This window comes from Tauraco erythrolophus, chromosome 1 (assembly GCF_009769465.1).
Source record: "Tauraco erythrolophus isolate bTauEry1 chromosome 1, bTauEry1.pri, whole genome shotgun sequence".
In the NCBI taxonomy this organism is placed as follows: Eukaryota; Metazoa; Chordata; class Aves; order Musophagiformes; family Musophagidae; genus Tauraco; species Tauraco erythrolophus.
The window spans coordinates 46,002,498-46,146,676 of NC_141465.1; the positions used below are offsets into that span (position 1 = coordinate 46,002,498).

Sequence of the window (144,179 nt, forward strand, 5' to 3'; positions counted from 1 at the left end):
ACTCTTCTCATAACGAATCCCAGACTAAATCTAAAACACAGAGCTCTTCTAGCTGCTGAAAAGAAAACCTAACTCTGTCCCAGTTAAAACCAGGACAGTATCCACCCTTTGCAGGTATTCTCAAAAGTTTCAAAGGTGGCAAAGTTATGAGCAATTGAAAGATCTTAGGGTCAAACAATCTTAATAACAAGTAAAAGCTATACTAGCTAGCAGATAATCATTTTACAGTGCATAAGTACATGTTTTGTTTTAAATGAAGTGTGTATTTCTATTGTTATATTATGAAAACCTCCAGTTATTAAGTTTCTGATACTCAAAATATTAAACAGGAACCTCCAACATCACTTGAATGCAGTTTACAGTATGATTTTTTGATGTTTTACTTGGCAAGTTTGCATTTGAGATAGTATGGGGAAAAAACTGTGAAGGCATTTGCATGAAAAATTGACAAATGGGAAGATAAAGGTTGACAAGAATAGTGGAGGGAAATAAAAGTATTGGCGACTTAGAATCTGGAAAAGGTAGTGTGACAAAATACTGAAGATTAGTCCAAGTTGGAGATTGAGCTGGGGGAAAAGAAAGGCACTAGACAGATTGAAAATGGGTAGAAATTAGTGCAATACGAATATGTGCAAGAAAGACAGTCTTGGCTTTGTGTGGATTTGAGGGGATTGGAGTGCGTATCCGGAAAGCCAGAAGAGGGGAAAAAGAGAAAGGAGGGCTAACAACATAGTTTAAATGTAAATAGGAAAGAGATTTTTCTTAAATTATGTTTTATCTGTAACAATAAGAAGCAGGACGGATGAATGAATCATTTAGGCAAAGTTTATACTGAGATATATGAAAGAGTGAGATCTGTAATGCTCAGCATTTTATTTCTTGGTGGCAGTAAAGTTGCAGCTGTAGTACTGTGCACTGCTCTGCAAGAAATCTGTAGAGAACCCGAAATAGAACAGGGAGGATAACGAGACAGTCTGTAAAATATGACCTATGAGAAACTATTGGAAGAACTGAGGCAGTTTAGTCTAGAAAAGTCATGAAGGACGTTACAAAAATACCAACCTACCTGCTGAATGTCAGCTCTCTACTCCAAACCCTCAAACTATTGTTTCAAAATCTTAACCATGTGAGTCATATAAAAAGGAAAAGAGAGTAATTCTGTTCTCTACGTGCAGCAGAAAAACAAGCAGGGGCAATAGATTGCAGCAATAGAGATTCAGGTTAGATATTAAGAAAAACTTTCTAAGAAGAAAGAAAGAACGGGGCTGCATCAAGAGAGGTGTGGCCAGCAGGTTGAGGGAGGTGATTCTGCCCCTCTGCTCCGCTCTGGTGAGACCCCACCTGGAGTACTGCGTCCAGCTCTGGAGCCCTCAGCACAGGAAAGACACGGACCTGTTGGAGCGGGTCCAGAGGAGGGACACAAAAATGATCAGAGGGCTGGAGCACCTCTCCTGTGAAGAAATACAGAAAGTCAAGGTTGTTCAGCCTGGAGAAGAGAAGGCTCTGAGGACACCTTATAGCAGCCTTCTGGTACTTAAAGGGAGCCTCAGAGAAAGATGGGGACAGATATTTTAGCAGGGCCTGTAGCGATAGGACACAGGGTAATGGTTTTAAACTAAAGGAGGACAGATTTAGACTAGATATAAAGAAGATACTTTTTATTATAAGGGTGGTGAAACAGGTTGCTGAGACAAGTGGTAGATGCCCCATCCCTGGCATGTTCAAGGTCAGGCTGGACGGGGCTCTGAGCAACCTGATCTAGTTGAACATGTCCCTGCTCACTGCAGGGCGGTTGGACCAAATGACCTTTAAACGTCTCTTCCAACCCAAACTATTTTATGACACTATGATAAGAGTGGATTGACTAGATAGTTGGGGTTCTGGTAAACGTAGCTAATTAAAGTGCTTCCCACCATCCGTGCATCCATCAGGACAGTTCCACTGCTGGAAATCTCTCATCCTCCCTTGACAACCCAATAATTTGATTTTGGGTTGATTTTGGGTTTTAAGTTTGATATTGTTAAAATTAGCAAGGGCAACAGAACAACCTAATAATGGAACAGACAGACCTAACGCCCACACCAAGTGACCATCTCCCTGACTGTGAAAAATGAAATGAAGACAGTGTCCTGGTCAAAAAACAATCATAATTTCTTACTATTTTCTTCAAAAGTGCTTATAAAAGTGCTTCATGAAAGACCAGAAATACAAAGAACCTACCCCAAAGTGGGTAGCCCCACTTATTCAAAACAGTGCTGTAAAGCACAGATGAATAGCATCATCAAAAGCCACTATTTTTAAGAATTTATGGATTTCAGATAAAATATAGATTCTATAAACCATAGTGGAATTAATGTGACATTTTTAATTAAACTCTTATATAAAGACTGACTAATTTGATTCTATACAAGTATCCTGAGAATATAGTATTTATTAAAAAATGACATTTCTACTGTGGAATTATGGAAAGAACTAGGTATAAGATTATGTTATATCAAACCCTATGTTTTTACTTTTCAAAATTTACAGACTGTTGTTGTGTATAAAAAAACCTTATGGATTTAATCCATATACAATTCTATAAGACTCTTTCATAAATAGGAAATATTTTGGTTTTTTTCTAACAAGAAGGTGGTAGTTTGTAAGCCCTGTGCATTCCACTGGAACAATGAACTACAACTTAAAAATGAATTAAAGCTACAGTATCAGACAACATTACATGGAAGCAGCAAAGCGATGGTGTTGAAGGTGGTGAAAACCAACAGGGTGTATTTAAATTCATACTTTCCATTCTCTCCCTTTTTTTCCTCACCTATGCAGGTGGGGAAAAAAAATCTACCATTGTGGTGCTTTAATCTCAGTCTAAAAATACATAATTTACCTAACTGATCATCTCAGCAATAAGGTATCTTTTTCTGCTATTTTTTTTTACTAATTCTAGCATGTCTGTAATTAGTAAGACATAGATAGATAGATAGATACGTACATCTGTAGAAACACAGTATTTTAACTAACCTGCTCCAGATATAAACCATTCCTCCATCTTATGAAGTCTTGCAGTTGACAGTCACTAAAACCTTCAGGATCCAAAATATACACATTGAAGCAAAATTCATCTCATCTGTTAAATATTCAAGAACTTATTCTATGATGTTTTCTGCAGATGTTTAGCTTTGAAGTCAAACACTATTTAACTACACCAGTCCCTGGTTTTCCATCGTTTCCTGCTGACTTTTGAACAGAAAATATGTGAGGGTCTATTTCTCTTCATTATGATTCAGTTACAAGTCAGAAGGCTCTTGCTGCCTCTCTCATGCAAAGACCATTTTAAATACAGCTTCTGCTGTGCTAACTGGTGCTTGAGATCCTCTGTGGCACTTCAGACACTTGAGAATATTCTCCAGCGGCTGCAATACATTCCAGACCCTGCTTTTACAAAGGACATCAGAATAATGGAGTATCTTTGCTTCAATAAAGCAAATGTTGCGGTTCTTAGCCTGGAGACTTTGTTGAGTATTTACAGACTTCTCTGTAGTAGTAATATCCCTGGACAACTGTGGGCATCTCAGCCAAAATACCTTGTTAGCAAGTGGCTTGGAGGTCAGTCATTATACTGTGCTGCAGATATCAGGCTATACCCTTGCTTTCCCATTAGAAGAAGCAGAAAGCACTCCGTGTTAACCAGTTGTGAAATGCGTATCATTTCCTGCTGCGCTCAAGCAGTGTGAAGTCTTTAATGGGTTTGTTCACAGTTTCCAAGTACAGGTTGCTCCCTCTAGGGATTTCGCTGAAAGATAAGGATGCAATTGGTGTGCACTAAACAGCATAGCTACGAACCTGGGTGTAATAAGTCTGATGAAGTAAGCTTCTTGCTTGTCTTAATCCATCAAATATGGAGAAAGTCTCCTTCTACGGAGATGTTCAAAACCCACCTGGTCGCGTTCTTGTGTGATCTGATCTAGGTGGTCCTGCTCAGGCAGGGGGATTGGACTAGATGATCCTTTGAGGTCCTTTCCAATCCCTAACATTCTGTGATTCTGTGAAAAGAACCCCTCTGAGGGAAGTGGACACATTGATTCATGTTCAGATTTCAGCCATGTTAGCCTACCAGTGGCAGTCTGCTAGAATCAGTTTTTAACATGCGTAATATGTTAAAAGCATGACGGGGGTTTTACACGTGCTGGTGTCTGCAAGGAATTGAAGTTTGTTTAGTTACAGTTGTGGGCACTGATCAGTGCTCCACTAAAAGATTTTAAAAATATAAATGGTTAAACAGAAAAAGGAAAACAACAACAACAACAACAAACAAGGAGATATTAAAAAACAAGGGCTTGAAGATATAGAAGATTTTACACAGAATATTTAGCTCTATAATGCTATAATGTTCAGCTGCCCACAAAGCTCAGAGAGATATATACTTTCAGTTTGAGAAAGGAGAGGATTTAAATGTAATACATAAACATATTATTTTTTTATCTATTTTTCATGCTTTAAGAATTAATTTCTCCAGTTTTCAAACTGAAATTCTGTGCAGAAAAATCCCCACTGCATATCAAAGGGAACCTTCCTAACAGCTAAGATTTTTCCCTGTTTGCTGTCTATTCAGTTCAGACCTTGGAATTAGTGTTAAGAGGATTGGGATCATGGTTTCCTGGGTTGTTTGCTTGTAACGTTAATTTATGCACCCTGGGATGGGATTTTTATGCATGAGATGTCTATTCAAGCCTGAGCAGCTGTTGCCAAGAGCTGTCGCTACAGGCTGTGGCTATACGTCCCTGTAACTTTTGAAGGAATAGCAGGAGGGTGCCCAGGAGACCATACTCAGCCTGGTGCAGGATATTTGAAATTAGACGCATGAACTTTCCCACCCATCACTCTTGCTCCACTGTTTTTTTAAAAGTTGGCTGATTTTTAAGGGTTTACAGAAGTCCATCTGCTCAGCTTCTCCAGTCAAACTTAATTTGTATTTATTTATTTTAGAGGGTAAAGAAGACACACTCCAGCCTATGGAAAGTGCATTTTGCCCCCACAGCTAGAAGAAGATGCAATTTAGGGCATCTAATTCAAGATATCCAATACATTGACAAAGATCATCACAGCCAAGATGGCCTGTGACAAATTCCAGTTGGGTAGACATGACAGACCCCACAACCTTCCCTCTGCCGTTATTTCAACTCTTTCTTTCTCTCTTAATCAGGTACACAATATTTCTTAATCATGCTGTTCAAATAGAAGGAAAAAAAAAATGACGTATTTCCCAAAGGTGGAAATTAAATAAGCAGCAAGAAAAGTATTCCACTTCCACTTTGAAATTCTGGCACAACTTAGATAGGTGATAACCCTGCTGCAAGAGAGACATTGTTTTTTAATGCTACATGTATATGGAGAAACTTACCTCTATAAAAGATAAATCAAAATGCAGCCAGAGTCAACAGCAAACTCTCATCATGAAAGCAAAAATGAAATTCACCCTTTTGTGCTCAAAAGAAATAAAAGGCAAGGAAATTTACATTTTCAGTTTATTGGCAATCATCCAGCTGCAAGAAGGTCCATTTCCCTTTCATCTCTATTCCTGCGTGTCTGCCTGGTCAGGGGGGGCTGGACACTGACACCAGATACATCCTTACCTGGTGCTACTTCTCTTCTACAGCGCACCAGCACCAGTCTCTTAAGAGCTGGCGTATGTGGTTGGGTTCCTCTGGCTGCTCTGGTCCTCACACTGCTCAGTCATGCTGTCCAAATATTCTTCTACCAGCACAACACTCCTGCAAATATTTTGCCTAAGAAGGTGAGGGACAAATTTTGGGCAGAGTGATGCATTAATCATGGTTTAATCATTTCCCTGGAGTATGCTTTCCATAATGTGTGAGTAGTCCTCGCAGAATAACTGATAAAGGAACTTAGTTAAGAGAAAAAGATTCAGCTGTGAGATTTTGTTAGTTTTGGCTACCTGTTTTCTTTCCTCAGTCACCTCTTTTGGCATGTATTTTCCTTTTTTCTTAGCTTCTCTCTCATTCTTTCTTTTAACATTCTCCTTTCTTTTGCATCTCCTCTTCTTTACTTACCTACCCCTCTCCCTTTCACATAGTTTATGGTTTGTGGTTTTTTTTTGTATTGCACTCTGCCTCCTTTGTACACGTGCAAAAGGTAAGACATTTGAAATTAAGCTCTCAAGTCCCGACACACAAATCTCTTGTATCTCCTCGTGGTTTTGGATGGCCTTACGTGTTTGTGCCCCTTGATGGAGCTCGATTTTTAAAAGCAACGTTCACAGTGCCCACCGCAGCTAAGTACTACTGAAATAAGCCTTAACGAATCTATCATGTTTAATGATAGCCGACAGAGTCTCTCCATTCTAAAGAGCATTGGCTTTAAATTATCTTGACCATATTCCCGTGTTCTCTGAGAGTAAGAAGGCCAGCTGTTTCATTTCAGCCATGTAGAGAAGCCACAGCTGCGTGTGGTGAAGACGACGTTGTGACTCCTGGCCAGGCATTAGCCAGGTTCCTCGCTAAGGGCCTGGGAACTTTGTCGCGAATTTGGCTGTGGTTGAAACATTTCGCTGCGTTTACACCGAGCTGCTACCACGGCGACTACGACTGTGTCCTTTGATCCACCTCTTGGCAGAAGAGAATGACGTTTTTACTGAAACTGTTACGCATTATAATTCCTTTCACTAAAAAGCAACTTTGTTTCTTCAGTACCGCAAATTTGCAAAAGCATTGCCCGGGCACTCGGCCCAAGCCGAAGTGAAAAAGCGTTTCTGAAAGCAACGCACCCCTGCCCCCGAAATCTTTTGACGTCATCACTAATTGAAAACCACGTAGTGCACGGCGATGCCCAGACGTTTCAGCCTTACTCCGAAAAGGCGCTCCCAGCATCTTTTCCCTCCCCAGGGGGGCGGGCCGAGCGCACGGCCGTCGACCGGCGGCGCCGCCGGCCGGAGCTGTCCGTTCAGCACCGCGCGCGCCCGCGCCGCCTCCCCCCCCCCCCCCCCGCCTCTCCTCGCTCCCGCGGTCCGTTTTGAACGAGTCGAACCTCACCGCAGGTCACCGCGAGGGAGGTGCCGAGGCCGGCCAGGGCCGGCAGGCCCGCGGGAGGTGTAAACCGAAGCGGCGCCCGGCCTGGCTGTGCACGGGTTGGGGCCGGGGGATACGCCACTGCGGCTCTCCGCCTCCCGAATCCCCGCACCGCTCCGGCACAACTCGGTGCGTGGCACTAAGCCGGGCGTGCCCGCGCTCGGGAGGGCGTACCCCGCCCCGGTGCGGCGTGGGGAGGACACGGCTCTGGGGGACCTTAGCAGGCGCCCCGAGGGGGCTGCCCGGCAGCGGAGGGGCGCAGCGCAGCGGCCCCGCCACCGCGGCGGGGGCCGGAGCCGCCCCGGGAGCCGCCGGGGGCCGCGGTGGCGCGGCGGGGCGGCAGCCAACCAGGAGGCGGCATGCAAATGCGCGCGGCGTCCCCCGCGCGGAGGGGGCGGTGGCGCGGCGGCCGCCCGGTTGCCATGGCGACGCGCGGCGGCCGTGCCCCCGGGCGGCTCCCGGGGAGACCCCCCGCGGGGCGGGCACTCGCGTGACGGCGGAGCCCCGCACCGGGCAGGCCCGGGCGGCGGCGGCGGCGGCGGCGGCGGCGGGCGAGGCAGCCGCCGGCCATGCCAGTGCTCGCGCCTGATGCTGAGTCAGAAACAGGTATCCCGAAATCCCCCTCTGAGGCGCGGCGCTCGGAGGCCATGGAGGAGCTCGAGCACACCTGCCCCCAGCCTCGCCTGGTGAGTTGGGCCCGGCCCCGGGCGGAGGCTCGGCCCCACCTCGGCCCTCCCGCCCGAGCCTCCCCGGGCGTTGCCGGGCCGCGGGGCGGGGGGCGAGTGCGGGCAGAGGAGGCGGGGGGGGGGGGGCAGAGCCCAGCGCCGTGTCACGGCGGGTCCCTTTGTGTAGCGCCGCGCCTCCGCGGGGAAAGGAAAAGCAAAGGCTGCTGTGGGGGTGGGCTGTCCGCGCACCTTCGAGCGCGGATCCTGCCCGGACTGCCCTTGCTGTGCGCTGTCATGTGGGGACTTGAGGGAGCACGGTGACAGCTAGGCAGAATTTCCGGTTTCGCCTTTAAAAGCAAAAAACCCCCAATCCCCCTAAGCCCCCGACGGATAGGGGTGCGTTTGGGAAATGATGGGGCAAGATCCGCCGCGTTTGTGAAAGGCTCGCGTGAAGTAGCCGGAGCACAAAGCCGCGGTATCGGCTCAGGTAATGGGGAGCGTGTGGCTGGGCAAAGCCGTATCACAATAAAAAAAGCTGCATGTCTTTAAAGATTAATGCAGAGGAGCCGCGAACGCTCCACACGCGCTCCGAGGAGGCGGCCGCAGGGAGCGGTGCCCGGTGCCGGCCTCCCGCCGTGCCGCCGTGCGGGGCTCGCGGGCGCGTCCTGCCCGGCCGGCAGCCGCCTCCTCTTCCGCCACCCTCCCGGGTCCTGCCGAGCCCCGCAGGCCAGCCCCTCGGCCAGGCCGGGTGCACCCAGCAGTGGGAAATCCCACTTTTCTCAACTTCGGAGCCCAGCGAGGAGTTTCCTGTTCGATTCGGGATGTGTGAGGAAGAGTCTTGGAGAGCTGCGGTTTTGGGGGCACGGGAGGATGAGGGAGAGCCGAGAGAGTGATAGTAAAAAAAAACTCCTGTGATAAAAAGCGACGGAAGGCTCCCTCGGATCGCACAGGCAACTTTACAAGGGCTGCTGCACCCAAGAGTTAAGGCACTGAGAGCTGCCCCTTTTTTCATGTGCTAATTTAAAATAACTGGAATGTTTCCTTGCTTTTTGTTTAAACCTTTTATTATTCTTGTCAGGAGTGATCGCTCCTTTCCCCAATGTGGTATGCACCATTGGCAAAGTAGTAGAAAAGCAATAATAACAATACCTATATGCACACAGAAGCAAGACCCAGAAATACAGAGACAGCATCAAGGTGTGAAAATGCATGATTGATGCAACAGTTTAGTACTGGAAATTAGATCATTTAACACCAGAATTCAGTCATAGTCCTAATTAAAACATATTTAAACATCAAACTTCAGTAATTAAATTCAACACTGTAGTTGAGACATTGTTCTGTTATGACAAGAAATAGCAACAGTCGTTGGAGCTGACCTAAATTAATGTTTTCCGCTTGCTAGGGTTATAATTGGAATCAACTTTAAGAAGACTCTTAATTTGTTCATGGAAGGCTTTTGGACCGGTTTTAATAGGAAAAGTTAGCTCACGTGTTGTTAGTGCAGTGTGTTCGTACAGGCTGTCTAAGATTTCTCTGTCAAAAGCTCAGATATAACAACCTGTTTGAATATATTACTCCATGTAGTTTGACATTTTAAAAGATTTTAAAGAAAGAAGTGACAATATGATGCCAGTATTTACAGTATCACGCATTCCAGTATAATTTCTGTGGAAATTAAGGTGACAGCTAGAGTACATGAATAAAACACAAATTCATTATGATGTTTTAGATCTTCCTGAGTACCAGTAAATTAATAATGGACAATGGAGACATTTTGAATAGAGATTTAGAGAAAATGTGTCCTTATAAAGTGATATTTTGTCAGTGAGCAGATATGAAAATAACATTCCCTATGTTATCTTCAGGGAAAAAAAAAAATCCTATTGAAGTACAGTGCAATACACTGTACTTGACTATGCTTGCTTGAATCACTCCTTGTGCCCTAATCAAGTTATGTCTTAAGGGAGAAGAATTCTGAGCTGGTGTCCCAAAGACTCGATGTGAATCACCCCTTGACAGATGATCTAATAACGTGGATATCAAGTTCCTACCAGATCTTTTTTAAGATCTCCAGTAATTTCTCTGATCCCACCACTCCTTTGAAGGCAGCATGCGCAGTGGTGGGCCAGTAAGCAAGTCACTTACTTCATTAGTATAAATAAAAGAGGGTGTCTCAGTTAACATTTTAGTATCGTTTTATTATCCTGGACCTCAGGATGGTTTTGGTGCCTCAGAGTGATATAACTGGTAGGAAGTAAGGTCTGTGGTAGTTCCAGATGACTTTTTAATGCTGCTCATTGGTTATTACACAGCTCTAAAACTAATTTTCTGGGCTTTCAAGGTCTTAATATAAGCTCATTTTTAGGAGGTGATTTTTGTTAAGAAAAGAAATACAGCTTTAGGATGAGCCCTCCTTTTAGAAGATGAAAAGGGAAGGAGTTCTTTTCTGAAACAGTTGTTGTCATCCTTTTCATTAAAAAAAGGAATTATTTATTTAAAGCCTTAAAACTGTGAATATTTGTAATGGATATCTGCCACCAGATCCTCTGATTTTAGGCTATGGAATCTGCTAGCTTGGCAGGAAGTGTCACAGTAGGATTAAAGAAAACCCCTGTATCCTTCAAAGAGCAGGAAAACAGGGGCCATGGAAAGTGATTCTCAGGTAAGTTTCAATGTGTATCGAAAGCTGATGTTCTCCAGTGCCTAGTGCTGTTGTGATATAAATTGCCATTATTTTTTTCCCAAGACATTCTTTGGGTTTTCTTAACCAACTAAAGCATTAATGAGCATTAATGTCTCAGTCAGTTCTCCTGGTCCACCTCTCACTTAATCTTTGCCTTCTTTGTGTTCTCAACTTCCATGTAGCTGGATGCCAGGAAAATCTCTCTCAGAGTGACACACGTACCTTAGTCTCAATGTACAACAGAGAAACAAATCAATCAGAGTCACAGGCATTATCCATAGTGGTGATTTTAGCAGTTTTGTAGTCAAGAAGAAAAAAACACAAATAGTGTTTCTCCAATCCTGGTTTGTACAGTTTTGCATTTATCCATTTCTCGTCTGGACCAGACTGCTGTGTTAGGCCACTTTCTGATCTCCCACTGTCCCATCCATTTTTTGAAGTGAGCATTGCTTCTCCTCCTTAAACCCTAGGATACCCATGGTTTGGTCCTGGAGGCCTTCGTTGTTCACTGCTGGTCCTATAGTGACACATATTCCAGGTATGGCAATTACCCCTGGATAACTTTCAGAAAGTTGCAAACCGCTGCTGGGCTGTGGATCTCAGCCTGGGAATCCCAGCGTTCGGGTTTGCCTGCGAGCACCTGTTAAGCGAGGCAAGCTCTCAGTTTGACTGAATGGCAGAGATAGCAAAGAAGGAATTACCAAAGAGTAAGTACGCAGCCTTGTGAAACAATTAGCTTATTTTTTTATAAAGTATTTATGTTCCTTGGGGTCAAGAGTTTGACTTTGGTCCCCCAAGACTTTGGTCCCACATGTGGACAGCTCCTTGAAGGATCAGTGTGCACCTCGAGAGTTACCAATCCTCACCCTGAAAGAAACAAACAGGCGTTTCAACACACTTTGTTCAGGAAGACAGTTCCAGATAGTGTCTTTCATAAAAGGAAACAATGGCAATTTATAACGACAGTGCTGCAGGTAAAGCAAAACCGAATACACATCGAAACTTACGTGAAAACGAACTTCAAAACCTACTGCTTGGTCTCATCTTTCCCCTGAACACACTGAGAGCTGCTTTTCCTCATTTTTCACATCTCTGTTATCCAACACAGGCCTCAGTGGGAACATTTGGGATAGTACTGTTGGGACCTGGGTACTGATGTCTAATTTTCAAAACTGGCTGAAGCCCTTAGGGTTTAGGTCAGCTGAGGGAATGCCGGGCAATGAAATGTACCTTTCCATCACAGTACCTACCTCATTGTGCTTTGAGTCTAATGTAGGATTGAGCCCGAATCAGGAATACAGGCTCTTATGCAACACATAGGGAAAGTCAGGCACAACTTAAGGAACCTTAAGAAACGATATGAGCAGAAAAACACCTGAATTAGCCAAGGTGAACTACAAGGGAGGAGAGGGAGTAGACAGGTGGGTGGTTAGTTTGGGCTGTGCTTGTGAGGAGGTTGGTGGGTACAGGGGCAGGCAGGAATTAAGCAGCAGTTTTCATGCATTTAAAGTAAAGCGAGTCTGTCTTCAAGATGACATAGAGAAGCAGATAGCTCCTTTTTGCTGTGTCTGCTCTGTCCTTGGCAATGTGATCCCAGGAATACTGAGCTATTCCTGAGATCGTGGTTATGTGACATTCATGCTACCATCAGACACCTATTCTCAGGCAACCCAAGCTATGGCCAGATCCCATTTTCCTGTGCAGGGAGGAGCATCAGGTCCCTGTGTGGAAAGTACCCAACTAGTTTTTTCTTGTTAGCATCACCGTTGCAAGGACAGACTAGCTGGAGACTTAGGACCTATCCATATGGCAGATAAAACACGTTCTGCCAAGGCACTGTAAGCATCAGGGCCATGTGAGGTTCACTGTGTCAATCCCAGTGCCTGCTCCCAAGCCAGAATTTACTTCTGCTGCCTTGTCTTGAGATTCAGAAGCTATGGACTTTTACAGTTCAATAGGAATTAGTTATCAAATATCTTGAGGCCACTGAATCTACAATACTTTGGAGAATAGATTCATAGATTCATAGATTCATAGATTTCTAGGTTGGAAAAGACCTTAGAGATCATCGAGTCCAACTGTCCCTAATCCCCATTAAACCATATCCCTAAGTAGATCATCCACCCTATTCTTAAACACATCCAGGGATGGGGACTCAACCACCTCCCTGGGCAGCCTATTCCAGTGGCTGACAACCCTTTCAGAGAAGAAATACTTCCTAACATCCAACCTGAATCTCCCCTGACTAAGCTTATACCCATTTCCTCTTGTCCTATCACCCATCACTAATGTAAAGAGCCCTTCCCCCACCTCCCCACCATCCCTTCTCAAGTATTTGTAGGCTGTAATCAGGTCTCCCCTCAGCCTCCTCTTCTCCAGGCTAAACAGCCCCAACTCCCTTAGCTGCTCCTCATAAGTTTTATTTTCCTGCCCCTTGACCAGTTTAGTCGCCCTTGTTTGGACTCGCTATAAGACTCAGGTACAAGCTCTCATGTCATTTTAGATATTACCTGCTTTAGACATTTTGTTTATTTTATTGATTTTTTGGAAGAAACAAGAGTACATTAATTCATGTTTTCAAATTATTAAAGTATATTTGGAAAACACTTTTCCTTTTTTTTCTTTTACTGAAGGGTAGAGGAGAATGTTTCAGTACTTTCACTCACTGGAGCTTTATAATGGTTTAAGAGGGCACTACACTCCTTTAGACAATTTTCCTGTTGCTGCTGTTAAGCAGTGAAATGTTAAGCACGAAATTTGAAATAATTTCAAGGAAAGTGTGCATGCCTTGGATTCCTATATTTTCATCCCTGGATGCCTTACTCGCTTTGTATTTGCAAACAGAGTTTTGAAAGGGTCTGATGCAACCTCTAGAATTATTTCAGGTATTTTATTTTCATGAGCTTCATATTTATCTTTCCAGTATCACTGAAAGGTATATGCCATTTTAATCAGAGGAGCTAATAATGAATTTAAGAGCTTTTAGTGTGGTTAAAAAGTGTCCCATACATCTGTTTCTCTCTCACGTGATGTTATGACTTAGGGGGTCTGCCATCTGTTTGCTTCAAAGTGGAACTAAGCATAAATATATTTGTAAACAGCTTTACATTTGAGGAACCCAAAATTACTTTATTTGACCAAATATCTTTCTAGTCCTTCACAAGTTTGATATCTGCTCTGGATTAATTTTAGTTTTCATAAATGTTGACTACTACATAAAAGGACAAACCCATAAAAACACATGAAATGTGGTTGGTGCTTGGGGACATGTAGCAATCTTTGCCATACTTCCAAAAAACCCTAAAATTGCCTGTAGACACCAAAAATCTGCTGTGATTTCCCTCCACTACGTGAAAGGATATGTTGTTGGTATACATTCCGAAATGCCATAGTCTCTGCAAAAACATGTTCCAATACGTATTTGTCAGATATACAGAGCTACAGATATTTTTTGCAGGATTCACAAATGACACATAAACACATGGAGTGAACATGACATTCCATGTATCATATTCATTGCTTGCAAATGTGTATATGCAATGCTATTTTAGAAGCAGTTTTCATTAGGGGAATATTACCAATTTCTTAAACTGTGCTGTTGTTACTAAGAAGGTTTGTATTATATCTTTAAAATAGGAGTAGAAACCCATTGTAAATAGATTCTCTCTGCCCTCTCCTCAAAAACATATACAACATGATAACATATGTATAGAATGTAAAAAGAAACCAAACACATACATGGATGTGTCGCAGAAGAAATACAGAATTAGGAGCCAAATACTAACTGCATGGGCAAGAAGTATGTGTTGTGTGTAACCACACGTCCAGGATTGCGCACAGACACTCCATGCAGCCAAACAGTGTGTTGCAATATGTGCTTATACCTTTGTTTCCACTTAATCTGCTTTTCTTTCCTACACACATGTAGACAGATGCCACAAGGTGAAAAGTTCTTGTGAAAGGCCCTGGATGAATCAGGGATCTGGTGGAGACACTCAGTCCACTCCCTATGGGAAAATAGTTCTTCCCAGGGTGCTTCTGCATGCCAGCTGGGGAACTGCAGAGAGTACGTGCCTTCTGCACGGGAGGAAAAAATGAGGTTTCTTTTGCTTCAACATAGCTCTGTTTTCAGTAGTGTTTTATGCAAAATGCTGTCCTATGTCTGACATGAAATAATTCATAGACGTTAAGTATTTTTATGTAGAAGCACAAGTAGAGATTGAATACTGGGCGAAATTTGCCTGATGTCTTAGCTATAGAATCATAGAATCATAGAATCATAGAATCATAGAATCATAGAATCATAGAATGGTTTGGGTTGGAAGGCACCTCAAAGATCATCTAGTTCCCACCCCCCTGCCATGGGCAGGGAAACCCTCCACTACACCAGGTTGCCCAAAGCCTCACCCAACCTGGCCTTGAACACCTCCAGGGATGGGGCAGCCACAATTTCTCTGGGCAACCTGTTCTAGTGCCTCACCACCCTCTGAGTGAAAAATTTCTTCCTTAGATCTAATCTAAATCTGCCCTCTTTCAGTTTAAAGCCATTGCCCCTTGTCCTATCACTACACGCCCTTGTAAAAAGTCCCTCTCCAGCTTTCCTGTAGGCCCCCTTTAGGTACTGGAAGGCTGCTATAAGATCACCCCGGAGCCTTCTCTTCTCCAGGCTGAACAGCCCCAACTCTCTCAGCCTGTCTTCATAGCAGAGGTGCTTCAGGCCTCGGATCATCTTCGTGGCCCTCCTCTGGACCCGCTCCAGCAGCTCCATGTCCTTCTTGTGCTGGGGACTCCAGAGCTGAATGCAGTATTCCAGGTGGGATCTCAGGAGGGCAGAGCAGAGGGGCAGAATCACCTCCCTCGACCTGCTGGCCACGCTTCTTTGGATGCAGCCCAGGACACGGTTGGCTTTCTGGGCTCCCAACGCACATTGCCGGCTCATGTTGAGCTTCTCATCCACCAGCACTCCCAAGTCCTTTTCCTCTGTGCTACTCTCAATCCATTCTCTGCCCAGCCTGTACTTGTGCTTGTGCTTGCCCTGACCCACGTGCAGGACCTTGCACTTGGCCTTGTTGAACTTCATGAGGTTCTCACAGGCCCACCTCTCCAGCCTGTCAAGATCCCTCTGGATGGCATCCCTTCCCTCCAGTGTGTCCACAACACCACACAGATTGGTGTCATCTGCAAACTTCCTGAGGGTGCACTCGATCCCACTGTCCATGTTGCCAACAAAGATGTTAAATAGCACTGGCCCCAGTACTGACCCCTGAGGAACACTGACCCCTGAGGATCACTGGCCTCCACTTGGACATTGAACCGTTGACCACAACTCTTTGAGTGCGACCATCCAGCCAATCCTTATCTACCAAGTAGTCCATCCGTCAAATCCATATCTCTCCAGTTTAGAGACAAGGATGTCGTGTGGGACAGTATGAAATGCTTTGTACTGAGCTATAACTCAGTCAATTTCAGTAGATAAACCGTTGCCTATGTTAAAGCTGAAGTTAGGTCCTTTTAGGCATACATCAGCTGTGTAGACTAATGTACAAATAAAACAAAATGGGCATTAGGAAAAAATACGAACTGACGGTATCTCCAGTTTTGGATTGATCAATAAAACACTGAGTGGCATTTGAGCAATGGTTACGCATTCTTTGGTCTATTGACCTTGACCAACCCTCAGCATTACTCATGGGCCACCGAACACCTGCCATTCAGCTTTTAATTGCAAATGCACTGAGGGCAGTTTGATTCTGCTGTCCCATTGCAACATCCTCGTTTTGTGATGGCATCTGCAGGCTGCCATCTTGTAGCCAATGCCCTGTTGAAGGAGCCGCATACTTTATTCTGAAATTCTGCATATCCCTCCTCAGTGCCGGGACATCTGATGGCTTGGCTAAGTCTGTAGCCATCAGGACAGGAGGACCTCTAGGCTCACAGGCTGCACACTGCTTTAGTTGCAGGTTATTCTTTCAATGAGTCCTACCTGGGTCACCTGGATGCAGTGCTCCTTCCAGCCGTGCCAGGGGAGTGGGCTCAGATAGGTAAACTGCCAAGGGTCACATTTCTTTTCCAGCTGGTTTTCATGGAGATTGAGGTGCTTCATTGGCAGTTCTTTTGCTTGAGCTCTGCTTGACTTGGGGCCCATCCTACCTCTGGGATGGATTTTATTTTCTAAATAATGTGTTCAAGTTCAGTTGAAAGTCATTGCTGTCACACAGGAATCTTGTCACAAAATTCTTTGGCCTTTTGCAAATATTAGACTAGATTATATATAACAGTTGTTCTAGTTTCATAATCTATGAATCTGTACATGTATATATCTTCTGTGCTTCTTCAGAAGGCAGTGGAAGCTGCGTTTCCTCTATTATATCTTCAATTTGTAATTTCATTTTGCACTTAATTGTTACTGACTTAATGCTAATGACAAGCAAAGTATATTTGATTGAAGATAAAGCCCAGAAAAAGCAACTGAGAATAAGGCAATTTGGAATTCTTGCAAAGAGATTATTTTTTTTTAAGTTATTGTTTTTATTAGGTTAGTTTGCCCTATTGTGTTATTGTTTGCTTGTTTTCTGTATGGTTGATTGTTGGGTTGGTTTTTTTACACAGCAGCAAGGAAGACAGAAATATTTTTTGAAATGGGCAAATCTGTGCCCAAAAAACAATAAACTAAAAAGTTTACATCTGCCTCCCTGAGTCAGCAGAACTGTGGGAGAACAGGCTAGATTTTCTTTTGATACATGCGTAAGTATTGGAACTGTTTGTGAAAAGTTTACCTGGAGGCACACACCAGTAACTTTCTATTACAACTTAAATGCTCATAAATTTACCTGTTTAGGTCAAGGTTACTAAAGGTAATACATGAGACAAGATGATTTCATTTTTCACAGTGTTCACCCTTTGAACCTCTACAAGAAGACCTTGGTAGTCCTTCACATGGTCTTTCCACTTGCAAAGGGTATTCACACTTCAGAAACTCAGCATATATTTTTAGTTCCTTCTTAAGAGTTTTGATAGTGTTTTTCTCTTAAATGTTCCTTGAAACTGATGTTAGTGTTTCCTTCTCTGTAATTATTGTTTGCCAACATCAGAAGCAGGTTCCCAAAATAATCTTTCCTCATATGAGTAGATATTACCCACTTGATTTGTTCCAGTGAAATCAGTTATCTGTTTTAAATACTGCCTCTGAGATAAAAGGAGATTACAGCATCAGACCTCCCACAGAATTTGCCTGCCAGCCTAATTGTTTCATAAGCACAGGCCCAGCCTGCTCAACCAAGTTTTTCTTGTGTAGCTGTACCGGTTCCTGATCTGAAATTTTCTTAGACCTTTGTTGATGGCAAAATCTTAGATGACAATACGACTATTCTCTCTGCCAAGAGGACAACGTTTTCATCTGTGTCATGTGGTGAGGGAGGTAGTGTAGCTGTGCAAGTCAAAAAAAAGGAAAAAAAATAAAAGAAAAAAGAAAAAGAGTAGCTCCTTCCGTTAGCATATGTTGCGTGCAATTACCCTGCAGGCAGAGTTATAATGGCAGATGTGCTATGGCACAGATTTGCCCATTTCAAAAAATATTTCTGTCTTCCTTGCTGCTGTGTAAAAAAACCAATCCAACAATCAACCATACAGAAAACAAGCAAACAATAACACAACTAATTATTTTCTATTAAAGGCTGTAAATAAAAGAGAGGGTGTGGAGGTGCTTGTGCTTTTGACCACTGTTATTTCAGTGGTACGACTCCTGTTCCTCTACAAATCACCAACCACTTTCCTTTTAATCCTTTGGAAACATAAGCCATGAATGTTTATCTGCTGACTAGCAGCTAAGTTAAATGGCTACAGGAGCCTAAGAGACTATGAAGAGTGATAATAAAAAGGCAGCATCAAGATACACCTGAAAATAAGCTGCTTCTAGCTGTCACGTAGGGTCTCTTTATAAAGTATCCCAGCCCCAGAACCAGCTCAGGGCTGCCTACCACACTGTACTCTCCTCTCTGGGCTACTGTCTCATGGAGGTTACATAGATGATACTGGGTGCAAATGGAGCTGTGAGGTGTTTGCTAGGAAGCCTCTCTTTACCTACCTTCCGTCTTTTAATGTCCTGAAGTTTACTGAGCATCATTCAGTTATTTTGCAAAATTGTGAGAACGGAAGTAAGGCACTATTTAAGCTTTTCATTAAATGAATGGCTTCTGATGTGCAAGTGTTGTTGGATAAGACATTTTTGTGTATGTTCATTTTTAGGAAGTGAATTTAATTATAATCGAATGCAGCGTCTTCATTCCCAGGAAATAGGACTTGCATTGCAAGAGTTTTTTAATATCTTCTGAAGTAAATATCATTAACAAGTCCTAATATTACAATAACTTCTCCATTTATGACATGTAATATGCTTTCTTTAGACACCACGTATTAATAATACAGTAACGATATGGCATTTGGACTGCTTAAGTGAAAGTAAGGTCTCCCTGCTGACACCAGGTATAAGGTGCTTATGTCATCAAACATGACCGCAAAGTGTGAGCACCATGTAAATAATTTTCTATTCCTAGCTATTAAAGCTCTAGAAACTAGAAGAGTTGTCAGTTCAAACACTATAGAAACCACCTTGCAGTTAACAAAGAAGGGCAACAAAAACAGTCAAAGTTATGGACCAGCTTCCATACAAGGAACAAATAAATGAGGTAAAGCTCTTCAGCCAGTAAAACGTGACTGAAGGGAGAAAAGAGAGAGGCAGGGAATAGGTGGCTACGGATGAATTTACTGAAGCTTCTAGTAAAAGAATATCAAATAATAAGAAGGAGCAGGCAGGTGCTGAACAAACAAAATGAGATAATTCAGCACTGAACTCACACTTAGGCTACAGAGCACCCCGCTACAGGATGGTGCAGATCTCAGAAGCTTACCTAGGTCCAAAATGCAAGGCTAACTTGACTTGCTTGACTAATCGCAAAATGTAAATGCCTAGAAAATAATGAAGGCACAGATCAAAGGAAAGATCTGTCAGAGAAAGACGGAAGTATGTTTGCACAAAGTCTTTGTCTAACCATCAGATTATTGGCAAAACTATAGCAAACTTCTAAAACTACTTTAATGGATTAACCAAAATGAAAAAGCTGCTGTATAAATCACTTGCTCCCTTCTCCCAGTTCTAGTTATTACTGACAAGAAACTAGAAAGAATACAAGCAATTATATACAAACTGAAAGGTTTGATAAATTATTTCTGGTTTTTTATCAGTACTTGAAATATTTTATCTTGTGCTTTTATATACAAACCAAATGGTCTCGCCTCATTTTACTCATAAGATGTTTTTGCTAAGCTCTGCAACATTTTTTCTAGGCCAGATAAAATGAAATAGCATTGGATACTCATTGGGAAGCTGTTGCTGTATTTCCTTTGATCTGTCAGCACATGGTATTTATGCATTTCTCTATGTGGCTTTGATAGTCTATGGCTGATTTTAATCTATTGTATTTAATGTATTTTCATATCCAGTGACTGAGAGGTCACAGAGTAGTAGGAATGTTGGCAGGTCTTGTTCTAACCCCTCAGCCATAAAGCGAGCTTTAATGATGAGCGTTCACAAAAGCTGGACCGATAGGAAGCTAATAGAGGTTGTTCTCCATTGAGCGGAGAGAGAAGGAAAAATCTTGGTGTTGCAAAGGCGTTTACATGGATGAAACGCACCATTGTGAGTGCCTGGGGGGGAAGAGATATCTTCCTGCAAACCAGGCCTATTTTCTTCAAATAATCTCCTGGGAAACAGCCTCTGCCAAGCTAGGATCTGATTACCAGTTGCAGGCCTCAGACCATAGCCATTATTGTTTTAACATTTCTGCTTTCCTCTTTATCCCAGTGGGAACTGGGCTGTATGGGCTGCCGTGTAACTTGACCTTGCTTGGAGATAAAAAGACAGGTTAGCACACAGCAATCGCAAAGCCAGAAGCAAAAAGACAGTATTTAGAAAATAAAGGAAGGAGCTGGCACAGTATGATTATGTGTAATGCTCTACACTGTGCAGCGTGGGTGGCCCGATGAACAGTTCTCATCCATGAAACACAGACAGAAACTTGGACTTGGTCATAATTTCTCCATTTTTAACCTTGTCTGTGCAGATATGCCATGATTTTAATCACAAAAATACTAATGATAATGATTTCCTGCAACATTTGAGATTATAAAAAAAAAAGGAAAGAAAAATGGAAGGGAAAAAAAAAATCTACATAAAATTTTAGGGCTTTTGGTAAACAAAATGAATATTAAATCAGCATAAAGAGCTGAATATGAATCTTTAAGTCTTTGTTGCTGTGTTAGTACTGTCCTCTGAGCTTTCCATGCAACAAGCTAGTGAGCCCAGAGGTCAGCAGCAGTTAGGCATGACATGTCTTAAAGTGTCTCAGGGAGGCTAAAGAAAATAAATGCTCAGTAATTAAGCATTCAGCATCTAAAAGCTGAAAACAAGTATAAAGGGGAAGAGAGATTCTGTTATGATCAACCCTGGGTGCTCAAACTGAACATCACACAAGTGGTCACTGTCAAAATCCAATCAAGCCACAGCTGTAAGGGCACGAGGTCCCAGCTAAATCATGGTGGAGGCAAAGTAGGTGATAGATTTCCTTCAGCTTGTCTCAACCACCACCTCATCTCATGAAAACGAAGCAAACCAAAACTCAGCTATGATTTCATAAAGATTTCAAGCCAAGTGCAGTAGAAGTCTGTTTTTTCATATCAGATCATATGGCAGATAATAAGTATCGGAAGTTCTGATCACTGGTAACTTCCTATATAGGCATGGGCAGAAAATAGTTTCTTTAATCAAGTTTCCTAACAGATAATGCCGCGTCATTCTTCACACATTCTCACTCTCTCTTATATCTTTAGGTTATAAGCTCTTCAGAGCAAGTACCCTCGTGGTGCTCTGATCACAGTTAGAGCATTTTAGTGCTGTTACAGTATGTGTCAGGCCAGAGAAAGGAGTTGCAGTTCAGTTAGCTCTAGTTAGGTGGGACGTCTGGTTGTATTCTTGTGTTTATTTTGAATGGCTCCTCAAAATTATACAAGATTCTGATTAAAAAAAAAAACAACAGAACAACCTGTAGTCCCAGTTATCTCCACTGATGTCAGTGGAAGGAACTGGTGCTTGTGAAGAGGTGGCTCATCTGCAGCTTTCTAAATCCCAATTACTGTTTCCAGCTATTATTTACAGCTAGCAGAATACATTTTGCATCTTGGGCCTTTGGAGTCATTGACACCAAACCAAGGATTAAGCTGCTTGGGCCATCAAACCTGACTTTGTTCTGCAAACAGAAAAATTATGTACCTACACCAACCTCAAAAACGCTTGAGCTTCTTAACAGAGACAAAGAATTAGATTGCGTGATGTGTTTGGAAAGCTTTATTTTTCTCATCATTTTACCTTGTGTGAATTGTGTATGCTTAGAGCTGACCAAAAAGCAAAAATCCCCAGAGAACAAACTAACATTAAGCCTGGTTACAGCATCGTGCCACAGTTAAATGGTTCTTTTTTAACTACTTGATGGAAAAAAAATACTTTCTTTGTGTTTTTTTCTCCTTCCAGACTCTGACGGCACCGGCTCCATTTGCAGATGAAACAAGCTGTCAGTGCCAAGCCCCCCATGAGAAGCTAACCATTGCACAAGCCCGCCTGGGAACACCAGGTATGTCAGACAGCTACATCAGCAGAACCATGGATGGTCCTAAAGCACAGGCTCACCCTTACAAACATCTGTCAGTGCTCACTTGTGCCTTCTACTTGGAAGCAGAAAGGCTAGCCTGGTATCTGGTGCTGTCAGATAATGGGGAAGAAATCAGCAACTACAGGACCATTATCTTCTGTTAGAGAAACAAGAGAAAACATTTCGAGTTCGATGTTTTCCTGGATGTCTGCATGTTGGTCAGAAGGAAGGCTTGCCAGCCCACTCCAGCCAGCCTGCAAATTGTGTTGTGTAGAGGCTACCTTCTGGATTCTCTTCCTGTACTGCCTCTGTATGCTGTAAAACTCTTATTTCACTGATGATCTTGTTGATCAGTTTAAGTGGCCTTAAAGGCTATTTGCCCTTTGCCAAGAATCCATGCCTGATTTCTTCATCCGGATGTTTGTGATTGGGCTGGGGAAACAGGACGATTTCACACCAAGGCCCAAATACATACTTTGGCCTCCCTAAATTCAAAGAGATTATTTTTAAAAAGCCTTTTTTTTACTTATTTAAAATAAACTTTTAAAGTACGTACACTTTATAGGGTTAAGCCGCAGCTTTCCAGTCAGTTCTGCAAGGAACAATGTTCTCCCATGGACCATTGGATGTCCAGACAGCAGAGACATCTCTCTGTAGCACTGAAGCACAGTCCATGGTGGTTGGAGCTCTGTTGCTCTCATCTCTGCTGTCCTTTTGCTTGGAGGTGGCACAGCTGTCAGGCATGTCATTTGGTAAAGCAAATCCTTTTTCTGTCTGGAGGCTGCTGCTGAAGATGTCATACAAAAAAGAAAAGTTGTAAGGGTGATAGCCGGAGGATGGTAGGAAAAATAAATTATAGGCTTGTTAGAGAGAAGAGCTTGGGGGAAGTAGGAAAAAAGGGAAGTGAAAGATTTGTGTGGAAGAGGTAAGCAATACATTTTTACAGTGGTAAACTGTGAAAAAAAGAAAGCCACAGACCAGAGGGAAGGAAAAGGGAGATGATAGGAAAAAAAAGAAGGAAAAAAATTTAAAAAATCCAGAAGGCAGAACTGATTAGAAAGGCAGAGAGAAAAGAACAAGACATATGGTGGAACTCCGAATGAGGCAGGAAGATGACATTTTTGCTAAATTAGAAAACGGGGATGATGGATGATAATAAATAGGCTAAGTCTGAGAGAAAACAGCAGAGAGTACAGAGAAGAACAAGTAATGAGCAAGATAAAGCACTGCAAGTTCACCCATGGTGCATTTTGAACATCGGAACCGGGGGTAAATCTGCACAATCACCTGACCAGGGAACAAAAACCTGTCCAGTAGAATTAAGTGCAACTTGTTTTGGGACTGAAAAGTCACTGTTGTGTTTCTTTCTCCACAGTTGACAGACCTGTCAGAGTATATGCAGATGGGATATTTGACCTCTTCCACTCTGGCCATGCTAGAGCTCTTATGCAAGCCAAAACTCTATTCCCAAATAGCTACTTATTAGTAGGAGGTAAGATCAGAGTTATTTATTGCTTCTGTGCTTCAGTATCAGAGTTATTGCCGTGCTTGCACCCCCAGCTGTTTATACACTATGACTTTGAATGCTGCTTTCACTCTGGGGGCTTTCGAGAGGCGATTTGCCTTGTATTACATCTCACAATTGCATCAATTAAAGTAAAAGTCAAATTCTGCCCTCAGCAGCACAGGCCCAATTCCTATTCTAGTTAAAGCAGGTGCCTGCATGACTCTGAGCTTAGAATAGCTCCATATGAATAATTTACCTCTTTGAGTTATTCACTCAAAATTCTTCGGAGATGGAGATGAGTGAATGAGATCAGCCGCTCATTTATTTCTGGCTCCTCGGTCACCCCGCCAGCTAGGCACAGCCCACGGCCCCTGGCTGCCAGGTCAGTACTGTGTGTGCAGACCCAGCCTTCAACATCAGCAGAGAAGCTAAATCTGGCCCATTATCATTGGAGAACCAAATGTAGGTCAGGATTTGAATGTAGTTTTCAGCTCACAAGTGTCCCCGGGCAGGTTACTTTCTTATCAGTTTTTTGCTATGAATATCTTCTCTTTTTTGGCTGTGCAGCTGGCTAACAGCTATTCAGCAGTTGGCACATGCCTGAGGGGTCACTGGAGGGTGGCTGTTTCCTGCCTAGCTGGCTGTGCAAGCCCTGTTCTCGTGAGGCCTCATAAAAATGCATTTTGGTTCTAGTTTCCCTGCATCTTTGGTTTTGAGGTATGCTTCGCACGAACATTTCACAGCAACCTTCAGCTGCTCAAATGCTCAATGATGCTACAGCATCGTTGATGTAGCAATGATGATAAAGCAAACGTGAATGCAACCTTCAGACACTTTATAAGATGCATTATTTTACATCTTTGTCCCAATCAGTTGAAAGGGGGGGGGGGAAAAAGACCCAACATAGAGGAAAAGCAAAATCTCCTTATGAACACACTTTCTGGTTTTACTCTTAAGTTTATGAATTGTGGCAATTTCCATAGAGCTTCCTGGGAGGGAAAGCAGATGTCCCTTTGTTATGAAGGAAACATTTAAGACTGTCTTGTTTTCCTGCTGAGCCAGATAGCTTACAGAAGAAGCAAATGGAGGTGCAAGACTCTGAGGCTTAAAAAAATGCCAGTTATGTAGCTTTTGTTGTTGCTTTTAAAGGAATGGGTGGTGTCCCAGATCAGGGAAGGAACTCTGGGCTCCTTTGAAATTCATGGCATAGCTTCACTTTGCCCTTATTTTTGGAGTGAAGGACAAAGCAGCCAGCACTCATCAGCACCTTTTCCCAGCAAGGCACTACATCTCAGCATGTTAAAAAAATGGGCACCTTTCCACACCCACATACAATTTGTGCTGCAAAAGCACTGGTGTCGTGTGTCTTTGTGGGCACCACAACCAAGCCCTTTCATTTCTCATTGTGAAGACAATTATTTGGAGCTAAGATTATATTTTTTTTTAAAATAGATGTTTATACCTTCCCAAATTAGTCATTAGAGCAGGATGACAGAATCAAAGGAAATACAGAGATATTATGCCTGCACTGTACATGAACTAACAGTAATCAAAAAAGAAAATCAAACCTTTTTACAGAATTCAAGCAAAAATTACTATTTTCCAATAAATTTAGTAGACCCTTTCTTCCAGGAGAGAGTAGCTTTAAGATGACATAAAGGCTGTAAATAAATATAAATACAATCTCAGAAGGGATCTTTCTACTGAAAGTGCTTTGATCTCCATTAAATTTCTTGTCAGCAGGCCTCAGAAATGACATAATAGGATAGAGTAGCCTTTTGCTAGCTGAAATTCGTATGTGTATTATTATCTGGCTTTGAATTTTGCACAAACTCCAGGGCTATCTAAGCCTTCCTACATTTTGCCTACTTTAAGGACCTTTAACGACCATCACAGCGAGAACATCCATTTTAGATCTTACAAAAAAAGACTGCATCTTTGCCAGCACCTGGCCTGATAGGTTGATGTTTTCAAATTAGAAAGAAGCAGCAGCTGTAGGGCTGCTCTCACACTTCCCCTGCAGCACTAATAACATTGCATTTATCACTTGTCAGGTACATATACTATTTGTCCTGGTGTCACAGACAAGCGAGATCCAAAGGCACGGGTTTGACCTGTGGTGAAGGACAACCACTGTCAACTCAGCTATAAATGAATACCACGTTATTCCATGTGGGGTGTCAAATTACTGTCATAGTTATGATGCTGGAGAGAGTTAGTTACCGTTGTGGGGATGGGCCACCGTGTTTTACGCAATGTTATGTGGGTAGAAAGATAATACCTAACTTTTATAGTCCTCTGGTAACATAGGTGGTGCCTCTTCTCATTTTAAAAGCAATGTGACATCCAGAGCTAAAGATGCAGGATTTCTGGACTTGCTCATTCCACTACAGCATGTGGCTTCTCCCGGTCCTTTCAATGGGACTTTCTCCTTCATTGAACATGGCACAAGCCTTAGTTATCTTTCTGTGAAACCTGCTGAACTCAAAGCTAAATTCAGAGACAGATTCCTATGAAATCTGCCTTGACTTGTTTTCCATCAGTGTTTATTTAGTGAGAAACTTCTGCTGCAATTTAGAGCTTTGTTGGCAAGTTCATCATTTAGAGCATTGTTCACATAAGAACAAAAAGTGGGAACGGGAGGCCCAGAGAGGCTGAGGGGTCTCCATCTTTGGAAACTCAACTGGACATGGCCCTGAGCAACCTGCTGTAGTTGACCCTGCTGTGAGGAGGAGGGTTGGATTAGGTGGTGTCCAGTGGTACCTTCCCACCTTGACCATTTTGTGATACATGAAGTTTGCCAGCACTCTGTGATTGCCGACACAGCACTTTTTGATAGTTTTTAAAGCATTGGCCATCACCCCTGAAATGTCACAGCCTGTGAAATCCCTGGGATTGTGTTGCCTCAACATGTGCATACTGTACCAGCTGAGACATCCTACAGTATCTCACTTGGGCTCTGACTGCAGCTCTAGAAAGGGAAAGGTCTCTCAGAAATCTATGGTTGAACCTGGAACCCTAAGTGGAACTCTTAGGTGCCCTGGAACACCCCAAAATTAGTTAAGCGAATAACTAAGTGCTTAATGAAATTATCAGGAAATAAATAACTGCTGGTTATGCTAATTCTACTGAGTGTGTAACCGTTTTGTTGATGCTTCCATATTTTAGTTTGCAGTGATGATTTAACTCACAAATTCAAAGGCTTCACTGTGATGAATGAAACTGAGCGATATGAAGCCCTCAGACACTGCCGTTACGTGGATGAGGTCATCAGAGATGCACCCTGGACACTGACACCCGAGTTCCTTGAAAAACATAAGGTACATTTCTCCTCTTACTCCTCCCTTCCCCTTTGTAGACTGACAGTTGAGCATAAACAGCAAGTTGGTGAAATTCTATTAGCTGGAGCAAATTCTTTAATTCGGTTAATTCCAGCCACTGTAAGTAGATACATGGCATTGCTTGCATCCATCTTTGTCAGAAAATGTTATATTTGTCTTGCCCTTTTTTTCTTTATATGCTGAGATGATTTCTATAGTGGGATTTTTGAATGGCAAAATAACACTGAAGAATTATTCACAAATTGACTTTCAGTAAAGGAGATCATGAATCAGAAAGGTTATCATATAGTGACTGAAGTCCTGTTAAAGTCCTGCATTAAAGGCACATTTCATATTGATGTCAAAAAGTGCAATAATTGGCCAGAAATATGTAAAAACGTCATGTGCCCTCTGAAAGGCAGGATGGAATTTCTTACATGCTAATGACTGTCTTGCAATATATATAAATCTTAACAAAAGCATAATTAACTAGGGTGTATTTTAGTGCCCACGTCACTGAGTGACGAAAGGACAGCATGGTACTACTAGGTATACATGTATATACACACAGCCCTGAGGAGGCAAAATCAGTAATCCTGCCTCCGTGATTTTGAAAGCCAAGGTTTTGCCGTTTGGCTTAGCTCTTCCAGTAGCAATAAAAGCAGGAACGGGTGTCTTAGGTTTTGTACAGAAGATGACCCAGAGCCAACCAGAGCAATGTGTTAAGAGCAGTGCTTCTGGAAACAAGCTTTCTGTTCTTTCATAATTGATCACACAACACAGCAGCTGTAGGCCTAAATCTAGTGCAATATTCTAGGTGATGGCTTTAGGATGAGAATGTCAAAAGCAAGTCAGCTGAAGTCGAGAAAAGAGATGATCCTCCACAACGACCCCCCAGTGAACCAAAATTCAGTGATGGTGGCATGTGATTCTTCTTCTGTTCACTGGCAGATTGACTTTGTAGCCCACGATGACATCCCATACTCCTCTGCTGGCTCGGATGATGTATACAAACACATAAAGGAGGCAGGTAAGGGCAACTCTTACAATTTAGCACCTTCTTTTTCAGCCTCAGCTCAAATTCTTTTACTGCCTTTTGACCACAACTGCTGGGAGAGAGGCAGTAGAGATAATATCACATTCTCTTACACCCTAACAGGAGGTACTGCTGACTTCAGCAGAAAGATTCACTTCGTAAAACCACAAAAGATGTCTTTGGCTAAATTCCTGCCATAACCCCCAGGAAACCATTCAGATCTGTCATGAGTGTCCTATCTGTTTTTTTAAAACAATTTTAGGGTGCTTGATTAAGAGCTTTGGATGGATGAAAATGAATTTAGTTCCCACAGCAGCCCAGCCAACTTCAGTGGTTTGATAACCACAAGCCGATGACTCCTTGACACAGCCCGGTCCTGAATACAGGCAAGCACAGGCAGCCTTCAGGAGTCATTAGGATCCACTTTTGATTTGCACCGTGGGTTCTTTTCACTACATTGGCAAAGGGTTTAAATCAGTACCAAAGTAATTTATTTACTCTTTCATGACTGTTTAGCATTTTAGTTGACTACCATATTACATTGAACGTGAACATGAAGTCATCAGGAGTTTGTATCTCTTCAGTTCCAGGAAGCTGATTTAAATATGAGGAGATGATGTTAAGCTGCTCTTTGCCAGCAGCAGCTATCCTAACGCAGTAAACAGCACGGGAGGAGGAACTGATCACACTTTTCTTCTCCTTCTCCCTGGAGGTGCTGCTTTGAACACTGGTGAATCCATCTTCTTCCTAGTCTACATAAACTTGTATGTTGGAGGCTTAAAAAAATTCCAGAGCAAATCTGCCTGATGGCAATTTGTCATGCAAAATGACCTTCTCAAGCTATACAATGACAGCAGTAAACCAGGTATTGACCTGAGCTGAAAGAGTAAGCTTTTTATAGCAGCAGTTCTTGATCTTCTTCCCCTTGCAAACCTCACTGTGGTGTCAGACTCACAACCCTCCTTTGGGAACTGCTGTTCTACAGTTTCAGAGCCAGTGCCAGCTTACTTCACTAGGCAATGGAACAAAGGTACCTTGGGTAAGGACGGGTCACTGAGGGATATACAGGATATGTGCTGGACAGGCAGCTGTTTTGATTTTCTTCTGTGAGGTGCTGAGTGCACAGGACAACATGACAGGAGCCATTGGTGTCATTGCATCGTTACCAGGCTGAGCTGGAGAATGCCTGCACCTGGCACTAACCTTCTCTGCTGTTGTTGGGCACGGGTGCAGTGCGCGCATGTCCTGATGAGAAATTCAAACTTTGCAGAATAGAGCATGGACTTACAGCTTCAGGGACTTGTGATCTGTCCTGTGTGCATCACTGCGAAGTGCTGGAGAAGTGACTTCAGTCTTGTATAGCTGAATTTTGTTACATATAAACTGGGAATAACGTTACTTTATTTGTGAAGAATTTTGAGATCTAGTGCTGTAATTTTGAGATCTAGTGCTGTGGAGTCCTAAAGCTCCAGAACACCATTATTAAAACAGTGAATTTCCCCTTTCACCTAGGGGGTTTTGTTTTAAATAGACCAATGCTGCAGATGCATTTGTGCATTTTCCTCAGTTCCAGTACTCCCATTTTCCCACATCAGATTGTTGGGGAGCAGAGACCTTGAGTAGATTCCTGTGGGCTCCCATGTTCCCACTCCCTTCAGTGGGTGGAGGGGTGTATGGACAATAGTGAGCTGGGTAACAGGGCAATGACTAAACCTCTGCACATCTGTGTACAATTAGTTTGGAAAACATGAATCACATGAAGCAAATGAAAGCAAAATCAATGACTAAAGGTAACGTTCTCATACATGGCTTTGTGCATCTACTTGAAAATTCAGCTTTTGGCTTAGCAAGGGTAGGGTTTGGATTTCGTTCATGTATTCTTGTAGCTGCTATCTGTAAAGGCTTCTGGCTCAAAGTGGGTTTCACTGCTTCCAAAAATAGTTTCCTGAGTGACTGCTGCAAGCCTGAAAAGCACGACCAGGGAAACCTCTCTACTTGTGATTAAAATAATCTATTTTTTTAGCAGAGTATTAATTAGAGATCAGAAAGAAAAAATATCACATAGCATTTAGTCACAAGAAGCTGCTAAGCTTCTTGATTCCTTCTCCAGATCTTTTTCTAACCCAGTGAAATTAGCTAGCAATGCCTGCCTACTTAAAGTCAATGTGCAAGGATTAATTTGCCAGTAGCTATAGCACCCTTTTAAGACAAAGCACCGCTTTTTTTTGCAAAACCATTTCCAGTCTTATCTCACAGCTCTCTTTCATCAGCAACTTGATGTTGCAATTACTTATAAATGATATTAATAATTTTTTGTAGCCCTAAATGACTACTAAACCAAGGTGTGCTAGCACTCTGCTATTATTGCCTTTTTGACTTGCATTAACAGTTCAAGTGAACCTGTCTTGATGAGGAGCAATTAAAAAGCAACCTATACTTCTGCTGTGTTGAGGAAAATACAAGCAGTATTAACAAATGGCCAGTTTTCTTAGGGACTGATCTGTTGGAGCAGGGACAGTGGTTATGCAGCCACTGACATGGCCAGATGGACATGAAACAAGGGCTATGGAGACTGATACCCTCAGTCCTCACAGTATATCTGTGTTTGTTCACATTAGCATTATGCTTCACCTTCCTATTACAAGCTACTGGCATCTCCAGGGCGTTTTCCAGTTATTGTAACGCATCTTTTACCTGAAGGTGCTTCCTGGCTTTGGTCAAGGGCAGTCTGTTTTACTCGGCAGAACAAAGACTGGTGCAGCACAGGAGTGGAGGGGAGAGTAGAAATATGCAGGAGAGCAGCAAATGGCTTTTCAATAGCAGGAGTGGAAGCCAATTTCCCCCCTCCTTTATATAACATTAAATAAGGGCTATGCTTACAGAAAGAACTGCTCAGTGAGTTGCCACAACTGCGAGGTATAGCCTTCCTGGCTCTGGAGCCCCTGCCCATCTAATAACTTCCACATCACAGCTGATGCTGTGAAGAGGGCAAGTTTTAGCCTTTCTGAAAACTCAAGGAAAAATGCACAGTATAGCAACCTAGTGCCTTCCCTAAGCTCACACAGCAACAACAGGAAAGAACTAGGAATAAGACAGGCAGAATTGCAAGTCTCTTACCTTTGGTCAGGCATTTTTGTGTTCGTCCTCAGCTACCTGCTGCAGTGCCTGGTCCTGCCGTGCTTTCTCAGCGGGCTTTCTTTTCCCACTTTGCTCAGGAATGTTTGTACCAACACAGAGAACCGAAGGTATCTCCACATCGGATATCATCACAAGGATCGTCCGGGACTACGATGTGTATGCCCGGCGCAACCTCCAACGAGGATACACCGCCAAAGAGCTGAATGTCAGTTTTATAAATGTAAGTACACTGATCTGCGTTTGCTTCTGAAACACTCTCTCCTAGGACCTCAAATGTAGAGTAAAGGTTAAAGGATATCTCCCTCCTGTGCTTTTAAAATATCTGGGAAGAACTTAATTTAAAAGAAACAGGTAAGCTTAAGGTAGTTTTAATTGCTGCTAGTAATTAGCAGCTTCATTTCCATCTTACACTTTCACATTTTTAACAAAGCTGCTGCTCCCCCTTCCTGCTGGAGCTGTAGGTGACTTAATGACACACTAGAAAGGAGCCGACCCCACCACCACAGCCTTCTCTGCCTAAGGCATGATTTCTTCCCTTATTCCCATTGTGAGAAGGCAGCACAGAGAGCAAATATTTTGATAGTCAAACTTTCTCTACAATGTGATAGGATAAAAACAAAAAAACCCCACCCCAGTCACTGAGCAGTAAGAGTACTAGAGGAAGCTAAAACGTTTTTTGAAAGACAAGTGCGTTAGGAAGCTGGCACGTAAATCATGCTGAAGAGATTAGAAGCCACAACAGGTAGGGCAGGGATGCCATTTGAAAAGATGGCTCGAATTATTCAGCTTCCATGCACAGAACTGCACCTTACCCTCCCAGTGAGGAGTAAACGCTTAACAGAAATGAAAGTTTGCTTTCCTTCATTTTCTGTTTCAATTCTTAACTTAAGACCTCGAGATAACCCACATAACTGAAATCTTCCTTGTGACTGGGCTGGCTCACAGCAGGACTTCCTACCTCTTTCCCTGGAGCTGGGAAACCCCCTTATGAATGACTGAATTGTGTCATTTCATGAGAGTTTTGTTTACTTGTTTCTTGCTTTGAAGTCTGGCAGAAAAATCACAGATCACAGGCCATAAATATTTATTGAACTGTGCTTTTTTTAAGACTTCTACAGCTCTAAAAAGTCCTGCTCGTAAGTACTCCACCCCAAAGGATCACTATTGCAAATATTAAGGCATGCTGAATGCCTTGGGATTCTCAAATTTATCCTTCAGTGGCTCTGAGGTTGAGATACTGTTGCATAAGGTATGCTTCCCCCAGTCTCTAATGTATCCTGAAGTCTCTCCTGGCATTTGGTTATTTAGCTTATAGTAATTTAAATGCAGAAATACTAATTTGCACCAGGGGCTGTTTGTGTTTCAAAATAAAAACAACCCAGGATTTCACCAAGACAGAAATGTGGTTTCCTTGTTAAAGAAAGTCTTGGTCACTATTAGGTGCAAAGCAAGTTTGGTTTATTTGGACCTTGAAGATTTTGTTTGTCTTTGCAGCCAACAAAGGCATTTCATGAGCTAGAATAAAACCCACCTCAGCACTAAACAGTATTTGTTTTAAAAGTAAATTCAAGCTCCCATTAAATGAAGTTCACAGGAAATTAAAAGCTGATAGTGATCTGTGCTTCTACAGAGACCATTACACCTTCAAGGGCACAGCATTAGTTTGCTGTGTGTCCCGTACCTTTGATGAGCACAGAAGCATTTCAGGACAAAAGCCCTTTAACCCTGAAGTAGTTTAGAAGCTTGGCCTGACTCTAGCCCCCTACCATTATCTTCTCTGTCCTTCTCTTGTTCTGTGTGACTTAGCAATTAGCAGTTTGATCTCTTTTCTATCAAGTCTGCTGGCCACACGCTACTGGCCTACGCACATCTTTCTGTTGCTGCCAGAAGCTCCTGTATTAGCCAGGCTTGGAGGTGAAGAGAGTTTTCCTTCTGCTCTGAAGAAATCTAACCAGAGAGACATTTTGGTCCAAGTTATCATCCAGGCTGGCAACTCAGCAGTGGGCTGTGTTTGCTAGGAAACCCAGGAAGGTTTGCCTTTTGCTTAAGTTTGAGCTGTTAATTTCATAAGATTCATAAAATTTTCAAAGTGCATTGAGTTTGAAAATATGGAAAGATTCAGGTAGTGGATTAAACACAAGACTTTTGAATAGGTACCTTCTGCACTTCATTCCACAAATGTTAAATTTGCATTTATAAAAATAATGTGGGAATAGTGAACCAAGGCCATATGTATTAGGATACATTAATGCAATTTTTTTCTTCTTCTCAGCTCTCGGTGGCTAATTATTTCCAAGTCCCTATGTATTAATCTCTGACCACACTTTTAAAACAGGAGAAGAAATACCGCTTTCAAAACCAAGTGGACAAAATGAAAGAAAAGGTCAAGAACGTGGAAGAAAAATCAAAAGAATTTGTTTACAAAGTGGAAGAGAAGAGCCATGACCTCATTCAGAAATGGGAAGAAAAGTCCAGGGAATTTATTGGCAACTTTTTAGAGCTTTTTGGACCTGATGGAGCCTGGGTAGGTATTCTGCCATCCCAGGAAGCCTGAGTGGTTTTTATTTATCTTCTGTAACACAGATCAAGAGCATATTCTTTTGCTGCAGTCTTAGTTTTAAAAGCCAGCACAGTGGGATAACGCTAAACCTGCTTGCTGAATCCAGTAACACATGCCAATACTGCAGCAGGAGGATTTGCCGCTTCTGGCTGTTGCTTCTTTGGGATAATTTCTGTCTTTCATGAAGGTGCGATGCTGAAGGTGATACTGCGTTCAGTAGAGCTGCATAACAGCAACACATGAGCAAACAGGCTAATACAGTCTATTCTCCCCATTAACACTAAGTGAGACCACACAGACACCAGGGAGGAGTTAAACACTGAAGATGGTGAGGGAAACAAGGACACAAAGTTTTTCAATAGTTCTCTTCATGCTCTGTACTCAGAAGTAGAAGACGACAATTTTCTAACTTTCAAAACTACTGATTTAAAGTTCCAAGAAATTATTTTACATGTCGAGTGGCCAGGCACATCTAACTGACTGCAAGCAACTGAAGCACTACCAAAGCTCTCCTCAGTACGTGCTGGGTCCACAGAGTCTGTTTGCCAAAGGTCCCCAGGTGCTTTGGAAAGGCAGTTGAGAGGCTGTAACAGCATCCTTCTGGGGAGAAATCCCAGGGCCTTACCTGCTCAAACTAAAGTCATGCACTGGGTGGTGAGTCTGTGACACTTGAGAGCCACAAAAGAGCCGTGGCTCCCACCTTTCAGTTCTGATAGCTTGCCAAACCTTGAGAAGCTTTGTTTTCTTGTACTACTTAGCGTCGCTACACTGAAACCAGTAGCAAAGCTTAATTTGAATGTAAAAGTTACCGTTTGTTTCAACAGACCTTCTTAGACCTTCCCGTTGGGAGTTTCTGAAAAACACTGTCCAAGCCATATAAACAAATAGCTTATTTAGCAATTTGTTCACTGACATCACCCTTTTTTCTTGGGGAGAGGAAGAGGATAACTCTTCTGATGAAAAGCTCAGATTTACCTGTGTTGACAACATCCACATGAAGCTTCCTCTGTGACTTATTCTCCATAGAGCTTGGCAGGTGTTCCCCATGTGGGATGGTCCTGTGGCCAAAGATGTTGAATAAATAAAACCAATGCTAACAGAGCACATGATACGCAAAGGAGGTCAGATGAGTTTGGCTGTGCAGAGAGGAAGAGAATTTAAAAGCCTTGATCCCATTCCCTAGCTTTAGCCACTCAACACTACACACTGGTGGCATTTTTAAAAACCTTTTGCTGATAAAACGTTTTACCAAATTCAGTTAGAGAAAAGCTGCTCTGCAAAGGTCTTTTAGAAGCTGGGGGTGGCCTCCTGTTTCCTGAGTTAGTTTGAACCACAGAGAAGAAATCTGGTGCAATCACAGAACAAGAGGATTGAAATCTCCTCACAGTGTTGTAGGAAAAGCAGCAGTGACAGTGAGCTGAGAGGTGGTGGGAATTTTTAAAAATCACTTTGAGCCTTGGCAACAGGAAAGACTTTTAAAACAATGATAACTTGCTATTAGTGTCAAAACTGTTATTAACATTAATTTACCTTATCACTGTTAGTTAGATGTTGCTTTTAATGTTGACATTAAAAGTACAGGAATCATTATGGGCATGCTGGATTTCTAGATCAGTAATTTGCATGCCATTAATATGCTATTATTATTTCACAAATAATTATTATAATATGCTTTATGCTAGCATCAATTTTCTAAAAGTAAGGGCCACGTAACCCACAAAAATCTGCCCATTTGTGAAAAAGGTCAAAATGTCAGTTTACAGATGTCAAGATGTCTATAATTCATTGGCAATTTTGCCCACCTGTGCAATCCCCTGTATGTATTTTTTCTGCAAGAGAGTCACAGAGAGGTCAGAAGTGACGATTCATGTGGCATGAAACTTTTGTTCTGGCATAAGAGAGGACCACTGTGCAGCCCAGCATGGAGGCCCTAATGGCAGAGATGCCAGTCCACAGAAGCAGAAAGCAGCAGGATTCATTCCACCTCCTCTTGGACGTACAAGTGGGCAGCTGCACTTCAGGTCAGCAGAGAGAAAGCCATTCTCACAGGGTAGGGTTTCCATGCCAGCCTCCCTCAGAAGTGTCCCTTGAGACAAGGTGTCCTTTCAAAGGGCCAGCTTCCCTCTGCTCAGTGCACAGAGAGAGTCGGGGATGGTTGCACTGAGGAACAGCTGTGTCACTTCAGACATCAGCAGGGACTCAGATAAGTCTTACAGGTTGCAAGGTTGCAACTAGAACCCAGGGACAGTGTTCAGGCCACACCGCGCGTCCGCAGCCTGGACCTGAGCACGGCCTTGAAAGAATCAGCAGCTCAAAAGCAGCGGTCCTCTGTAACACCCAACTGGCACTTGTTTTGTAGAGCAAAGGAGTATCAACGGGTAGGCAATAAAATTCAGAAATAGGCAAAATATTTTTGCCCAGTAGCAAGTTTGCCAAAAGCAAAGCATTATATCCTTAAACGGGTTGTGTGTACCTGAACTTGCTTGAACCAAGGCTTTGAAATTATTTTCCCACCTCTGGTAAAAGTCCAGAGTGCAACCAGCCGTGTCTGACCCTCCTGCACTTCAAGGGAGCCATTAACAGTTGTTCTACTTCTTCAGCACCCAACGGCCCCAGGAGCAGTCCCTGTTAGGAAGACCTTGCCTGCAGAGGGCATGACTTAGTGACCCTGCTAGAGCACAGCTGGAGGGGAAGAGTCATTCTGGAGGCAGGTGAATTACACCACCGCCTCCTCCTGCGGCAGTCATTTTAGCCAGCGACCTGGTGGTTACAGCACTAACACAGGAGGCAATTCAGACGGGCTCGGCGCTTACCCTGCTGAAGGTGTGAGTGTACCAGCTTGTTCAAACAAGCTCTTTGCTGAAGCAGGGACCGGGAAGTGGGTGTCCTATAGCCTGGCTGAGGGCCTTAGCAGAAAGCTGGGGTTCTCCTTTCCATCCCTGGCCCATGTGTCCTGAGATACAGTCAAGTACGCTCTCCCACACGGGATGCCAGCCAAGCTGGCCACTTTGATCTCCCCCAGCACTGGTACCTCAACACCACAAAGCACCGTGACATCACTGAGCTTTCTGAAGTGGCTGGTATGGTGCCAGGGGCAGGAGGGAATCAAAGTGTTTTGCTTGGCCAGGAAAAAGATATTTCATATCAAACATCTTTTTTTTTTTGTTGGGGGTTATCTTCAGTGAGAGGATGAAACAGGCTAAGTCAAGCCACTAAAACCTCCGTTTCTGTGATCTAAAGAGAAATTCTGCACTTCTACCACTGAATTTCAACAGGCTCCAGGGCTTTGCCAGCCCTGGTGACATCCTTGCAGCTCTCAGCAGCAGAAACCCTCCCCCATCTGAATGCTTCCTGGCACCATTCATCAGGAGCAACCACCATCTGCTAACTATTGAGATTTTAGGAAGCCTTGACTATTTTGGACCTAGCAGTAGTGCAGGGGTAGGTTACACACCATGAGTCGTTATGCACGACAACATGGCTAAGCGTAGCTCCAGGCAGGAACTGTTCTGTCATTCTGCACTGCAGCGACATCCATGCTCTAAAACCAAGTTAATAAAGGTCAATGTGATAAAGAGATAAATTGAGTGAGGGAGCTCACAGAGGAACAGTTAAGTTTGGTATTTGTGCTCAATCCTTAAACCCCAGGATTAGCTGATGGGAAAACCAGAAATCTGATGGGAAAACCGAGCATCTGCCCCTCCGCTGGCAGGGAATACTGAGTTTCAAAGAGGGGTAGGAAGAGCAAGATGGGCAGTCACATGCACCTTGGCTGGGAGGAAGGTCATCACAGAGCAGAGTTGTTGAAGGGGGAACGGGAGGAGGAACAAAAAAACTCCAGCTGAGAAAGCCTGTGGCCTGCAGCCGCCCAAGCAGGCAAATCCAGAATACGTTCTGCAAAAGTATTTTGCTCTCCGACCTGAGTGGAAACTTAACTTTGGGCTGGCTCTTCCATTCCAGCCGAGCATCGCCTGCGATCCGACCCCCAGTATTCCAGCCAAGGTTGAGACTTCTTGTTCCCCACTCCAGGAGGAGCAGCAAGGCACGCGCGTTCAGCGTTTTCCACCTGAAGCCTGCAGCAGCCACGCAGAACGTGCCAGATCTCCTGTAACGCAGCCCAGCAGCCTCACGCAAGGCCACGTAGGCACTAACGAGCAGCAGCACTCGCCGTAGCGTGGCATATCGCTGGGCTGAAGAGGTGGTCTCTTCCACCGCGCCAGCTCTGGCAGGCCTGCGCTCAGCTTTACAAAGCAAAAATGACAATAAAGCCCAAAGCAGAACACAGAGCCTGCATGTGTTTCTCTTTTTGACAAAGACATCTGAATTCTGACATTCCTACTCCCCAATTTAAGGGTTTGGGTGGTGTCTGCTCCAAGAAGCTGGGGAAGTAGCTGCCAGTATTTGGCAGGGACTGGGCCACCTTCCTCGAGAAGGGAAGGAGTAAAAAGGCTGGGCTAGTCCTGGAAGCTCAGCAGGACACAAGTGGTCTGTCCCAGCACGCTAAAAGAAAAAGGTCCTGGGAACAAGGAACATTGGGAGTTCAGGCAGAAAACTTGACTTTTTGAGAGAGTGTGACCAACACGTACAAAAAATCCAAAGGGAGTTCCCCCTAGCTGGATTAGGACTATAGACAGTGTTCTCATGCTAGGGGTGTCCCATCTAAGAGAAAAACCTTGTCATGTAAACCCCACTTTTATTACAAGCACAGCAGGAGAGGCAAAGGCTAAGTGTGGGCTGAACTGGCCCTGCTTCAGAGCAGAGGTATCTCCTGTCTCCCTGCTCTCTCACAGGTGAGAGGCACAGTGCAGCATGGTCCCTGCCTGCCCACAGACATACCTTCCTCTCTGTGTGTTACTCAAAGAGCATCTTGTTACTTTGCTTTTCCAGAAGCAGATGTTCCAGGAACGAAGTGGCCGAATGCTCCAGGCTTTTTCTCCCCGGCAGAGCCCAAACAGCAGTCCTACGCGAGGCCGTTCTCCATCTCGTTCTCCATCTCCGCCCTGGGTCTTCAATAAAGCCTCTCCTCCCTCTTCTCCAAAAGCTGCCTCTGCCTCCCTCAGCAGCATGAGCGAGGGAGACGAGGATGAAAAGTAAGATAAAGATATATTTTTTTAACCATGAGACAGAAGAACAAGCTATGAACTCAACTGCTGGATGGGGAGAAGCGTGAGGAACATCTGGGGTATCTTTGACAGCAGGCAACGTGCTCTGGGAGATGATGCTGAAAACAGACTGGAGCACAGCAAGGGAGATCTCAGGAGGAGCTTATCCCATCCCCGCTCTCTCACAGTGCCTGGAGGCCTGGCCAGCAGTGCTTGCCAGACACGATACCGGGGACTGACAGAAAAATACACACCTTTGTGCAAGCTCCTGTCCATGTGTTGCTGCTTACAGCTGCTGCAGGCAGGCCAGGCTGGTGGGGAGCTCTGCACTGAGCGGCACTGGCAGGAGGAGCCCTGTTGGCTCCTGACCCGGACCCGGCACACAGGCACGTGACGGCTGCAGCCCACGGATGGAGAAGATGCAGTTGTACCAGACCCTGCTAACCTTGAGCTCTTCTGGCAGGTGAAGGAATGGCATTGCTGCAGCAAATATGTTGAGAAACAATAAAATTTTACTTTTTTTCCTTTTTAAATGACATCTGCCCCAGCCCCCAAACCATGCCAGTGAAACGGAGAAATGGTGAAAAATGAAATGTGAAATGGTGGAAATCCATTTAATATATCCAAGCTATTGAATGCTGCTTGTTGACCAAGCGTCTGTACGGGGTGTATGTAAAAGAGTCGGGCTGTATTTGCTTTATCAAATCGCTCTCCGTGTTCCCAGTGCCTGAACAGCTGCCCGATAACTTCTGTTTCGCTCCCTGGCTTTGCACTTTGGAGGCAAGAAAGTAAACGAAAAGACAGCCCTAGCTGGAACGTGTTGTCGTAGGAAACAGGTAGTTTGAAGACATGGGTGATTTTTACTGGCGAATTCTAAAAAAAAAAAGTGGGATCCCAAGGCCTCGGGACACGGCCTCCTAGGAAACGCTGCTGCTCCCTGCTACGTATCACCAAACGACGAGCACAACACCGCTGCTGTCCTCACACGCTACTCAGCTGGTTAAACAAATTTCTCAGCAAAATCTGAACAAGATGTGTTCACAGACACCCTGCTGCCGCAGGGGTCCCGAGGCCGTTCCTCTACACTAATGTAGAGAAAAAGCTGGAAAAAAAACAATGGAAACCTGTTAAACAGGATTAGGGATTTTCTTCCTCTGTCCATGACGCCCCTACAGCCCCTACAGAACCACAGAAAAGGTAACACGAGTGAAGCTTTTCCCTCCCCTCAATGCACTAGTTGGTCTCCTTCCAGCTTGGCAAAGCCAGACCTGCCCGACACCTGGCTCCACCGTTCAGTCCCGCAGGCGGCACTGGTGAGGGGGCTGCAGACTTGCGGGATTCCTGAGCACAGGGGACCCGCAGCCCCCAAAGCTGCCCGGCCCCGCAGCTCAGAGCGCTGCAAGAAGCACCCCGCCTGCATCACGGCCGTAGGGCTGCGAAGCAACAATGCCGTTTTGCTTCCAGCTTGCCTGGCGAAGCCTGCCCCAGTGCACGGCACGTTCGAGGCTCTCCAGCCCAGCACCAGCTTTGGTGCTGCTCTCTGTCCGTCTGTCCCACCGGCAGCCTACTGGGCACAGACCCCAGGCAGCCTGGGCAGGGGATTGCAGCAGTGAAATCGCCCCTGTGCCACTGCTCCCTGGAGTTCCAAATCCATCAGGACACGCAGCCTGCTGTGGCCAGCAGTGTCAGCACTTCGCTGGTTCCCTGTGCAGGCAGCACAGGAAACACTGGGAGAGGGAAGGCTCTGAGCAGCTCTTGGAATAAAAAACTGTGAAGGAGCAAGACACCCGAGTGCTTGAGCACACAGGGTGGTAGTACCTGCTGGCAGCAGTCCCCCCTTCCTTGGCTACCATCCCTGCCCTTGCCGAGTGATCTAGTAGGTCAACTCCTTTCGCTCCTTCCCTTCCAGATAGTTTTCCAGGCAGGTAAATTACAGAACCTCGTACCAGGCACCAAATCAGCCTTGCACTCTGTTCATTCCCTACAGCTTTCATGCCTCCCCCACTACAGGGTAACTGATTTTCCTTTGGCAACACTTTGCCAGACACTTCTCTGACTACCATAAGACTGAATACATAGTATGTTGTGGTAGGCTTTGTCCTCTGGAGTCAAGCTAGTTCCATCTCCACAGAGCTGCAAAAGGAGATGAGCAGGAAATAGGGTGAACCCTGCTTTCACTAGAAAAGCGCAAAGGGAGAGCCAGAGCTAGTCCAGCTGCTGCCAGCTGTGCGTCCAAATGGACGATGCAATTAAGACCTTTCTCAGCCTTAGGCAACCTGTTACTGTAATTTCATACCTTGGATGCACTTGTTAGTTTTTCTGATCCTCTGCAAGTCTTAGGTCTTCACATCACAAACCACTCCACCACCACGGGAACTGTCTGCTCTCTACTGGTGCTGTTTATATGATGAGCCATGTCCAAACGCAATGGAGGTGGGCAGGTTTTTCTTCTTCTTGGCTTCTACCATTTGGGGTTTTTTGTTTTAATTTCATAGCAATTACTGTTCAGCAGCCCTTGTTCAGTGGTTAAGCAGAAGACAGCACCATGACTTGTAAATAGGAACTGGAGGAAAACTCACCAGTGACCTCTTCTTAATGGAAGTTGTTTCTTAGAGGCATAGGTGACTACCCAGCGACAAAGCCATATACTGTACCAGACATCCTTTTGCATTTAGGATACCAAGAAGCTGAAGCCTTTGCCCTGCTGGTACAGACACCAATACCCATGTGCTGTCTCCAGCAAACCAGAACCTTATTGTTTCTGGACACGTAGAGGGCAATTTTGCACTTCTGAGTCATGGTTGGGTTTTATTTTTCATGAGTGTTGCTTTAATTCAGTCCTATTTATCGGCCAAGCTCCACATGAAAAATAAAGAGTGTATAACAGATACTGCTGCCTCTCGCCTTCATTTTAGAGCCCTTTGGATGCATAGACACAACCCCCAGCATAACCCCCACTGATAGTACAGTGGCTTGTTATCCCCACCCTCTGCACCTCACAGCTTTGCGACCCCACAAACGCCACTAGAGCAGCTTTGCCAACCTGCCCAAAATCCTGCTGCTTGAGTTACTGCTGCTGCTCTCCGCTCTGACAAGATCACCTCTCTCCTTGCCTTCGCTCCCATTTTTCTGGCTGGAAAGTAAAGGTGGGGAGACGCTGCCTCGGCTGGCACAGCGCAGCATTAGACGCCAGCAGGCCTGAGACCTCCCTCACCTGCTGCCCCAGCACAGTGGAATCAGGAGCCACTATTTTAATTCTTACTTCTAAGCAGAAGAAAGAGGCAGTGCTTTTGCAGCCATCCTGGTTCTGCTTCTGAAAATCGTCCCCAGCAGCAGCTGTGATGCTCCTGTGTGTGCCAGGATGGTTTGCAGCTGCGCCACGTTTATACAAAACTGCAGCAGCCAACTAGCCAGAGGGCACAACTCCTGAGAGTGGCCTTTGGACTTGACTCTTCCTCCAGCTAAGTCAGTCTGATGCCTGAATGTCCCTGCTGCAAGAGCTCTTTCCCTTTTGTCCTTTCTGTAAGAAAAAAATTGGTACTGCACCAGCTGTAGAAAAGATTTTTTTTTTTTTTAATTATTCATTTATTTTCAGTCCTGCCTCAGGCATGGAGAAGCTGAACCAGCAGGCGAGGACTTTGGACTTCCCAGCTAAGGTATTTTTAACAGCAGAATAACAACAAATTTCAAAGTCATTCAGGATGGCAGAGAAACTATTTAAAGGCACAGAGTCCACACCAAAATGCTCCCTGGTAATAAAAGCTTTATTACTTAAGATGGATTTGAGGCTGTTTTGAGCAGTGTCTTGCATCACTCGGGAGATACGGGACAGCCTCGTACGCTCCCAGGACTGGGAAAGTCAACCTGTCTGCAGTCCTGCATCCCGTTCGCTGCTGAGCTGCCTCTGCAGCCCCGTGGAGAACCACCACGTCTGACTGACGCCTCCCCAAAAACCTCACTCCCTTTTAGGTGCCAGTTCTGCACACACGTGCACCTGCGCGACAACAGGGACCCTTGTTCACATGGGCCTGATCTAAACCCAGGGACAACACGAGCCACCGCCGAGCCAGGCCCTCCCAGGCAAGGTGACCCAAAGGCAAGAGCTGCAGCACGCTGTGGTAGCGTCTTCCTCTACTGCAAAACAAGCACAGAGTTAGATTTGGAAAAAAATTAAAAGCGAAGCATTTTCTATTTTTTAACTGGTATTTCATTGCACCATAGAGACCCTGGAAACACCAGCATGACTAGAAGTGTCAGAAAGTCTCCGCTGTAAGTTCTTATGAGTTGATACAAAACAGGTAAGAGAATGTTCGAAACGTGGCTGCAGGAGCAGAGATGATTTTCTGCAGCACAAGGCAGAGCTCTTGTGCCAGCGCTTGTGGGATGTAGATGTTTCACATCTACAGTACTTCCTTAGTTTTAAATCCTTCCATCATTTAGGCATGAAATATAACATTGTGTAAGCTCACTCACAGGGATGGTTTTAACTCACGATGATTTTAACTCACAAGGCTGAAGAAATATTTTAAAAAGGGATTATATTTTTGTGTATATTAAAAATTACTTCTCAGTACTGTAAGGACTGAATTTAAGAAAATCTTTACAATGGCACAAAGCAGTACTGACAGTTGGAAGGTGGACAAAGTTAATCACAGGAAACGGGCATTTTAAATAAAGCCACAAGAAAGTTAGGTGCTTTTTCAAGAGAAATCCTGACTTCCTAAGGAGGCTGGCTCAGAGCCAGGACCGCTAACCAAGGAGGATATGGCTGTAATAAATACCCAGCATTGCCCATTCTGGTCTCTCCCGAACACTGCTGCTGCTCTCCTCCTCCGCTCAGCTTTCCCTTTCATGTCTAAGTCATCCCACCAGAACTGCTGCTATTCACTTTCACCTTCCATCCCCCTAAAGGAAAGGCAGAGGCGATTTTAGCCTGGAGGCTGGTCAGGCTTCACACCTTGCTCAGCTGGTGGCCACAGACATACACTGCGCTGCGAGAGTAACCACACACCCTGGGAAGCTGGGCCCTTGCCATGTTCAGCCTGGCCTGAGGTCAGAGGAGATTCTTGTTTAGGTGCAGGGCAAACCCCCTCGGGAACAAGAAGGTCCCCTGAATCAACACGAGACCTCACAGAACTCAGCTCAGCAGGAAGGAAGGGTTGGACACTACGTCCAATTTGCTTGTGAAAAAATGAACAAACCAGAAAACGGACCTATGGCTTTGCCCCTTGCATGGAGACCCTTTCAGGCAGCAGGCTATCTTAAGAACTCCTGTTCTGGTCTTATTTCAAAGACAGATCTTTTTTTTTCCTCTCAAAATATAATGCATGTTCCCTAAGCACACGCATACAGATATTTTCCGCCCTTCTCTTTCTGAAGGCAAAGCCCTTTCCTGGTGCGTGCAAGGAAGGGCAGCATTAGCGTTTCTAATCCGAATGGAAATCAAGGCCACTGCCTCACAGCTCTGCCTGAGGGAAAGGAGACAGATGCAGAACAAAGTAAAAACAGCTGAGAGCCTTCGGAAATGTATCTTTGCTGTGCTAATTGGGGAATGTGGGACCGAGACTCCAGCAAGAATTGAGGCTGTTCCTATGACAAGTCTCTCTGCTGGATCCCCCAGCTGCATGCAGCAGGCTTCCATGTTAAAACCAGTTCCTCAAATAAAAGGCTTGAACTCCCCTACCCCAGCAGTTATTCACGGCCAGTTTATGGTTGGGCCAACACCTTTCTTTCTTCAGGTCAAACAGTTCTTTCACACTGGGTATCTCCATCCCTTTTTAGATAACCTCTCCTACAGCATCCATCCTTTCTTCAATGAGAAAGTGAACTGCGAGTTCATAAGCTGAGGCAGTTTTGCCTTTCACACAAACACATGAGCCTGCTCCGTGTACTGGAGTGTGGCAAAATATAATCTGAAGACAAACGGGCAAAACAAACTTAAGGTGGAAATTATGCCTTTGGAAGTACCACCTCCTTTAACCCTTCTCAAAAAACAGTTTCACCCGGTGAAAAGACAACTGTCTCCCTACAAGGATTAAAAGGTTACAGGGCTTGATCCCAAAATTCTCTGGTAATACTTCATGACCCATAACATATATGAATTAAGTGACCTCTGTGGAGTCATCAGGATTTGACTACTTACAACATTTTCCTCATCATTTTGGTAGCTCAGCTTTCCATTTACATTTAGGTTTTGAATAAGAGTCTCATCTCCATAGGCAGGGAGGATTCCTTCTGCTGCCCAGCAAACTATGTTAAATAACCACAGCACAGCAGTAAAATACCTGGAGGAACCCAGACACACATCAGAGGGGGGACACCCCAAATCCCTACTCTGCCCGATTCTCTGCCATTAACTGTGACTTCAACAAGCACTGAGAAAGAACCCGGATTCTTCTCCCTTTTTAAAGCAGCCTGAAATTCCCTGATCTTCAGAGGACACACTTGCTGGCGCAGGTAATGCTCATGCTCAGAAACACGTCTGCGAGGGCGGGCGAGCCGAGCTGTTTCGGGCGACGGAGCAGTGCCCGGACCCCGCGTCGCTCCTCCTTGGCAGCCATGAGCCCGCAGGCTCGAAGCAGCTCACCAGGGTCAGCAGGTGCTGCCTCGGCATCTGGCTGGAGAGCTCGGTCCTCAGGGGCCAAACGGCGCAGTAAACCCTGAACCCCTGCAGCTGACTTCTTTTATTTGCAGAAAGGGTGCGAACAAAACTTCTGGCAAGGGAAAGCTGGGGATTCAGGAATTTAAAGATTTTTTTTTTTTTTGGCTTGTTTTTAAAACACTGGTAAACAGAAGCAAAAATATGGTTGCAAGACACAGTTTTCGTGTTTACAAAACCTAGCACAAAATTATTTTTGTAATGTTTAACTGGACTAATCAAGAAGAAAACAGAGTCCATTATCGCAACACAATTATTCCTGAGCCTAGACATATGAAGGAAGGAACACTCAAAGGGAGAATCCCACATGGTGGCACTGACCAGGCTGCAGGCACACATCACATCTTGCATGTATTTCAAATTCTAGAAACAGCTTTTTTACAATAAATTATGGCTGCCTCAGCACATTGTGGTATTTTTAATCCTATTCTATCATCCTCTAATCATATTTCCCTACACACAAACCCTGGTTTTCCATAAAATAAAGTAACTGTGCACTGCAAAGCCATCATCCACTTAGGAAAAGTAGATTAATTATAACCTGCTCTTTACAAGTGACTAGCTTCGAATACCAACACGGCTGTATTATTTTAACATACTACATGCCATACCAGTCTCTAGATTTTTCATTTCAGAACTAATGCATAAAACCAGTAGGAACCCAGTTACTTTGCTACTTGGCCACACTTAAGATATTTTGCATCATCAGTTTAAAAGTTAACAAGTTTCATTTTTAACAGTGTCCTGAGTTTGCTTATATGCAAACAGAAAACTGCATAAGACATATCCTATGTAAGAACTAACGTGATGCCCCCCAAAATAGCTGGTTCCAAACTAAATATTAATCCAAACAGCGCAGCAACTCTTAGGTGGTTTGTTTTATTTTATTCTTTTTCCTCTCTCAAGAGTACCTTTTCTTTAAACCATCCCACAGCACGAACTTGTATCAGAGACACACAAAGAACATGGAGAACCATCAGAAAACACCAACAAGCTCACGGTCTGTGTCTCTTAAAGAAATGCAAGAAAAAATAATGCCAAAAGGTCAAACACCTCTATCCTGACACCTTTCGAGATCCAGTTTCTAGGAATTCAAGTCAATTTGTCATTAAGAACATAGAGATAAATTATATAGAAGCCAATTAAAATGCAGTTAGCCATTACGCAAAGAGCTGTGGTACTGCGATGCCATCAGCAGCATTGACTTCACCCATTAACTGAATGAAACTATCTACAGGGAAGTGCCCACGATGATCTTTTTGCATGTTTTACCTAATACTCAACTGTTTATCGAGAAACAAAAGGTTAGAGGTTAATTATGTATTTGAGCACTCAGAGTTGTGTTTCAAGCACCTGGATAAAATACTTTGACATGCCATTAAAAATCTAGAAACTTCAGTTCTCTTGCTGTAAAACACGATGTTTAGCAAGCCAGCATTCTTCATGCCGGAGTAACAGCAAGACAAAACGTATTTAAATACACCGGAACAAAGCGTAGCTGCAACCTCTTCATCCATCACAAAGGGCTATTTACGCAATCTTTTGTGAAGCTGGTAAACTTGTACATTATAACACACAGGATGTGGCTGTTTTGCTTAGAGCATGACATAGCAGGCAGTTTTCAAGCATACTGCATTGTACTGACCACGGACACTCGTATCTGACTATAAAGAACGGAAGAATATTGTTTCCCTGGTGGTAAAACTCAACCTTTAGTCTGGCATCCTCTGGAGACATAGGAACCACCTCACAGCCACCGCTCACATGCACGCACAAAACCCCAGATCCCTTTGAGTGCAAAACTAAGCATGCCTCAAGAGTTGGTCCTCCACAGCCCCAAGGATTGTATCAAGTATTCTTACGTCATAAAGAGATTTATTATCGTAAGAATCAAGAGCAAAGTGAAACGGGCAAGGGAGGTGCTCACAGAAAAAGCAGGAGAAGTCATGCAGACCATCAGTGACCTCAAATCTGCTGGGATGGCTTGTACATTTTAACAATTTACACCTCACAACAGCACAAGCTGGCATCAGTTTCCATAAACACAAGAAAATTTTAATGAAGCTGGCCTTTGAAAGCTTTCTAATACCAAAACACAGATAAACATGTTACCTTCAAAACTGGCAGAATGAAAATCTTCCTCTGAAAAGTCTTAAATCAGCGTATTTAGAGGCACCTGCTCATTTACTCTTTTCAAGAAAAGAATCCACAGTGGCAGATCAAGAAGGAAAATCATCTTACAACTTTCAAATCATGTCTCCTAGTTGCATATGAGTAGGAGCAAAGTGAATGTCTGTTGCCTTTGGACTAGGAGACGTAAAGGGGCCAGAGCCATAAAAAGTTATCCAAGTCACTAGAAGAAGGGTTTTCAGATTGCTCTAAGGAGTTTTCTGAAGGGCTGATGCTCTTAGGCAAAATACGGCAGGCGTTACTTACTGAACTCCCTTAATTTTACTCTTACTACTGGAGGAGGTGGTACAAAAGCTGAACGTAAAAACAGCCTGAGTTAATGAGTATCAACTAATCTGACAAAAAAATATTAAATTTTTCCCATTAAGCATGCCTGACATGTTTTGTACGCCTGACCACATTCAAAAACTGTCTACTGCAAGATTTGTTTCCACTGAAAGTAACAAGTTTAAGTACCGAATGAGGCTACAACACTCGCAGAGATACAAATGTAAAATAACAAACTGATCCCTTATTCCAAATTGTTCTCCCACAGAAGCCTGTGTCCTAGAGCCATAAATCACTATTCTACTGCTACTGCAACTAGTTGCTTCACATTCTACGGACAGCTACTGTCAAATATTACACAGCACATGCTGTCTGAATGCTAGTTAAATTTAACTGAATGCTAGTTAAAAAGAGAGAGTAAACCAAGAGTCACTAGGTTAAACCCAATTTTCTCAGACTATAAAAGAGAAAATTCAGTTTTATCCCAAAATACTTTAAGGTACACATTCCCATCTACACTTCCTCTATTCCCCCCAGCCTTCCCCAGCTACAAACCTATAGAAACCAGACAGCTTATCTGTATAGAGAAAGCTATAATGTAGAAAAATATTTGCATAAGCAATGGACCCAGAGTAATTTTTCTAGTGATCAGTTTTTCAAGAAGCCAGTCTCCCACAAATGCTTTTGCAGTTCTGTTATTTTGTAGAAAGAGATATCTTCAGATTTACAATTAGCAAACAAATTCTTCTGTTTCAAATTTTCCCCTCAAATCCAGCAGAATTTTATTTTCTATACAACTGCTGTCTTTGTAAATATTTTGATTTTCAGGTCCTTGGCATAACAGCAAAATCAAGAATTGTGAAATTCAGTTATGTTACACTCAAATGTGTGTTTCCACAGGTTTCAAACTGCTTTGTCACAAAACAGGCAAGAAAAACACTTTTATCTAAAATTACTCTGAGCTCCCAACTGCAGCTCTCTGAGGGTGCCCCTCTGTAGGCATGTGTGAAGTTGACCTTGGTCTGCCAAATCACAAACTAAGCTCCACAGCGTGCGAAACCAAATCAGTCCCTTAATGTCATCATGTAGTTTTTACATATTTTTATTTGTCAGCAATGGAAAGAAAAAAGGAAAATAAGAGTAAACACAAGTTATATACATGAGTATTGGACCAGAAACAACTCTAACTCAAGTTACAGAAGACTCAATTAAAACATCACCGAGTAATCTCATGAAAAATTAGCTTCCCGCTCCTCCATTACAGGTTCAGTTGATTCAAGCGATGCCACCTCGGAGGAAAGGCAACACGGGGCCTCCTTCTCTCTCGGATGCCAGGCGCAACACAGGCCAGCTCACCAGCAAGGGTTCTGTCCCATAACCCGGGCTGGGAACAAACTGACTTGATTCCCAGCCACGTCAGAAACTGACATGGTAAAAGCCCACACGAGTTTAGGACGCTGTTAACAGTTCCTCAGAGATGACAAGCGTGAAGCAGCTCCCAGGTCCCTCGCGTAAGGACAGTCCTTGCTGAACAGCTGAGTGCACTGACAGTGCACCGCTTGGCAACATGCCCTGCCACTGCCTGATGTGGTCTACAGAGGGTACGAATTTCAAAGGCCAGTCAACCTGGAACCTCTCGACAGCATTCAATTCAAAGGAACGATTTTAATAAAGCAATTAATACTAGTTTAACAATGTCAGAATTATCATAAACACATCAATCCTACGGGTACTAGATTTAAGAAACAAGTCCTTTATGCCAATTTCTGAGATCTCTTAAGGCAACATAATACTGCAATTAAAGGATGTGAACTTTAAATTTTCTTATTTATTTTTAATTAGAAAGCCACTTCAGTTACACAAATCTTCATCGTTTCAAATTAATGTCAACAGCTTAAATCCTGATCCTGAGAACAGATTCAAGTGAGATTACTCTCACATACTGTTTACTTGTGCAAGTATTTGCAAGATTCAGCCCTGAAGTCGCTACACAACTATGTTCCTCATTTGTGAATAAACTCACCTTTGAACTCAGTAATACATCGTTCTGTCATATGCCATCGTATTCTCTTAAGTTCTGCAAAACCACGTTTTTATGTATATATTAATTCCTAGGCAGGTGAGTATGTCGGGAAGAAGGGATGAAGAGCTCTTACAAACCACAGCATCTACGTGGCAACCGAGGAAACGTGCGAAGAAACTGAACACTGCACAATCAGACATGGTTATCCTCAAGGGATAAACAGTAACAATAAACATTTGGGCTGTTTTCTACAAAACTATTTATATCAATCGAGACCACTTTGCACCACCTAACACATAAGGATCTAGAAGTGCTTATTAAAGGTGAGGGGGGTGGGAAATGTCTTCCATGTCAATGAGGTTAAGATTTCACCCTAAATACTAAGTGTGGGTGGAGGTGAATAAGAGATTGCACTACACTGCAGGATCAGTCCTGTTCACTTCCTGGAGAAAGGGAACAGCTGTTTCAAAGCAAATTCTACATGCCACTGAGGACAAAGAAAAGTATGTTACCCAGTTGGAGCAGCAAGTGTAGTTTACATAGCCAAAAAGCAGCTTGATTTTTCCAAGAACACTACAACTAATATCCATATTCCTTAGGCCAGTGTAAAAGGGACCTGCTTTAAACACTGCCCAAGAGGTAGCATAAACTGCAGCAGGACAAAGACTTTCTCAGTACTGTCCTAGGCCATCACAGTCAAGTAGAGGCAAAGACTGTGCATTTGAGTTGCAAAAGAAGCATTTCGGTATCCTCTGAATATTTCTCATCAAGTGCTGACTCTGAAAGACCCCTTGTTAGCCTCAAAACAAAGCCTAGAAAAGCAGGGAACACATAAGTATATGATTTGGAGAGACTTCAGTATCTATTAGCATTAAACTAGGCAGGGGATTAACAGATTACACTCAAGACATGTACATCAGAAAAATGCACACTGGACGAAAAAGTTAAAATATTTCTTACACTACGACACACAAGTTGTTTGTAAAATCTCAGGAAGAATCGAGAAGCAAACATCTCTTGCTCAGTTTGTTTCTGTTAATCACTAAACACAACAGATATGAAACATTTTCACTGAAAACATTTTTTCTACTTCTGTGTCCTGTAACTCAAGACAAGCAGGTTGCAACAACATTAGCAGGCCATACATCTGAAAACCATGAAAAAGAATTACACTTTTATATCACCAGAAAGTTTGGAATTAACAGCCTCAAGACAATAAAAGTAATAGTTATAACAGACTCCAATCAAGGGTAGAAGTAACTGAAAAAAAATATCAGTATCTGTAGTTAAACTAGCCATATTAAAAACCCATCCACCCACATTTTTCAGGCATATCCATTGAAAAACTCTTTTAATCAAAGGTCAGCTGCTGTTGATTCTTAAAAGACAATTTGCAGACTTATACCCCTATGTAGAAATACGGCATGAGGACAATGAGTGAAGAACAATTTATGGCATACCTGGCATCTCCACTAAAGCACAGGCTGCCTAGACAAGGCTGGAGAGGAGAAAAGTTGCTTCTCGCTCATATTCACCATAATGTCCACCAACGGACCTTGGGAAACGGGAAGAAAATGCATTCCTTGTGCTCTACCTTCCTGCTTTGAGCTGTTTGTACACGCTCAGGGTTCTTGGAAATAGGTGCCATTTCAGGGGACTTCAGTTTTCAAGCACTAGAGCGTTTCAGTCCTCAAAGCCAGCCAGTTGTTTTGTGAACAAAGAAGTGAAATGACTCATATACCGTAACATCCTCCACGGTATCTTCAGCTTTCATTCGTTGGCTTCCACGGTTTATATTCCCTTCAAGAAAACAAGTTCAGTATGCCTGCATCCTTTCTTTTCATGTATAAGAAGACGGCCAAGAAGAAGCACAAGGTCAGGATTTACTACTTCAAAATACAATTTCTAGCAAAAGCTGATACTCAGCTTCTAACATAAACTATCTTATTCCTTGGAATGTTTTAGGTAATGTTCTAGGAAAAACTGACCACACGCAACTGCGAAAATATGAGTTTCATCGCAAATTTCTGTTTTTAAGCAAGCCCTCCTCTGCGATTACTAGAAAACATACACAGCTTGAAATGAATTTAAAAAACAGTAAGAACTTACGGGTGAGGGCAGAAGTTAAGTGACTAAATTTTAGTAGATGTGACTTCCAACTGGTGTTCCAGTCAAACTATTACTCTGATTTCACCCCAGCAGCACAGCCGTATCGCTTGAATAGCAATTTGCCTTCTCGGCAGCAGTGCCTGCCGTCATGGGAAATTATTGCTCTGGAGGCCACACACGTCACACCCTCACCGTGCCACGTAAAGATCCCCTCGCCAGGGTCAAACGAGCCCAGTTCGGGAACAGAAGAAGATGGCCCCATCAGCTCGCTCCCTCTTTCTACCTGCTGGCAGAGGGGGCTCTGGAGGGCACTGCCTACCAGTGAATAAGTCAGACAGCCTTCTGCAGCTGTCCTGGTATCTCTTTGCCTCTGAACAGTAAGGCACCACTCGGCAGAGACACACGTGGCAACCTGGCGCTCCAAGGTGACTCAACCGTACAGTGCAGGGAAGCCCACAGAACCTCAAAGCCCTTCAAAATGACCAACTATTTCCGTACAAATTCTTGAACCGACTGCAACAGGTAAGAGTAAGGGTTTGCAAGGTAAGGGCTCCGACTCTTCAGAAACGGGGCTACGTGAAGCTTACTGCTCAAAGCACTTCGTAATCCTTTGATGAAATGTGCTATGTCAGTGCAAAGTACTATCATTAAGTCAAACTAAGATTTTTTTTTTTTTTTTTAAATATCTAGGGATTTCCCAGCATTTCCCTATCCACCTAACAGATCAATTCTTTATAAAAATAAATATTGGGAGGATAAAAGGGACAGTTCCCTCCCCCAATTTCAGTAAACAAGTTTCATTTTTCCATGTTAAAATCTGCAGTATCTTTCAAAAAAATATCAAAACACCTAAGAGAAACTGAGGGTGCATCAGAGTTGCTTACAACTCATCTACTTTATTCCCGTGGCTAAGGTATCACCAGAACTTCTAAATCTCATAAATTTTTCTGAAAGGCCATAGCATCAGAAGCAATATTTGGCAAAGACTTGGTGAAGAAGTTTCCAGTTACTCAGCAGTAACCCTTACAAGAAATTTAAGGGGAAAATACTTAGCTTTTTTCTCTGTTTTTGTTGTTTGTTTTTTTTTTTTAATTAAATCAGGTCCCTCCCATTTCTGCGATATTTCCAGTCTCACGTATTTAGACCAAAGACACTTTCCAAAAGCTGGTGTACAACATCTTTATATACACTACAAATTCAGATTACCAGACTATAGTCAGACATTGAATATATAAATAACTTTGCAAACTATTTACAGGTTTTAAACTAATCAGGTTCCAATCAACCAACACTCTTAAGGCAAATTCATTTGTATGACTGGCTGTCTGGCCTTTCAGCTTTTCTCTCCCCTCCCCAACCCCCCAAAAAATGATAGGTAATAAACCTGAAATTACCCCCTGCCCCTGTATTGACAGAATTTCTGGTATGGAGAAATGATCTAACTACTTATGATCTTTCCTCAAAACAAGGAAAAATGTATAGAAATGCATTTCTGTGTTTGCGTGTCAAGAAAATCATTAAGGTGCATACCAAGAAGTGGAAATCCCAATGTCTTATAACAACATAATTTTTGTATGCACTTGACAAATGGATTTGGGAATCTGGGGAAAGCATCAGTTTAAAGCTGCACAACCCTTTTTAGTACTATGCATTTATAAGCTCATTAGATATAAAATCTGAAGAGCTCAAAGGGATTTTCTGTAAGAGGTGACACTGTGCAATATAAAATGCAGCAAAGAGTGGATTTTCAAAGCATATGTTTAACTACATTAGAATTTTTCTCTTATATCCTATTGCTGTGCAAGATACTATTCACCATTTAAAGGGATTCTGCACACCTTGCCAATTCTTACGTTGGAATAAAAACTGGCCAATTTCCAATAGTATCTTTTGGTTACAACATAGTATTCTTAAGTGCAATCACAGTGCAATCCCTTTTGTCAATGCATGACTGAAGCAACCAAGCATATTCTGGTGAAGTAGACAGGATTCACATACCAAACGTGCTTAGTGCCTTAAGTCCCAATCATCACTTTGTTCTTACTATTTTTCAATGCCCTGATTAGGTCTTTGTTTGGAAGTAATTAGCTATTGTGGTTTAAAGGATTTTGGAACAAAGCAGAGACTTTATACTGAACGCAGAGGTCATCTCCAACAGAGACAAAAGGTGCCAAATTATCGATTAGCTTTATATTTAGAAGCATCCCGTGGTTCACTGCTAGGATTGCTCCAGTCATCTGCTTCAGGTGTGGTCTTGTAGTGTCGCCATGCTGACTTATTAAAAACGGGAAGTCTTTCAAATGATTCACTTGAAAGGGCCTATGGAAAAACAAAAGCAATGGTAAGATGTCATGAGAGATACTAAGAACAAGATGATACTCTGGGGAGTTCTACAGTTTCAACTTCTGCATTGAACAAATGTCTCAATTATCCAAGCGTTACATGTCAAAACACTATTTTGAAAACACTTTGGCTGTGACTAATCATTCTAGTCATAGTCGAAGTACTAGTCACAGTAAAAGTTAAAAGAAAATAGTAACACTTTAAAATATTTGCCTTCTTTTCAGAGAGTGGTGTCTATGAAGACAGCAAGAAAACAGTTTTGGCCAAAAACAATTCAGGGATATTCGTCATTGACAGCGGGCAGACAGCTCCTTTACTTCAACAATTCACTTCAACAAACCTGGACTGTGTCAGTGCACTGATCTGCGAGGACTGATCTAGTTCAGTCCATGAGCATGCCTTTTTCCTCTGAGAAAGGCCGTACCTTTTTCCTCCACAGATACATGCACAGGATTAAACCCATCAGAAACCAAACTTAGCACAGTTAGCACAACTCACTCGCCACAGACAGCAAGGCGCAGTGACAATGCTAAGTCAGCGACCTGCTCATGAGCTACATGCTGCATTCTTTTAAATTCTCTGATGGAACTAAAGCACTTGGTTTCAAACTTAAGCCCCTGAGAGGCTGGGACCTCTCAAAAAATGACAATAGGACCAAAACAGTCTATTGCACAGAAGTCAAGTACTACATAGTAAAAAAAACAAGCACTAGTCAGTAGTCAGTCAATAGTCTTCTCGGTTTTATTTTGGTCAAAACTTTCAGAATCAAAAAGTATCAACCAAAACTCTCTCTCATCACACAGTTCTTTGAAAATTCAGCACTTATGATGGATTAACAAAATGCAAAGATCAAACACAGATGACTGGGGAGGGAAAAAAAAATAATCAAAGCAACCTAACTAGTATTAGTACCAGGTTAACATTTATCATGTCCGCTTTTAGGTTTCTGTATAACTGATTTAGATAAAATAGAATTAAGATAGCAATTAATTAAAACAAGTTGAAGAATGAAAAGAAAGTTCACTTATTCAGCCTGCTATAAACTATCAAATTGCACTGCATTACTAGCTTATAAAAGAGTAAAATTCATACCTTCAAATAAATTACAGCATCTGAACCAACGCCTTCCATGGAGTAGAGTTTAAGATCACCCTGAAAGTACCTGGCATACAGACGAGATATTGGCAAGCCATAGCCAAACCCAGCCTATGAAAAAAAAAAAGGAAAACCATAGAGGAAAGTTAGAAAAATCATTTATAAACTGATAAATACATCATTTAATCATTTATAAAACAGAAGATACATAAATACTAGATTTGCATCGAATTACTCTTCAAGTTTTCTTTTATTACTCAGCCTGCACTGTAAGATGACATTCAACCTTTTGAGCAACCTCCTTTTTTCCAAGGCATAATTTTTTAGCTTAAGTACAGAAAAGGGAAAAACATCAGATTGCTTTGTTAGGATTACCTTGTCCATTTTGCATTTTCTCAAAGAGGTGGGTAGCTGTAACATACAGTACGTGCTGCCTCCAATCATCAAAGCAAACAGATACCCCCAAGCCTGGGATTATTATTCTCAAACATCTCCACACTTAGGAGACTACACAAGAAAGCCAGCGAGAACTCTGTTTACTTCTTTTTGGTCATATTATTAAGTGATTGCTGATGCCATACTGCAACAGAGATCAGAAGACTACCTATAAAGCAACACAAGGCAAATAATCCTTGCTGCTGTTCACCCATCTAACTAAGATCAGGATTCCAGAGCACTGAATGATCTGCTGACGACCAAGACTCTCTACAGACCACACAATTTTCAAAGCGCAACAGACCTGACAGGTACAAGTTTTAGATTTTAAGTTTGCAACACTAACATTGATAACCATATCTGTCTGCAACAAGGTCAACACTTGGCACCTTTTCCAAGCCACTCTTGTCAGAAGTTGTAAAAAAATCCAAGCCTCTCTCACTGCAGCCACGGAGTTAGATTTTGGATTTTGGTCTACACTTCGTATTTGCTGAGAATCACAGTGGCCGATTATTCACTTGACACCCCCCGCCCCTCCCCCCGAGTTTTTCAGGGCTATCCAGAGCAATTTCAGACACACAAGCATTTAAAAAAAGGATATACAAGGCAATGGAGTAATAAAACTTTTCATAAGGGTGGATTACAAGAAGAATTAAAATTAGTTTTCAGAAAAATAATAAACTCACTCCACTATAATATCTCTACAAAAGCAGCCTGACAGATACTGAGAATCATGCCCTGAATCTTAAAACCAAAGCCACAAAATGATACAAAAAAAAAAAAAGAGAAGGCTAAGAAGCATGACTTGCAAGCATCATACACAGCTAACGTGTGGTATCACTTCATAGGAAATACCTTGAGGGCGGGGTGAACGTTGAAGAACTTTGTACTGCAGTATCCATCACAAATTCTCTTGCTGTTACCTACTATCTCTGCAGTATCTTTTGACCCCTTTGCCTTGTTTTTACAGAAATCTAAATTTAGTCATCTCAGATTGGTTAGAGTTGCTCACACTGATGACTAACAGTTCTTCTGAGTAAAATGAGAAACAGAAATGCCAAGATGCCCTTTTCTACTCACACTGCTTGTCAGAGTTACTAGTCTCCATTTCCACAGCTGAAACAGTTGCTCAGCTGCACTTTTCCAAACAGCAGCATGCTTTAAAAACCTAGTTCTCAAAGACTCCGATTAGAGACACCTGCATCACTTTCAAACATCTGGTCTTGAAACTGGATGCATTTCTTTCTTAATCTCTAAAACTGGAAGTTATTTGACTGTCTTTTCAAGAGCTCAAAACAATTCCCAAAGCTGACTTGCATCTTTCCTGGAGACCAGGCAATAAATACGTTACAGAAATTAAAAAGCACAGCAACTGAAAGGCAAATTGTAGATAGCACACACCCCCAGGAACAGCTCAAGTAAAGGGCAGTATTCAAGCAATCCTGAAAACATATTATACCTTCCTCTCCCCAGCATTATGCCTCCTTAAAGCCCATGCCTAAATTCTGTTTGCCTCCTGTTTCTTCCAGGATATTTTTTTTTTTTCTACACGCTGTGCTAGCCCACATAATTATTTCATACTTCCCTCTTCTGAAAATTTCCTGTCAGTCTCTTCTGTGTTGCCTTCAGGTTATTTTCCAAAACCAGACAACTTACATGAAATATGAAGACAACAGATCCCAGATGAGTACCTTGTTAAGGTCAAGACTTTGCAAAAGACGATTAACCAGAAGTGATTACTACACAGGACTGTGCTTGACATAGAGGACAGAATATAGTCAATGATGGCACATCTGCCTTGAGAAGAGAAGGCTTTTTAGAGCCAATTTCTCATTAAATATTACAGTACGCATTATACAAATAGGAAACTATTAAGTTTCTGTGTGACTAGTGCCTACAGGTTCAATTAAACCTAATTTAAGCTATGTTTCTCCCACTATAAACAAATGCTGCCGGAGAGAGAATCATTACATTCTCTAAGAAAACCTAATTATCATTAAACATCACCAGTGTTTCTACTGGTGTACAGCAGTACAGATGAGCACAAGACCTGCTAGAATCCAAATGCTGCCATGGTAACAAGGTTTCTCAGCACTTTTTAAAGAACGTTTGCAATGACACTGAGAAAGAATTTTCACCAATCAACAAAGATCCCTCTCTTCCACTCCCCAAGTCCATGAATGTTTCATAAACAAGATAAGGGATCATATAATAAGGGGAAGGAGAGTTAGAACAGAAAAATACGTCTATTTACACTGCACTGCAATTTAGTTTACGAATATTGTCTAAGTCAAGAATGACACTAGCACAGACCTACCTACCTACCTTCTGGAGCACTGTAATTCTTAAGTGGTTTGATCTTTGGCACTAAGCAATAAAGGAATTCTCCTTCTGTATGGACTTTGAAGAGGATTTACGCAGAACCTTTCTGCTGAAGGATTTTTATTTCTAGACTGACAATCAAAGCATAGCATAATTATTTTTATAACTGGATCTAGGCCCATAATACATAACATGTGTCAAGCTTCACTGCTGAAGTCCTTTTTCCTTTTAGTGGAAAGATATGCTGCAGACTCACAGTTATTGACTTTTTTCTTTCTGCACACGTGTATAAATAAGAGAGCTTAACAACTTGTCTCAACATTCAGTCATGCACAGGCATCAGACTCACAGGGCAAAAGCTGCCAGGTTCACAAGACAGGGATACTTTGCAGGTCTGACTATAGTGACACATAGACAGAAGAGTAAAACCAAGCCTGAAAACAGGGTACAACAGAGGAAAACTAGGTTTAAATGCCACAGAATCAGAGTAAGCAGCCTTGAAGATGAGGAAATAAACACAGGAAAGCATTGCTAAAGAGGCATGGGGAGGGAGTGGGAAGAGAATAGCGTCAATCCTCAACTGAACACGTTTTACAATCAGAGAGCCACAAAGGAAGGACATTTTAATAGTGAATACAACTGGTAATCAAGGTGTAAGTTTATAGTGAGAACAAGTTTCAGGAAATCTTTGTAGGCTGATATAGTAAATTGCTGATCAAAAGACAGAACAAAGGCAGATTATTAATCAAGAAAGATTCTACCATTCTTGACAGAAAGAAAAAGGCTTATATTTGAATTAAGGTCTGTTCCCTATCACTCATCTCATTCAAGATGATTTTCTATGAAAAAGCTACATCATTATTTGAAACATGTTATTAAGATGTGTTGCAGAGTTAGGAGCCATGAAGGACTAATATCAAGTCAATGCATATACAGAACTGGGTTTCACACCTACCACTGTGGCATCAAACACTGTTGAAAACAATGCAATACACTCATGCACCACCATGCTATAAGCCTGCTATAAGTCTTACAGGACTAAGACTGTACCATAAAGACTTTCTGCTAAAAGCCTAAAAGTATGATAATTATTTCTGAACCACTCTGAACTGGTTCCTCAGTTCACCGTTGATTATTTTATAACAGAAATAGTCACATGCTCTCTGCACTGCATTTTATTAGCTGCCTAAAGGCACTTTAAGCACTGAAGTATCAGGAAAAAAAAAAAATCACTTAAGAACATGCCTACAAATACTTGAGAAAACAGCCTACAAATACTTGAGAAAAGATGGTGGGAAGGTAGGGGAAGGGCCCTTTACATTAGTGTTGGGTGATAGAACAAGAGGAAATGGGTATAAGCTTAGTCAGGGGAGATTCAGGTGGGATGTTAGGAAGTATTTCTTCTCTGAAAGGGTTGTCAGCCACTGGAATAGGCTGCCCAGGGAGGTGGTTGAGTCCCCATCCCTGGATGTGTTTAAGAATAGGGTGGATGATCTACTTAGCGATATGGTTTAATGGGGATTAGGGACGGTTGGACTCGATGATCTCTAAGGTCTTTTCCAACCTAGAAATCTATGAAATCTATGCTAGGTGAGAGTGTTCCTAAATAGGGAAAATAAACTTCTCAAAGAATCAACTTTTTCTCCACATGCTTGAAGATAAAGGATTGCATCAGAAGCAATAGAGAGTAAAGATGACAAGAGGCAAGATTACAATATCAGTATTAATCTACTTATTGAAAGCCAGTCAAATGGAACAGTGACTGTATCATTTTAATTACAATGACCCAATGTGTAATTTAATGAAATAATTTAATAATAATAATAATTTCCTTCTAATAATAATTTCAGTCATGCTTGCTTTGTATCTACGTGTTTGTATCACACTGAAATAATTCCTTCCTTAGGAGAAACTATGGGGAAGTTTTGTCTGTTTGGAATCTGACCCTGGTACAGCTCAGAATATCATGGGCGATATCTCCAGCTGAACAGAAATACACCAAAAGTGTTCGTATTACATGGAGGTTTGGGAATATTTTTTTAAATATGTTTTTACAGTCCATGACTTAAATAAAAATAATTTTCAAAATTCAATACAAGCTTGTGCATTACTAGGAGGTTTTTCTCAAGTGCTATAATTCCGACAGTGCGGCTCACCTTTTCAATACATTTATTACAGGCAACTTAGATAAACAGTAATTTACACACCAAGGAGGAGCTTATTAGGTTGTCTACCTTATCGGTAGCACAGCATTAAAAATCCTGTCTGTTAACCTGTGAAAATATGTGCTTATGCAGACATGCTTGTTTCCAAGAATATAATGTCAAGACAAAGAAAAGCAATTTTCTACTCCAAAGACTAAGTGATGATAACAGAACCCATCTTCCCCCGATATGTTTTACCTGCATAGAATTGCTAATGATAAACAATTTCTTCAACAGAAAACTTGGTCCAGTAGGCTCAGTGAAGGCAAACATACAACTAGAGTAATGCAAAGGAACATTTAAATACATATTGCAATTGCTTACCAAAGGCACAGCTCTCGAGGGCTCCAAACTAGGCCTGGGTGCTGTTGAGTACATGTAGTTAAACAATCTGTCTATTTTTCTTAAAGGTACACCTCCACCTTGATCACTTATCTAAGGAATGAAAAGTTAAAGAGTTTAAATATTATGTTCTGAAAAAAAACCTGCAAAACTCAAGCAGCATTATCTAAATGACTTTAGAAATATTAAAAGGAGCAGCTAAAGACTTTGGGTTTGCCTAGTTTGGAGCAAAGCAGGCTGAGGGGTGACCTCATTGTGCTCTACAGCTTCTTGAGAAGGGGAAGTGGAGAGGGAAGTGCTGAGCTCTTCTCCCTGGTATCCGGTGATAGGATGTGTGGGAATGGTTCAAAGCTGCATCAGTCAGGGGAGGTTCAGACTGGACATTAGGAAACATTTCTTTACCAAGAGGGTGGTCAAACACCAGAACAGGCTTCCTAGAGAGACAGTTGATGCCCCAAGCCTGTCGGTGTTTAAGAGGCATTTGGACAATGCCCTTAATATAGCATGCTTTAACTTTTGGTCAGCCCTGAAGTGGTCAGGCAGTTGGACTGGATGATCACTGTAGTCCCTTCTAACTGAAATATTCTATGTTCTAATGAATATGAAGCAAATGTCAGAAGTGATACAGTAATTAATTTGCCTTTTCAAATCACAAGTCATACTATTTTAAACCTAGCAGGTTTGTAAGCTGCATATTATTTTTAGGCATTTACCTTAATAGATAGATCTTCTTTCCCCAAAGTGACTAAGGTTTTGATTGATGGATAGCCTTCTCTCTTACCTTCATGCAATTCCACTGTAGCTCTCATTGAATTCTGAAGATGAAAGAAAAAAAAACAGTGTCTTTGATTCTAACTTTACTATATATGCTTTTTGTGACAACTTAAGAGCTTGCATTTATTTTGTTGACTCTAAATACTTTTTCTTAAGTTTGTATATAAGACAGAAAAGGCCATATTTAAACAAATTCAAGAAGTGCTTTCAAGTCAATGAATTGTCCAGTTAAAGTTTTACATCAGAGCAGAGCTCCATTATACATTTTACCTGATATAGTGTTGGACAACATAAAACAAGAAATACATTTTTTTCTGTATGAAATCAAGTAATTATATATAAAGGACGACAACATCCTTCACTTTCGCCTTGCAGAACACCAATAACGATGTTCACCACAGAGAACAAGCTTTGATTTTCTCAGCCCTGGGTCACATAATTGTTAAGTCACCATCTATCAGTCTGACTTCATATCTATTAACAGGGTCCACTGCCAGTCCGTTACAAATTACCATTACTTACAGTCACAACTTACTGGTTTCATACCGTTTCATGACTTGTACCAAGACATACCCACAAGTAACATACAAATTTTCACCTGTTCTGCCGTTACAAATGGCAAAATAGGGGAAAATTTAAATGAACACACTTGACAAATGTCAGAAATCAAACCCCAAATACCATTATTTAGGAAAGTTTCTCTCTGACCAAACGCATTTTCCCCTGAATTTCTAGTGTTCAATTGCACCACCTAGAGACCACCAATTTCATCTGAAGGAATGCAATAGCTCTAACATGTTCCATTTTCACTGTTGTTCCAATTATTCAGAAAACACAAATAAGACCAAGACAAATCATGTAATTTACACTATTCAAAGACATATAGGCTGATTTCACAATAAACAAAAGACATCAATCCTAACCAGTCGTCAAACATGCAATAAAGAAGCAAGCTTACGAAAACTGCAAGTTAATGAATATATATCATCATTGCAAAAATAGACTATCATGAATGTTTTAAATTAATCAGCTGAAAAAGCACGAAGGAGAAGGAGGAAAACACAGAAAAAGTACACAAAAGCATAAGAGAGGGCTGTCAGTCCAGCTTTTAACACTTTTAAACCCTCTTAACTGAAATAACATTTAAGAGCTGTAGCTGAAAAGAATCTCAACAGTACAGTAATATAAGCTCACAAATCCCTTCCAAACATTAACAAGCGCAACTTACCTTGAATAATTCAAATAACATATGAAACAAATGAGAAGGTACGTAGACTACTTGAATAGGCTTGTTTGGAGCTTTAGCTAAAAGAAAAATAAAAATGACTTTTTTTTTTTTCCAGAACTATTTTGTAGCATTTCTATTTACAGGAATAACATAAAACTGCAGGCAAGTTTCCTTAATTTTCCAAGTGCAAGATTAGCTCCATGAAGCAAAAACATAAATTTCAGTTATTGCCATCACCTGAAATAACACATTCTGATGATGTTTTCAGGTATCTATTTCAGTAGACTTTGTTTATATGTAACTTCCCTAAGCAGCGGTTGTTTTAGCACTGACAATGTATGTTAACTAAGAGAACTCTCCCACTTAAAATAGGAAACATTTTTATTAACACACAATATTTAAGCATAATATTTGCTGCACAAAAAGATTCTTGAACTAAAAAAAAAATCACTGCTTAATTATTCTTAAAACAACTACATATTCTGCCTTAATTAAAACATGTAAAGTATTAATAAAATATTTCAAAATATATTTCCAATAATATAACAGTTTTCTTATTCTAAATCATAACTGAACTGTTTGTCCACTGTTGTCCTGTTGTTAGTGTTTTGGCAGAGGTGTACAGCTTGGCACAACTCTGAATGCTAGAGTGCTAATTGATTTGGCAGGAAATAACACAGCTGCATTTAATATATTCCAGGACAGTTTTGGTGCTGAAGATGCAGTCATCCCTGAACATTCAAATATCTACTGGCATTAAACTATACAGTCACAGCTTGTCAGACTCAGCAGCAGTTCAGATTGAAGAAAAATCTCTAAATGCCTGCTTCATAAATTGCAGGAAGATACAAACATGGACACAGAACGTCACTGTAGTCAACTTCATCCTTTTTGGCACTGAGGGCTGATAATAATACCAGTTATTACTTTGAGAGACACAGTAGTGAAAACTCCTAGGAAAAGACTAAAACAACGCTCTGCATAATTAGTTGCAAGGCAACTTGCTGGTTTATTACGTTAATTTTGTCAGAGTCCATACTCAATTCTCTTGCGCATCACCAAAACCAAGGCAGACATTCGTCATCGTTTGAGGCATAGAGTATATGTAGAAAACATGTCATTGCTGCTCTTGTGAGCTAATTTGCAAAGTCACTTTCCTCATGTTGATAAGAAGCTAGTTTAAACGAAACAAGTAATTCTTTCCTTGCTGCTTTTTTTTTTTTTTTTGAGATCCAGCAACTTGTTTTCTTTACTGTTGGATCTTTTTACTTAGGCCTTCAAATGAGTTTTGCATTGATTCCTCTGCTGCAGCATTCAGTACTTTCAGCTTTAAACCCACAGTTTTGGAGGGGGGAAGGTTAGGTCCGTTGAGTTTGGGAGAGAGGGATGGTAGTAATGCATCAATGTTGACAATATCTCTTTGTGTAGAGAAGTGTTTCTACAATATTAAACAGTACTTTGAGCAACACATATTTCCCTATATCACTCACTATTTTAAGCATTACCTATTTCTGAGACTTGGCAATTCTTCTGCTGAAGTTTGGAAATATCTTAGTCTTATGTTTAGACAGCTGTCCAAAATTTGTGAGTGGATCACTCAAGATAATTTATTTTTTGAACCATGCTTGTTTTGGCTGGGATAGAGTTACTTTTTTTCACAGTAGCTACCATGGGCCTATGTTTTGGATTTGTGCTAGAAACAGTGTTGATAATACAGGGATGTTTCCCTTATTGCTGAGCAGTGCTTACACAGAGTCAAGGTCTTTTCTGCTTCTCAAACCACCCACCAGCGAGTAGGCTGGGGGTGCACAAGAAGTTGGAAGGGGACACAGCTGGGACAGCTGACCCCAACTGGTCAAAGAGATATTCCATACCATATGACATCATGCTCAGCATATAAAGCTGGGGAAGAAGGAAGAGGGGGACGGAGTGATGGCATTTGTCTTCCCAATTAACCATTACGTGTGATGGAGCTCTGCTTTCCTGGAGATGGCTGAACACCTGCCTGCCGATGGGAAATAATGAACGAATTCCTTGTTTTGCTTTGCTTGTGCACTCAGCTTCTGCTGAGTTAAAACTGTCTTTACCTTGAGTTTTCCCTCTTTTACCCTTGCAGTTCTCTCCCCCATCCCATTGTGGGGGAGGCGGTGAGCAGCTGGGTGGTGATTAGTTGCTGGCTGGGGTTAAACCACAACATTAACTTAAAAAAAAAAAAAAAAAATCTACCTTTTGTCAATAGAAATGATGAACAAAAAAATCAGTCAATACACTGACAAGGACTGTCTCATCAGTTTCGTAGCATGCAATTTTCATCTTTGCAATCAACTTAAAACAGATTTTTATGTGAGAAGTTTATGATAGGACTTAATGCACAGACTACGTAATAAAAATTTCTAATTTTGCCATCTTATACGGAAGAGTTCACCACTGGTGCAGGGACTGACAGTGGAATTTACAAGCATGCTTCAAAATAAAACAAATTTCAGCTCTATTAAAAGATCAGTTAGAAGGCAGGTGTGTTTTCTTCCCAGTTATGAGGATTCTTGACCACTTTATTTTCCTGAAAGTGATACTGAATTCCACAGATAACTTCTTGATGCTGAATGCAAAGTGCTAACAAACATGTCATGATGATAAACTATAATTCAGGTGCCTATTTAGACACATTAGAAGAAAAGTAATTCTGCATACAGGACTGCAGAGTTCAACTTACAATGTATTAACAAAACTAGAAGTCGCAGATATTAGAAACCATTTTTCTTACATACATCACTTCAATTAAATTAATTTCACAATTACCATTGAATTCTTCAACTTCCAGATCAGGCGCCACCAGATAGTACTGTTCACATAACATCTTAGCTGTTTCATAAGCATCTACAAAACAACAGAACACTGATTTATCAAAGCCATCTAGACAGGACTAGCCAAGTTCGTTCTGTACATGAAAGACTAGAAGCAGAACACTCATTTTAGTAACTAGTTTAAAAGTGTGAAACTGGTATCCATTCTAATCCCTTTTTCTCTGCATGCTCATGGCCCATTTGTCAAGAAAGGGCAAATTCTATTTAAAGCTCTATAAATAAAAGCAGATTACTGAAGACAACCTATTTTTTGTCTTTGTTCAGGGCTTGAAAACCAGAATGGTATGATCTTAGGCCGACCGTAATATCTACTTACTTGTCATGTCCCGATGACAATTTAATGCTTGTTCTTTCCAGCTCAAATAAAAAAAGATGACATTGCAACCATAAATTCAGTTTTTCCAAACATGATACTGTTTACAATACTTGATTTTCAAGGCCTTTTGGGGGGAAAGCTGGAATCTTTAACATTCTTCATTTTTTTCCTACTGAACAACAACAAAAAAAGCCTTCCCATAATCCAAATCAGGCTTTATGTATTGTCAAAATACAGCAAGAAAGTTTGTCATCTTTTGTTTGAGAGATTTCTTAGTAGTTCTAATACTCACTGGTACTTCATTCGCAAAAATGTTTTAGAAACAAGCAGCAAGTGTTAGCTTAAAGAGAAACCACAAACTCAAAGATGTTCTAACTACATTGCTTAAGCTACCTTAACGAAAGTGGCTTCTTCCTAATAGGTGTGGGCTAAGAGCAAGCACATAGACAGACAGAGAGAAATTTGCTAAGACACCATAACAATTGCATTTGACCTCACCCTACATATATCTTCCTCCTCCTGTCCAAAGAGACACTACAAAACAAAACAGTCACTGCCAAGATCCAGAGCTACGTGACAAACACAAAGAAAGGAAAATCACTAGTCCCCAGAAAGGGCTGGTTGCCTATAATTGTTCTCCTTCAAGGTGTCTACAGAAATAATCTATAATGTGCCCTGCTACCTGAAAAAAAATTTATATCAGTTGTTCTGACATCTGCAAGGCTGGACATACCACAGAAGGCTGACAAATGCTCCTTGAGATCTAGTAAAATGGAGCTAATCAACACTGGAAATGCTCTTGATCAAGTCCTGGGAATGTGTCCTAAAAATCAGCTATCCAGTAGGAATCTTTTTGGTCAAGATGGTCGGCTTCAAAGACTTTCTAAAAGGGTCTGTCATTAACACAATAAAACATGCCCTAGTAAGACCACCAAAATCCCATTTAATATCCAATCTGCAACCCAATCGGCCTGGGATGTTTATAATTTAAGACAAATGCAAGAATACCTACACTTGCACAATATTCTAAGATCATCTCAGAACTTTTGATGTCCTTAGGGGTAATCCTGTCCTTTAGAAAAAAGGGGCATAAGAAGCACAGCCACAACCTTGACTCAGTCATCAAAAGCTGAAGATGATAACATAGCCAGTATGACCATAAGGCCATCTACATGGAGAAAGAAATACATTAGCACATTTCAAAAAGTTTTTACATCATAGAAATTAAAATTAGATGTGGATCCAGAGGGCAGAAGTTGGATTCTTATTGCAGAGAAAAAACTAAAAGTGAATGAATGATTGTGTGGGAATAAATCAAAAGCACTCAATACACAGATGTGGAACAGACACAGCCACTATGCAAACCTTGAGAGAACAAAGAGGGCCTGAATAAATCCATTTAGCCTCCCGAAATTCAATGTAGAACTCTCATCCGTCTGCAAGAAGCAGCCACCCTAACACCCTTGAGATGAACAGCAAGGCACTATCACCTCATGATCTAGTAAAACATCCAGCCTCAAGCAAAACTGTGTCAAACAGAGTCTGAGTACAGTCTTACATTTTACCTTCTTCTAAAAGTCAACTCTTTGGCAGAGTCCTAAAACTGTAAAAAAGACTGCAATGTTCAAAGCGCTTATGCCATGGCTGGAGGTAAGTAGCAACAGGAGTGAAAGATCTATCAGTACATCTGAAATTCCAACTCCAGGAACAAGCCTGGATTTAGGTGCCAGCTCAAAAACCTTAATGCAGAATAGTCAGTGAGATACAGAGACCCACCTCAGGCAGTTACAGACACAGCACTCGGTGGAGCCTGCTTGAAGTAAGAAGTGAGTGTTTAAATCATTTCTTCAACATTTGAAGGGCATACAGAGCTTGTGGCTGCCACATACAGCGCCAAAACCCAACATCTTAACTCTGACAAATTGCTCAGAATGTTGCTGACGAACCAGAACGTTTCGGAGCTAGCACAGTATACAGAATGCAAATTAACTCCTCCACCAATTCTACAAGGAAATGGCCTCAATCACCTTGACTCTAGACAGACTCTGTCTTTAAGGACATTTTTTTTCTTTGAAAGACAACACTGGATACTGTTTATGATGCCCTCATTTGTTAGTGATTATTTCTTCAGATGTGGAAGATCTGTTTTAGCAACTGGCTTGAAAACTAGACTGAACATCTTCTGACACTACGCACTCCTCTGTCCAAAGCAGCAACTATGAATTTGATTATCAAAATAGATTCAAACTTTGCTATTAGAAGGAATATCTAAATAAGCAACACAACTCTAACATATACATTGCTGAGGTCAAACTGGAATAAGACCAAAAGAAAAGAAAGCTGCCGAAAAAAGGCTGCCTTAAAGCCAAAACAGCTGGAAGCCGAGAAGCTTTCATAATAGTTAAAAGCACCTAAATTACAAATGCAAGTTATCATGCAGGTCAAAGTCTGACATAAGAAAGGTTTCCCTCTTACTTCACCAAAGGCTGAGAGGAAAACGAAGGGGAGAAACACATTTTTCCCCTTTTGCAGCTACACAAACAGCAGTGAAGGATAGAAGGTGGAATTCACTCCTACAGCAAGACCTGTATTTTGTAAACAGATACATCCAGAGTGTGAACCTTCAATAAACAAGTTCTTGAAGCAGACACCATTGCCTCATGCCTACTTACTAACATGGTGAAAGCATATGAACACTCACAACATTAAGCAAACAGAATTTCCAATATGACTGTGCCAGATCATTCAGGTACAACCATCACAAACATGTCTTCTGTGTAAGAGAGAACAGGCTGTGATGTGATGTGATCAGATGCACATAACAACAGGAGGTTTCACTGGAATATCTGTACGCCTGAGGACATTTTACTGAAAGGCTAAACTAAAGAAATGGGAAAATTTCACTTACTCTCAGTTTTTTTCACTGCCAGCATCAGATAAAAAGCAGTGCAGACAAACCTGCTTCTAAGTATTTTAGGGAAGAAAACATCTAAAGTTTAACAAAACACTTAGACACTTAATCTTATATTTAAAAGAACAGATTGAAGTTATTTAAAAATTGATTTGTTTCTTAGTTCTGTTAACATACCAAAGGTTTTTCCATTCTCAATAATTAAGACATTAGAAAGTCTCAATAAGCCCATGGCTTTATTGCGAGCAACTACAGAACTTCCATTTTTTTTTCTTTTTTTTTATTTCATTAAATTAATTTAAATCATCTTCAGTCTTTTGTATCTCAATGACATATTCCTGCATATTTTAAGTTGTGGAGGTTTTTTAAATCAATTAAAATATTAACTTCATCTACCTTTAACCACTTCTGCCACATTACAATTAGGATCAATACTTCCAATGTGTTTGGGATGAGCAGGATTAATATCTCCACCAAAAAGAAGTGCTAAAAGGAAAAAGAAATAGCAGTAAATAGTTTTTTTACACTTGAAGCAGTCCAGAAAGTTTAAATCTGATGGTATCTGAAACTTACTGGATAGTGCATCATTTTGTAAAAAGATACTTTAGCAAATTGCCAAAATCCTTGTTTAGGAAGACTACTTGCCTCCTCCTCTGTTTGGGTTTGGTTTAGTTTGGGTTTTTTTTTTTTCATTTTTAATAACTAAGACTAGTTAATACAGAACTCTAAGACAGCACTGAAAGCCTTTTACGTTCACTTAAGTTGCAATTTCACCACTGGCACAAAGGTCTCACTCACTTGATTTTCTCCCTGACTCTCAGCAGTATGCTCCCTGCTTTGCAAAAGGATCTGGCACCCACCAGACCCTTCGCCGAGAGTTTAGCTCTCAAAGAAGTAGGAAGGCTTTACACTTTTTTGCAGAAGTGATTTCCTGCTATTTTAGCAAGTTAGTCAGCTCTGATATGAAACAGATGCAGTACGAGGTGAGCAAAAGACAAGATCTGAAAGCTTTTCCTATTCCAGTCATGGTGAGCTAATACACTGGCACACTGCACTTTGCAGAACTGCGCTGTAAGAAACAGTCTGTCAATAACATATGAGAAATGTAGACTACATAAAAACTTGTTTCTGCTTTCCAATTGTCTTTTTCATCACTGCTTCAAAATTAATATTTGCCATCACAGATGGATCACTAACATCGCTTAGCATAGAGAAATTGTACAAGGTTAATTAAACTTTAAGCATCTATAAGTAGTTTTAAGTTTCAACCAGTTAAATCAGAGCATCCATAGGAAAAGCCATTTCAGTTCAATGAAATCAGTTTCATATTTTAGGACTAGTGCAAATTACGCTAACACTCGGCCCAATAATTCTATTAAGACAATGTTTTTACTGCTCGAACTTCTCTATGAGAACCTTTTAACCTAACTTGGTTTTATTTCTGTCATTTGTCTGCCCAGGTACAAGTAAAGAATAAGCTGCACATTCATCTCATTTTGTGTGCTTTGCCACATGGAATTATTTGAACATGTATAGCAAGGTATTGCTAGTCACATAAAGTTTACTGGAAAGACACACAACTTGCAGCAAAACACCTTACACTACAGTACTTTAGCATCTGCGTTATCTGTAGTACACTACAATTTCTAAGAGCTCACGAAAGCAAATACTGGGCAGAGAATGAAGCTCTAGAGCTACAAGGTACAAGATACACTAAAAGAGATCACAAGATTGTCCTTTTACAGATCACTTTCTGCACAGTTGCACATACTGGTTAATAGGAGCCGTGCAAGTAATTCCTTTCACTCTGTAATACGAATATAAAAACATAAGTTTATTAGCAACAACAAATGAAACAGAACGTAATGACAAAGGACAACTAATTCTAGCATCTATTCATAAATCGTGAATAGGAAGTAGAGGGAGACAAGGTACATGATTTAAAACTTAAGTTAGAAGTACTCAAGCCCTTTAGAAGGCAAGAAAGTCTAGACAACTTGATGAAAATCAACAATAAAAATAAATATCATGCACAACCTATTCAAAATTTATGGTATCCTTGTATTTCATTACAAAATAAGTGTCAGCTCTACAAACTATGCTGAGAGATTTGTGAGCAGAAAAATACAGCTATGCTAGTACTACCTAAAATACCTCATGTAACACCGCGTAAGCTGTATCTGCCAACAAAATTAAAAAGTGACAGTCACATTGACAAAGCCTAACAGTTCTAGAAGAAAGCGTACTGGTGTCTTGCATTAATTTCTGATAACTGCGAAGTAACAAATTAACTAGTGTCAGTATATCTTTTACCATAATTAGCACAGAATATTAAGAATTAGTCATGAATATGAAAAAAAACAAAACAAAACAAAGCTATGGCTTCAGGTTTACAAGCAAACACTACTGAGTTCTCAAAGACGAAAAAAGCAATTACTTACTGTGTTGGTTAATAAGCATACGGAAAGAGATGCGGTTGGTGTAGAATCTATCTAGAAAATACTGGATGTTACTGCTAACAAATGGATCAAAGCCATATTTTTCCTTGTATTCAATCACCCCTTGTGCCATGGTTGGAACCACATCATTGTGTCTGTTCCTGACTTTAATTAAAACATCTAAAAAGCTAGAGGAAACAAAATTAGAAACAGATTGTTAAAAGTATAATTTAACTGGATCTCTCACTTCTGTTTTCAACAGCATAACCATTTTATCTGTTTACCATCATTCCCAGTCAACAAAAAATTATCAGAGGAAGAAAATAAAAATATGTCAGTAACTAAACAAACCTGTTCAAAGAAATATTTGGTCAACTTCTCTCTCACGAGACCTGTGAGATATTTGGGGCCTCAAATTAAGTTATTTCTCCCCAAAACACTCCTTTAAACTAAATCTCTCTTCATCATTAGTGGAGAACTAAAGATTTTATTTTATTGCAATCATATGCACCATAGTAACTGTTATTCTCTGTAACCAACGGTAGCTGGGAGACTGGAAGAGAAACTCAGGAAAAACAATCTGACTGCCCTTCATAAACTCCTCAGGAGTTCTACGCTTCATACTTTCTTCCCAACACCTCAACTAGTGCAGTGACACTTTTGAATGTGTTTCCTTTACCTGGCATCTACTCTGCTAAGTTTGAATATCAGGGTAGGTTAATTATTAATCAGCGTGACTCCCGTTCAGGTTCCTTTCGCACCGCTGGATGGCAGAGCGCATACAACCGCGCTCTGACTTCCTCTTCTCCCTGCTGCCTCGGGAAGTTTCAGGTTATCACTTCCACTACTTTTAACAAGCACCTGTTAACAGGCACGCACTTACTTTGAAACAGCTTGGAAGATTTTTGTTTCTCCTGCCAAGGTAGCTGGACACCTATGATCTTCAATGTGCTCATTCTTTTTTCCCCCCCATGTGGAAACTCGTACATACTTGAAATACTATTAATAGCTTTCTAAAGCCTAAACATGGACAATCAGTACTACTCAACTCTGCTACCATTCTCTAATATTAAATGAATACTAACATCACAATGATTACATGATCTTGTCTAAAAAAAAAGCACACAGTGAAATGCAGCTTTCAAAAGAAAGCACAGCTGGGAGACTCCTTCAGCTATGTCTATCTCTAATTCTACAGAGTCTTTAAAACAAAAAAACACAAACACACAACAGCAAAACATTCTCACTAGATTTATAATGAACATTGAAAAGAAATGTATTAATTATCTTTATCAAAAGTAGAATATACACCAGCGAAGGAAGGCATCATGGAATCATAGAACAGTTTGGGTTAGAAAGGACCTTTAAAGGTCATCTAGACCAATCCCTCTACAATGAGCAGGGGAAAGAACATTAAGAACAGCAAAAGTGAAAAAGACTACCAATTAGTCACCACATTTAAAGCAGATGCTTCCTTCCTCTTCATAATCACTTGGTCAAGACAATAATTTGATAGTTTACCACACCATTCTTAGTAAGTGAAACCCTTTCAAAATTATTTCTCCCACTCTACACTGCCAGCTCCAAAGGAACGTAGGACTCATTTTTAATAGTTTTTTCGTCATCCACAGTTTAACCACCAGTTTTTGCCTGTGTGTTAACAAACATTTTAGTAAGTCTTTCAACACTATTTTGTTGCATAGAAAAGAGGAAGTTTTAACTGCCTGATTCCCCAATCTAAATACTATCACAGTACAGAATGACTGTTGTCTTACTTACTGATCTTGCTGACTTGGACAGCTTAAATCTTTCAATGCTTAAAAGGTTTGTAGACTATTTTTATGTTTATTGAGTCTTGTTTCTGTGTGACTTGTAACCACTGAGATCTGATGCTAGTTTCCGAGACAAGACTAGCGCCTGGCTGTACTCATGCTTCTTCTCTGTTTCAGAGCAACAGGACACTAGCTAAAACAGAGCTGAGAAGCCACACTTAGAATCACATCTGAAAGGCAACTGACAACACTCTCTACTAACTGCTATTTGCTGACAGCTTTGCTATTTGTTTTTAAACACCTCCACTATCCACAGTACATACAACATGATGCCTACGTGCTCCAGGAGGGCAAACTGTTCGCTGATATCCCACTACTAAAGTGATTTAAATGCACAGAGCATGCCAAAGGGCAAACAAAGGGCTAGGAGGTTTATCTGCTACAGATCAACAAATCATAGCTGAAGCTTAGTGTGCAAATACACACAATAAAGGAATTCTTCATTATTGCAGTGATACGACAAACCTCCTGTTCTATCTTCAAAACAACTGGGTGCACTCAAGTGTTTCCATCCATCAGATGCTTTTAAAGGACCAAACACATGAAGTATATAAACAGGTTTCAAAGCAGCACAGCAGAAATCAAAACACGTTTCCCTAATCTTAGCACTCATTCCTTACCACCCCCCTACCTCACACACCCTTGAAAGACACAAGCTTTTACTGTACTCAAACTGTGGGAGACCGTAACAGGAATTTTTTAATGCTCACAGGATTAACTGAGAGGGAGAATACTCCAGAATTGCTCTGAAATTTATTTAGCAACGACTATTTTTTCAAAATTCAGTGTATCATATTTTCAAAACTACAATAAATAATGCAATTGGTTTGACAGATGAGAAATTATTAATATGAAGCTATTTTAATCAAGTGAGCTTCAGTGGTTTCTCTAATTAACAAAAGAACATTCAAGGCGTTACCATTGCTGTCAGATAAATTAAGCCTATAGACTTCTGCAAAGACAATTAATTAATGTCACAACACAAGTAGTTATTTAACTTCCTAATGACTGTATATATTATTCTATTTTGATCTATCATCACAGTGCAAGGAAATAAGTCATAAGAAAGTCAATACAAAGACAAAGGGAATTTTTGCTATGTCTATTTTATGGATAGCATTATCTGAAAGATTGAAGACAAGAAAGTAATGAGCAGATTGAAAAAAACAATCCTTTTAAATGGAAAAGATATGCAAAGAAGTTTTCGGATTAGCTGCTCTTTTTTAAAGAAGTGCTAGCTGGTGGCTGAGAATCACCAGAAAGACAGATACAAGTTCACACTCTGAAAGATTCTGTACTAGAAAGTGTAGCTACTTTTTAAGCACAAAACTAACTGAAGTAGCTTTTTAGATTACTTGAAAGTAACAAAATGGCACCTTCTTAAACAAATCTACTCTAATATTTACTTATTTCAAGTTGCTAAAAATCGCTATTTCATTTTAGTGCTGCAGAAAGGAAAGTTACATCTTGTTTACTAACTTTCTCATGTGTGTGTTATCTGTAGACATACTGGCAGCTCACTAGTCACTTGTCCTCAGTTCCAGGACACTCCCCCCGACAACCGCCCATGAGAGTGGACACAAAGAGAAAAATCAGCAAAGAAACTCATGAGTATAGGGGGTGGAGTAGGTGCTCTTTGAAAGTACACATGAACAGCACATTTTACAAACCCTTCAAGATTTGAAAAACAACTTCTAAGATGGTACCAGAAGCTACACATCCACCTTGCCTCCATCTGCACATCCAGGACATTATGGGCTTAACAGGACCTGAGTTACACTTGCCCGGCTTGCTTTGATGTCTAGGACAGCTTATGCCATCTCAAAAGGCAACAGACACCTAAATTTTGGTAATTTAATGCTACTCAAAATGTTCTTTAAGTCAAGCAGTAGGAAAACTTACTGCTAAACTGGTCACAAACAGAAATCCTTGTGCCATCAGCAAACAGGCTGTAAACACAGGATCGTAAAATATAACAGCTAGAGGCAGTTGAAAAGTTCATCTTATTTGTCCACTACAGGATAAGCATGCCTACAACATCACTGAAAGCCATCTCATATAGTCTTAAAAGCTTTTAAAATGGAATGCTCTACAGCCTTCTGACATGGTCTTTCTCAGTCTGTTCTCATTAATACTAGAACTTATTTGTACTTTTTCACTCTGTATACAATCTCAACTTTAATAAAAATCAGCCATTTTTTAATTCCCCACTTCTTCACTTAGAGAACCCAATCATCCTTTATTGCAGTGACTTTTTTTTAGCACACTCAAGACTTTCAGTGTCTCGCACTTCAGTTTCTTTTTGCCAGCCTGAACAAATGCCTTCAACATCACTCAGAGGTGGAACTCCCCAAGTTCCTAATTCTTATGCCTTTCACATCAATACTGTCCATCTGTGCTTTAATTTCTTAATAGGTAGTACCCAGAACTGAAGACAGTATTCCAGCTTAGGACTAGCACTGAGAAAATAGTTACTTTCCCCTTGTTCAATAGCACTACAATTCACTCAGTCTATAATCCTTACAGCTCCTTCTACATGCTGCCACGCAGGGAATTTGATATTCATGCACTTGAGTTTCTCCTGCATGTATTGCTTGACACTTAAAAAATAAAATATAAAGATCTCAGATAACATGCCCACAACCAAAAGTACATAACATCCAAAATGCATTACCTAATAAAAGTCTTACTTACTCTAACATAACATAGCAATTGATGTATCTGAAACTAACTGAAGACAAAACATCATTTTTGCCCAGCGAAGCCCACATCTTGCACAAACAGAGGCATTTGTTGGACTGCAAGATGTTTTATGAAACACTTCCTGTACAGCACTGCTTGATGAGGCAAGATTCCCAGAGCTTAAAAGAAATTCAAGTTTAAACACAAGCTACACCTAAGAAAACTAATCATGGAACAAAAACCCTGCAAGAAGTAATCTCCTGAAACAAAGTTTACTGTTAAATAGTGCAGGATAACTTTAGATCTCAGTGTTGGGGGGCATGGGGGAGTGGTTGTTTAGGTTTTTTGGTTTTAAGTCTCTGATGCACATGTTGCACGTGTCTCACTTACATGCTTGTTTGTATGGGGTTTTTTTCTGTTTTAAGCATATACATTTCAAGGAAACATTCTAATGGCAATTTTAATACGATTTTGTTGACAAAGAAAATTGGCTAAGCTTTCCTATCTTCTCAAAGCACAAGTATATTATTCAATGAGGTAGGTGAACACCAATAATTGAAGTTCATTAAAAAAGCTTTTAGACAAAAATGATTGACACATTGAATGTTTTCCAATTGAAAAAAATTCAAAGTATTAATGGTGTTAATATATATCATACACAACTAAGTACTAAGCTCAATGTATACTAAATAGCATTTCAGTCATACATATTTGATACACAAGTATATTCTCACATGCATGTTGCCCTCAATACAGCCTTGGAGAAGCATTTCACACCATTTCTTAAAACTATCAGACTGTATAAATGCAAAATATATTGTTCAAAAGCACTTAAGATTCCTATAATCTGCTCCAGATTACAATTCTGGCCTTTGCAGCACAAATTCTACCTACAAAAGATCACTGTTACCCTATAGTACAAAACCACTTGTTTATTGAGATAGATTATTTTAAAATTAACTGGAAAATCACAAGAAAACAAATTTACTCACTCATCCAGAACATGAGGATCCTCAGGACTTTTATTTTCATATTCTAAAAGCTCAAGGAAACTCTGCATGTACCTGAAATAAGCAAAAATTATAAAGAAGGAGTTAAAATATTTAAACCTAAATGACTTTGATTTTCTTTAATCTTAAGACTACAACCTCATCTGAAACAACAGAAGCATAGTACACAGTTCTCTGCAAAGGCTATAAACGAAGTGAGACGCTGCAACAAAGGGAAAGAAAGCAACTGCAATATATTATACTGAATTTAAAAAGTATTGTTTAAGACCCTACAGTCCACCATTCAAGAAAAACTGCTATATAAATCAAGCTGAAGTTAACAGGAGCAAAGCCCTCTCGTCAGGTAGGTTTGTAATTCAGGCAGTTTAGCTTGTCCTGGATCTTGATTTCCTGGTCACTTTCTACAGATGTTAGCTTGCTCCCATATTCCTCAGAAAGCGATCCAGCCTTCCTTCCAAAATAAAGCTCCAGGGAACACTCTTCCAAAAGCCGTGCTAACACAAGATGGTCCTACCACAGTAATTGAGAAAAGTACATCCCTTCACACGCTCCCACATCTGCTCACACTGTACCTCAGGCAACGTGACACAGCCTTGGTTTCGTAAAAAACACTGCTCTTACACAACACAGCTCTCTCTAGTTCACACATTTGGCCACATGAGATACTAACTGAGGCTTAGAGCCACAGAGGTGCCACCATGGGACCCACAGAAGGTTTAGGGCAATGCATCACTCAACATGAACATGGCCAGCCTGCTCTGTAGGAAATGAGCCCAACACCAGTATCCAATGGCACCACTCACAGCACTGGGCCTGAGGACCAGGTATCACCCCCTGAAGCAGGTGCATTTAGCAGTACAGATGTAGCTTTGAAGATCACAGAATTGGGACCTATTCTTGAAGGGAATCATGCAAGATCTCAATCACACATAAAAGGTAGGGTTTCCACGTCACCAGAAGGAGCTGTGATTCCTGTCCTTTTTGACTTCTCTTCGCTCCTGGTTAAGCCACTTACACTATGGTAACATCAATGCTAATCAGATGTGTGTGTCAACAGCTCTAACTCCCTGCAATGATGAAACACCCAGCCAGATAGATCTGTTTGGGTTTTTAATCATGCTCACACATGAAAACAACTCATAGAAGGTCTAACCAGCTAAGCTAGCACAAGAGAGAGAAGATACCCATGAGCCTGCATAAGAACGTAGCAAACAAGTGACCAAATCTTTCTCCTTTTAGTAGCAGCAACTCATTAGATCAACAGACAGAATGCATAAGACCAGTGCCTATAAGGCTAACCCCAGTCACTGAAGCTTGGACAACCCCACATTACAACAAAACCTCTTTTGGTAGCAGTTCTGTGTTAAGATCAGCTTAAGCCGGCTATGAAACGCCACCCTACATCTTCAAGCTACAGCAAAGCTTAAGACAGCACTGCTGTCTACATGACTCCTACAGAACTACATGCTGCTACTCCACCCTCCGTTTCAGTTGCAGCTATCACAGGTCACTGTGGCATTTCTCCAGGGAGACTGACATTTTCAACACAGCCAGCACATTAACATTAGCTCCTGTCCCTCTGTGTGGTTTTGCCCTACTGCAGCTGTCACAAATGACTACAGAAATCCCCCAATGTTGTCAGTTACAAGTTTAGGAAGTGGCGGATGTCTCTAGTAATGCTTATTCATGCATCATGTACAGGACTAGTCAGATGATCAGGCCCAGTCACCATGGATTTATGAAGGGCAGGTCTTGTTTGACCAACCGATCTCCTTCTATGATAAAATGAACCCGTTTAGTGGATGAGGGAAGAACTGTGGATGTTGTTTACCTCGATTTTAGAAAAGCGTTTGACACTGTTTCCCGTAACATTCTTCTGCAGAAGATGGCTGCCTATGGCTTGGATAGGTGTACGCTTCGCTGGATCAAACTGGACTGGATGGCTGGGTCACAGAGTGGTGGTGAATGGAGTTAATCCAGCGGGCGGCCGGTCACCAGCGGGTGTTCCACATGGGCTCGTGTTGGGGCCTGTTCTCTTTAACCTCTTTATCAATGATCTGGATGAGGGATCGAGTGCACCCTCAGCAGTTGCAGATGACACTAAATTGGGAGGTAGTGTTGATCTGCCTGAGGGTCGGGAGGCTCTACAGAGGGCCCTGGACAGACTGGATCGATGGGCCGAGGCCAACCTGTATGAAATTCAACAAGACCAAGTGCTGGTCTGCACTGGCACAACAACCCCCCTGCAGCGTTAGAGGCTTGGGAGTGTGGCTGGAAAGCTGCACAGCAGAGCAGGACCTGGGGGTGCTGGTCGACAGCGATTGAACATGAGCCAGCAGTGTGCCCAAGCAGCAAGAAAGCCAACAGTATCCTGGCATGTATCAGAAACAGTGTGGCCAGCAGGAGCAGGGAGTGATTGTCCCCCCTATACTCAGCACTGGTGAGGCCACACCTGGAGTACTGTGTTCCAGTTTTGGGCCCCTCACTTCAAGAAGGACGTTGAGGTGCTGGCGCGGGTTCAGAGAGAGCAACAAAACTAGTTGAAGGGTTTAGAGACTTGTCCTAGGAGGACCTTGCTGGCTAGGGGTAGGCTGGGCACGTTTAGCCTGGAGAAGAGAAGGCTCAGGGGGGACCTTATCGCTCTCTACAATTACCTGAAAGGGAAGCTGTAGGGAGATGGGGGTCAGTCTCTTCTCCCACGTTATGAATGACAGGACGAGAGGGGAATGGCCTCAAGTTGCGCCAGGGGAAATTTAGGTTAGATATCAGGAAGAATTTTTTTACAGAGAGGGTTGTGAAGTATTGGAACAGGCTGCCCCGGGAGGTGGCTGGAGTCCCTATCCCTGGAAGTATTTAAAAAACCTGTGGATTTGGTGTTGAGCAAGCATGGTTTAGGGACCGTGACAGTGCAGGGGTGAATGGTTGACTCGATGATCTTGAAGGGCTCTTCCAACCAGACAATTTTATGATTCTATTTTAAAATATGTTTCTTTTTGCACTGCTAAGAAATAGCAACATTTTAGAGCAAACCATCACACCACGCTCCCAGGAATTCAAGAAATTGCCTAGGGTCACTCCAGGGAACAGCAGTAACTTAAGGAGCCATAGCCCACTACCCACTGAAGATGAGTCCTGAAAAGTGCAACATTTGGCAGTTAGAAAGATACTGAAGCAGTTCTAACTATGCGGGACCAGTATACACGATGTGGAGGGCAGAGAGGCAGTGGAAGAATCACCAGGACTGCCAGCTGGAGGAGGGACTGAGTTTCTGAAAGAGTGAATGAGAACTCATCTCCTTGAGAACGTGTCCTTGCATGCACTCCTCTTTTACTAATTCTTACTAGAAAAAAGCTGCTTTACTCTCTGAGCTCAGGTGCTTCACCTGCAAGACTTAACACGAAACAATTATGGTCACCCTCACTCCTTTGTTTAGTACGTGTTCTTTCAACATCATCTTGCCTCATATGAATCACAGATGAATCAAGTTAATCATGGGTACAGGATGGGAAAAAAGTACCATTATTACAGTGAGCAAAACAGTAATAAGAATCAGCAAAGGAAGTCCGAAATGAAAGATGGGAAAGTGGTTGGACAAAGCACTGAGGCAGTGAGGGCGTCATTTGGCTCTACAGCAGGCAGGAAAATGAGCTTTTGACGTCTAACCAAACCAGGCGATGTCATGCAGAAGGAATGCTTAAGGCCCGTTCCTGTGTCAACTTTGCTCTGCTTATAGTGAATACATGACACTCCACAACCAGTCTTGCTACCTCCTTCCACCATTTTCATGATGGGTGACGAAACACATATCTAAGTCATTCAATGCATAATTGTCTCAAAGAAAGAAACTTGACTTTCTGGACTTTTTCTGTGAATAGAGAAAAGATATCATTCATGTGAGGTCCTTTTCTTGCAAACACATTTAGGAACGAAAAAAAGCCATGTAACTTGACCTAAGACCACCAGCATTGTCAGATTGGACTAGCTCCCTCATGCTCTGGGGTTGTAATATAACAAGCAAGCTAAGATCTTCCTTTGTAATAAAATAATATTTGCTGTCTGCAAATTTAGTTTGTGTGATAAAGGAAATCAGACAAAATATTTATTGTTTCTACAGAGAAAAGCAATATACTCAAAAAATACTTGCATGATTTCTGTGAAGGAGTCTGATTTATAAACCTCAATACAGGTGCTCTCTTGCCACTCAATGACTGTGTTCTAAATCAGCACTTTTATTTCCAAACCTAAACCTGTGGTATGGTTTTGAAATTATTTCCCCCACTAATTTTCCGTTAATCCACACTGCTTGTATTTACAAAGCTGGTTGGCACTTCTCAGAAACCAGGTTCTTCTCAGAAGAAACTAAAACTGGAACCTCCTGTAGATGTGCCATCAAACGGTATGAAACCCAAGGTAGCCACATCATGACCTGAACCAACAAGTGGGCCACACCACTATGATTCTCCAGCACAGGCACAGCACAGTACATGCCAGGAGGTGGACTATTGAACTGTCATAAGTACCCTCCACACCTGTAAACTGTTTCTCATATTGCACGAAGTGCCAAATGCTGTAGGTATCAGCAAGCTTGTCAACAACCACACTTCTGTTCTTTATGCTCCCCTCCCCCATCTTTTCAAACCTTCCTCCTACTTTAATTTCTGTTGCCATCCTCCCTGTTTGTGGAGGCCTTTATTTCTTTCCTTGCCCTCTCTTTGTTTTTCCCACACACCTCCAGTCCACACTTTTCTACACCCTTTTTGATAAAGGCAACAACAGCTTTTTCGGCCTCCCAGAACACCCAGGGCTGCAAGAAGCTTTCCAAGGAAATTCAGAATCACAGAATCGTTAGGTTTGAATGGATCACTTGAAATCATCTGGTCCAACTCCTGCTCAAGCAGGGTCAGCTAGAGCAGACTGTCCAGGTCGTGCCCAGTTGGGCTGTCGAATATCTCCACAGACAGAGACTCCACAGTCTCTCTGGTGTTACCCTTCTTGTGGGTGTTTGATCATCCTCACTGTAAAAATGTTTTTGCTTATGTTCAGATGGAATTTCACGTGCTCTATATTTGTATCATTGCCTCCTGCCCTGTCACTGAGTACTACTGCAAAAAGTTTGGCTCCCTCATCTTCATTCTCTTCCATAAGGTATTTACACACATTGATATACTGCCCTCCGCCAACCAAGCCTTCTCTTCTTCAGGTTGAACAGTCCAGATGGCTTGCTGAGTATCTCTAAGGAAATACTCATCTCTCAGCTTCTTCCATATGAAAGGTGCTTCAATAAATCTGCATCATGAAAGAAGTGATAGCTTCTCTTGGGGCAAAGCAAGAGCAGGTATTAGGAAGCTGGTCCCCCCCATCCGTCATCAATATATGTTATGAAAGTCCCATTTCTGAAGATCCAGGACAACAACACATTTGAGAAGCAACACAGAAGATGCTTTTTATTACAGACCTCCTACCAGAAACCTCAAACATCAGCAATCCTGTGGTGATGCTGAGGATAAAACAGCAATGAGTATTTCTGGTCCTGATACTACTCGATTTTCATGCGTGTGATTCGACTGGTTGCCTACCATTACTGGCATGCTGTATTGAGATTCGCATTTCTCTGTTAGTTTATTGGGACATTGGTCCTAAAACTGCTGCCCCTGGAATAATCAAACATCACTACTCCAGTGTTGAAAGACCCGCACTTTTACTGTATCAGGCAGGGTCAAGCCAAGTGTTTCTCTCATCTAATGCAGGAAGTAACTGTGCAGAAACACTGTCTCAGAAAAAGACCTAAGCAGGTTTCAACCAGAAAAAAGCTGCCAAACATGATCACCAGTCTCAGAACAACCATAGGGCGGAACAGCTTCTGAGGTCACTATACTGCACGGCTCAACATAGCACCAGTGAGGAACTGAGAGTTTCTGAAACAAAGGAAAATTACACAATGCTCTGAACTAAGGAGATTCTAATTGTGCTAAATAATTTCTCTTTATCTCTGTGGGATGGAGAAGCTACGGAAACAAGGCAATGCTTTTCCTTTAGATAGAATTAGCTACAATATTTAGATGTCTCTTTCTGATTCTAAAGTAAATTGAGAATACTTTGACGTCAAGTTCATTAGCACAAGCACTGTATCCAGCAAGTCAGAGCGACCAGCTCAGAGAAAAGGTCATTCAAATTTAAGTTTATTGAAATTTCTTCCATCATTTCTATCTGTTTTGTCCAATCCCTTGACCAAATAAAGCTAGAAAAAAAGTAACCTAAGTCAAACAAATCTAAACCACTGTCCAATGCCTACCAGTATATGTCATCCAACCTTAGATGTGTATACCCTGTATTTTAGCTCCAAGTCTCCACACAACAACTCAGAGTTGCAAATGCTGTCCATCTTTTTCTTTGATCTAGTTGTGATTTACAGGGTTTACACAAAATCAATCTCCCAACTCCCTCTCAAACAGCTCAAAATCCAAGAAATCAAGTAAAAAATTTGTTTAAAAGGAATTTATAATTCTTATTAGCTATAATAAGTAATTCACAACATTGTCTTAACTACCACTAACAGTACAATCTGCCTAAAGGGAGCAGTCAGCAAAGCAGTTCACTCCTGTAACGTTAGGGGTGTAAAAAAGGTCATTCCCCTTTCATACATCATTTCCTTGAAATTTTCTTTTGATTTGAACTATGGGTGCAGGTATGTAAATGAAGGTGATAATACCGGATTATCAGCCTGAAAAGCAGATGTGTGTGTGATGTTTTTAAACACACTTCACCACAATACCAGAGACAGCTAGAATAAAGGAGAAAAGTACCAGAATAATGGATGATTTGCTGTATATTAGTAAATGAATACAACTATACAGGTCGCAATCTCAAAAAAACCAAACCACCCAGATTCGACAAAAAACAGAGAATGTCAGTTAGATTTTGCTGTCTTCAGTGAGTCAAAAGCAGAAATCAAAGCCTATGACCTTCAACTCTGTTGTCTTTCTGGTGTTTAATTTTATCACCATACTCTACAATTCATTGGGCGAGCTCTTTGGTTTCAAGCACCCTTTAGTCTTGTTCTTTTTTTAATTACTGCCAAGTAGATTGAATTCTTGTTAGTCTGCCAAATGTAGTTAATTCCAGAATAGCACATTTCATACATGAATCACTGTAAATGCCCATAATGTCAACTCCAGATTTTTATTTTTTTTAAACTCATGTAAGATACCTTTGCTTTAACCTCTATGTGTATTGCACTAAGATTTTCCTTTAGAATCTCTCTAACACCCAAAGCCCTGAAAAGCTAAAACGTATCTCCATGGTAACACAATCTTGTTAGCATAATCTGAATGTAAAAAACAGAGGAAAAACAATTTTTAAACTCCAGACTGTACTCATTTCTCTAATGGGTCCTTCCAAGGACACAAGTGAAAATTTATAGTCTTTTCCAGGAAAAAGTACTAAAGAAAGTAAGAGAAATTTGGTCGGGCTTAATCAAAGCACGAGTTTTAGACATGACTTAGAGGCGTATTATGCCACCTTCACACTCACTTTAGATATTTTACAAGCTCTGCCCTTATCCGTTATAAGGTTTTATTGTAACTGTTTTCCCTCATCACGTCATATTAGTGATATGCTTTTATTATGCAATTCTGCCACACGTTTAATATCCTACCTGCAGTGCACTTTAGCTATAGAGTGCCCTTTGAAAGCCTGCCTAAAAAGGTCCACTTCTTTGGAACAAGGAAGCTGCCCATTAGTTTTGAAAACCTGAAAATAAGTTGCTGATCCCTAGCACACCGGTTGTTGATCTATCTGTTATTTGGAATCACTGCAGTTCACAGTTGGAACATTAACTGTGTTGTTCTTTTAATCCACTTTACTCCTTCCCTTGCTACTCCATGCGAACATACACATAAACTAAGCTATAAGCTTGAACTGGACAGAGCTAATGATTTACCTTCGCACAGAATGGAAATGCAAAACTAGTTTATATTGTTCATAGTTCACTCTGTGGGTAATGCCAGCTTTATCAGAAAGCGTAGCTGAGCAGCACAAAGGAAAAGACAGCTGCCTTGCCTATCCTCATTGCTGCACACATCAGGCTAAGGAACCCAGAAAGGAAGGAGGAAAAAAAAATTGCACCTTTCTGAGAGCAATCAAGCAATCAGTTGAAAAGTCTGTTAGGCGGCGCAGAGCAGTTCAAGGAGCACTGGTAAAGGAAGCAAAGTGCCTACAGCATGACCATGAAGATGGACTGGAGAATAGGGCTTGCCTGCAGCAGGGAGCATATTTGCCAAAGTGACAAGATGAGGTTGCTTCCAGGGGACCCGTAAGGGACTAGGAAATTCATGCAAGCCAGAATGTCACTGCCTGGCTGGACAGAGGATTGACCGAGAAACAATTCAATGCTGTACAGTAGGCAGGGTTAATTTATTTTTTCTTACTTCACCAAACCAACTTCCATCTATTTACAGAGCCACCTTACTCTAATTTAGAGTTTAAATAAAACCTATTTTAAAGACTATGAGCTTTTTGGTATTTTCTGGCATGCTGCCATTAAAGAATAGACTGGAACTCACATTTAAAGCTCCAGCTAATTTGGAGTCTCACCAAAAGTACATAAAAAATAGGCTTCTAGAGCAAAGCAGGAGTGTAAATAAATAATAACATATGCTGGTGACTACATAAACTACTGAAAATTAGCAAATAAACGATTAAGGTGAATAATGCATTAAATTATGTCTTTGCTCATTTGTTGCATATATCTATATATCAGATTTTCTGTTTGCATATTAATAAATTGCCAAGCTTCCTCAACCTATGCATAGTATAAAATAACGGATCATGAATCTGACCTAAAAAAAATTATTTCTTGAAGTATCAAACAAGTGCGTCAAGAAGAGGTTTCTTCATTTTACAAGTTCACAAACAGCTACATTTATATTTATTTATTCTACTGCATTAAAATTCAGGAATCTGTCTCTAGATATGTCTAACTTTAGGTTAAAGAAATTATAAATATGTTCCAAACTTGCTATCAGCATAACTGCATAATACTCAAGGTGCATTCACACTGAAGTTAGTAAGTTTTGGTCTTTCTAAAAGCTAACTGATACAGTAAATTTGCCCAAGATTCATCACCAGTATACCACTAGGACTTACAATCTACAGGTAATGCTTAAACAACAATGAAAACCTCTAACCTAGAAAAATAAGAAATAAGCTCTTCAAAGTCCACATCTATAATTAGGAAAACAATATGCTACAGTTACTTTTGTTACTTTCTGACATAAGATCACAAAAATATTCTACATAATCTCAGTGAAGATATTCCTTTCCATAAAAATCGTTAGTTAACTGAGGATCAACATCAAAGAACACTACAACAACATTTTGATTTCAAACTTCCATCTTTGGTTTGGATGTTCACTTGAACTCCATCATTAAAGTCTGATTTTTCGGCCCATTTAACAGAAAACTATCAGTCTATAGCTGTGATAGTTGCAAATCACATTATCATATAAAATATATGATTTAGACAAGTATCTTACAGCCGTATATATTCTAATACACTTCAGACTGATTTTTTTTTTTTTTAATCCGTAGTGTCAGTATGTTTTTTAAAATCAGGAGCCATAAAAGTCATCCCATCAGTCCTCAAACTCTAGGCAAAAATCTGAAGGGGGCATCACTCTAAACACCCATTCAGTTCCTTTGCCAGAAGTGATCGAAACATTGCTGACTCTGTATGAGCAGGGCAGAAGCACGTGTCACAGAACATATAATTGGACTAGAGAATTAAGCTGTAGAGTGACTCTCTCCATGCTTCACTAAAAGACAGCTTCCACAAGTCATCTAGATCAGAAAAGCCTAAAAGCCTGCCATATTATCTGCTCTTTCCTACTTGGTGTACATCAGACACGATACAAGCCTTCAACCCTTGCCTAGGTGCCGCTTAACAACAAAGTGATTGCTACTGTGTGGCCTCCACAGCACTTACATCTATTTGTAGCACTTAATCACTATGTTTGAAGTGGTCATCAAGACAGATGGTATTACCTTTCATAGACAAATACATTTAAACCCAATTACACGATACCACATATCCTAATTTATATTTTCTAAGTCTGAAGCTTGACAACTATGAGACCAAACCCAGCAGTCAATGTACAGTCACCGTGCAATTTCTTGGCTCAAGGGCTATGACCGAAATTAACAGGAGCCTACAACATTAGTTGCAACTCACACACCTAATAGATAAGCTGTTACTCACAAAGCGAAGTTTGTTGTACGCTGCAATGATATTTTTACATAAATTCTTTGGATAGAGTATTTGCAGGTAGAGAGACAATAAACATCCCATGAACAACAATTTTTTAAGAGCTTAATACATACAAAGCAGTAGTCTCCAAACTTCACTGAACATACAAGCAGGCTAGAAATTAGTTACTGTAGAAAGATGATAGGACTTTGAATCACTTTGGGCATACACTAGTTATTACAATGGAGAACGTTACTTACTGGACAACATCAGACTTCCACTGAATACCAGGTTATGTTTTTAAAGATTTAGCAATGAGAAGACAGACAAGGTTTACATTTTTGAAAAAGGAAGAGTGAGGAGAAAGAACAGCTATTCCAAGAAGTCACAGGTGAAATACAGTAAGGAGTATTTTAAAACCTCACTCTTGGAAGTTACTGACTACTTCCAATTATCTAGGAGACAACAGTATGCTTTTACTAACTTACAAATTCTTATCTCTAAGATTCATATTAGAGCATTTACTTAACATTAGACAGGAGAAAATGAAACTTCATTTGACAAGAAATGTGCGTTATAAACAATTCAAGGCCGGATAGTGCTGGTTTTACACCAATTTTCAATCCACTTTTTTAAACTTACCAACTCTGTACTAGCCCAACTGAAGGCCTGTTAAGTAAGTTATCAGGCAATAAATTGACTTCTCTCATGGTGTTAGCTAGTCGTACAGGAAGTTCTTTCCGCAGAAACATGTATGAAGTCTTCTCACATGCATTGTCACGACCTGTTAGAAAGAAGGAAAACAACAGATGTCCATTGCAGCAGACCAAATTTTAGACTTCCCAGTGCTAGATGATTAAAAAAAAAAAATCAACCCACAACTTGTGAAAATAAAACCAGTTTAAAAGTAATTTTTCAGTACCCACCTTCACTCCCCTTTCACTCCCAAGACACATACTGTATTTCTACCTTCTTAGAGCTTAACCTCTTGTATCTGACATTCTCCCTAATTTCACATCATCTCATCCTCTCTCCTATAAATAAAATCATCAAATACCAAAGACTTGATATTAGCTGGAAATAAGGCCCCAAAATTCTAACTTTATCACTATGACTTTTCTACTAAAGCAAGCTTTTAGAAAGTGGTGCCACACACATAATGGAGGGTATGGAGTGAAAACAAAGAGACAAAACAGAATAGCAACAGCTGGCTGATGTTTCATGTTACAAGCTCTTCAAACCTACTAAGTACTTCAACATTTCAGCAGCATCTGGAAAGACCAGCAAAAGTCATCATCCCTCCTAGGACTAGACTACAAGATGCTCACTAGCCACCTGGAAGAAAAACACAGTGGTCGTCACCATGTTCCAATTTGGGAAAGCTATAGTTGAGATTATCTTGGACTTTCACTTTTAAAACAGATTTTTATCCAGTACAATATTTTGAAAATAAATAAATTTAAAAAAAAAGTCAGAAACAAATAAAAGGGATCCACCAACACAGCAATACTTTGCTGCAGACCTAGTTGGAACAGTGATAATTCTCTGGAGCCACCCTACGCGAAACAGAAACTGACATGACTAACAGCATTCTTAAGCTACATCAGTTACTGGAGATATCAACAAAACTTTCACTACATATATTTGAAAGTATGAGACGTTAAGACTCTTGCCCAAATAGTTCAGATGGAAGATCAGTCTGACTTGACATACTTTTTTCTGTTTCACAGCGTTTCACAAGTGGAGGAACTCCCTACCGTAGCTAACTTCTAAAGACTCTAGGTAAATTAAAAGTCAAAAAATAATCCATGTTTTACTTGTAATGAACAGTCAATATTCTGCTTTCATCTAGACAGACAGCAAATGTCTTTTGTGATGATAACCAGTACAATCGTCTGCAAAATTTGTGAGTGAAGACATAATACAAGAGCTATAAATTATGTTCAAGCAAACCAGAAAGTGTTAACAGCACTACTAGGCACATAATCACCGAGATCTGCAATTTGAAAGACTCAAGCACAATGCAACCAGCACAATCAAGGTGATACTTTTTAAGACAGTCCCATTATAATCAGATGAACAGCAGAGTTTTCACCTTTTTTGCATTGGTTAACATGCATTGATGGATTAGTTCCCAAACTGTAACACAAGCTTGAGGGAATATGCAGGAAGGATTAGCATTCCCTTTTTTCTTGCTCATTTAGGTATCATCAATCAGTGGATCATTAAATTCTATTACTGTCAACAATTCTATTATTTTTCTTCCAGCAAACATTTGCACCTATTTTCCTTATTTGCATTTTCACATCTTCAATTACAAATACACACATCCTGTCAAAATTAGACAAAGGAAACAAGATATTACATTCATGTTTTCTGTGAAGCACAGTCATGATTTCAGAGTTCAATTTTCAATTAAGTTAGATACCAATTCACCTACAATAGAGGACAGAGCCACTTGTTTGTTCACAAGTCACTGTATAGAGTAGGTCTTTAGGAAGACTGGCTGGACAGCAGGAAAGACTCTGTGACTAGCTCACCCAACAAACTTCTGGGCTGGAAAAACCCTCAGGAACAAAGATGATGACCGCTTCTTCCCAAAAGCAACTGTGAGCAAGTTCAGTTATTTTCTAGGCAATAAAAGCAAAAGGAAAGAAAGACAGCCCAGACAGAGAATGATGACATGGTGAACCAGAACCCACAGCCTGCAGGAGTCTGTGAAAGGGCACAGGGGCCCTTCACCGACACAGTCTCTGGGTTTGTGCAAGACAGACAACAAAAGCTGCTAGACTGGAAAGAGGACTGGCAGAAGAGACCCGCTTCCCCCCCTTCCACGAGCAAGGGCACATCTCTATTCAATCTGTCTCACCCCAGCAGCTCTAAAGTGTCTCTTTTCAAGGAGTTGCCTTGCTCTCATGTACAGCTACGCTGTGGGTACAGAGCCCTTTGGGGTCACTTTGCACGCCCAGTGCAGGAAAAGGAAAGGAAGTTCTGTTTCAAGCCTGCCTAACTTGAAGGCTCGCTGCACCGAACTTCAGTACATCTTTTTGGTTTGGGGCACGCACTCAGAACATCAGCTGCTGAGCTGTATGCAATTTATCTGAGAACCTCCACAGAGTTGCTTTGGCTTCTAGCGTAAGGTCAGCTATCTGCTTGCCAAACAGCACGTGCATGGAACAGAAAACGACTGTTCACTAGGATCAGCAATAATTAGATATCCCTCAGCTTTTGAAGCAAAAAGCATACTGTGTCCTAACAGTTGCTCCTCGGCTGCTGTTTCTCACAGCAACGCCTGTACAACTACATCCGTCAAAACGAGGGTATAAAATCTGAGTCTATAAGTTAAGTGTTTTCTTATAAAATTTATCATGCGCAAGTAAGTCTACGTTCTAAAAATCTTTCCAGAAACAGTGTTCTGGTAAGCTGTAATGCCTCTTTTACAGTTTGAGTCTACAGTCAAGATATTTATTTTTACCCCCCATAGATTTGCTTTATTTGTTACATCTTTTTTTCAAAATACACAGCATTCTTTCTTGATTTATCATTCCAATCGGGTCAACATACACTGCCAGGATCAGGCTTTTGTCTTAAACACCATAAGCTAAGCCCGTTTAAATCCATGTTTCAGTTCAAGGGAAGTTGAAGTCATTCCTTTTGGGGTTAAAGTGAAAGTGAACTCATGAATAATCTCTCCTTGATTTATACCACAGCCCCAAGAAGTTATTCGACAATACAAATATCACCTGCTTACCTTTGTCTGAATTCAAATGGAAGAAAGAATACAGTAATCCTATGCCCTAGTGCAGACTGCACTGCACCAGGCATCAAGGACTGTGTTCAGCTTTATTTGCAGAAACAAGGGGCACTATGTCAGAGGTGTTTAATTACGGTGCACTGAAGACCTATGGTAGCAGCAGACTTCAAGGCAGAAAGTAATGACATGGAAGTATAACACTAACACGCTATTATAATGTACTAGGAGTACAGGTTTTGTTATGAATACCAATAGAAGGCCCACTGCTTTTATAACCTGAAGCAACATGCTTCTTGTTAAATCATATTAAGTTAACAGTTTTTAACTCTGAGGAGTCACGATTTTTTGCTTATAAATCACTGAACTACAGGAAAACTGTGGAAGAGGTTGGTCAGAAGATGCAACGTGAAGATCACTGGCATGAAGAAAAAGCTTCACCTATATACTTTATTTGTAAACTTACTATCTTGAGTAGTTCTACAGACATCAGTGCAACTACCGGCTAAATGCTGTACATAATTTTCTTCCAGAGACAGGATATAAATAGGAAAAGCGTTCAAGACTCAGAGAAACAAAAAAAAAATGCAGGGTCCACCTCAGAACAGTCATCCTGCCATCAACGCCCAGCAACAGACCCTGAGCTTCAGCGTGTGGAAGCAGGACCTCACTGTTCAACTAGTGACAAAACAGAATCAATACTGCTAGAGACAGAAAAGTTTCTAATAAGATTATCCATACATTTGTACCTTGATATTAAGCCTATGGCAAGGCTTTTGCCTTCACTTTTATGGTCTATTACTCGTTATTTAACTGTTAGTGATGAATTGGGGTTCTTTTTGTCCTGCCTTCTTTCCATCTACTTTTTTTCTAAGTAAAATGAGTATGTTGACATTAAAAACAGCTAACCCATCAAAGATTTTTTTCAAAGCTTTAGATTCAACTTTCTCTGAATGCTGAAGGTGCTTCCATTAAAATATTATACCTCTAATAACTAACAATTTCTGTGCAACTTTTCTATTCATGCTGAGTTTGAGTTATTTGAATAAAGGCTAGGTTAACATTTCATCCTAAGGAGTGTTTCAATACAAATACATATAAATTTTCTTTAAATGAAGACTGATCTGCTGAGGTAGTATAGCACTTTCTACAGACTCAGTAATCATAGAATTATAGAATGGTTTGGGTTGGAAGGTGCCTTAAAGATCATCTAGTTCCAATCCCCCTGCCATGAGCAGGCAGATGATATAAGATGTACGTCTGCTTAGTCGTCAACTACTTAGATTTAGATTTCAAGCACTAGTAACAAATGAGCACGACAAAACTGTTCAACTTGTGGCCTTAATGCTTAAAAGTAAAGCATTTTAGAAGTTTTTAAAGCAGGTGAGTTCTGGAGCTTTTTTTTTTTTTTTTTTTTTTTTACAAAATTTTAAAGCAGAGAGAAGTTTTGGAATGATATTTCAAGACACTGAAATTCTTTGGCAAGTCTGAAGTTATGGATGATTTTCATTTTGAGGAAAAACAGCTAAAAAATTATTTCCTTAAACTTGCAGCTGCACAGGTTGCCTATATCAGCACCTGATTTGTGGATCAGCCCACATGCTACACTAATACCCATGAAAGAAACATCAACTGAAGCAGGAGTGTGAAGTTCCCAATGCCAGGTATGAGACGAGAAACACCAGAAAGAAAAGAATGCCTGAGAAACCACAGCACCTGTTAATCTTGGATCTCTACAGCCTACCAAACAATCTGAATCCTGTTTCTTCAACTGACCTGTTTCTAGATACACATCAACTGGAAATGTTTCAGTAAGCTGTGTAACAGACCACCCTGCAACACCTTGCTACTTTTAAGAAACGGCATAACAGTCGAAGTCTCAGATCTTTTCCAAATCCAACAGAATTCATTGCGTCTTTAGCTAGTCCTGAGCATATTAATAGAAAAATAAAAATGAAGGAAAACACACTTTCGGAGGTATACAAATCCATTGGGAATAATTGTTCTCATCTCAAACTGTTGAGCTTTTAAAGATTTTGATTTCGGATGGTACATAAGCTGTTAGACACTTCAGGGCATCAGAAATTAAATTATCTCAGCTTTTCTCAAGTTCTGCATTGATTTTTGTGAAGACAAAACTCTGACAGAGTTGCACAGAAGAATTAAGCAATATTCTGCTTTTTTAATACCCTTGTGAAGAATGAAGGACAGATACATTAGCCACTGTAAATGTGACCCTTTCATTAAGTATGCAAGTAATCTCTAGAATTAATTATAATTCATTTTAAAACTCCTTCTGCCCAACTTGATAATCATTTTTAATGCAGGCAGAACAGCCAAAAAAGGACATTCTAGTGAACAGCATCAGCTTTATTTCATACATATACATTTATATACCGAGAAACACACAAAGCAAATAGATCTCTATCTTCTGATAATGGAGATCGACACACAAAACTGAAATTCTTTAAAAGCGTGCTTTTAAAAAAATGAAAATGGAAATACTAGAAGACTGCACTCAAAGTGAAACACATCTTATCCACAAAGCCAAGAAAGGAAAGTAAGATATCACACAATATATAGGGTTCGAAATTTTATACGCACCATCAACATTTCCCATTGTTTGCAATACAGCAATACTTGATTTCAATTTAACAAATTCAGTTTTGCTGCTTAAAGTGGAAAAACTGTGCAGCTCCAATTCTTAAATCAGGCACTGAAAAAGGTTTCCTTCAATGACGAGTATCACATTAAGACAACAAAAACCATATAGCATACTACCACTTTGCTATAGGTTTACTCTGCCGCAGGGCACAAAGCAGCCCCACACTACTCTTCACGGTAGAAAAATAACCTCATAAAGTAATTCTGGTTTCTAAGGGGTTTAGATTTTAATTCAGGGTCAAGAGGCTAGATTATCTCTAGATTTTCACTCCTCTTAATTAAAGTTATACTTTTAAGAAACTCCCAGATCATACCTACGGTGCTTACAATTTAACCCAGAATCTGACCTAAAGACGATGAAGGAAAAACACACGTAGAATACCCACTCTACTCAACAACAGTCAGAGTCAACGGGAGGATTATATTCGGGTCTGAGCATCTTCAGAAGGGAATACAGACCAAGCAGAAATCCACATGACAACAACAGCAAAACAGTTCTGTGACAAAAGAAGGAATTCATAATCTGACCAGATTTACCATAGGAGAAACAGAAAAAGAATACAGCAACACTCTTCAAAGCCTTACAGTTCACTACAGAGGAGGCAGCATTAACCTAGTCCATCAAGGACCAAACAACTATTAGGCTCAAACTGCACAAAATTCAAGTCATAATTTGACAGATGGTAAACACTGTAAAAGACAGCACCCTGCTCTGCTTTTTTGCCATCTCTTTTACTAGTGAAGTTAGACATCTGCCTAAAATTACATTAAGCTAGCTGACTCAGTCTCTGAACTGGAGATTAGATTGAACATTGCCTAACATTCTTTGTAGCCTTAATTCTCTCATGCCACAAGCAGAAGAAGATGGTCACCATCTATCTTGTCGACCATCTGCAAAAGAAAGCAGTGCAATTTCGCACAGGGGGAGAAACCAAGCAAAAATTGAGAACTCTGAAGCAAGTCAGAGTTAGTAAAAATGCAGCACGGATTGTGTAAATTAAGTTATACAATAGAAGTTACTTTGACAGAAAAATGGTAAAGAAAAGCAAGATAGTTGTGAAGTAATCTTCAAATTATTTCAAATGATTACTACTACATGCATACCTAGCGCAAAAACTGAAAGAAATGTCAGGTGTCACCACAGTAGGTCTTTAAAAGGTTTTAAAAACAGAGGTTGTTCGATAAGTGGTCTACCATCTTTAATATTCTAAACAATCTTACCTGTCTGGGTGAGTCAGCCACTCTATACAACAGTCATATAGAAAAGCACATTCATGGCCTCCCCTCTGCCACCTTCAAATCTGCAGTTCAAACCCAGCACTGAAGACAGATTGTGATGCCAATCTTGAGATTCTTTTGTTTCACTATAAGTCAACGTAACAGACTGACAATAGACACAGCCTTCAACATGGTGAAAAAGAGAAGATACATCAGCCAACAAGGATCTAAGCAGTGATTCCTGGACTTTACATCAAACTAAGGTCAGTGAGAATATTATATGGACAACCTTCCATATAACAGCCTTACACATGATAGAAACAAGCTATGGTTTGTCATAATACAATGGTATAGTACCTCCACAAACATTGCTGCATTTGGAATGGTCACCATTCACAAGAGACTATGTCTCTAAATGATAATGGATTTGCTTATGCAGTGAAGTATGACAAACCTGAAGAACTGATTTGACTGTCCTTGCTCAATTTTAAGTTGAGAATATAGGTAAACTTATTTAAATAAGACAGTAAGACATGAAGATTTTTTAAGAAGTTCACTCAGAAGGTGGCATTTAATATTAAAATCAATTTTCTTAGATGTGAAAAGGTGTTAGACGTTCCACCAAAAATAATCATGCCATTTATTCAATTATACAGGTATTAGAGGAAAAAAAAAAAAGATAAGAAAACACATAAATAAAACATGATCCAGAGCTTGGAGGTAACACAGGTCACAAAAGCACACTTGAACACTTTAGGTCTTCTAAATGCAATACCTTCAGACAGGAGAAGATGAAAAGTGTAATGTCTGGGGGTTATACATCAATATTATCACTGGTGGACCTTCAACCCAAAGGAAATTCAGGAAGCAGAGTTCTACCCTGCAGTCAGTTCTCTTCTAATCTATTTTCCCCTTCTGGGATTCAACTCTTCCCTGAACATTTACTCATCTCTTCCTGTTTTTCCTCTTTCACCTTTTACCCCATAGCACTAAGAAATTGAAAACAAATGTAACATTGATAACAAGGCCCACTCAGGCTCTAGGGATCATACACCTGTAGCACGTAGTGGGGCAGGAGGGGGGGAAGTATTTTTCAATTGGAAGGAATGAACATTCTTCACAGTGCTCCCTCTGAACCAGCATCTTTCCAGTTACTTCCATCACACTGATGGAATTAGACAACTGTTGTTAAGCTGGACCTAGAGCAAACTTCTGTTCTGGGTCCTGCAACAAGAGACACAAACAATGTAGAGGATACTCATACACATACAGCAAACCCTGATTCAATTCTGGCAAAATCTACAAATTGCCACAGCAATACTATGCTGGCCAAGATTCAAATTACAAAAGGATTAGTTCCATACAGAAGGCTACATACAAACCTTGATTTTGCTGCAGAAAAGGGCAGAAACTCAGCATGAGATCATGAACTCTGGTTTCTCCAGAACATTATCAAATGCTCTCAGTTCAGCTGCCAGATTCTCACATTCACGAAACACCCATTTGAGAACAGACAGCAGTAGTAGTCCTTCACAGATGATGATCAAAGTCACCTGCTTCAAAAATCCAATACAGCTATCACATCCCTAGCAGGCACTGGTGCCAGGGTCACATCATAAAAGCATCAGTAGTTCCTAAGCATTTACACTTATATGTCAGAGGAAGACAAGAAAAGAAGAAACTAAGCGCTTAGAAGAAACTAAGTCTTTTCACTGCACCCAGGGCCTAGTTCTCTCCATGAACAAGTATTTAACAGCGAACTGAGACATTAGATATCACACCTTTAAGACTCAAAAGCAATGAAGTCTCACCTGTTGTAAGTCTGAGGGAAGGGACTCCATTCAGAAGCCATAAAAACCAGATCAGAAGCCTTCCACCTCCTATCCTTGTGAAACTACTACTATATTGCTTTTATCTAGGGCAAAATAAAGACGGACAGGAAGGCAGGAGTGAGGACCATATGTACCCTCTTACCCTTGAGTTTCCAGAATACTTTTTAGCTCCTGTACAGGCAAACAAAGAAAACAAACAAAAAAATGAAGCAGAGGGATGCAGAAATCTTCAAAAGAACGCACAAAAGATCAAGGCATCAGAGCAGATTGAGCAAAGGCTAAAACCGATAACTTGCTGCTGAAGCTAGGAAGACAGAACTAAGGAAGGATCAATGTATTCCCACTGATTATACACCATTTCAGGAACATGGGCTATATATTAAAAGGCAAACAAGCTATGCTTGCACAGTCTCAATAAATGTAGCTACAAAACAACCCAAACATAAAACCAAAAAATCTCAACTCCAAAATGCATTCCTATTCCCCAACAGAAATGAAGACATTTTCAGCATACTCTCTAGGTATTTATCTCACCCACCACTGAAAATACCAATCCCACAAAAAGCATACAGGGTTGGTTGGCTTGGTGAAAGACAGGGCTTTGTAAACCCAATGAAGATGACGAACCAAAGGGAAAAAGAACACACACAACATAATTGGAGGCGCTGGCTCTTGGTGACCCTCACCCTCTACCACAGGCTGCCTCTAAGGAAGCTGTACATTGAAATTGGATTCCCTTTTCCAACTTACCGCATTGCACTACAAGATAGCAACCACAACCTCGACAGCTGTTCTAACACAGGTAGCCAGCAGATGGTCAAATTTAAGGATCCGGCCCACACTAACCTTGGGTATTTAGCCTGGTTTTAGCTTCAGCCCAGGTTCCATCACTGCTCTCTAAGGCTACTTCCAACAACAATTACAATTTTTTCATTAAAGTGTCCTGTTTAAGGACACTTGGCAAATATAATCAGCATATTAAGAGATTAATTCTATATCAGTAAGGAAACTGGAGAAACTCTGAAGTTTCAAAAAATGAAGAATTAAGGACAAGAAAATATTTTTAGATCTTACTGAACTACAATAAATGTATCACTTTTATAAAGTCTGAACGATTAAGTTTTGTTAGACAGCTACTGCCAGAAAACCAGCTAAAGGCAGAGGAATTAAAGTCTGCAAATAAGCTTTCCCACATAACCTGTTTCTGTTCTTCAGTTCCATTCCCATTACTAGTTGCACTTTTGCAGTCTAAGTGGAAGCACACTGACAGAGGGACACCAGGTCTGCTCAATCTAAATTATCTATGTTCACAGATGAGAAGTTGACACTGTATGACCATTGATTTCCACTCTGTGCCATTTCATTGCTAAGTGTAAAAACTAGCAAGCCCACATGCTAGTTAGCTTTCCAGTTAAACTTTCCAACAGTCATGTAACAGCGTACAGATAAATCACCAGAGCTGAAGTACAGAAACAGTGGAGCTTAATAAACCATTTCTGATTTATGCAATTAAACTAACAACAGATTCAAGCACTCTTTGACTGCCAGGCCACTGCAGCATTTGCTTTCTATTCCAAAGAAAAATTTCAGGATACCATTCGCTACTGAGAGTGCATTAGCCTATATTCTGTTGTCTAAATGACCAGACCAAATCCCATAGACAAGCCAAAGGTCAAGACTTCAAGTTAAGAAGGTCAAACTTAAGTATAAGAACTCTTCGATTTGTACACAGAAAAAAAACATACTTATTTCACAATCTCTGAGTCAGCTTGTTTGTCTTACGTGTATTAATTACTGTGGTCATATAGATGAATACCCTGGTGCCAAAAGAAAGTCAGTTCACATTTTCATGTAAATTCAGCTTGAGGACAAAATGTCAGACAGCTGTCATTAGCACAACTGGACATCTCAGCATAATTACATTATTACATCAGCTATGCACTAATTAATAATAAACAATGTAGTAATAATAATGCAGTAAATTATGATACGCAACTTGTGAACTCCAGTAAGCCTGTTTCAAGTAAATGGTCCTCCAATTGAAACTGACTGTGCTGGAAAGCAGCTTCAGTCACTACTGAACTGGAACAGATAAACAGAAGGAATTAGCAAATGCACAATACACTGTAGATCTATCAAAGTCTTAGTCAAACTGCAGTCATTAATTGTAACTCTTAAAGCCACAGCCTTCCGTTCTCTGAAAGGACTCAAGGGAAGATGTCTGTCTCTCTCAAGAAGAATGGTTTATCAGACAGCTACTTGTAAAAGCTGTAAACCAACACTACGTCTCATATAAACGAATCCAAATCAAAGTAAAAGCATGAATTTTAAAAATAAGATTCTCTGATGTAAAACTAGTATTTAACTGCTTACTACACAATTCTAACAAAATAACTTTTTGAGTATTTTAAAGCATTTTCCAAGAGAAAGCACAGTAATCAAAAGGATCTATAAAGTTTAATGCAGAGGTGCTCAAGCAATTACTCACAGGCTGTGTTAGTTTTTAGACCAATTCACACAGGCACAAGGTTGTCTTTCCTTAGAACATTTTGGGAGCAGGCTAGAAGTCAGATGAACCATTTTAGCAGCTAAGCTTTCTCTTGCCCGTACCACAGGCACTCCCCGCAGTACATGATAGGCAAAGAGCCAAAACGTTCTCAGGAGAAACCATGGCCCAGATCAGGTTCCTCAATCCTAGAGCTATCCATACAATCCAGAGTCCTTCCCTAAACAAGTGCAAGGAGCCTCTTTAAAAAAAAAAAGTGGCTCTTCAGACTATGTCAGCTCCTCAGACTACATCAGCTCCTCTTCCACTAACGCTCCTAAGACCTAAGCAGGGAACAGTCCAGGAGCAGCAAAGAGGTGCACATGCTGTGCAGCACATCAACCCTGGCCTACACTGTGAAGGGCTCTATGGCTTTCAAACAGGAGATCCTGGACAAAATAAAAGTAGTGTTCTGTTCTGGTGAGGCAAAGTTTTAAAACAAATTTAAAACTTCTCTTTTTTTTTTTTTTTTTTTTAGGTAGTTGAGGCTTAAAACACCAAGTCAAAGAAATTTTATTGCTCGTTTGTTGCTCTCTGATCAGATTCTGTTCAATAAACTACCAGAAAAGACTGAATTTTGATCCTCTGAGCTTATAATCAGCTTTTCCTCCTATAAAAGATGAAGATCTATTTCACATTGAAGGTTATAATTAGATATTCCAAATTTTTAACGCTCTCCCTAAGCTCTCACAGCTTTGACAACTTCCTCTCTAACCTTTATGGAAAACTTCTGTAATTTCCACTAACTGTTTCAGAAAAATACAAATCTCTGCTTTATCCTTTAGACCCTGGCAACATGCCAAAGGGAAAGTAATTTTATTTATGCTAGAGGTTTGGAATAAATGTTTATGAGTAAAGACTCACACAGTTAATACCAATTACATAAAATACTGCCAATATCACATGGTCCAGTTTCCCTTCAGTCTCGGTGCAGTGTAATGCATTAGACTGTTAAGCATCTTGTTACAAAATGCTTTTGATGATTAACAAACCACATTACAAAAAAGATTAGACAATTCCTCTATGCCACTGCTATTTACCAGAGTTAGAATGTATTTATCCAGTCTATAAAATCTTTAAGAAAATCATAAACAAGAACTAGAACAAAGTAGTAGTAGTTAAAACATAACTTTTCTTTTGCAAAAAGTAATTTTGTAACCTTTTAACTTTTTCTGTATTTACACAGTCTTAAACCTAATTCTGAAAAATATTGACTAAAATTTGCACAGATGTACTATTTTAAGGAATGAAGTCTGTAAAAGTACTTATAACACTGTGTAACTTATTTTACATTGACTACAAACTAATGTGCCAGTTTATACATATAATATACATACACACAGAGTAAGAGTCGCCTCTTCCCAGGCAAATAAAATAATTTAAACAAACAAAGCAAAGAAACACGTAAGAGACAATGTCACATTTACATAGAAAGGCTCAGAGGAAAAAAAGGATGAATGTAATAGTCTCTTATAACACACAAAGCATCAGAAAAAGGAAAACTGTGTATCTCAGAGTCACAGTTCAGTGCTCTAATCTGTCCTTTCAACCTACTATTCCAAGAAGAAAAAAAAATTTAACTGACTCCAGAAACACACAAAATTATATTTTTAAAAGGATAAGTAAAAGCCTGGTAAAATATTTTAGCCATTTTGGGAGAAAGGTCACTTTTAAAAACACTAATATATTAAACATAACTGGCATCAAGAAAAGGTGCTTTAATAGAATAACTACGGAATTAGATAAAACAATTTCTAAATCTACATCCAATTCTGTTACAGATGATATTGTTCCGGGTTGTGGGGAACTGGAGAAATACTACTCACTCTCCACAGAAGAGTACTGTGAAGATCAATGACTGCTAGTGAAACGTAGAGTATATACGAAGTATTCTTCATAAACACATGGACTGAGTTTGGCTGGGATGGAGTCAGCTTTCCTCACAGCAACCCACCAAGTGCTGTGCTTGAGACTGGTGACTAAAAGCGTTGATGACGCACCGGCGTTTTGGCTGCCGCTGAACAGTATCCGCATGGCATGAAGGGCTTTCTCTCCTTCTCCTGCACTCAGCCCCTTCCCTGGCAAGTAGGTTTGGGGGTGGGTAAGAGGCTGGAAGGGGTCAGAGCCAGGATGGCTGATCTAAGCTGGACAAAGGGGTGATCCATATTACATGATGTCATGCCCAGCAATAAAAAACTGGGTTGCTCTGTCTCCCAAGACAGCCATTACATGGAGGACAGCTAGGCATTGGTCTGCTTGTGGAAGGTGGCGAGTGACTGTCTTTCCATCTCTTCCTCTTTCCTTCCTTATTAAACTGTCTTTATCTCAACTCACAAGTTTTCTCACTTTTGCCCTTTCTATTGTCTGCCCTATGCCAATGGAAGAGGGGAGCAAGCACCTGCCTGGGTGCTCAGCTGCTGGATGAGATCAACCCACCAGAAGTCTGCACATCTACTATAAAGCAATCTCATCTTAAAGTTATTCCATAGTTTTTATGTTTGGCGTTTTTTTAATTAAGAATTTCACATGGGACTGTGCCAAAACTTAATAAAAAGCCAGGTACAACATCTACTGCTACTGCCTTAGCAAACATCAAATTAACTTGGAAATCAGACTGCCTCAACACAATTTACTGTCTCTACCACATTATTATCTTGATCCTTATCTATGTATTACTTCATTATTAGCTCTATCATTTTCTCAGCTACTTCAGCCAACCTAACTTACTCTAATGTCCTCCTCTTCCTTTTCTTTGAAAGGCAAGTAGTGTGTTTTCCCACTTCCACAACCCAGGGGCCATCACCATCAGTTATTTCCACGAAGCCCGTAAACAACAGCTGTGCTGCACCAGGCCCCTCACGTTTGCAGAAGAAAGCTTTCAGATACTTACAAAACACAGCACTGGCTGACTTCTACTGGCACCCACTAAGCCAAGAGGATCTAAATGTATTTCAGCTTATCTAAAACTTGCACCAGGGACAGGGAGGAGTTTTGATTTCCTTTAAGTTTCTGGATACAATTTATGTTTTTCTGAAGATCAAAGCAAAGATGAATTCAGCAGTCTCCACCATTATGTACTTACTTTAATCAAGTAAATGGTACACTTTAGCATTCTCCTCAATTACTACAAATTATCTCAGCATCTTTTCCTCTGCTTTTCTACCCCATGACTTTTCACCTTAGCTGTTATTTGTACTGCAACTCAAGATGGATGTCCTTGCTTCCAGTTTTCATATGATTCTTTTTTAATGAACAGTATTTCTGGGATTCCTAACACTACTCTACTGCTCTCATCTTTTGCCTGCATCAGAATTTCTCTTTTGTAAACTGACAGATCATCCTATATTCCTTACATCATAGAAGAGACCCTATCTACCTATTTCCTTAACCTGTAAAAGTTACGCTACTTTAAAATCACTAGCTGTCATTTCTTCCATTCCCAAGAGGAAGGAATGCTATCAATTCATGATCATTTTCATCAAAATTTAATTAAGTTTTAGATTTTCAAGCACATCCTGATTAGTCCAAATCTAGTCTAAAGTAGGCACTTCAACAGTTTCTACCAGTTTCTGGAAGAAAAAGGCACCTCAAACATTCTTAGATCTTCAAGAACTACAAATCCTATCTTTTGTCCTTCCAGAAAGTAGTTTTGCCAAGTCCTCAATTTCTGTCAAGCTGTATTCTCTGTCACTTCTGTTACTAGCATTGTTTATTGCTTCACGTGGATTAGGTGTTCTTGGCCTCTTTCTTTCACCAAAAGACATTCAACTGTCTGCTTGAATGTTATCAGCTTCAATAAAATAACACCCGAGTACGCACACATGTACATATGCAGCATAACATCATCCCCCTTTCTAAGCACCTGAAGGCAGCATCTTTGGTCAGTTCAAAGACAAACAGGAACGAAGGCTAAGAAATTTTCTCCATTTAGGGAAACAAAACACAATTCAATTTCATTCATTTGGAGGATGCTCACTTGCAGACTACTAGCCTGTGCTTACAGGCAAGAAGTGGCCAGCCAATTCACCTACCGAAGGCAAAACTTCCAATGTTTAGCCTTTGTAAGAGTCAAAAAAAAAAATAGCCAAAACAAAAACCTACTGCCTTGGTGATCCAGTTCAATCATTCACAGCAGTTTATGGAATATGTACTATAACTATACTAAAATACTGACTTCAGAATATATGAAGTCTCAATTACTCACAGAAATGAAGTGCTCCTTTATTGCATCATGAAAATAGTTAAAAATTTAAACCAAAGCTAACATTTTTCTTGAAAAGTCTGCAGAACTGTATAAACGAAGACTTAACTAGCAGCATAAAATTTGAAAACAAAACTTTTCAGAAAAAAAAAAAGTGACTATGAAATAAGCACACGTAATTCCTGAAACAGCCTCCAAAAGTGACTGATACAGGTAATTCTGTAAATGAAGTGCACCATGATCTAATATTACATAGTACTCCCCGACACACAAATATCTCTGTCATACCACAGTTCAATAGTAACTGCTGAACAAAGTCATCTAACTGCAGTGACTCTTCCGGACCTTCACAACAATCAATATTAGGCCTTATAAAAACCTTCAATATTTTATGTAGTATTGGAATATCACTGCTTGCCAGAGAGACTGGCAGAGTTATAAATAGTAACAGGTTATAAATAACATTTGTGAGCAAAGGCTTCCACAGCTACTTGCTGTGCTACAGCCCATTCAAAGAAAACCCTTTTCACATTATGAAATGCAAACTTTATCCATGCTCAGATCTAGAGAATGAAGGACTGAATACAGAAAAGCAATAACCCCAAAATAATTCAAGAACAAAAGCAGACTGACAATCCAGCTTGCACATCCAGCCTTCACTGTGGCAAAAGGCTAGCCTTTCAAGGTAGAAACAAAACAGCAGTAAATTATTCTATTCCAATGTCAGGCAAAACTCCCATCAAGATTCTATTTAAAGCTCTAACAGACGTATTTGAAGAATATATTGAAAATACTAGAAAAGCCAAAAAAGGTAATTCCACAGTATTTTCACAAGGCTTAAAATAACTCATTTAATGAATGTATTTAGCTTTACAAAATCAAGACAAAACACTCCATCACAATGTACAAATACCTCATAGTGAAAAAATTCCAGGCACCAAAGGATCCCAGCCCACCAACTAAAGCGATAACAAAATTGCTGGTTGGAAGCTGAAGCCAGTCAGATGAAAACAAAAGGCAGAAACGTGTGACTAGCATTCATCTTTCTGATCCGATTCAGTGGTTAGTATACCAATGGTTAACATTCATGTTAAGAGGAAATTTTTTTGAAGATGCATTTAAATCAAGCGTAAGGTTTCAGATCAATGCACAGACAGCAGTAGAAGAAACACAGCTGCAGGCAATAAATGGCAGGTAATTATTTAACAGTATCTTTTAGCCCTAAACTTTGTGAGTGTCTTAGATGCATAACCTCTCCACTGACGTTGTGTTAACTGACAAAACTTCTAACATCTTTTTGTGTAAAAAATCTTCTAATAGTCTTCTTTAGTCAGAAGATTATTGTTTGGAGACAGAAGGCTGCTTTCAATCTCTACCTTCCTACCCCCACATCTTGTCTAAATTTTATCTGCCAGCTACCTTTTCAACAGCACGTTTTCAGTTTCAGTGCTGGTACGTGCCTGCTGCCAACAAGACAACATGCAGCGTAAACACCCTTGCAGAAACCTGATCTAATACTGCACATACAACTGACAGTAACTGACAGCAATGCCTATACCTGGTTTACTCTTTGTATCAGTTTTGGAAGAGGCCGACGAGTTTCCTCAAAACAGGTAAGTTTAATGGGTACCACATAAACTAAACACTTTCATACCAAAAATTATATGTAGAAATTAGGAGGATCCATTGCTCATCTTTTCCTACAGATATACCCCAGGACACAACAGTTCCCAAACTGCACTCACTATGATTATCTGCTGCATGCTCAGCTGTTCACAGTACAGTAAAATTACAACCTTCGTGATATTTTTCAATGCCAGTAGCTGTAGCAGTTGCCACAGATACTTTGATTATAACCTACGAAATCAGGATTTCCTAAGACACATTCTACAATGAGAATTCATTGTGATTCACTATCTTCTATCTTAAGTACATACATGACTTTTTTTGTCCAAACTCATTAGTAACTATGTAGTACATAAACACTAACATATGACAAATAAGGAAGGGTAAGTGCATTTTGTTAAGTTTTACCTATATGTACAAAGAGCTAAAAAAAAAGCAAAATTTAACCCCATAGGTACAAAATTCATCCAAAACATTTCGTTTGAGACTTAAACAGAAAAGGCTAGAATCATAGAATCGTCTGGTTGGAAGAGACCTTCAAGATCATCGAGTCCAACCATTCACCCTGCACTCTCACGGTCCCTAAACCATATTGCTCAACACCAAATCCACACGTTTTTTAAATACCTCCAGGGATGAGGACTCCACCACCTCCCTGGGCAGCCTGTTCCAATACTTCACAACCCTCTCTGTAAAGAAATTCTTCCTGATATCTAACCCAAATTTCCCCTGGCGCAACTTGAGGCCATTCCCTCTCGTCCTGTCATTCATAACGTGGGAGAAGAGACCGACCCCCATCTCCCTACAACAAAGAATATAGCTAAGTACAACTGGTCAAGATAGTTTTAGTAGTAAACAAGCTCCAGAAACACATGGTACATGTTTTTGATGAAACGAACCTCAGTTCTCACAAGAGTCTTGGGCACTTCGCCAGCTGAGCACGTAGCAATGAAAGTATTACATTAATACAGTATTCTGGCATACACTCACAATATAGGATTAGCACAACTTCAAATGACTCTTTCATGCATCATTAAAGGATTACACAATTTCTATTTTCACCTATGTCTTTATTTATGCTTAATTATGTTATAGGTAACCTTTTCAGTACGACCATTCGTTTCATGAAACGTTCGTTAATATCTTCACTGTCAACTGAGGTACACCAACATGACCCAAACCAAGCAGTTGCACGGAGCTTGCTAGTTCGGGCACGGCTGAGCATCAGTATGGCTGTAAGGGTTTTGGCTCACACCCGGCCCTTATCAAGCCAGGTTGTAGCACAGGCAGAACAAGCTTAAGTCTCTTTGTGTCTTTTTTAAAATGACAGGACTCTAGTCCTAGATACAGAAACTCTACCTTCCTCAAATAGACCTGTCTGATGGGTTATTTACTTTCCCCAGGCATACATGAGTGATTGGTTACCCATGTATGTAGTTGCTGATGAAGATTATTGGGTATTTTGGACTAACCTGTCATCCTCTAAGGCCCACCTTACATGCTGAAGCAAACCTAAATTGAGATGTTGTATCAATATGGATCTCCAGTATGGGCATTTTTTTCTCAAACAGTCTACCCCCAAACTGTACAAAGATTCACGTATCTGAATGCTAAACTACATCTCTACTTACAAGTTCATTTCAGAAAAGATATTTTAGTAATTATATCAGACTGGGTCATTTAGGAATGCCTGCACTTGAAAATCTACCAAAATAACTTCCAATGTAGCTACCTAGTTGGGAGTACACAGCTGAATCCAGTTGGTTGGTATTCTTTTTTTCCAGACCAGAAAATTATGAAGGTCTGGATAAACCTGGAGTGACATGCTAACATGAAACAAGGTCAAAATTTGTTTATATTAAAACACACTTACAGAAGGTCATTCTTTCGCAAAAGAATGAGATTGCACAAGGACCTTGGGAAATGCACTTTGCAAGAAAGAAATCGAATGAACAATATTCAAGAGAAGCATGCAAACAGAAAATGAACACACATGGAAAAAAAGCAGCACAGGCAATCTGATACTTCGTGACACAGAGGTCCCCAGTCCATGACAGGGTAACCTCTTACATAGTTGTGGCAGCTACAACGTACATCACATATGGCAGAACACAGTACGTAGACACAAATAGGACTGGGCTATAAAAATCAACTGAGAATCACTGCTTTAAGTATCACTTTCTGTTTTGTTTCACAGGTTTTTAGTACTAATGAGTTCACTTAAACAGCCAAACTGTCTTTTAAGGCGGTTTAATCAACTGAATCAAGCTACTTGATAAAGTTTTAAATTAAACATCATTAATTTCTATCATTGGAAAGGAAGAGAGGCTCTACAGCCCCACTATGCACATAACTGTATTCCATACAACCCACCCTGTTATTCAGTAATAAAAAAAAGTCTAAGCTGTATGCTAGTATACATTGCCACCAACTGTGTTTGAAGAGACTCTTCAGCCCACAAGAAATATAAAGTTTCTATTCCCCGGCTCAACAGGATCTTGCAAACAGACAAATTTAGAAGCCAGTTTAGTCTAAACCAATATAACTAATACAAAAAAAAGACATAAAGACCATATTGGAGTTGCATTATTGTCAGAAGTCAAAAATCCTTCTCCAAATAAACCTGAGATACAGTAAGTGCAAATTCCTTTTTTTTTTTTTAAATACAAGAAACACACATACATCAGACAACAAATCACAGCCATGAGAGGGTTATTCACACATTTCCTTTGGGCTTACTCTTCTTTAAGATGTGTTGAAAATTTAGTCATGTCTTTAACATAAGCCCTACATTTACACAGCCCTACATTTCACAGTTCAACCTGGACGAGGGGATTGAATGTACCCTCAGTAAATTTGCGGACGACACCAAGCTGGGAGGCTGTGTCGATCTGCTCGAGGGTAGGGAGGCCCTTCAGAGGGATTTGAACAGACTGGATCGTTGGGCTGAGGCCAATGGCATGAGCTTTAATAAGGCCAAGTGCAGAGTCCTTCACTTGGGGTATAAAAACCCCAAGCATCGCTATAGGCTCGGGGAGGAGTGGCTGGAGAGCTGCCTGGCGGAAAAGGACCTGGGGGTGTTGGTTGACTACCGGCTTGATATGAGCCAGCAGTGTGCCCAGGTGGCCAAAAAGGCCAATGGGATACTGGCATGCATCAAGAATAGTGTGACCAGCAGAAGCAGGGAAGTGATCCTGCCCCTGTACTCGGCACTGGTGAGGCCGCACCTGGAATATTGTGTCCAGTTTTGGGCCCCTCGCTTTAAGAGAGATATTGAGCTCCTGGAGCGAGTCCAAAGAAGGGCAACTAAACTGGTCAAGGGGCTGGAAAATAAAACTTATGAGGAGCGGCTGAGGGAGTTGGGGCTGTTTAGCCTGGAGAAGAGGAGGCTGAGGGGAGACCTGATTACGGCCTATAAATACTTGAGAAAAGATGGTGGGGAGGTAGGGGAAGGGCTCTTTACATTAGTGATGGGAGATAGAACAAGAGGAAATGGGCATAAGCTTAGTCAGGGGAGATTCAGGTTGGATGTTAGGAAGTATTTCTTCTCTGAAAGGGTTGTCAGCCACTGGAATAAGCTGCCCAGGGAGGTGGTTGAGTCCCCATCCCTGGATGTGTTTAAGAATAGGGTGGATGAGCTACTTGAGGATATGGTTTAATGGGGATTAGGGATGGTTGGACTCGATGATCTCTAAGGTCTTTTCCAACCTAGAAATCTATGAAATCTATGAAAAGTTTAATTTCAAGGGAAATATTATGTAGCCTCTATAAGCTGACTACAAAACAAAGTGTCTTCTTCCATCATACATTCAGGCTTGGTAAACACAACTGAACTGCACCTTGAGTATCATGCTCCTTATGCTTGGCATATTTGCTCTCTTGAATACTTATGTTCTGTGTCACTGAAAAATTCTTTTTTGCATAATTAAGGTATAAGTAATGTAGCTCCCTGATACAGTGCGTATTGTCCAAGCCTCCCACGCCTCAAGTGGTAAAACTCTTGCACCAACATCGTACGTTTTGTTGCCAATTTCTCCTTCAGGCCTCTCGAGTCTCCAACAAAATTTGAAATTACCCAAAGTCGTCAATGCCTAGGACGCAAGTTAAGTAACTACATTGGTTTTAATCCATTTGATTAAACTGCTGTAATCTTCCTACTCCATGCTTCCCTAAGTAAATACAGGCACTAAAGAGAAAGTAAGTGGAGATGTTAAGTGGCCCATAAGTCTTATTAAGATCAAGTTGCTGATGCGACATAAGACTACTAATCTTAGAAACTCCTGGTGATCTTAGAAGCCTAAACTGTAGATATTTTTCTTCAGAGGTTTTAAACGTCAACGACTATACAGTAAGACACGAATACACTTAAACATAATAGCCTATGTGCACACAAGATTCCATAGACACATCCTGTGACAACAGATTGGAGCACATCCAGAGAACAGGGCTGGCCAGGCTGTAACATACCATTCTTACTCTGTTCATTTCCACTAACACAAACCAGGCTCAAAATCATAAAATAAGACTACTACTTCCTAGAGAATCATGAGACACTTTTCAAACTACAAAGTAATATAGATACTACAATGTTAAAAAAAAAATAGCATTCATAAAAGGCTGCCACCAAGAGACGTCCAAAAGCAAGCAGTAATGCAGCAGCAACATAGAACAGTAGAAATCCTTACCAAAAACCAAGGTTTTGCCAGAACACTCAAGTTATTAAAGCAAAGACTGGAATCTTTACACCTCTAATCACAACTGAAAAGTCTAATGAATATTAATACTTCCCCAGCAACAATTTACAAACCCAACTTTCAAACAAACAATGGTGAAATGATTTGTTCAGTGCCAGGGCTCAACTTAGAATATCTTAAGTTTTAGGCCATTGCTCTTGCCAGTACAGAAAGACATGGCATAAGGAGCACAAATGCCAGAGTAGAGGAAGCACAGCAGCAAAGGAAGGGGTGGGGAAGTGAGAACAGACTCACATGAGCAGAGTCTGAAGAAAGAGAGCATGGGTTCTAGTCAGGTTCTCCTTTTACTGGAACACTAGAGAAGGTGTGATGTTGGTTTTTAAAAATGGTAGAAAACCCTGTCTCACTGAGATGTGGTAGCAAGCCCAGCACTGGCTCTTTATAATTGCAGCATTCTTTCACTATTACCATTGCCATAAATGTGCAATTGTTTCCACTTTTAATCACTTTCTGGCTTAACAACACCCGCTCATTTTTGTCTTTTTGTACCTTTAGTGTAATACTGGAATGAAGGAATGCTCTATTAAGCTTCACAGTGTTACGCATGGCCTTTATGTTTACTCGACCAGCAACATTCCTAGGATAATAAAATCTCAACAACTCTTGTGTCAGAGAGCAGGAGCCAAATAACCTCACATACAGATATGAGAAGTTATTGTTATCTAGATCAAAATGTCAGCCTTCCAACAGCAACACAAGTCATTCCTGGGTTTCAGTCCAGTGCTTCTGAAAATAAAAACGCTATTTATTCATCAGCAATGCCTCCTAAAGCGCATGAATTCTCCATGAACTGGTCTCCTACACAAGTACTGTCAAAGTTCATGCCTGAGGTTTAAGTCAATCTGCACGGCAGATGAAAAACTTCACATTCAGGATGAGTAGCTTACTCTCTTCTTCAGTCACCAAGCTCACAAAATCGCGGGTTAAAACCCCTTAATTTGACCCTCTTCCCCAGGGAGCTCGCCGCCTGGGAATAACGCAAGGCAAGAGAGGCAAGCCAGGCTCTCCAGCCTGCTGGCCCCTCACCTCCGGACGCCGAGGCAGCCAGGCGGAGCAGCGGTGCCGTTTACCATCGGGCTCAGCCGGCTGCCCCACAGACGCCCGCCCCGCACACGGCGGCCCCCACCAGCCCGCGGGGCCCGGCCGCTGCCCGCCGTGCCGGCGCACCCCGCGCTCCCCAGGCCGCACGCAGGGGCGGGCCCCGCCGCCCAGATGCTCGGCGAGGAGACGAGGCCTAGGCGCCGGCCTCCGCCGCCGCTCCCCCCGCCCCGGGCGGGCCCTCACCGCTCCTGCGCGGCGGGAGAGCCGGGGTGACCCCCACGCCTCCCCTCGCCCCGCTCCCGCAGCGGGGGAGCGGCGGCGGGCGGCCCCGTCACTCACCGAAGTCGAGGAACTGCTTGATGGAGAGGGGCGAGGGGGAGAAGCGGGAGTAGTACTCGATCTGCTTGGGGATGGGGCTCTTCAGCAGCGCCCCGCACAGCCGCATGGCGCGGCCCGCCCGGCTCGGCTCGGCTCGGCTCCTCTCCGCCGCGCCGCTCCGCTCCCCTCCCCTCCTCTCCCCTCCCCGGCAGCGGCACTAGGGCGCTGGGGGAGCGGCGGCGGCGCAGCCACCCGCGCTCATGCCAGGCCAGGCCAGCAGCCAGCCCGGCGGCGCCCGTCACCCTCCGCAGCCCGGCCCGGCCCGGCCCGGCGGGAGGGGCGAGCGGAGGGAGCCGCCCCGCGCGCGCGCTCCCGCCCGGCCGGGCGCACGCGCACGCCCACGGTGAGAGGAGGAGAGAGCAGGGGAGGGGCGGGCGCGAGCGGGCGCGAGCGGCTGGCGCGTGCCGTCCGTCCGCCGTCCTTTCCCAGCGGCCGGGGCGCCCTACCGCGCAGGCGTATCGGCGCGAGCGGTGGGGCCGGGGGGGGAGTGGGGAGCAGGAGCAGGAGCGGGTTCCTCGGGTGGGAGCGAGGGAGAGCCGGGCTGAACGGGAGGGAGTGGAGTCTGGGCGGAGCGCCCCTGGCATCTTCTGGGCACAGCCTGTTTCCACCCTGTGACGTTCCTTCAGCAGCGAGCGTTGGGCTGGCGTTTGGAATCGATCATGGAATCACGCAGTCTCAGGCAGCCCGTGGAATGTTGCACACACGATTGGCTTTAACTTGAAACTCAGTATTCGACGGTTTTTACCGTTCGTGCGAGACCGGCGGCAGGAAGAGCGCCATCGTTTTACGTAACAGGGCACGTTTTAAGCCATGGAGAGAGAAAGGCGGAAAACGCCACCATGGCATAACGCGAGGCCCGCGGCGAGTGCAGGTGGAGCCCTACTGAATCCTGTGCTCCCTGTGAAGTCAGCCCATGTCCAGAATCTGTCGAGTTTCAACTCTCGATAACGCTTCATTTCCCAATAAGTCTATTTTTACCTGATAAAGCAGCTGAACACAATTAAAATTAATTTGGATTGCTAAAACCGAAAGTGAAGCCAGGTGTTTGAGAGCTCAAACGTGCCACCGAATGAAATCACTGTCTATTTTTTCCTGCTTTGCTGTGATGTGTTTTAGATCCATTTATGACAAATGCATCTGATGACAAATAACTGGTCACAAATTCCTTTTTTTTCTCCAATGAATTCAATATAAACTCCAGCACCTACAAGATAATATTACTCTAGTTTTATAACTGTCTCACGAAAGAAACAGGTACTCTCCAGTTACTGGAAGTCTCTCTCCATTCTTCCTATCGTGATTGTCTTTATAGAATTTAGGATTGAGGAAATCATGACGTAATGTACAAAATAACTTCTAATAGCTGGAAAACGTTTTGAAATCACTTCAATCGCAGGTTATAGAAATGACCGCCTTGAAGAGGCATGTCTTGTAATCAAGGCTGACAAAATGAAACATCTCCTGTAATTCTGAAGCTTTTTTGGCAGATAAGGAAAAGTGTTTTAAAACTTTAGTTATATACTTTTCAGGATTTGATTTTGCTTTATCTGTAGCATAAATCTGAAACGAGTTGCAGAATTATCTGATAGAAAATAATATCATTTTGTGTTAGAGACAGAGAAATGTTTCCTCAAATTAAGTTCAAATTAGCAACTCCAAAGGATGATACATTGCCAAAATTTAAGCCACTTGGTTTTATATACCTTTCTCACATTTAAGTAATCCTAGTGTGATTCTCTTCAGCTTCAAAAACCAGCAAGACAACAGTTAACTACTGACTTGCCTTTCTAAACACAAAACCTTTTTTTTTCAATATAAACAGTGTCACAGCATCGCTTCGTCGGGGATTTTTTAAAACTGTATTAACCAGCCCATGTGAAAATTGGAATTGTTTTGTCTATGCCCACATTGACTAAAACCATAATGAAGATGTGGGCAAAATCACTGGAAAACAGAGGTGCGCTCTTCTCACCAAATGGACTCTCCTTAGCTTCTCTCAGCACTGGCGAAGCTGATGATGCAATCAATAGATGGAATTCTCTGAAAACTGTTCATGCACACACTTAAGACCTAGTTCTTAAACAATCTGCCTAAATAAAGAGAAGTTAGCGGCATAAACCGTGCTAAATAGGAAATGTCACCGGGATCGATAGACTTAAAGTATAAGCTGAGTTTTGCTAAGAGCAGGTGTTTTGGACCATTTGGATTTCTCGTACCTCACGCCTGCCTCCTCTACGTATTTCAGCACACATCTGGTGCAGAAATGCTTCCTGCAGCTCGTTCTGTGAGTGCCTCCCTGAATTTTTGTTTATATGATAAAGAGCCTCTACCGGTGTAGGGGGAAGAATGGATTTGCCTCTTAGGAAAAGTTAATTTTAATATGGATAACATAGCTACCACTGCTGAATTTCTTGGGCGCTTAGCACCTCTCTTTTATCAAGGGTATTGTTTTCATATTTTCCAGTTAAATTCAAAGCTAGAATAACTAGAAGTAGGCTAGATGCCCCAGTTCTACATGGCCCTTTAGTAGCCAGAACATCTTGGTCCCCATTTAGTCAGAAAATGTTGGGCATGCAGGCACTTGGAAACCTCAGCACCTGTAAGTCAATTAGGGTCTCGTTATGGACACTTGCCAGAACACCACGCTGAGGACAAGATGGCCACGGTGTCCTGGCCCTGAGGGCACCCCCTGCCTCTGCCCGACCCACCTGGGGACCCCCCCAGCAGCCCCAGCCTTTTCGGCACCCTGATATATCGAATCAGTTTTTGTTAGGTCATCGCTGTGACGAAGGAGACAGAAAATTTAATCTGAGTAGCCGATCTCACCATAGTTATTTTTCTTAGTTTTCTGTATTGGAGTTGGTGTAAAATCAGTGCTCCTGACTCACAAACCACAGAAACTTTGAGAGGGAAAAGCAGCAATATCAGTTTTTGCTGCAAAGTGATTCCCTAAAACAGACGATCTGATGAAGAGCATATTTACACAGCCAAAAGCTTTTTGGTGTTTCCTGCTCTCAGAAATTTTAAGAGCTGACTGCTTCCCACTCGTTTTGTGGTTTGGCTATGACAGGGGGGTGTACCCTAACGGCAGAGGGTGCATGGAAGAGCCTTTGCGGCTCTATGTGTGGGACTAGTCTTTATATGTTAATTCAGTGGAGCCACAGGGATAAGTAAGGTCACTTATAGGAAGTGACGTAGTCAGAAAATTAAGTTACTGGAAAACAAAGGTCTCCCCAAAGTTTGAGATTTCTTAGCACTTGGTTACGTTCAGAGATCCACTGCTGCAGAAATTCATAGCAAAACTGCGTGGGGACAATTTAGAAAATACATTTTTGTTACATTTTCAGATCCTGTACTTTCCGAACCTTTATATTAGGTGCACTTCTGTTATCAGGGAGCAAAGCTTTTGCGTTCCATGTTTCATCCAATTAAGATTTGCTCACAGCAAACATTTGAGATCGTTAAAACAGCAGAGCCATAATCTCCTTAACAAAGCTGTTTTTTCTTCACTGCAGAATACTCGGTAGGTCTATAAACTAGCTGCAGGGGATTCGGCATAATGAACTTCTTTGTATGGATGTCAGAGGAGGGGAAAAGCAATGTTAAACTGCCAACCAAGAAAACATGGTTATTAGTGTTTTCTAGACACATTGACTCTGTGGAATTCATAGTAATTTTTTAACAAAAAAAAAAAACCAAAACACAACAACAACAAAAAAATGTATTGAAGTTATTGTAAGCCGTATATCTTAAAGTTCAGAAGCACTCGTTGAAAATTAGTATAATACAATTGAGACACTAACAATAACAGTAACCAATAACAGTTATTTTTGGGGAAATTCACACAGAGAATTATAGTCCCAAAGTACATTTTACAAGATTACAGAAAAAAAAAACAGCACAGAACAGGAAAAACTAGTATAGGGTACTGTGATTTTTCGTACAAATTCCTATGTGTGCATAGTACTAATTTTTCTTGAAAACTGCTGTATTTTCCCACCTGCCGATATATGCTTTCAAGGGTAGATTCAAGTACTGGATCATGTAAAGCCACATTGGGAACACATGGAGTTAGAAAGGGATAAGATTTCTTAATGAAGCTTTCCTAAACTTTAAAAAATACCTGGGTTTATGGTTAATAATTTATCTCTTCCTAGTATTTATGCTCCCAGATGGGTAAGTTTGGATAGACTGTTACCCATAATGGTCAGAAGATTGATAGCACTCAAAGGCATGAGTTTAAAGTAAATATGGCCATTACATTAGGGAATGCACGTGTAGTATTAGATTCTGTTACTATCATAGTCTACATTTTCAGCCATTCTTGTCAATTACCCACGTGTTTTTGCCAGCAAATCCTGGTAGTCATTGCATTTAGTGTTCCTCATTCTAGTTAGTTGACCAGCAAAGGTCAGCAGTCTTTCTAAAGAAACCGTCAGGGACTACCAAAAAATATGTTAGCAAATCTGAGTTAGGAAGTTAAAGAAAATTAAGTAAATTAAAATACTATGGCTTGCAAATGTGTTTATAGCTAGCTGGCTTGTATGTGTTAGGGTTTTTTAGAGTATGTACTCCATGACTCCTTCGATTATATAGCTATCCGCAATAATTTGCTTTAGAGTAAAGTAGAGCTGATGCCACTGTGGTGATGACGTTCGCTGTCTATCAGATGACACCATTTTTGTGTCCAATATTAATGGACAGAGCTACATTAATCTTTAATAGCCTATAAATATTTCATCTCTAAGGCAAAACAAATAGGTGATTTTCTTTTGAAATTGTTAAGGCATGCAGGAGATAATCATTGCCACCGAGATAACTGAGAGTAAATGCAGAGAAAGAGTTTACCCACTTCTCTTGGCAGTGAGGAAAGCTCACTTTATGAGTTTACCCAGTTTTATTTAACACTACACCATTACCCATGCTTTTCCTTTTGTTTTATGGGTATTGCTCTCTCTTTTTTCCCTCAATACAGTTTCACATCTGCCCCTTCCTCTAATGCATTTTAGGGGAAGGAGGACAAGTCTTTGTGGGCTCTCTGTTTTTTAGAGACAAGGATGTTGTGCAGGACAGGCACATGGAAAATAAGGAGGTGATTGGTGACAGCCAACATGGCTTCACTAAGGGAAAATCCTGCCTGACTAATTTGGTGACATTCTATGATGAGGTTACAGCATTGATGGATAAGCATTGAAGCATTGATTGCTTCATCCAGCAACGCTGTAGCCCCATAGTAGAAGACCATCAAATTTGTCAGGCACAATTTGCCCTTAGTGAAGCCATATTGTCTGTCACCAATCACCGCCTTATTTTCCATGTGCCTTGGTATAGTTTCCAGGAGGATTTGCTTCATGTTTTTGCCAGGCACACAGATGAAACTGACTGGCCTGTAGTTCCCTGAGTCTTCTTTTTTCCCCTTTTTAAAAATGGGGGTTATGTTTCCCCTTGTCCAGTCAGTGGGAACTTCACTAGACTGCCACGACTTCTCAAATATTATGGATAGCGGCTGAGCAACTTCATCTACCAGTTCCCTCAGGACCCACGGATGCATCTTATCAGGTCCCATGGACTTGTCCACCTTCAGATTCCTTGGATGGTCTCAAACCTGATCTCCTACAGTGCATGATTCTTCATTCTCCCAGTCCCTGCCTTTACCTTCTGTGACTTGGGCAGTGCAACTAGAGCACTTGCCAGTGGAGAATGAGGCAAAAGTCACCGAGTACCTCAGCCTTCTCTATATCCTGGGTAACCAGGTCTCCTGTTTCCTTCTGGAGAGGGCCCATGTTTTCCCTAGTCCTCCTTTTATCACTGACATACCTATAGAAGTTTCTCTTGTTGCCCTTGATGTCCCTGGCCAGATTTAATTCTATCAGGGCTTTAGCTTTCCTAACCTGATCCCTAGTTGCTCGAACAATTTCTCTGTATTCTTCCCAGGCTACCTGTCCTTGCTTCCACCCTCTATAGGCTTCCCTTTTGTGCTTGAGTTTGTCCAGGAGCTCCTTGTTCATCTATGCAGGCCTCCTGGCATTTTTGCCTGACTTCCTTTTTGTTGGGATGCGTCGCTCCTGAGATTGGAGGAGGTGATCCTTGAATATTAACCAGTTTTCTTGGGTCCCTCTTCCCTCTAGGGCTTTCTGCCGTTTCCACCAAGGAGATCCCTGAAGAGGCCAAAGTCTGCTCTCCTGAAGCCCAGGGTAGTGAACTTGCTGTGCACCCTCCTTGCCACCCTAAGGATCTTGAACTCTCCCATTTCATGGTCACTACAGCCAAGGCTGCCCTTGAGCTTCACATTCCTCACCAGCCTCTTCTTTTTTGTGAGAACAAGGTCCAGCACAGCAAGGCTTTCACAAGGCTTTCATGTCCCAGCCTCCACAGCTCTGCCGTATGAATTGTCCTGAAACCGGGGCTTTTGGTTTCACTGCAGCCCATGAGGTAAGAATTAAAGATTCCAGGAAACATCATCTTTCTATAGAAACATCAAAACATTCTTCTTTGAGAATCCACCTCTTTTATTGGGATTCTTTAAAAAAAGTAGTTTAGAAGTTCATTTTCTGAAACAACAGAGAAGAAGAGCTGTCATGTTTGTCATTGTGGATCTTTTTGAATGTTAAAAATCTTTCAGAGAATAATTCCTGCTCCTGAGCTGCACTTTCCAGAGGTATCTGTGTGCCACGAGACAAGCAAATTAATAAAAAATTCTTTGTAATGAATTATCAGCCATTTTCCCCTCACAAAAAAAAAAAAAAAAAAAGGCAAAAAAAAAGATGACGTTTTAGGGAAGCACTCTGATTGCCTCCTCTCCCAGATCTTGGCAGTGCAAGTGGCATGAGAGAAGAGCCTCTGTTCCAATAGTGGCTCTGCCCTCTGAGGATGCAGTGATACAACACTTTGTTCCTCTACATTGATCAGTCTCCTTTTCACCCCATTATGATATTTCCATTTATCTCATGCACCAAATGCTTAAAGTTTTATAATTCAGTATCCTATCAAGCGCTTTTCTGAAATCAATAAGCATTACATGCACTAGAATGGCTTTGTATAACACACATGCAATCACAGTGGGTTTGGGTATCAGGTTTATCTGACCCGGTACGTTTTATTAACCTGCAGTTCTTACTGTTCATCAGGCTTTTTCACTCTAGAGATTTACACATAAATTGGCAGGTTTTTTCATCTTAACTTTACCCCATGATTGTAGCTTCTCCAGTTTCTCTGTTAAAAACTCTTTTCTTCAGTTATTCAACAAATAAGCTTTTTTTGTTCCCATTCCCATATATTTATTGAGTTTATTTATTATGGATTTGGAAGTGCGCAGTAAACAAACTAAACTGGTTTACACAGCACAAGTTAAACATAATCTTTAACCTTTTTTTGACATCCTGAAATTCAAATATACTTTTGCACCTTTCCCTGATAATGCTTTTTGCCAGATTCTGGAGTCCCTTTCCACTGTAAACAGCAAGATATATTTCCTTTGAGTTTCTGTAATACTTTGTAGGTTGTAGATAGGTCTAGATGAGAAAATAGGCAAATACAGTGATTATGTCCATTTGCAATAGCTTAAAAAATTAGCCCTAAGCTTTAACTCCCAGCAGATAAAATTCTGCAAGGAGAAAGAAAAGAACCATTAAAGGAAGACTACATCTCCTCACTAATACCAGAAACCTTTGTCAGGGTTATAATAGCACTAGTTTTTGGTTAGAGATAAGCTCTTTTGGTACATATTGTACAGCTGTTCTTGCATCATGATCCTAATTTCAAGTTCTTCTTAACAATGGGGAGTCATATCAGGATGCAAGTGTGGTTGCTCAGATCCGTGCTTATCGTAGGGCTCAAGACGAGTGCCGAATAAGAATTCCACAATATTTGATTTGTGTTTATATGCATAGTCCAAGGGAGAAGTAAATTCATCCTGTTCATTTGGCAAAGCCATGTATCCGATCCTGGTAAATGTAGTGGGCCTCAATACAGGCTTCAAGGCCTGCTGCCAACAGCTGTTCCAGGAGTGCTATTTGGCAAAATATCTTTGGTCTCTATACATAGCCTCCTCGAAGAAAATGACTAGAAAATACTGCAACTTACCAAGAGATATAAATATTTTTTCAATTGTTCTTCCTACTCAACGTGATACGCAGCTTGTTTTGCAAATTATTCTGATGACCAGTGGGAAAGCATAGCCTGAGAGCTTCATGGGTGGGGAAAAAACTTTTACTTCAGTGTTTGCTTGTAGATGTGTGCTTTGAGATAACAGGAGTAATAAAATGTCTTTCTTCAGGTGAAAAATGAATTCTGTGCAGAGACTCGACTACCTGGACATCTTACTTTCTCCACGTTGCACCATCTCTCAAGTCTACACATCTGTTGTAGGACGGATTAGCTTTGAAAGATTAGATATGGATATGGATGTTGACATGGAAAAGAATGGAATTACTGGCGGTCCGAGGTCTTCTTTACACTTCATTAAGCAACAGGATACTAAACGTGAGGGTGTCACACTCAAATGATTAACAATATTTCCACATCCATGTAGTTTTAACGCTTTTCTTCTCAGCTGAAGCCGGGAGTGGTGTGTGATAGACGCATCGAAAAGCAGAATGAAGAGCACAGCCCATTTTTATTATCAAGGTTACTGAGTGCTTGCCTGTAGAAGCCATTTTCAGTTGTGTTCAGCTGACGTTCACCAACCCTTAACCACTTGACCAGTACTGACTTCTGGTAGTTTGATGTTATACATGCATGACGAATAAGATACAAATACAACACGGCTTTTCTAAGTCAGGGGAAAGGAAAAAAAAGGTTCATCAGGTGCACTCATGACTGAAGCTACAGCATAAGCAGGCCTAGGTATCTATAACTTATAGCTCACAGGGACTGTGTCTTGTTAGACAAATGTGAGGCACATCTATATAAGCATGTACATTTGCAGGATGCGGGAGAAAAGTGCACTTAAAATGTTCAGCTTGATACAGTAGAGTCTTCTGCTTTGCCACATTGAACAAACCAAAAGATGCTCCTAAGAATAATATTCATCATGTAGAAAAATAGCTTAAGACATCTCTTGGTAAACAATTTCAAGGAAAGTAGGAAGGTGAGACAGCTCTGGGGAAGAATCAGTGTCCTGGCCCCAGCTGAAAGTCACTCAGCTTCCTTGCTAACGCTCAGGCTTAAGAATCAAAGGGCGCCCAGCAGTTAACGGCTCTAGATAAGCCAGTACTGAGTTGTCATGGAGTGCTGGCTGCAAACGGCTGGACTTTGCAATGCCACCTAATTTTGAGCCTCTTGGTCTAACAAGTGAAACGTAGAGCTGGCACCCGTGGCTGTATCAGGCTCACGTGTTGCTACACGCACCTCAGCTGCAGCAAGGGGCTGCCCCACCTCCCCTCCTCCCTTGCCCAGGTATGCCTCCTTGCCCTGCTGAGGGCACAAACCCGACCTCAGGCTGTGCCAGCTTAGGGAGCTAAATCTGTAGAATTAGAGAAGTGCCCCTACTTCCCCGCACCTCACCAAACCAGTGAAGAGGTTATAGATCCTCTCCAGAGCTGCAAAGGAACCAGGGTAATAGTAAAGCTGCTCCTTTCAGTGTGAGAGCTGTTCAGCCGTATTAAAGTATCTCATTTTTAAGCACAACTGTAACTATAGCAGCAGCTTTCCAATTCAGACATTAGGTGGGACTTCATTTAAATCAGCACAATGTAAAGGAGATTTAGGAACGTGACACCAGTTACTGGTGTCAAAGGACAGTCAGGGTGACTTGAACTGAAAAGTGGCATGTTTTCTCCCACCAGCTACCACCTAAATTGCCTTCCCTTGAGAAGATTACAGGTGTCTTACACCAAATCCCTTTGGGAGGCACTACATCTCATTACAAGTCAGCAACAACACCCCTCCTGTACCAATCAAGATTTCCACTGAACTAATCAGAAAACTTTTGTTGCCCACTAGGGCAATCAAGACAAGTACACATGCATTTCAAAAACAAGCAACAAACAACCTTTGTAATCTTATGACTGCAAACACTTGTTTTATTGAGTGACTTACATTCCCCCCACGGAGCAAAGCAGCTATTGCATCAAAAAGTCCATCATTGAGTCAGAAAGGCAAACATTGGCATTGCCAGGAGAAAGAAGACCTTTATAGCCTTTAAAGCAGCATAACATAATTGCACCTTCTGCCACCTTTCCAAACAACAGTGCAGCAGAAGTGGATTTTAGCCACCACTCTCTGGTATTGCAGTGGGAACATCCAGTTGCTACAAAGCTCAGATTAACATTCCTTCACAAGAAGACTACCATTATTACCCCAAACGAATAAGCAAACTAAAACTGAAAAATCTCCATGTTACTGTCAAATAAAACATTGTTTTGAAAATCATGCGAATGTATTCACAGATAAAAACAGCTGGGTGGGGCAGAGAGCATCATATCAAGTCATATCTGCAGGACTCAGCTGGAGAGCAGCCCAGCTCTGGTGCTGGCAGAGGCAGGACTAGCAGTGCCACCAGCACAGACTTACTGCAAGCTCTGTTCTCTTCTAAAGGAGGCACTTAAAACCAGCTACAATGGTTTTGTTTTGCTTTAATCATTAATCAAATGTAAATAAAATGCAATGAAAGAGAGCAAACATGGACACCATCATGCAGGCATTCGAAATTCAGGGCAGGTTACCATGGCTAATTCAGGGGAATGGAGGTGGAGGAGAGGAGAGGAGCTCAAAAGGCAAAAAATTGCATTCATTGGGGAACTGCATTCACAGCAGAGATTCCTGAGGTTTTACCTCATGTGAGCAAAGAACGTCTTTGTCTCTGCTGAAGGTGGTTTGACATGTTCCAGTATGCGACTAGGTTGTCTAAGCTGTGCGGTTTTAAACATATGGATGGCTGCTTGTGCTGGAAACATTCCTGAAACTATCTCCACGAGTCTTTTCCCTTCAGTAGGCACTAATTCTCCTGTGTCACTGCAATCTAGCTTACTCAGCAACATACTGCTGCAAGCCTGTCTCATTTGCAAGGAATACAACAGCATCAAAGGCAAACCTCTCTAGCAAGGCTGACAATGCAGTTCTCTGACAAAAAGGATTTGACAAGTCCAGGCTGATCTCCCAGTCAGATCCTTACTTTGTAAGTATTTTTATAGTCATCAGTCTGGAAAACTGAGACTGAAAACTGAAAGAGCAAATAGGAAGCGGGGAGAGAATACAAGTTAGGCCATTGAGGGTTAGATTTATAGATTATGGCTACTCATTAAAATGACCAGCACCTGTAGCCTGGTAGGGTACAGGCTCGAAGGTTGTTCATGCACGACAAGTAACATGATTTGGGAATATGAAAAGAGAAAAATCACAGCTTGAGATTTAATTCCTAGTTTCTACTTTGAAAACTGCCTTTTCAAGAGGGAGAAGTCCAATGCTCCCCATTCACATGCTAATTCCCTTGTTTCAACAAACTGGTATTCTCCTTCACCTGTTTACATTAGCATAAAATGAGGAGCTTGAATCTGCATTTTTTCATAGGCTTCAAAAGACAACCAGGCTTCAAAATTTCCAAAATGCAACTACTCAGGAATAGTTCATACATACAAAATGCCGAAGCATTGTAAATGCAATACTCATTTGCTTCCTGCATCCAGAATGTAATTTCCATTTTTATTTTAATCACTAGTGATCCATTGTTCCAAATTTCTTTAAATAAATGTCCCCCACTGCTGCCCATAGCTTCTGCAGAAACAATTTCGAATATTTTGCAGGCAAAAAGAGCAAGAGTGTTGAAATTCATGCCGCTCCTCTCCAGAGTAGATGACTGATGAAATGCACATTTCAGAGCCTGTGAAAATGTGAGCCAGAAATAAATAGCAAATGAGATTATCCTTATATTGATTTCTCTGCAGTACATTCTGATTAACTGGCAAATCAAAGAGGTTTTTTTTCCAGCTGCCCCACCAAGATCACATTCTTCATTCTCCACATGTGTGGCTTCTGATAAGTAAGTGCTTCTTTTTGTTATCAGATGCCTGGGGGCTTTTCTGCTCTGCTATCCAAAAATCTTGGTCTTCTTCCTGAATGTCTGAACTTTCAGAAGGTGGATTCTAATATTGTCTTTGTTCTCTACAAAAGACTCCATCACAAAATTTGTTGTTCAGATATTTTACAGACTGTTTCAAAACCAGCACATCTTTCTGAAAGCATTCTGGTGCACCTGGTCCTTCTTAAGGTGTTAAAGCAACCACTGGGACAATTTATCTGATCCTGTGGGACATGGAGGGGTGGTGAGGGAAGATGCAACACCATTAAAAAGCAGAGATTCAGCAGACAGCAGCTTGGCTAAACAAGGGATCATGATCCTCTCTAAAACTTCCCCTCCTGATCAACAGCTGTCTGCCCAGTAATACTTGTAATACTTAGCTGAGTAGCCTGCATGTAAGTACTTTACTAAGAGCCAATACTAAAGTAACACTTCTGAGTAGCCTGTTAGTTGTACCTATGTACTGTATGCGTTAGTTGATACGTATAGTTGCCACATGTTTTTAAACCTTGCAGTCTTTTGGCATAGTAGCAGGTGCTCAAGGGAAAACAATGCATGGAGAAAAGGTTGCAGGCACGAGTGCGTGTCCTGGCTCTCTTCCTCCTCTCCCTCTGTGCCTGCTTCATTTCTTCTTGCCACACAGTAAGACTTCAAGGCCTGAAGTTACCACATACCACCAACTAAAACAGAGATGGGTAACACGCATCGCTAGGTAGTATTGCTATCTAACAGAAGGGGTTGCTGTGAAGGGATGAAGATTTTTTTTTTTTCCGCTAGTAAGTGGCATCAGCAGGTTCTCTCTAGCCATATTTAAAGGGAGAATAAACTAAGACATGAAATTCTGACAGTGCCTCTTTAACCAGAAGAAGGAAGAAATAGGTTCTCACTAGAGGGCACATTGAGCTTGGATTTTATACATTCCAATGCCAAACCAGAATGATAAGGTGAAAAACAGCAAGGTTGAAAACAGCCACCCTGTATGACTGAATTCTTCTAGATGGCGAATTGCAGTATGCCTTTAAAATGCTTCAAGCCTGAGGTACCCCACAGACTATGGGGTAGGGCAGTGGGTTATGTTACTTCTCTGTATGAAATAGAATTTTTCCTGTGTCTGGTAGAATGTTCATCAACACCGCAGAAGAACAAATCCCTGTGACAGTCAAGACTGGTACTTCATACAGGGACAAGGAGAAAGGAGGAAAGAAAAATATAGTGCAGTAGGTGTGTTCTCACTAATTGATGGCAAAATTCTCCAAAATTTTTAATTTGAAGGAAACAACATATAGTATAAAGATCAGTGAGGAATAAACTCAAGGAGAGCTCCCAAATGAAGACTGGAGGAAATTTCACAGTAAGTGTCAGGAACAGTTATCTTCACGTACATTTGGCAGGTAGTGTGGCACCATAGGGGTAAATCCGTACAATCCAATGGTTTGTTTTGAGGACTTGGTACCTCTGTTATTCACATTTTGGCCTAGCTCTGGGCTGGTCTCGTGGGCTGAAAGCTGGCTGACAGCTGAGGAGCACTAGGTCCACTCCTGGAGCACATCTCTCCCTTGAGCTTCGCCCAAAAGGCATCCCACCTTTTGAGTGCTCAGAGATCAGTTCCCTGGGCAGCTCAAGGCATCATTAAAACCAGATTAGGAGATTTGTTTCGAAAATGCTAATCCAATTTGAAACATTAACTTAGATACATCCAGTCTAACGAGCAGTAAAAATGCATCCCCAAGGAGCTATTTGCTTTGTGCCGGGCAGGGGGTGGACTTCAACAGGGCAGGGGAGAACCAAGCTTCAACGAGCTGGAGAACCAAGGTCCCCGCACCAGTGCCTCCACTCGGAGGGCAGGGTTCAAGAGCTCTATGTACATAGCTTCATGGACCATAAAAGGTCTCGTGTTGGCAAGGCTGAAAGTCAGAACTAAAGGTGCAACAGAAGCAACTTCACTGCATTTGTGATTTTTGCAATACAAAGGTGCACTGTGCGGTAAAGAAGCAGCAGTGCCCACCTGGAAGGACTAATACAGTAGGATCTGAGCAAGAACAATTGAAATCGCTTCCCATCACCTCGTTTGATTTACTTTTTTCCTCTACAGGGATGGTTAGAAGGTAAACTGGTTTTGAGTTTTACATCTTGTGCTATTGGTAGCAGCAATAACAACAGTGACTCCTATTAACTATTTCAGGGAGTGCAAGTAAAATGATGGAAGGGATACATTGTTCATTCAAAACAGTATCCAGGAGGGGATGCACCATGCCTGATTTCTCCTAAAATAAATCCCAAATCCCCTAAACCTTGTGGCTGTGTGACCACCGCTGGAGTGACAACCCAGGTTCACACCGCTTCGCGCAGACGTTCCTCAAAGCAGCCACAACGAGCTGTTCTCCACAAGAAAAGGCGCCGAGGCTGACTGAACTGAACTGAATGCGGGAAAATCGAGCTTCGCCTCCTAATAACGAACCGTAGGATTACCGAAGGAACCCGCATCCCTCGCCTCCGGCGGGAAAAGCGCCGGGCGCCGCCGCGGCAGCCGCGGCGCGGTGCGCTGTTGACGTGCGCCATCTCGCGGCCGCCGTGCGCTCGGCGCGGGCTGCCTCCAGGGAAGCCGCGGCTCGGGATGCGCCTGCACGTGGGAATATCCTCGCGTTTCTCTTTCTCGGAACATCTCTGTGTCGCAGGTGTGACGCTGGAGGCTTCAGGCTGCCGGTATCACCGCGGTTGCTGGTAAACCGGTTCTTGGAGAAGGTAGGAGGGAGTGGGTTCAGCCTTTAGACGTGGTTTATTCTCAGGGGGAGTCACGGAGCATCCAACAGTTACCGTCGCTCTGTGAGCTGTGGAATAACCACCTTACCCTGTGAGCGCTGCTACACTGGATTCCTCAGCTGTCAAGAAATGTGGAAATGGGAGGAGGGTGACACAATTATTTTATCATACTTTTTTTTTTTCCTTCCTTTCTAACCTGAGTGGGGAATTTTCTCAGATACAGCAATCTTGACTTCATAAGCAGAATGAGGTCCCTTCTCATGGTATAACACTAAAGCCCCTGGACAGACTGTAGAATACAAATAAATTAAATGGGGGTGAACTACATTTCCCATCGTGGCACAAATATGAACTTCAGCCTCTTTTGCTATCCCAGCGATGGTGTGCTGGAACCTCTGAGACTGAGGCTGCTGGGGAATTACTGCCATTACCCTTGGCAACTGCCCCTCTTTCACCAACACTTCTCTGATGGCTCCCCTTCCCTTGCTCTGTTAGCCACTTCTGCACATGCAAATTTAAAAAGCTAAACAGGTTAGCTGCAAAAAATAATCCTGTTAATTTCATTTAGCTCTTACTGATGTATAGAACCACCAAAGACTAAACAAACAGGCTTTACTTGGGGATATGCACAGTGAGAATAGTGCAGATGTTAAATATCAGGGAAAAAAATGAGGCATTTTGCTCATCGAGAGCATCATGGAGGATGCTTAAAATTTTTTTTCCATAAAAAATATTTTACTTTTCTGAGAATTATTTTCACAATTAAAAAAAAAAAAAATCACATCTAATATAATGTGTCCTTTAGCTTTCCTAGAAAGCTATAATGGGTATGCAAAGATAAGCAAAATGGATACGAGTTCTCTGCTAAAAAATATTTGAAAGAGGGGACGGTATAGATACAAACCAAGATGTTCTTCTATCTGCAATATAGGACAAATAGAAAGAGGTGGAAGAGGCAGGGGGAACACCACATTGCACATGCTTTCCATTTTCAATGACTATCAATAATTGGAAAAAGAGAGGAAAACGCTCAGGTGGCTCAGGGACAAGGATAGCTGTTGCATACTGCAGTCGGCCTGTAGCTTTCCAGGAGCACAGGAGTCCAGACAGCGGCGAAGATGGTCAGTCAAATTTTACTAATCATCTCTCACCGCTAATTTTTTAGTGTAACACAACTACAGGGGTTCCTCACCCAGCTTCAGGTGGCAGCAGAATACAGACAGAAGATAAGAAAATTTGGAAGTAATTAATCACACGATTTTAAAGACAAACTAAACAGCCAGCTGGCACTTAGTTACACTTGTCTCACCCCTCCTTAGGAGAGGTTTTCAGCAGAGATTGCTTGCTCACATGGAGGGAAAGCACCAGTAGCAAGTCTTGTCTCAGACAGCTACACATGTTTACAGAGAGAGTTTGCCTTAGTGTGAAGGAAATCTCTTTAGACTATCAGTGGAAATCCAGCTTGAGGATGGGATACGGTCAGTAATATTAGCCAAATCCTATTACACTGATAAAGGATTCAGATCACTTCCTCAAAAAGAGCCATTCAAAGAGTGAGTTTAAATCTAGAAAAGTAAGAATGATAAATCCAAATTAAATCCTTTTAATGTCTCTCCATTTATCGGCATTCCTTTCCTTGAGGGAGAGACAGGCTAAAAACGATGAGGAGGGTGTTGGTACGATACTAGCATTGCATCTTCTTTAATGTTACAAAACCAATTCAAAAATCCCATTACAATCATTACAAGAAAATTTTTAATTCATTCCTTTGCAAAGGATTCATGAATAGAGTTCTACTGAAGAAGCTGTAGCCGAGGGCACCATATGACAGAAGCAAGGCTAACCTGACAGCTGGTTTCTTCTGTCAGCCGACTGCTGCTGGTTGCTGCCTTGTAAAGTGATGAACTATGTTAGGTGCTCAGAAGTTGGAGGACCTGAACAAAGCACATGCCTGCCTTTTGCCTTCAAAGGGATGCTGTCTGCTGGGCCAATGCTTAGCAACAGGTCAATTTACATAAAAAACAGAGAATGGCTTGATAGCCCCGGTGGTGATTTGGAAATCCTGGTATAAAAATCACAGCCAAACAGTTTTTGTGTTGGATCGAACATAAATAACTCAAAAAAAAAATTTAATTTGGCATGCTCTGACTAGTGTATGTGTGTTACTTTATAAGGCTTTGATACCAGTTTTGCATGTCACTCAGGTAAATCTGTACAAGTAGTTAAAAATAGAGAAATTACAGGAGGGATTTGTGTGCCTGCATGAGCACATTGGAAGAATCACCAAGAGTTAATAATTTTTTTTAATGTTTTTTTTTTTTTCAGTACTGCTGGGTAGCAAAGTAAATTATATTTGACATCCACAATTTGCTGGTAAGAGACCAACTAGCATTTAACTCATGACTATTGTTAAAAGACTAATACTAGCTTCCAAGAGCTGGCTGATTTTCTGGTGCATAATGATACTGACAGCAAAGACCACTGTAACCTCACAGGCACTTACCTGAAGGCTCAAAACTGCCTTGGGTCCTCAGCAGGCAGCCAAACAAGGTAGCATCTCACCAGGGGATTTCATCGGGCATCTCCTATCTTGGTGGTAGGGGCTGTTCTTCCCAGGTGACCTGTGGGCAGGAGGCTGTGATCTTTAGGCCTCCAAGAAGAGAATTTCAAAGGGAGAAAGGAGCATGAAAGAAGAGGTTGCCTATCACAGAATGTTAGGGATTGGAAGGGACCTCAAAGGATCATCTAGTCCAATCCCCCTGCCGGAGCAGGACCACCCAGATCAGATCACACAAGAACGTGTCAAGGCGGGTTTTGAACATCTCCAGAGAAGGAGACTCCACAACCTCTCCGGGAAGCCTGTTCCAGTGTTCTGTTACCCTTACTGGGAAGAAGTTCTTCCTCATGTTTAGGCGGAACCTCCTATATTCCAGCTTATATCCATTTCCCCTTGTCCTATCATTGGATGCCACTGAGAAGAGCCTGGCTCCATCCTCATGACAGTCACCCTTTACATATATATAAACATCAATGAGGTTCCCCCCTCAGTCTCCTCTTCTCCAAGCTAAAGAGACCCAGCTCCCTCAGCCTAGTAGAAAGCAGCACATAACCAAAGGATCAGAGAGGAAGAAAGAAACGATTGAGCTTTATCTCCTTAATGTTATCCACAGGCAGACAACAGGCAGGACTCGGTCTGACAGATGACCTAAAGGCTTTGATCTTGCTCATGCAGTGTAGGTTCCTCAGCAACTCTCAAGGCATCTGGCACTGCAGAAAAAATCATCCTCTAGTTGTCAGGTGCGTCTTTTGTAACACGATAGCTGCTCAGTAAGAACCGGAGTGAAATGGCTAATGTATTTCTTGTGAAATAAGGGTTACTTGACTAGAGCTTGAAATTTGATACTTTTTGGAAGTAAAAGATAAGGCACATAGGGAAAATAAATAGCTTCAGAAAAATAATCAATCATCTCCAATCAAAACCATGAATTTGAATGTATTAGTCCCTTAGCCTCCCTTGCTTATGCTCTCTTTTTCATGTTACGTATGAGCAGTGAGGAAGGATGCTCCATATAAGACAGACAAAAAAAGATGCTCTCACAGCTCCCGGGATCTGACATAGGAAATATTGCCTATAATCAAAGCAACCAATTCAGATGTGAAAGATTTCTCCTGAAGCACCGAAGTAGCATCAGCTGACATCATAAACAAAAGTAGGCAGGTGGACAGAAATGAAGCAACAGAAACATGGATATGAGAACCACAGTCCAGACTTTCAGAAGCAACAGTAATACATAAGCAATGAGCTATAAAAAGCAAAACTGACCGAGAAAGGGAATTGTTGTCAGCTTGCATGAAAATGCAAAGCCCTACCTCCTGTGTGTAGCATTTCTGGCAGCGTGAATGCTACTTGATGGGCATGCACACAAATCACAAATGCTGCTTCTGTGAAGGAAGAAATGCAAACTCTATTTACATTCATCCAAAAACGCATCGAGAAGAGAAAGCTCCAAACAATTAAGACACTGGAAGCATTCAAAACAGGTTACCTAAATCAGAGCTATTAATCTGGTAAAAGAATTTCCAAGGGCTGAGTCACATGTACCTGAAACAACTCCTATCTCAGTGCTAACAGTTGCCATAGATATCTGTAAGCATGTGAGAAGACAGGTCTGCACAGAAAGAGTCACGTTTCCCTCCTCGGGCTTTGTGGGGCAGCCTGTCTTTCTACCTAAAGGATGCTGCTTGATGAAGCCTTCATAGATCAGATGCTGTTTAAAGCTATCCTACCCTTGCTGTCTTGCTGCTTTTTTTTTTTTTTTTTTTTTTTTTTTGTGAGAGGCTCTGCTTGGAGATCTTAGAGGTTAAAGGTGATATGGTGACAAAAGGCAATGAAAAGCCTCACATGCTAATTGTGAGCAAGCAGAGCTCCCATACCACACTCTGTGTCACTGCACCTGTGGCCAAAACTGGACTGCTTCTAGACTACACATTAGTCCAGAGGATAACCTGTGCTCTGTCGCCTGCTCACGTGAAACGGGCTCTTCTCCTTGCTTGTAGCTGTCAAGTCACACCCTTCTTGTCAATAAGGCGCAGTACACTCACACCAGTGGGACTAACACCCTTGGGTGGAGTTGTCTCAACTACCGGAGATTAAATCATTTCTCTCCCTTGCAAGTTTTGTGGTGAGAGGTCACTACTGCACTGAGTTGTACTAGTGCCATGCTCTGAGCTAAAGGGTAGCATCATTTACCAGAAATAATATCTGGTTTAGACCAGCTAATATCATCTGATAGTACATAGAAGTGGTGATGATCAGGGTTATATCAATAGCTGAAACTTTATGGGAGAAAATCTGTTTGTGTTTTCCAACTATATTTGTTTCTCCCATGTGCACATCTGCTTTCCTAATTAATTATCCTACCTGCACATCCTTTCTTTCTAAACACTACAGGGCATTCGCATCCCTAGCAATGCCCTTCAAGGATCAGAACATGGCTCTCCTGGGAACATGCATTTTAAACTTTGCAGAACTCAGGCTAAAGCTCTAGACTAAAATGACAGCTTATAATCTCCTTTTAGAGATAACAGAAGCCAGTAATTCTGGGAAAGGCTGTATTGACAGGAAGAAGAAGAAATAAATACAGCACCTTTCAAAATAAAAAAAAATTACTCATAGCTCTGGAAACTAATGGTTCAATTTTTTAAAATCAACATAAAAAGGTACAACCCTGCAAAGAATCAATCTAAATAAATACTAGAACACCCTACACAGCAGATACTGATCCTGAAAGGATAGTAATAGAGCTCTGGGGAAACCAAGTACACCATTTTCATGCCAAGGAAATTAGTCCTTCTACCATTAGCCTTTACATAGGTTTTGATGTTATACCATGTGTTAATTATTTCCAAATCACAAGTGCAAACACTCACCCTGATTGGAAAATTAGCAGATTTCAAACTCAGGTAATTTCCCCCTAATGAGGAACTTGTTGAACTGAATTTAACAATTAGCTCACACCCTTTGCTGACTGGGTATGGCAAGGCTACAAGGAGACACAGAAACTCACCTTTTTCAGTAATTTGCAATAAGTGATGAATATAAATTCAGAAGGTAGAGATAACAAGTTAAAGTGCTTGCCACCCCTGATAAGGCACCCAAAGAGTCACTTCAGTCGAGAGGGGAAGGGTTGGCTTCTGCTGCTGCTTGGACCAGGCTGATCATTGACATCACTAAACTGCCATTCTCAGGCTACTTGGTTTTGTTTCTCTAGGATTTTGTATGTTTTTCATGTTGGTTTTTCTTTTCAAGAACCCTTGAAGGGCTGCTAACTATCCCTGTGTCAACACTCTCCCCTTTGCCAGCAATCTTACCTTTCTTCTCATGGCTTGGCTCTGCTCTGCAGAATGTCTCGCGGCACCTTCTCACAGCTGAGCGGTTCTCTTAGATGTTTGAACTGATTTCAGCCTGTATCAAAACTGGGATATAGATTCCCAGAAGGCATCTGTGATCCAATGTCTGAATTTCTAGAGGAGAAACTGACACTTTTCAGTTGCTAAATTGCACTAAAGAAAACAAAAGTAATTTTATGCTACCCTTAGTTTTTACATATGCTGTGACCCTATCTGCATAATGGCTGCTGGGCAGTCACCTCTTGAAGAAGGTGGCCTATTTGTAGTTGTGAGGGGAAGAGACTTCCACAAATAAAAGGGATTTGCCTTTGGATCATTTTTCTTTCTTTCTAGAACTGACCAAGAACATCTAATATACTGCCAAAAGTTAAGCCTGATTTCTCCCACAAAAATGTAAAAAGTACTCGATAAAATCTTCTTCCTCTTTTTCAATGCACTTTCTGCAGTAGGGTTTTTGTTGTTTCAAGAACAGCAAAGACTTTTCAGAGACTTCAAGCTACACTGGCACATCAGCTGCTTGATTGTTTGGCAGTAAGTGGCATCAGTATAGGCACAAAAAGCTTTTAAATGTAAAGAAAGGGTAACAAGAACTGAGAAATGGCAAAAAAAGATTATTCTGCAAAAAGAGTGCTGACTTCTTTCAGTGTGATGTTTCGATTATCTTTATGTATACACATTTTAATAGGAACTGTGATTTTGAGAAGTAAAGAATTAAGAGTTTGTGGATATCTACTAATAAGGTTGCCCAGTGATCCGTGTGGAGTTATACTAAGGTGTGACTTAGCAGAGAAAAATAGCCTAAGATATTCTGCCTACCTTCTCTTGCAAGTCAACAGTACAGAGATCTGTTCTTCACATCAATTCTACAACCTACGAAGAGATGCTCCGACCTATAGCTCTTATTCGAAGGAGCTTATGAAAGCTGAGAGCAACTCATGTTATTGTTCTGGTGGATGCATCATCTAACCATGATTTAACTCACCTAACCGTTACTTAACTCAGATACTCTTAGCTTAATTTGTGATCTTACCACATTTAAGAGGCAGCATTTTTCAGAGCAGGGAGGTGAAGCTGGGTAGCTTCTGCAGCCTGATCCTAGCTGACACAAAATTCCCTTGTGTGGTTTGGACAAGCTCTCTAGATTTCTCTGCCTCAGTTCTTCTTTTCTAAACCAAAGATGATTGTGCTGACCAAGGTCAGGCAAGTGTTAGAATTATCTAGTTAATACTTTTAAAGGGATCTAAAGCAGTAAAAAAAAAATCAGTGTGTTATCTAGCCCTCTTCCCCCACAAATTGCGTCTTAAAAATAGTGATCCATTTTACCTGGGAGCAAGGGAGGTACAAGCAGATTCATGAAGTGTCCTGAAGGAACACATGAACAGCTGTCAGTAAAAGCTGTAGCATTCAAACTGTCAGCAGCAGTCAGGCCTTGTTTAAAATGGTAGGAAGCCAAGTGGCAATGTGTTGAATAGGTGGAGTTGTTGTAACTGATCTGTTGTAGCATTGTCATCAGCTGTATGTCAAATGGCTGCTATCTTCCTCTCAGTTATCCATAAGTCTTCTTCTGGGCTTCTCTGCTGCTTACACTAAATCTACTTGTTCCCCAACTTGTTCAGTTTACTACGGTTCATACCTTTATTGTGGTACCTAACTTCTTCCTCTACTCCAGCTCTGGGAACCATGGGATCACAATTCAGCTCTTGTATTGTCTTTGTTTATTTCTTGGCCTCTCTTTGGAAACAGACACTGCATGGAAAGGAGGCTCCATCATCTGGCTGCCCTGGGTTTGCAGGCATGAAGCCTTGCACCTCCTCACAGAGTTCAGCCTCAAGAGTACTCCATCTTTTTCTCTTGAGCAGGGAGAATAAGGTAGGGGCAAGTGTAAGGGTGTAGGAACAGACAGGACAATTGGAGGGGAGATGTAGGGATAGAAAAGTCTATAATCAACAGAGCACCCTCTTACCACCTGAAACAAACCCTTTGGGTATTAAGTCATGGGGCCTTTGCTGCTGACACACACGAAACACAAAGGCATGCACTTAAATACGCTCTTCACTGCCCCTCACATCTAGCCCTACCTAGGGAATGACAGCTTGCCACTGCCAGGACATCTGCTGTGGGGACCTCTTCAAGGTTCTAGTGCTGCTCATGCTGCAGCCAACAGGAGCCCATACCATGGTCTTCTGGAACAGGAGGCACTCAGTGTTGTTTTAAAAATAATAGTTTGAATGACAGATAGAAAAGCAGAGCACTGAGCAGCTTTTGTTTGCCAACCCACTCCTGCAACAAGGTGCTAGCGTTCATCCTCCCCACTTGTGGGTGTGTTGTTCACGCTGCATACCCCATGTGACACTCCAGGAGGCTTCATGGTCAGTGTTCACCTCCACACCTGCATCTTTAGCACATGGCCACCCAAAACACGTGACTCATCTTTTCCCCTGTGATCTCATGAATTGCTTCCAAATGCCTAAACTCTCTTAAGCTTCAATCACACATCTCTGTGTATGCTTATCTTTCTATTTAATGGTGTTGGTGTATTTTACCATCACAAAAGACACTGAAAAAATTACCTTTACCTTTCCTACACAGTAACTCCAAGCAAATACAACATAAAGGTTATGCACTCACCTTAACACTCATTACTTTACAGCAGCTGTATAAAGAGTTGTGAAATTTATCTTCTAGCTTTCGATAAATGTTTTCAAATGCTTTAATCACAAACACATAATTGAAAGCCATTTTTTTTCACTCAACTGAAAGGGATCCTTATCAGAACTGAGATTGGAGGAATTTCCAGCTTTCTGTTTTGCTTTTTCATATTCACATTGCCTAAGGTCTAACCTGGAGGTTGCAATTTGCAATGTTTTACTTTCAAGAGCACCTGATTGAATGCACTGCAATGCAGACCACCTGCTGCCCCTGGCTGCTAGCTCCCAGTCGCCTCCCTACATACCGCACCTAGATGGGGCAGGCTACAGCTATTGGTCCAAGCCAGAGCTGGGAAAGAAATTCTTAATTTAAAGAACTCTCAATGAAAAGTAAAAAAGAAATTTGTAACAATAAGACCCATACATTCTGCTGCATTCATATAAGTGGTAACCCAGGAAAGCTCTTAGGCACATATTTCAGATTAAGTATGTCAAATTTTGCTCTGAAAAGGGTTCTGTGTAAACAAATGAGTTTTGGAATGAGACCTCCATGACTGTACATAGTAACAGAAATGTCTTCGCTGCCAAATCTGAAGTCTGCTTGACAATCGCCACGGTACATTTTATTACTGAAATATGCCAGATGAAGATCACAACAAATATTAAATATCTACCCAAAAGTATTAATGGCTAGTGATTCCTGTGGCTAAATCAGGCCCACACTGATGTTTACAAGATCTATTTAATGGGCACTTCAGGGACACAACAGATACCAGACCAACAGTGATGGGTGAAGACTCTCGTTGTGCCCCGGAAGCTGCTTCCGCCACGCCTACACTTCTCCATTCACTCCATCTGTTTTCAAATGCACCATCCATGCTACAGTGCATGGATCTGCTCTTCCATGCCACAGATCCCACCCAGCAAGGCATGCCCCTCACAGAACAGCTACAGCAAACATTTTCCAGTCATGCTCATTTGCCCTAGTAATTAAAGTCTTTTCCACGGCAATTCACAAAGATTCCTTACCAACTCAAAATATTTTATTTTCCAGTTTTGAAGCTGCTTGAACTCACAGCCAACCATTCCTGATGCTGTTAGAAAATTAAGTACTGCTCTGTGAGCCTACAAATGTACCTGTGGCCTAGACTACACTGATATAAAGCAACATTAGGAATATGCTAATAGCTATAATGTTAAAATACATTAAGAAGATTTCTCATGATAAGAATATGTTAGCTGATCTCAGTTAATTCCACTGACGCTCTAATGCAGAGTGAAAATTTTCAACTTAACTGTTTTTCAAGAGAAGAGTGCAGATTCTGCCACATTAATGAGTTCAAGAATCCGTACCAATTTCCCAGACTGCCTGCTTAGAAAAAAATTAAATATAAAAATTGTTCCCACCACTTCAAAACAAAAATAACTAAATTTTTCTACTATAATGGAATCCTTCTATTGTTAAAAAAAAATATTTCTGACCTCAATCAGAAAGAAAACATTTTGTTTAATTCAGTCCCCTTTTCTGCTTCCAGATTGTTCACTAGCTGTTAGAATATTTCAATTTCCACCAAGTCCCAAACCAAAAGTATTCTTCTAATTCCTTGTAAACTAAAAATAAAGCCCCACTATCTGCCCAGGTTTGCTCTGATGAGAAGTTCTATTTGATACAATATAAGTAAAAGATGCTTTTAACATCTTTTCCAACATGAAACATTTTCCCAGATTACATATAGAATAAGCATTCTTGCTGTGTAGATTGGATATTTACTTCTAAGGATCAGACTAGATGAGGCTAGACAAGTGCTAGCGTACGGCACTGCACCTCCTGTCCCAACAAACAGAATATCCAAATGCTTACTAAACACAGTATCATTTTATAAATTACAGAGAGCTAAATCAAAGCAACTAGGTTCATCCGAGAACATCAGGATCATTTGCAAAAAGTAAAAACTGGTTTAGGCAAAAGAGAGCAATGGGTGTGAATTGAAAAGATCCGGTAATAATTGAAGTTCTACTGGACACCTGGGCAGGTCAGATTTGGGATGAAGAAGCTGGGGAGGTAAAGAATTTTTTGAAAGAGATTCCTTTCAATAGTTCTTATCCCCACAGACACCATTAGTGCAAGGATCCCGAGTATCATTATTCCCAATTTCTAAGCAGAGAATCAAAGCACCACATACCATCACAGTGCAGTGGCACTAGACATCTCAGACTCAAACTCCTACTTTCTTTTTCCAGGCCACTGATAGAGAATCTGCTGTCCCTAGGAAGAACATCTGCTGGTGACATATTTACAAACAGTAACTGGGTATTTACCAAGTTAGGAGGTGAATTGCCAAGGAATGTAAAAAGTCTTGCCCTAAAGAAATCATCATTTATGTAGGTGGAGAGCCTAGACAGGTTTGGGGATTTCAGAACAAACGTATGCAAACGTATCTACCGATCAGAATTAGCTGTGGCACAGAGTGAGAGCTGATAAATTTTAATAGGGGAGGATGGGAAAACGCTGTGTTGGACACATGACAGCAATCGAGTGAAACAAGATTTTTAAAGGTCAAAAGAGATGAACAAGAATGACTCCGGATTAACTCCAAATCATAGCAATTCTTATAACTAAAAAGTAAAGATAAAATCACATTGTGAGACAGTTTGACTATTATCAAGTGTTCAACAACAGCATAAAAGTGCATGGTGTGAAATCTTACTATATTACATGGCATGAAAACACTCACGCCCTGTATACATCACTGGAGAATAAACAGGGTTATCCTTCCACTAGTGGTCCTTTCAGTACTACAGCTCACAGGCATTTTTGTCAGAAATTGTTCCGACACGGACAGTGGCTGTTTGTGGCACAAGAACATACAAGCTCCTGAAGCCGAACTTCCAGCTCTTGCAGAACTGGAGCACAGAAGGCTTCTAAACCCTTGGCAATCCATCTTCACTAACTGCACCATTCTGGAACATCTTAGGAGTCTCTTTGTTGTCCCTAGCTTCTTCAGCTGTATACTCCGGAGGCTCTAGGTCATCGTATCTTCTCCGATAGACCACCCTTGAGATTAGGGTTATCAGAAACATTTCCATGATGAGGAGCTGCTGGGTCATATCTGCCAAAACAAAAAGAAAGGCAAAGAAAAGCCCCCAAAAGGGGGAATTGACTATCAGACACAAAGTGAATACCTGGCTTATTAATTATCGTCTGTGTCAAAGGAACAAACTTCACCAGTCTGTCCCCATAATGCAGTGTCTCTCATGCTCAGCAATAAAATCAGTTTACAGAGTTGTAATTGGGCAATCAGTATTGCCCATCAATAAGCACACAATAAGTTATGCATTCAAAACACAAGAGATTTAACAGTAATTATGCACGTTAATTTCTTGTCCTCTCATTTCTGATTCCAAATCTTCTCATTATCAGGTTTTTCTCTGCACCTATGACAGCTATAAAAACTTTGTTATTGTTTTTTAAGTATAAGCTGAGGTTCGCCAAAAGCTACATGATCCCAGGAAATTAATATTTCAGGAATACACCAGATGCTGCAATTAGCAATGCTGAACTGGCACCTTTATAAGTAAATGAACAACATCCTTCCCAAAAGAACTTACATGCTCCTCTTGCTGAAGAGGAGAGTGGTGGAGCACAGGGAATAATTCTTTGCATGGCCAAGATGTTGATAATAGCTGCCTGCAAGTGGTTCAGAATGAGGATAAACTGCACCAGAAAGAGAAAACAGATGCCTTAGCTACCAGGAAAAGTTTTCTAGTTCACACAACAACTCTGCTTTCATAACAGAAAGAAGAACATTGTTCAAGAACAACTTCTTCTTCATAACAGAAAGAAGAACATTGTTCAAGAACAATGCACATCCAAGGATTCTGCTGTACTCTCTTCAGAGTGTTGTGGAAGAGGGTGGCCTTGTCCCTGGGTCTTTTCAGTCTAACATATCTGGTTCTGTTCCTTACTATTTAAAGATCCCCAGCCAGTATTTTCATTATTATCTACCTCTGAAGTGCAGAATAGCCAAGAAAATATTGTCAAAACAGAACATTGTGACATGTTGAAACAGTTCAAACAACAGCCACCCACACAATGCTCCACATCTTCTCCTAGTTTCTGAAAGTACACACCAGCATTTTAACACAGTGTTTCAGGATACTGCATCTACAAAGCTTTCTTCAAGCCCTGCAGAAGGTGCTGTTTTGATGTCAGTTGCCTAAAAATGAATGAATTTTATGTGGCTTTTACATCTCTAGCACTTTTGAGAGACTAGAGGTAAATTGGCTCAAGCTGAAACTGAACAGCAGCCAAGGAGAGTGCTTCAAAGGGATGCAGCTTTAATCAGCTAAAAATATGCCTTTTCACAGTGCATTTAATGGGAAGAAAAAAACAAACTATAACTTTTCAACAAAGGACCAAGAACCAGGGAAACAGTGTTATATCAGCAGTTGAGATAAATTCTTATTAGAAATATTAAACTTCTCACCTGATAAAGAGCAAACTTTGGGGTGATCTTCTTACAGATAAGGAGAGTCCTTACTTGTTGAAACATGATTCCAACTGGCCACAGAGCAATAAGGGTGAGGACACCAACGAGGCAGCTAATCCATGTTGCAGCTCCTTTGGGAGATAACTGAGAAGCAAATCAAACAAGCATACCTATAAAACTTTACAGTGCATTTCACTATCTCCAGGAAGAAGATGTGAACTGGATGACGCAGATGATAAAATGCTTGTTTCTATCTCCACGAAAGCTGATGGCAGCAGCAGTTGCTGGGGTTTGCATGGGGAAACTGTACAGTACCAATAGGAGTGTTAGCACAGGGCTCTCACACAGCAGGCACGGACATGTAAATCTGTTCAGCCTAGGAAGGTAACAAGTGACACAAGCTCTCACTCTGACCCCAGTAACACCTGGGAACACTCAGCAGCTCATGAGACCATATTCAGCATGACATCTCTGAGGGGTCATTTATTTTATACCATGAAATGACGAAAAAAGTATTACTTTTAATCTGAGTTATCCAAGAGGTGCAAAATTATTAGCAGACACAGACTTCTCCATCATCTTGCAGCTTACATGGCACAAAGCAGAAGTACAGTATTATCTTTTCTACTTTGCACAGATACAAAAATCACCATGATTAGCAGAAAAACATAGAATTAGATTTGCTGTTTACATGCCAGTACATACACTTGTTTCTTACCCTAATCCTAACCCTAGCCCTAACCCTGCATAACCTCACAACATCTTTGCAGTCCTTCTGAAGGGGTAAGCAACTCAGGAGGACTACAAAGATGTCGTGAGGTTATGCAGGGAGAAAATTAGAAAGGCTAAAGCCCAACGAAAACTTAATGTGGCTACTGCCATAAAATACATTAGAAAATGTTTCTATAAATACGTTAGAAACAAAAGGATGGCTAAGGGCAATCCTTTATTGGATGCGGGGGGAAACACAGTGACAAAGGAAAAGGCTGAGGTACTTTGAGGTACTGAGCTGGAAGACAGGGGCAGGGAGCAGAATGAAGCCCCCATAATCCAAGGGGAAATGGTTAGTGACCTGCTACAGCACTTAGACACACACAAGTGTATGGGGCTGGATGGGATCCACCCCAGGATACAGAAGGAGCTGGTGGAAGCGCTCACTAAGCCACTTTCCATCATTTATCAGCAGTCCTGGCTAACTGTGGAGGTCCCAGTTGACTGGATATTAGCAAATGTGATGTTCATCTACAAGAAAGGCCAGAAGGAGGATCTGGGAAACTACAGGACTGTCAGTCTGACCTAAGTGCCAGGGAAGATAACATGCCAGATCATCTGGAGTACCACCATGTGGCATGTATAGTACAACCAGGTGATCAGGCCCAGTCATCATGGGCTTATGAAAGGCAGGTCCTGCTTGACTAACCTGGTCTCTTTCTATGATAAGGTGACCTACTTAGTGGACAAGGGAAAGGCTATGGATGTTGTCTACCTGGACTTTAGTAAAGCCTTTGATACCTTTTCCCACAACAAAAACAGTTGGAGAAACTGGCTGCTCATGGCTTGGATGAGTGTACTCTTTGTAGGGTTAAAACCTGGCTGGATGGCCGGGCCCAAAGTGTTGTGGTGAACGGAGTCAAATCCAGTTGGCGGCCGGTCACAAGTGGAGTTCCCCAGGGTTCAGTACTGGGGTCAGTTCTGTTTAATATCTTTATCAATAATCTGGACAAGAGGATTAAATGCACCCTCAGTAAGTTTCCACACAACACCAGGTTGGGCAGGAGTGTTGATCTGCTTGAAGGTAGGAAGGCTCTACACAGACATCTGGACAGGCTGGATTGATGGGCTGAGGCCAGTTGTATGAGATTTGACAAGGCCAAGTGCCGGGTCCTGCACTTGGGTCACAACAACCCCATGCAATGCTACAGACTTGGCGAGAGTGGCTGGAAAGCTGCCCGGTGGAAAAGGACCTGGAGGTGTTGGTTGATAGCTGGCTGAATACGAGTCAGCAGAGTGCCCAGGTGGCCAAGAAGGCCAGTAGCACCATGGCTTGTATCAGAAATAATGTGGCCAGCAGGACCAGGGCAGTGATTGTCCCCTGTATTCAGCACTGGTGAGGCTGCACCTTTAATACTGTGTTCAGACATTGAGGTGGTGGACCGCATCCAAAGAAGGGCAATGAAGCTGGTGAAGGGTCTGGAGCACAAGCCTTACAGGGAGCAGGTGACGGAACTGGGGCTGTTTAATCTGGAGAAAAGGAAGCTCAGGGGAGACTTTATCGGTCTCTACAACTACCTGAAAGGAGGTTGTAGTGAGGTGGGTGTTGGTCGCTTCTCCCAAGTAACAAGCAGTAAGACACGAGGAAATGCCCTCAAGTTGCGCCAGGGAAGGTTTAGAGTGGATATTAGGAAAAATTTATTCACAGAAGAGGTTGTCAAGCATTGGAACAGGCTGCCCAGGTAAGTGGTGGAGTCACCATCCTTGGAGGTATTTAAAAGATGTGTAGATGTGGTGCTTAGGGACATCGTTTAGTGGTGGACTTGGCAGTGCTGGGTTAACAGTTGGAGTTGATGATCTCAAAGGTCTTTTCCAACCTAAATGATTCTATGATTCTTAAGGCTGTACCTTACAAATACAAGGCAGGTACATCCCACTGGGGAACTTGCAGTCCTGCTATTCAAACCATACAAGCTGGGAAACATACTGAATATAATCTGATGCCCAGTTTCTTTCCAAGAGAAGCCAGGAAATGGAGAGTCAGGGGGAAGGCAGAAATTATATGCTTCAGGGTCTCAAAAGAATACAGTAAGGAAGCATTGGAAGCACTCCCAGATTTCACAGTTTAGTTGTAGGCTAAGATACTAACATCAACCTCAAAACCTATAGATTTTGTGGACCATTTCCAATTCAAATATTTACTTACATTATAAAGGGTGTAATTGCCATTAGTCCAAAGCACTATTGATAAAAACATGAACACGGGCCGAAGGAAAGCAAACTGAAAGGTGCCCAGCTTCAGCCAAAAGAGGGTTCTCCTGGCGAAAAAAAAAAAAAAAAATCACATAGACCAAAATTTTATTAGCAACCTTAATAACATTTTTTGGATACTGTCAACCGCAACACTTTTTCACTCCTGTAGCACGTGCCTAAAATCTGGGGAAGAACAGCTTCAAGATTAGAAAATCTTTCTAAGAATCACTCACTGTTTATTTAGTAAAGTCTCTAAAAAAATAGTACTTTTTCTGTTCTGCAGCAATAACATACTAACCAAAGCTAGGCAAAATGTGGAGTCTTTCTCTGCCCTGAAGCTAACCAGAGAGCCAGCAGCCGCATAACCCGTTTCTGAAAAATAATGCCGCTTGCTCTTGCCTTGTTGCCTTACGATGAACTAATTCAACTTTACGATGAATCTGGACAATTTAGCCTTCCTCCTCAGACACTTCCTAGTCCTGTGGTAGCTCAAGAAAGGGAATCATACAGATGTAGGTGAAAGGACCGGTAGTTTTCCAGCACATCATGACTACTACCATGTAAGCATCTGGTTTTGCTCCTCTGTACTCCATCAGGAGAAAGGAACTGTCTTTCACTCAGTTAACTGCACCAGGCCAGCAAGACAGCTTAGGATTTCCTTATTGCTGTCAGCATAAACTGTGTCCAGAACACAGCCCATGCACAGTAACCTGGCCAGACAGCATTAAAGGTCACCAGGAAAGGGGCAGATGCACTTACTAACAGAGGACATGAAAACTGACTGACCTGAGCTCTCCTTCAGCCTTTACAGGACAAGCTGTGGCTGCTACGGCTGGCTCACATTTTAGTTTATTACTGTGTATTTCCCATCCTGTTAATGTTGTGTTCTCTGTAGCTCCTTGGGCCCTTGAGACTGCCATCAGAGACGCTTCGGCAGACAACAGGATGCTGTTTTGTACGTTACTGGATGTAGCCATGAACCAGGAATTACAGGAATCGCTCAATTGATATAGCTAATAACCACAGGGTTATGAACACAAACACATAGAATCATAGAATCATAGAATGGTTAGGGCTGGAAGGGACCTAACACATGTGGAAGGGCTTACAATTGGCCAGGCATTTAGTGCATGTGCCTTTTCAAAGATTTATTACTCCCAAAGGGCTCTAAAGAATAATATGACAAACAGTGCAGTCACTGCAATGCCCGGAGTGGTCTTCCTTGTTGACATGTCTATCTTTCTTAACCATCAGACCTCTTCTGCCACACCCCTCGCCACTGCATGGCTTGTTACTTTGCCTCATCAGTCTACTGTACCTTGATAGCTTTCCCAGGACTGCTCGATAGTATATGGCTTTTTAAAACAATGAATCCCTTCCTTGCAGTAGCTCCCCGTTTTCCCAGAAGACGCCTATGGGGGGAACATGAGACTGACCTTTCTCTGGTATAGCTTGCCTGTATCTAAAAAAAAAATTGTACCCTGTAATGGGAAAAGGCTAGAAGTCAGAAGCAGAGACAGCAGATGGGCTTCTCAGTGCTACAGATGCCAGAGAAGGAGCCTTAAGCCCTCTGCAGAGCAAAAAGTCTTCTTTTTAAACAGGCAGCTGTCCTTCCTCTCAGCAGTAGTAGACATTACCTAGCTCCTGAAAGGAGTTAATATTAGCTAATATCATCCTGGGTAAGCTGTCACTGGACTGATCAACAGGAGGGCAGACTAGAGGATCCTCTCCCAAACTCCCAGCTGCCACAACTTGTGCGGAGGGTGACAGACTCAGAAAGAAAAACAAATATACCGGTGACACATTAGATCTATAACACAGCTCTGTCCCATGGCATTTCTTCAGCGCTGACTGCTGAAACGAGCCTGAAATAATGTCCATGAAAATTAGTAGGAATCATTTAGATCCATATCAGTAGTTGCTGATTTTACGTCATTGTCTTACATTCATCTTTGGAGGTATATTTTTCAGTTGATTTATTACCTATTCTTCTTGGTGCCCCCTCCATGTAAATAATTACTGTTATTCCATCAAAATAAAATGATGGAAATAAGATTTTAAATTCTAATACCGAAGGAGGCAGTTTAAGGAAGAATTGTTACAATAAAAATTAAGGATTTTTGCAAAAGCATCACAAATCGCTACACTGCATTAAGTCTGCCGCTTTCATTTAAGCAGATCCTCATAGAAAAGTCTCTGTCTTGCACATTCAGCCCTTCAACTTTTGCTCTTAATGAAAGAAACATTCTCATACTCTGTGCCAGTAGGAAAGCCCTGGGAAAAACATGAGGCTTCCAGGCTCT

General features: G+C 41.4%; 3 protein-coding genes across 3 annotated transcripts in view; 1 reads left to right on the forward strand and 2 right to left on the reverse strand.

Annotated features, from left to right (window-relative positions):
• The first annotated feature begins 7,648 nt into the window (after positions 1-7,648).
• PCYT1B (phosphate cytidylyltransferase 1B, choline) lies at positions 7,649-38,784 on the forward strand. Its single transcript, XM_086608859.1, has 8 exons — positions 7,649-7,765; positions 22,012-22,111; positions 23,505-23,621; positions 26,805-26,956; positions 27,908-27,986; positions 31,208-31,350; positions 33,466-33,654; positions 38,578-38,784. The coding sequence occupies exons 1-8, from the start codon at positions 7,649-7,651 to the stop codon at positions 38,782-38,784; spliced, it is 1,104 nt and encodes a 367-aa protein (XP_086464985.1).
• Positions 38,785-49,023: 10,239 nt separating this feature from the next.
• Positions 49,024-111,157, reverse strand: PDK3 (pyruvate dehydrogenase kinase 3). Its single transcript, XM_086618691.1, has 11 exons — positions 111,050-111,157; positions 87,721-87,862; positions 76,818-76,889; positions 71,315-71,499; positions 69,270-69,359; positions 65,582-65,659; positions 62,783-62,859; positions 61,494-61,595; positions 60,763-60,873; positions 55,475-55,588; positions 49,024-54,358 (listed from the first exon to the last, which is right to left on the reverse strand). Exons 1-11 carry the CDS (start codon positions 111,153-111,155, stop codon positions 54,215-54,217), a joined length of 1,221 nt encoding a protein of 406 aa, XP_086474817.1. The 5' UTR covers positions 111,156-111,157; the 3' UTR covers positions 49,024-54,214.
• Positions 111,158-137,344: 26,187 nt separating this feature from the next.
• LOC104384324 (organic solute transporter subunit alpha) overlaps positions 137,345-144,179 on the reverse strand; it is an 11,102-nt gene continuing 4,267 nt past the window's right edge. Inside the window, exons 5-8 of the mRNA XM_086608874.1 lie at positions 141,830-141,941; positions 138,910-139,056; positions 138,032-138,137; positions 137,345-137,532 (exon numbers count right to left, since the gene is read on the reverse strand). Of these exons, the coding sequence (XP_086465000.1) occupies positions 137,345-137,532; positions 138,032-138,137; positions 138,910-139,056; positions 141,830-141,941 (553 nt within the window). The remainder of the gene's footprint in view (positions 137,533-138,031; positions 138,138-138,909; positions 139,057-141,829; positions 141,942-144,179) is intronic.

Excerpts from the sequence above, each read along its gene's own strand:
- PCYT1B (XM_086608859.1), top strand. The coding sequence starts at position 7,649 with ATGCCAGTGCTCGCGCCTGATGCTGAGTCAGAAACAGGTATCCCGAAA. Across the intron at positions 7,766-22,011 it reads CCTGCCCCCAGCCTCGCCTG|ACTCTGACGGCACCGGCTCC; the intron begins GTGAGTTGGGCC and ends TTCTCCTTCCAG. Across the intron at positions 22,112-23,504 it reads AGCCCGCCTGGGAACACCAG|TTGACAGACCTGTCAGAGTA; the intron begins GTATGTCAGACA and ends CTTTCTCCACAG.
- PDK3 (XM_086618691.1), bottom strand. The coding sequence starts at position 111,155 with ATGCGGCTGTGCGGGGCGCTGCTGAAGAGCCCCATCCCCAAGCAGATC. Across the intron at positions 87,863-111,049 it reads CAAGCAGTTCCTCGACTTCG|GTCGTGACAATGCATGTGAG; the intron begins GTGAGTGACGGG and ends TCTTTCTAACAG. Across the intron at positions 60,874-61,493 it reads AAGAAGATCTATCTATTAAG|ATAAGTGATCAAGGTGGAGG; the intron begins GTAAATGCCTAA and ends TTCATTCCTTAG.